This window comes from Cajanus cajan, chromosome 4, assembly GCF_000230855.2.
Source record: "Cajanus cajan strain Asha chromosome 4, NIPB_CcT2T_4, whole genome shotgun sequence".
Lineage (NCBI taxonomy): Eukaryota > Viridiplantae > Streptophyta > Magnoliopsida > Fabales > Fabaceae > Cajanus > Cajanus cajan.
The window spans coordinates 64,151,187-64,284,300 of NC_138520.1; the positions used below are offsets into that span (position 1 = coordinate 64,151,187).

General features: G+C 30.3%; 11 protein-coding genes and 1 long non-coding RNA gene across 21 annotated transcripts; 5 read left to right on the forward strand and 7 right to left on the reverse strand.

Moving 5' to 3' along the window:
• The first annotated feature begins 8,818 nt into the window (after positions 1-8,818).
• LOC109788089 (uncharacterized) lies at positions 8,819-14,114 on the forward strand. 4 transcript variants are annotated; one of them, XM_029269173.2, is made up of 6 exons: positions 8,819-9,171; positions 9,875-11,760; positions 12,103-12,417; positions 12,534-12,684; positions 13,221-13,255; positions 13,659-14,114. In XM_029269173.2, exons 2-3 carry the CDS (start codon positions 9,898-9,900, stop codon positions 12,412-12,414), a joined length of 2,175 nt encoding a protein of 724 aa, XP_029125006.1. In that variant the 5' UTR covers positions 8,819-9,171; positions 9,875-9,897; the 3' UTR covers positions 12,415-12,417; positions 12,534-12,684; positions 13,221-13,255; positions 13,659-14,114. The 4 variants fall into 4 exon arrangements, with proteins under 4 accessions (XP_029125006.1, XP_082928914.1, XP_082928915.1 ...); XM_029269176.2 differs by having other exon boundaries at positions 8,820-9,171; positions 12,103-12,294; XM_083072788.1 differs by having other exon boundaries at positions 12,103-12,684.
• On the forward strand, positions 13,673-13,972 carry LOC145957454 (MDIS1-interacting receptor like kinase 2). The gene has a single exon (XM_083073714.1). The coding sequence runs from the start codon at positions 13,673-13,675 to the stop codon at positions 13,970-13,972; it is 300 nt and encodes a 99-aa protein (XP_082929840.1).
• Positions 14,115-16,502: 2,388 nt separating the features above from the next.
• LOC109788094 (aquaporin PIP1-1) lies at positions 16,503-19,447 on the reverse strand. Its single transcript, XM_020346743.3, has 4 exons — positions 18,699-19,447; positions 17,687-17,982; positions 17,437-17,577; positions 16,503-16,947 (listed from the first exon to the last, which is right to left on the reverse strand). Exons 1-4 carry the CDS (start codon positions 19,033-19,035, stop codon positions 16,855-16,857), a joined length of 867 nt encoding a protein of 288 aa, XP_020202332.1. The 5' UTR covers positions 19,036-19,447; the 3' UTR covers positions 16,503-16,854.
• A 43,038-nt stretch (positions 19,448-62,485) lies between these two features.
• Positions 62,486-68,741, forward strand: LOC109788095 (auxin transporter-like protein 2). Its single transcript, XM_083072790.1, has 11 exons — positions 62,486-62,573; positions 63,604-63,954; positions 64,208-64,300; positions 64,653-64,870; positions 64,964-65,149; positions 65,303-65,415; positions 65,531-65,714; positions 65,869-65,966; positions 67,068-67,275; positions 67,852-68,109; positions 68,237-68,741. Exons 4-11 carry the CDS (start codon positions 64,679-64,681, stop codon positions 68,441-68,443), a joined length of 1,446 nt encoding a protein of 481 aa, XP_082928916.1. The 5' UTR covers positions 62,486-62,573; positions 63,604-63,954; positions 64,208-64,300; positions 64,653-64,678; the 3' UTR covers positions 68,444-68,741.
• A 7,864-nt stretch (positions 68,742-76,605) lies between these two features.
• Positions 76,606-78,124, reverse strand: LOC109788097 (uncharacterized). The gene is made up of 2 exons (XM_020346747.3): positions 77,555-78,124; positions 76,606-77,070 (listed from the first exon to the last, which is right to left on the reverse strand). The coding sequence occupies exons 1-2, from the start codon at positions 77,832-77,834 to the stop codon at positions 76,925-76,927; spliced, it is 426 nt and encodes a 141-aa protein (XP_020202336.1). The 5' UTR covers positions 77,835-78,124; the 3' UTR covers positions 76,606-76,924.
• A 1,960-nt stretch (positions 78,125-80,084) lies between these two features.
• On the forward strand, positions 80,085-82,020 carry LOC109788096 (UPF0481 protein At3g47200). The gene has a single exon (XM_020346745.3). It carries the CDS (start codon positions 80,308-80,310, stop codon positions 81,673-81,675), a length of 1,368 nt encoding a protein of 455 aa, XP_020202334.1. The 5' UTR covers positions 80,085-80,307; the 3' UTR covers positions 81,676-82,020.
• An 860-nt stretch (positions 82,021-82,880) lies between these two features.
• LOC109788093 (Tetratricopeptide repeat (TPR)-like superfamily protein) lies at positions 82,881-88,842 on the reverse strand. Of its 7 annotated transcripts, none has more exons than XM_020346738.3 (5): positions 86,618-88,842; positions 86,456-86,508; positions 84,796-84,861; positions 83,888-84,310; positions 82,881-83,451 (listed from the first exon to the last, which is right to left on the reverse strand). In XM_020346738.3, the coding sequence occupies exon 1, from the start codon at positions 88,770-88,772 to the stop codon at positions 86,655-86,657; it is 2,118 nt and encodes a 705-aa protein (XP_020202327.2). In that variant the 5' UTR covers positions 88,773-88,842; the 3' UTR covers positions 82,881-83,451; positions 83,888-84,310; positions 84,796-84,861; positions 86,456-86,508; positions 86,618-86,654. The 7 variants fall into 7 exon arrangements, with proteins under 7 accessions (XP_020202327.2, XP_020202326.2, XP_082928917.1 ...); XM_020346737.3 differs by having other exon boundaries at positions 83,888-84,315; XM_083072791.1 differs by having other exon boundaries at positions 83,888-84,688.
• A 4,669-nt stretch (positions 88,843-93,511) lies between these two features.
• Positions 93,512-95,938, forward strand: LOC145957095 (uncharacterized). Its single transcript, XM_083073312.1, has 2 exons — positions 93,512-93,631; positions 93,729-95,938. Exon 2 carries the CDS (start codon positions 94,430-94,432, stop codon positions 95,174-95,176), a length of 747 nt encoding a protein of 248 aa, XP_082929438.1. The 5' UTR covers positions 93,512-93,631; positions 93,729-94,429; the 3' UTR covers positions 95,177-95,938.
• Positions 95,488-97,407, reverse strand: LOC145957455 (uncharacterized). The gene is made up of 3 exons (XM_083073715.1): positions 97,308-97,407; positions 96,577-97,080; positions 95,488-96,323 (listed from the first exon to the last, which is right to left on the reverse strand). Exons 1-3 carry the CDS (start codon positions 97,405-97,407, stop codon positions 95,488-95,490), a joined length of 1,440 nt encoding a protein of 479 aa, XP_082929841.1.
• Positions 97,408-99,501: 2,094 nt separating this feature from the next.
• On the reverse strand, positions 99,502-101,249 carry LOC145957096 (uncharacterized). Its single transcript, XR_014433519.1, has 3 exons — positions 100,937-101,249; positions 100,792-100,863; positions 99,502-100,716 (listed from the first exon to the last, which is right to left on the reverse strand). It is a non-coding gene; the product is annotated as an uncharacterized LOC145957096 (long non-coding RNA).
• A 1,839-nt stretch (positions 101,250-103,088) lies between these two features.
• Positions 103,089-108,192, reverse strand: LOC145956912 (auxin transporter-like protein 2). The gene is made up of 10 exons (XM_083072792.1): positions 107,854-108,192; positions 107,508-107,600; positions 106,939-107,156; positions 106,660-106,845; positions 106,394-106,506; positions 106,095-106,278; positions 105,843-105,940; positions 104,535-104,742; positions 103,701-103,958; positions 103,089-103,573 (listed from the first exon to the last, which is right to left on the reverse strand). The coding sequence occupies exons 3-10, from the start codon at positions 107,128-107,130 to the stop codon at positions 103,367-103,369; spliced, it is 1,446 nt and encodes a 481-aa protein (XP_082928918.1). The 5' UTR covers positions 107,131-107,156; positions 107,508-107,600; positions 107,854-108,192; the 3' UTR covers positions 103,089-103,366.
• A 5,666-nt stretch (positions 108,193-113,858) lies between these two features.
• Positions 113,859-117,534, reverse strand: LOC109788418 (uncharacterized). The gene has a single exon (XM_020347137.3). The coding sequence runs from the start codon at positions 117,505-117,507 to the stop codon at positions 116,260-116,262; it is 1,248 nt and encodes a 415-aa protein (XP_020202726.2). The 5' UTR covers positions 117,508-117,534; the 3' UTR covers positions 113,859-116,259.
• Positions 117,535-133,114: the final 15,580 nt, after the last annotated feature.

Here is a 133,114-nt window from a genome sequence, read left to right on the forward strand (position 1 = left end):
AATTTGGTGTCTTAATTACCGTAGAATCACTTTCTAGTTATATCAATTTGTAAACTTACAGGTTTATTTTACAACATATCAGTGACTCGAGCCTTCTTCATTTTGAACATTTATAATTGATCTTAGTGATAATCATTGTTACCATGAATAATATATATAAGGCTAAAATAAGATTTTAGTCCCTTATAATAATTATTTATTTCAATTTAGTCTCATTTTTATTTTTAGTCTCAATTTGGTCTCAAATAAACTAATTGGTTTCAATTTGGTCCCTAATAAATTAATTGTTTCAATTTGGGACTTCCGTCCAAATTTATTTAAATGGAGTTAACTATTAATCATGTGGATGCTACGTAGATGCATAGGTGGATGCCACGTGGATGCCAATTTTTTTGAAAATACCTGGAACTAGAACGGCCCGTTCTGAAACCAAAACGGCCCGTTCTAGTTCCAAACTGCTAAACATAAACGATCAGTTAGGCTATACAGTGTATTATTAAGGGTAATGTAACGTATTACTAAAGAGGTAGCAGATTTTATTTCATTTCAAACTGGAGAGAACCACTTACTACCAAATTGACACTATACAGTAAAGGATGAAAGGACATGGTATTTTTCCTTGAAGTCATTAACGATGTACCCCAACAACAACAACCTGTTCTTGAAGAGGTAGAACCTGAAGTAAAGGAAGAGGATACACAGGACTAACATTTTACCACACAACCATATGCAGGGACAGATCTAAGTTAATCATAGTGGGGCACTTGCCCCCACTAAAATTTTTTTCATTCTTTTTTTACATTAAAATATTAATAATTTTATAAATATATATTATTAATTATATTTTAATTATGTTGTTATATCTAATATATAAAATATATTTTAATTATGTTGTTCTATATCAAATTTTAAGAATTTAATTGTTAAATTAAAAAGTTTTTCATGTATAGATCAAATTTATAAAATTTTTAAAAAAATTAAAAATCATATGATTCTTCGTTAAATTAATTCAAATTATCATATAAAATATTTTTTTTAAATGAATGTAAAAATTTAGAGGACACTAAAAGAAAATAAATTAATAATTTTATTATGTGTATCTTATTAATTTTTATCATTTTATTCCTCTAATTTTAAATAAGTTGCAAAAAATTATAGAGTGACACTTAAATATTTCTTCAGACAGAAAGAGAAAAAGAAAAAGTTATTACTGTTATAAAAGGAAGAAAAAGTAAAGAGAAGAAACAAGACAGTATGAGATGGAGAAAAGAATCTGACTAGTGTATTATCTTTGGGAGAGGAGTAACCTATTTATAAGTACATGTGGTAACTGAATAATTACACAATAAAGGGAATAATACATAACGGACATATAAATGGTAATGATTGATAATGAATATTGGCATCCACTAATTAAGCCACTAATTATTATTCATAACACTCCCCCTTGGATGTCCAATATTTAGAATGTGCCTCGTTAAAACCTTACTAGGAAAAACCCTGTGGGATAAAAACCTAGTGAAGGAAAAATAGTACATCATTCATAAATATTTATTTCTCCTCCTCATGCATACAATCTTTAAGACGACGGAGTCCAATCTTGTGTATCAACTGTTCAAAAACTTTTCTTGGAAGTGACTTGTAAAGAGATCTGCTAGGTTGTCACTTGAGCGGACTTGTTGAACATTTATATCACCATTCCTTTGAAGATCATGAGTAAAAAAGAATTTTTGTAGAATATGCTTTGTTCTATCTCCCTTTATGTATCCATCTTTCAATTGTGCAATACATGCAGCATTATTATATATAACTGTCGATGTCATTTTTCCAGAAGATAAACCACAAGTTTCTCGTATGTGTTGAATCACAGATTTTAGCCAAACACATTCACGATTTGCCTCATGTAATGCTAAAATTTCAGCATGATTAGATGAAGTGGCTGATATGGTTTGTTTTACAGATCACCATGAAATGGCTGTACCACCACTTGTGAACAAATATCCTGTTTGTGATTTACCATTATGAGGATCCGACAAATAACTTGCATCTGCATAACCATTTAGTTCTGGTTTGGAAACATTTGAATATAATAACCCCATATCCATTGTACCTCTAAGATAACGAAGTATTTGTTTAACTCCATTCCAATGTCTTCGTGTAGGTGAAAAACTATATCTTGCTAACAAATTAACAGCAAATGCTATATCAGGTCGTGTATAATTAGCAAGGAACATTAGTGCTCCTATAGCACTAAGATATGGTACTTCAGGACCAAGTATTTCTTCATCCTTTTCTTGGGGTCTAAATGGATCTTTATTAACATCTAAAGATCTTACAACCATGGGAGTGCACAATGGATGTGATGTGTCTATATAAAACCTTTTAAGAACCTTTGTTATATAAGCTTCTTGATGCACAAGAATTCTATTTTCTAAGTATTCAACTTGCAATCCTAGACAAAACTTTGTCCTTCCTAGATCCTTCATTTCAAATTCTTTCTTTAAGCAATCTATTGCTTTTGAAAGCTCTTCAGGAGTTCCAATAATGTTTATGTCATCTATTTTGAGATCTTTTAATAAATATACACGGACAAATTGAATCATTTTTATATTCTTCTTGTAACAAGTATTCACTTAGTCGATTATACCACATACGACCTGATTGCTTTAGCCCATATAGGGACTTATTTAATTTAATCGAATAATCTTCTCTAGAAATTGCATCGTCAAGCAAATTAAATCCTTCTAGGAGTTTCATATAAATGTCAGCATCAAGAGAGCCATATAAATATGTTGTAACTACATCCATTAGATGTAAATTAAGTTTTTCATGTACAACCAAACTAATTAAATATTAAAAAGTGTTTGCATCCACTACAGGTGAATATGTCTCTTCAAAATCAATACTAGGTCTTTGTAAAAACTTTGAGCAACTAGTCTTGCTTTGTATCTCACAATTTCACCATTTTCATTTTGTTTTCGCACAAAAACCCATTTGTATCCAATTGGTTTTACACCTTTTGGTGTACATAGTACCGGTTCAAAAACTTTTCGTTTAGCAAGTGAGTCTAATTTTGCCTCAATTGCATCTTTCCATTTTGGCCAATCATTTCTTTATCGACAATCGTTGATGGACTTTGGTTTTTGATCCTCAATATCATTTATTTCATTTAGCGCTATATTATATGCAAACACGTCATCAATATTGACATTCTTTCGATTCCATCGTATTCCATTCATGACATAATTTATTGAGATCTCTTCATTTTCAATAATTTCAGGTACTTGAGTTTCTTCTGGAACTGGAATATGAGTTATGTCAGAGGAATCTTTTTGAGTTTTTACATCCTCAATTTGGTTATTTTGCTCTTTAGCTCCCTTTTTTATTCGAGGATTTTTATCCTTGGAACCAATTGGTCTCCCACGCTTCAAGCGTATTTGTGACTTGTTTGTAGTATTAAATTGTCCAACAGGGACTTCGACTCTTATTGGAGCATTAGCCGCTGGTATATATGACTTAGTCGCCCTTTTTGGATATGTAAATACATTTGGTAATTGGTTGGCTAGATTTTGCAAATGAATTATCTTTTGAACTTCTAGTTCACATTGTTTTGTACGAGGATCAAGATGAGATAGTGATAATTCATTCCAACTAATATCCTTTTCCAACTGTTTTTGTTCTCCCCCTAATGTTGGGAAAATCAACTCATTAAAATGGCAATCGGCAAACCTAGCCATAAATAAATCGCCTGTTAATGGTTCAAGATATTTTATTATAGATGGGGATTCATATCCAACATATATTCCCAACTTTCTTTGAGGACCCATTTTGGTTCTTTGAGGAGGGGCAATTGGAACATATACAGCACACCCAAAGATTCTCAAATGAGAAATATTAGGTTGCTCACCAAAAACCAACTGTAAAGGAGAGAATTTGTGATAACTTGTTGGCCTGATGCGAATTAATATTGCGGCATGTAAGATTGCATGCCCCCAAGTTGACATTGGAAGTTTTGATCTCATGAGTAATGGTCTTGCAATTAGTTTTAAATGTTTGATAAATGATTCTGCAAGTCCATTTTGTGTATGAACATGTGCTACTGGATGTTCAATATCAATTCCAATGGATATACAATACTCATTAAAAGCATGAGATGTGAATTTACCAGCATTATCCAAACGAATTTTCTTAATTGGATAATCAGGAAAATGAGCTCTTAATCTAATTAGTTGAGCTAATAATCTCGCAAACGCCTGGTTCCGAGTTGATAATAGACAAACATGTGACCATCTTGTTGATGCATCAATTAAAACCATAAAATATCGAAATGGTCCACATGCGGGGTGTATTGGTCCACAAATATCACCTTGTATTCGTTCTAAAAATAAGATAGATTCATTCCCAATATTTTTGTTGGTGATGGTCTAATTATTAACTTCCTTTGGGAACAAGCAGTACATGAGAAAATATTTGATTGAAGAATCTCCCGGCTCTTCAATAAATGTCCGCATGAATTTTTAATTATTTTTCGCATCATGATAGTCCCAAGATGACCCAATCGATCATGCCAAACCTCAAATTTATTTTGATTTGTAAACTTCTGGTTTACAATAGTATTTGTTTCAACTATATTAACATACGTGCAATACAGTCCATAAGAGAAAGCAGGTAATTTTTCTAATACTTCCTTTTTCCAATACTCATTTAAACGAATATCCTTGAAACATATAATGCATTTTTAATATGCAACTTCGTTCCTCCCGGTAACAATATATTAGCTCTTCCGGAGCCTTCAATTATATTTGTAGTACCATATAACATTAATTTCTCGCATTATTAAATATGAGAAGACAAAAATTAATACATTAGAACATTCACTTCAAGGAATGAAATAATGCTAGTTAAAATCGTCTCTTGCATAAAAAATCTCAATATTTTGTTTTAATCTTCAAGAGACAATAAATCAACTAAGGATATTTCTTAATCCTTTTTTTTATATGAAAAAATATTGCTACTTCTGGAGAAAAATAGATGTATGAAAAATATAATACATTTTTCAAATTGAGAAATCATTATAAAAATGACATTCTTGTTATGTATCTTTAGACATCAATTTAATATCAAAATCTACACTAATTTTTTTTTATATCATCTCATGTATATTATTTACAAATAAATGCTTCATACAAAAAAATTAAAAACATATCTCACTAACACTTTATTTTATCATTTTAGGAAATGAATGATACAACACAATCATATATTCATTTGAAGAAAAAAAAATCATAACTTATTTATGTCTTTCTTTATAAAAAAAAATGAGTCTTTCTCGTTATACTTATTAAAAAAAATCATCTAATAAAAATATATTTATGTCATTGCTAGGTTGACTTTAAGGAGAAAAAAAATAGTGCTAAAAATTAGGGAAATTATTCTCCTTATAAATGTTGTATCGAAAAATTAAGGAAATAAACATTGATCATAATTTCATTAAATTCTATATTTATGTACAAATCACAATCAAAATTAAAATAATAGACGCATAACATTATGAAAACAAATAATATCAATTATATCGATAGGATTTGAAACCAAACCCTTTAAGATTCAATTACGTAACACATGAGTTCAATTACATGACAAGTTGCTTATTTCAATCAATTTAATCATGAACAATATCAAATTATAGATGTAGGAAAACTCATAATCTTTTCAAGACATCACACAAAACCTAAATAGGCTTGAGGACACGCTTCGCTAGTCATAACTTTTATATATGTGCCTCAAATATCATTCAACATTATAATTATGACATTTACAAAATTATTCAACTTCCGGTGATGACCTCATTTATATCAAAGGATCAAATACAATGTAATATATTTATATCAAAATTTTCACTTCTAGTGAAATTTATTTTATTTTTCACTTTTCATATTATTTTCTCACTTCTACTGAGAAAATTTATTCCTTCAATTTCATTTTTTTTTTCATCACTTTCCCACTTCTGGTGAGAAAAAAGAAAAAAAAGAAAGAAAGAAAAATAATAAAGTAAAAGAGGTTGAACATTCTTCTTTGATATTGTCTTCTAGACAGATTTCAAAAATGTATGAAGAATTTCTTTATTTAATAGTGTCTTCAGGACTACTATAATGTCTTCAAGAGTACTTTGATTCGTAACAATGTAAACAATACAAATATTTGATAAAATTCTTATTGTAAAAAATGAATAGCTAACCTTGAAATATTTGTCTTGAAAAATATGACTTTCTTCAAGAAAATTCTTCACAACTTTCTCTTGTAGTTGCAACACCAATAGACAAAAGACTATCGTGCTGATAACGTGTTATAAAAGGAAGAAAAAGTAAAGAGAAAAAACAAGACAGTATGAGATGGAGAAAAGAATCTGACTAGTGTATTATCTTTGGGAGAGGAGTAACCTATTTATAAGTACATGTGGTAACTGAATAATTACACAATAAAGGGAATAATACATAACGGACATATAAATGGTAATGATTGATAATGAATATTGGCATCCACTAATTAAGCCACTAATTATTATTCATAACAATTACTCTATTTATAAGATAATTTTATTTTATAAAAATAAGTAATTTTAAAATTTTTACCATAAAAAAATATTTTTCAAAATTATTATATTTTTTAATAAAATTAATAAAGAATATTATATTATCAGTTTTGGAACAGCCCGTTTTGAATCTAGAACGGCCCGTTCTAGTTTCAGGACGGGCCGTTCTGATATACTGGTGGTGTGTTAATTTTGCATCTGAAACGGACCGTTTCAGATGCAAAATTAACACACCAAGAGTGCATCTAGAACGGCCCGTTCTGGTTTCAGAATGGGCCGTTCTGGTTCCATGTATTTTCACAAAATTTTGCGTCCACGTGGTATCCACGTATGCATCTACGTGGCATCCACGTGGCCAACCGTTAACTCCGTTTAAATAATTTGGACGGAAGTCCCAAATTAAAACTAATTAACTTATGAGAAACCAAATTGAGACAAAAAATAAAAATGAGATTAAATTAAAACAAACAATTATTATAAGGGACCAAAATAAGTATTTAGCCTATATATATAATCAAAGTGTTGTCATAGAGTTTCAGGGTGTTGATCACAACGTTCATTTACAAGAGAAGTATTGAACATTCCATGTTTCTTTAATTATCTTTAGAAACCATTACTAGGGATGATAGTACAAAAATGTTATCATGTTTCCCAAGTTCAATTGGTAAAATTTCCCTTACCTTTTCCACCTATGCTCAAAATTATGCACAACATCCCAAGAAATTGCTCATTCTAAGAAACAATGTGTATCATGTCAATGCTCTCTTGGTCCTCCTTTGGTTGATGAAAATTTGAAAATCATCATGGTTATCACTTGTTTCCATCACACTAATTGGTGGCTATAATGTTACAACCTAATGCATGTCATGTCACTATTTATTCATTGGTTAAACATTTAAAAAATATATATATATATCTAAACACATTGAATTTGTCATATAAAAAGAACTTTCCAAGACTATTTTATAATTCAATTGATATTGGTTTAGTTTTAATATATATATCATACATTATCTATCATTTCAACACACATTAGACATTACTTAATATTTAATAATACATGTTAGCACTTAAAGACATTATCAATCAACACCCATTTTAAGACTAGTATTAAAGTGATAATAATTTTCAAAGATTTTTTTTATATATATAATTTACCTCCATTCAAGAATCTAAGTGAAAACTTGTTAAAAATTTAATGAATCTAATCATGATGTCATTGTCAGTATTTATCATGTTACCAACTAATATATGTTTTAAGACTAATGTAGAAGATCATAATATTTTTTTAGAACTTTTATAATTTACCGCAAGTGAAATTAATCTCTAGTTCAACAATAAGAGAAAAATACTAAAGAATAATAAAATAAATACTCTTATACTTATAAGTAGATACAACCTAACATACAAAAAGAAGATAAAACTTATTTTTTTATAAAATGGTATAATTATTATAATTTTATAATTCTTAATACATTTTAATTAATAAAATAAAACATGAGAACAGTTTGTTTGAGAGTGTATTATTTTCGCTCTCATTCCAGAATGCAGACATATTTATTTGCTGATGTAGTTTGTCGAAGACATTTTCTTGTAATATGAACTAGCTTCTTGTAGTTTTTCCATTTCACTCTGATGAATAATGTTAAAAATATTTCGTATTGATAAATTAAAGTAGTATCAAGAAGATGACGTAACATGAATCATGATCCACCAAAAGAGAATGTGACCGAGCGACAGACATTGAATTTGGTTTGCCGCCACGCCAAACCAAGCACATGCAACCATATTTTCTTTGTTACCATTTCATTTTGCACCTCTTCCCAAAATGCCAATTACACTCTTTGACCCAACACACTGTGTCCCCTTTATGAAATACCAAAGGGGCACCACTGTCAACATAATTTGCCAAAAAACATTATCATTGTCACACGACCTATGAACTATCTTCTTATCAAAACGCCTCTTATTATCTTATCATCATCATATGCACAGTGATTAATTATTAATTTCCTGGGATTGCGGTCTATGTTTGTCAAATAGTAACTGGTAAGATTCACAAGACATCCTTACCCTTTATTCATATTTAACACAGTGCAAGAGGTTGTCACTTTCTGGAGTTATTGGACTTCACTCGGTCCCACATGCTGATTGCTGAGTGAGACACAAATAAAGATAAATAATAATAGTAATAATAATAAAAAGAGAAAAGAGAACATTCAGCATATGATAATGATGGTGTTTGATCAAAGGACATAACTTTTTTTTAGTAGAGTAGAGACATGCACAGAAGTGTATCTGCTTCTTGTTTCTTCTTTTCCCTCCTTTTCGTGTGTGAGAGAGTTCAGTGCCTCTCTCTGTTAACCTTCTAAGTTCTAACTTCACTTCATGTCACCATTTATCATGTTCCAATTCTTCTTCTTCTTCTTCACCCTCCCTCCCTTTTTTGTTTCGGAATTCTGAAAGGATTTCTCTTTTCTTGGATTATACTCTTGGAGAATTTTTGTTCAAGTTTGGAGACAATGATTGTGTGTTGACGCTCTTCCTTGGGTTTTTCTTTTCTTCACTTCACTACTTCAGTATGGCCCTTTCCTTTTACTACTTTTCATTTCATTTTATTTTTTCAATTTTCTACTGTTATGGTTATGGTTTGGTTTTAAAGTGAACTTTAGTATTGTTTTTAGAATATTATACTTAACATTCACGCAGCAATTACCATTTACTCAAAATCTGGGTGTTATTGAGATTTTACCTTTTCCTTTTGCAATTTGTTGGACTTGGGCTACAGATCATACAGGATTTTTTTGGGGGCTCGATGGGGTGTTGGGAAAAAAAATTGTTACTTTCTAGTTTTCTTAGGATGCAGTTTCTAACTTTTGAGATCGCTGGTGGGACGCTTCCTTCCTTTACAATAATAATTGTTTACAATTAGCATTGCAGAATTTGAAGGTTTAGAAAGTTGTAGATGTTTGTTATACAGTGTAGGTGCCATTTCTTTCACGCAATTAGTAATTTGTTCTTTCAAATATTACCACATTCTGCTTCAATTGTGAATTGTGTTTTCATCTGTTTATCTCGCGTGTTAGGAGCTGAACCATTAATATTGAATATAGTGTGACCATTAAAATCTTTGTAATAATATTATGGTATTTCTGTGCTGATTGGGAAGCTGAGCTTACTAATAATTATACGCAGATTAGTTGTCAAATGCAGTTGGATTATTGGATATCTCTCTTGCAAAGTAACTATTTTTATAGTTTCTTCTAATTTTTATTTTAATAGTATTGCAGGGCTCTAGTGTGTGGATGGGGCAAGAATTGGAGTTGGATCTGAATGACAAGTCTTTCGTGGGTCTAAGTCCAGATACTGTTCTTCCATCTCATCAATATTGTTTGAATGTGAAGAAAAGATATAAAAATGGAAAGCCCACTGGGAAAGATGATTTTTTGAAACTGAAAGAGAATTTTGGTGATATCAAATTTGATAGATTGCTCAATTCTTCACGGAACATCCTTCCCTGTAGATCTCATGGACTGGAAGGTAATGTAGAAATGAAACGAGGTTCCATGTATCAGAGGTCAGAGCAAGTAACAAATATAAAGAAAATGGGCACCATGAGGGGAAGGAAAAAAATAGAAATTTCATCTAGGAGTAGTAGTGATGCCTCTTTTTCAGGTAGTGTTGTTGATTCTCTATGTTGTTCAGATGATGAAAGTCTGGATGAGAGACCTTCAGTAATACCTCAGGACTCAAATTTAGGTTCATCTCCATCTGTTTCTGGTTCCTGGATTTGTATGGAGCATGACAATTCCAATGGCTATATTGAATTTTGCATTAATTCAGATGTTTCGGATGAAAAAGATGGTGCAGTAAAAGGGTTTGGTTCTATAAATACTGAGATCAGAAATGACAAGGTTGCTGGTTCACTAATTGATGGTAATTGTCTTCTTCAGAAAGACACAGTTCATGGATTACAAAAATCACTCTCTGCTATGGTTGGAATCTCTCACCTAGAATCCCCATCAGAGAGTGACTGCTCACCAAGATCAAGTCCAAGAGTCTCACTCACCTCTATCAGGAAAAGGTTAAATCCATTCACAAACTCAAAATATTTAACAAGTCCTGTGAGTTGTGTGCTGGAAACTACTGAGGTCAAATTAACTGGGACTAGAAATGGCACAAGAAACAGGACTTATCAGAGATCTTTGCTGAATGACTTCTCTAACACGGGGAAGCATTCCGAAATTATTTCTAAGTTTATAAATAGAGATATCCAGTTTTCAGGTCTAGCATGTTCACCTGTTCATCTTCATGCCAACCTCAAGTTGAAAAAGCAACAAGGACAGCAATTTTTTGAGTTTAAGGTAAAGTGTCCTGAAGATGTCTTTGTCGCAAAGACATGGAAATCAGGCAATGCTTTCAACTGGATGTATACCTTTCACTCAATGGATAGCAGGAACAAAAGTACTGCCACTGGCTTGGGATCACATTATAGTGACAAAGACTCATCAATGGTAGCACAGATGCTAGTTTCCTCTAATTTTTGTTCCAAATTAGAAGATGGAGTGTTTGTCAACTCTATGGTGACAACATTTGTGTTGCATGATCTTACACACTCAAGAAAAAGTGTTTCACCCGAAAAAAGGTCTTGCAACGAGCACAATTGCTCTAAAACTCTAAATTCTTCCCGTGTAGGAATGAAGGGAGAAACTTTCAGGCCAGATGAAGAGTCTTTGGCATCTAAAAACAAGCTTCCATCAGGCAATACAGATTTTGATAATTCAAATTCTTATCCTTTTTCATCCACAGAATTGCATTCAAACCCTGAAATTGCTGCCATTGTTTTACAAATTCCATTTCACAAGAGAGAGAGCTTGAAATACGAAAGAAGGGGCAGAATAAATGCTGAAGCATGTTCCAAACTAAGTGAACTCTCTTCAGCAGTAGAAAAAGTGAAGGTGGTACTACCAACTGGCAACCATGGTTTTCCAAGTGCTGAAATTCAGGGTCCCTCATCATTACTAAATAGATGGAAACATGGTGGAGGTTGTGATTGTGGTGGCTGGGACATGGCCTGTCCCCTTATTCTTTTAGGCAATCCCAGTGTTCAATTTACTGAAGACCGACCTCTTATGGAAGAATGTCAAACACTGGAACTTTTCACTCAGGTAAACCTTGAATTTCACACAAATGGATGTATATAGGAAAATAGTCATACATTTAGTTTTCTTTTGATGTACTATTTATTTTGGTGATTTAATCTTCTGAGTTTAATCTTTGTATAATGAAGATATATGCATCTACAATAGGATGAAAAGCAAAAAAGATACTGACTCTACATTGCACATTGAACTAATTTCATGAGACATGAATCTCCATAACATGTCAAATAAATGTTGTGATTCCAATTGGAGCTTTCTGTTTCATTGAGTGCTGCAGTTATAACATTCTTCATTTATGAGATTTTGATTGTCTTTTTCTAGTACTTATCTCTCATTCTGGATGCACAGGGTGCCAAGGAGAGAACTCCAACCTTTGGCATGACAATGGTTGAAGAGGGGCAATATGCAGTTGATTTCCATGCACAATTATCCCCATTACAAGCATTCTCCATTTGTGTGGCCATTTTACATGGTGCGGGGCAGGAGAAAAAACAACAGATATCTCGACGCAATTCATTGAAAATGCTTCTTGAGGAGGAGGTAGAGTTATTTATCAACTCAATCACGAAAGAAAAGAATAGGAATGTGCCAAGGATCAAGAAGGGAATTACTCTACCCTATGTGCTAAACCCACCTTTTTCTCCTATTGCACGAGTATAAAGTGTAGTGCCCATACTTTGTAACACCAAATAGAACAGAATCTTTAATTGTAATGCAAATACTGTTTTCTTATTCCTAAAGAGGAGGGTAGCTTTCTAAAATATTTTGCCTTTTTGCAGTATCTGTGCAGCTATACTCACCACTTGGACCAGCTGTTGACATAGCTGAAGTATTTCTTTGGATGATGGCAGTTCTTACTATATTGTATGCATCATATTGATCTGCTTGGACTGCCAGAGAACCAGCTATGAACAGGATAAGCTACTAAAGGTTTGTTTTTCCTATTCTTTTGGTATTTCCACAAGTTGGACTCTCATTTATTTTCTTAATATGTTGTTGGTTCTACTATTCACTGTCAATTATTTTTTTATAAGATGCTTCAGATGAAATCACAAACACAAAATTTGCTGGTGTTAGTGGAGTTGTAAATATGAATGTGAAAGCTGCAGTCCTTTTTGTTGTATTTGCTTCGTGTTTCCTGTTTATGCTTTACAAACTGATGTCGTCATGGTTCATTGACGCTTTGGTTGTTCTCTTCTGTATTGATGGGATTGAGGTATTAACTTCCACTAAATTAGTCCAAAATTCCCTGTTTTTGCTCTGAGCAAGGAGAAACAATATCTACTTGCACATTATGTCTATGCTGAAAAAAAGAAGGCAACAGATTAACATCTATGACATTGCATGAATGCACATTATAAAAACTATTTGTTGTCATTATCAAATTCAAATTATGGGTCTTTTCTGTTATTGCCATGTTATCCTCTGGAAAGTCATCAATAAACAATTTTTTCTTGTATCTGCAGGGCTTGCAAACTTGCCTGGTTGCTCTTTTGTACAGGTGCGGTGTATAATTTTAATGAATGTCATCAAGAAATTTTGCTCTTAGTATCCATCTATTAGGATTTCCATTTATTAATTTTTTTAAAAAAATTCATGTTTGATTATTCGAGAAGCTCAAATTGGATCCCGGGAGTATTGACATATGTTTTATGACAAAATAATAAACTGTGTTAGAATTTGGATGGTTGTCTTTCTTACATGATCAGCATGATGCCTTAAGCATTAAATCAAATATATTGCCTTATTGTTTGAATGCATATTTCATTGCTAGTTTTCAAATCTTAAGACTAGGTTTTGGTTGATATTCTTCTACCAAAAATTACTTACTTATCAACGTTTCAATCTTATTTCAAGAATATTATTTAATACATGATTTCCCTTTTAATTTTTTCTACGTGCAGAACTTGCATACACAATGGAAGTAAATGAAAAATGTGATGTGTATAAGTCTGCGGTATTAGCATTGGAAATATTTTTTGGAGAGCATCCCAGAGATTTTATAACTTCATTGTCAACATCATCAAATGTCATGAATTCAGCACTTGATATTCCTTCATTGATGAATAAGATAGACCAACGTCTTCCTTATTCCACTGAATCTATTTCTAAGGAGATAACTTTGACAGTAAGGATAGCAAATGCTTGTTTGAATGAAAGCCCTCATTCTCACCCTATCATGGAGCAATTTACCAAGGAGCTTGCTTTGTCAAAGTAATCTTCGATGTATTAATTTCACGTCTTGATGTATAGATATTTGAAAATTTGAATTTATCAAATATGCAACGAGTTCTACTTTTTTCCCCCAACTTTCCTTTGTAATTTTTTCACCTATTTTATATTGTAAGTCATTTAATTTTGATGTGTTTTAACTTGATATTCATACTTTTTATATGTTTAAATATCAATTAGTTAATATTGTTTTGTCACCATATATAATTTGAAATTTAAAGTCACATACACACATTCCTGAATCATTCAAAGCTAAGTTCTAGATTACTCACAACCTAATATTCAAGTATTATTCCATGAAACATTCATATATGAGTAGAAAAACTACAAATATCTTGGAAATTTAGAGAACTACGTTCTATAGAAGCATTGTCTAGAATATTACCTTTACACCTTCAATAATATAAGCCAGTAGCATCTTCCTGGGTTATCAACGGTTGCTTTAGGTAAAGAACTCTAATAACCTAACTATATATGACTAACGCAAATAAGGAAATGTTACACTCAATTCACAACCTAATTCAAATTACCTTCTATGTCTGTAATTTTGATTCCGTGAAGGTATATATTTAATCATTTTTATTCATATCCCGATCGAAGTTTGGAAAACCTTAGGAGCGAAGGGCATAAGTTGGCTCACCAAGTTGTTTAATGAGATCATGAGATCAAACAAGATGCCGGAAGAATGGCGTAGGAGTACCTTAATCCCTATTTATAAGAACAAGGGGGATATTCAAGAGTGTGCAAACTATAGAGGGATTAAGCTTATGAGCCATACTATGAAACTTTGGGAGAGGGTGATTGAGCGAAGGTTAAGACAAGAGACACAAGTTACGGAGAACCAATTTGGTTTTATGCCAGGGAGATCGACTATGGAGGCAATATATTTACTACGACGATTGATGGAGCAATATCGGACACAACAAAAAGATTTACACATGGTGTTCGTAGACCTGGAGAAGGCCTATGATAGAGTACCTCGACAAGTATAGTGGGAGGAACTAGAGAAGAAAGGGGTGCGTATTGCTTATATCAGGGCGATTAAAGACATGTATGAAGGGGCCAAGACTAGCGTAAGAACACAGAGTGGGGTGTCTGAGGATTTTCCTATTACCATAGGACTTCATCAGGAGTCTACTTTAAGTCCTTACCTCTTTACACTGGTTATGGACGCGCTTACTGAGCATGTCCAAGAGCCAGTGCCCCGATGCATGCTTTTTGCCGATGATATTGTTCTTACGGGAGACTCTAGGGAAGAGATAAATGAGAAGATCGAAAGATGGAGACAAGCCCTGGAAGAACATGGCTTGCGGATAAGCCGAAGTAAGACGGAATATATGGAGTGTAAGTTTAGCACGCGGAACACAAGGGCAACTCAGGAGGTGAAGATTGGAGAGCAAGCAATAACAAAAGTCCCAAGGTTTAAGTACTTGGGATCTATTGTTCAGCAAGATGCAGAGTTGGAAGGCGATGTACATCATAGGATCCAAGCGGGTTGGATGAAATGGAGGAGGGCGTCTGGGGTGCTATGTGATAAAAAGGTGCCTCTTAAGCTTAAAGGAAAGTTTTACCGTACTGCTGTTAGGCCGGCTATATTATATGGGACCGAGTATTGGGCCGCAAAGGGGCAACAAGAGAATAAACTTCATGTAGCCGAGATGAGGATGTTACGGTGGATGTGCGACACACGATAAAAGATTGGATTAGAAATGAATGCATCCGAGAAAGTGTGGGGGTTGCACCTATTGTGGAGAAGTTGGTTGAGTCCCGTCTTAGATGGTTTGGGCATGTGTGGAGGAGACCGGCTGACGCACCGGTGAGGAGGGTCGATGAGATGGAGGCTACTGTTGGAGCTAGAAGGAGAGGAAGGCCTCGGAAAACTATAGGGGAAACAGTGCTAAAGGACATGGAGATCAATGCCTTATCAAGAGAGATGATTTATGATAGATCCCTATGGCGTCGTTTGATCCATATAGCCAACCCCACCTAGTGGGATAAAGGCTTGGTTGTTGTTGTTGTTGTATTAGAAAACAAATCAGTAGAATTAGTGGTTAAGTGTCGTTATACATAGTTAAGATTTAAGGATTCAAATCACATATTTTACAATTTTATAATTTTTTTCACATGATATATCATCACACCATATCACCACATTAACACGTCATCTACATCATGTGTCATGTCAATTAAAACCACCGAGAATGAAAGTGCATTTAAGCTTTTTGATTTTTTTAACAAGAGGCTTGTGATGGTAGTTTATTTGGTTTAACTAAATAATTGATAATTAGTTATAAATAATTTACTTTTTTTTTTAAAAAAAATGCTTATTCTTCCGTGATCATTATCTTGGTTCCAACTAAAACTTTATTTCCAAATGAATTTGTCAAGTTTTTTCTTTTTTAAAAAGACGTTCCAAATAAACGGTCCTGAACGAAACATCTTGATGCCTTTTCTGTTTCTTTTCTCAATCTACATCTTGATGATTGGGAACCAGTGGATTGTAAAATAGCATCATATATAAAGCAAATAGATAACTAGTAATTATTCAATACTATGCCATAAACTTATAGACAAAACTTATTTTACAATGTACATACACTCGTGCATGTTTAACCCAACAGTCTTTGATATGTGCATGAAGATATTAGACATCACAAGTAGAAACGAAATAAACCACACCAGCCACATTTTCCATAAGTTTGAATGTTTAATTGCATGTCCAAGTGACGTAAGTTTTGGACCGACAAAATATATAAATTAATAAGATAGGTAGAAAATTTATAGGCAGAAATAGGAGCATTTTTGTTGTGAGTGCCCAGTTTTAAGCTAAACCAGACACTTCATATCAGGCTTTGCTTCAATTTTGCATCATTTTGACTTGAAAGGAATGGCCCTGATCACTATCTGATGATACAAAGCTGCAAGGGCTGCCCCAATAAAAGGCCCTACCCAGAAGATCCACTGCACCAAAATACAATATGAATTGCATAAATTTACTACATCGTTTCACTTATTTTCTAGTTGTACAACAGATAAAAGAAGAGTTTTCTTTTTTAAAATTTTAATAAATTTTTATCAATAATAAAAAGAGTTTTAGAAAAGAGTGTTATAACATTTTTCTAGATAATATTAACTTCAACTTTTAATCCATAATGAAATTAAGAAACACTAAAGAAAAAAAAAAGATTTATTTAGTTAAATTTCACCATAAATACTTATAAAAAGTATAAAGAAAAATAAATTTTTTTTTTTCAAAATCTAAAACTAACTTATGCTATAAGTTAATTTACAGAAACTTTCTTTTTATTAGCTTCTTCAAAATATATTTGACTTATATATAAATTAACTTTAACTTATAAATTAAAGAAGCTTATTTTAATTACTTGTGAGAAAAATTATTGAAATAGAATCAAAATTCCGAACATAATTTAACTAAGGATGAATTCTCACATGGTTATCCCAAGCTTGGTCCTTGTTGTATACAAGGGCTGCACCTAAACTTCTAGCAGGGTTGATGCCAGTCCCAGTGATAGGAATTGTAGCCAAATGCACCAGAAAGACAGCAAAACCAATAGGCAATGGAGCCAAAATCTAACACGTTCATATGTGTATATGATTAAATTATCAAACAATTTTCAATTTCAACACATTACTTATTGAAAAGCAAAAGGTGCACATAGTTATGAAAGTGTTTGCTCACAGGAACATGCGAGTCTCTAGCATTTCTCTTGGCATCTGTGGCAGAGAAAACAGTGTAAACAAGAATAAATGTGCCAACAATCTCTGCTCCAAGGCCATCACCTTTGGAGTAACCTTTATTGAGAATGTTGGCAGCACCACCAAGCCTCTCATATTGGTTTGATTGGAATCCCTTGACCACAGCAGCACCACATATAGCTCCCAAGCACTGCATTATTATGTAAAAGACTGTCCTAGTGAGAGATAACTTGCGTGCCAAGAACAGCCCAAATGTCACAGCTGGGTTAATGTGACCCCCTGCATTCACAAAACCCATTCAAACAATTACACTTAGGATAGTTCTTATTTCATAAGCATGCCAATTTACTAAAATGTTCATATGCTAAAAAGAGAAGTACTCTTTATTTTTGGTAGAGAAACTCTTAAAAAAAACTTCTAAATTTGTATATAAACACATTTTTAATACTAAGCTTGATTCAACTTCTATATCTTTATTTAATAATTGAGCTATTATTACAAATATTCTAAATACCTATACTATTAATACAAAATTGTAGGATATATAGTTAGTTAGTCATTCTAATATTGGATTCAAATAGCTTATTCCCAAATTGGGTTTCCATTTATATCCCACCACTAAAATAATTTACATTTTATATAAAATATTTACCTATATTTTTTTTTTAATTTTCCTACATTTCCCTTAACAAATGGAAATTTAATTTTTTAAATCAATATGAAGTATCTACTAATTTTGTTGATGACTAATTTCTGTCAAAAATATGAGTGGTTACCATCAGTAAAATTTCTCCTCTCAACTACATTTTTTCATCACAAAATTCAAATCTAAAATCTTATATAAAAGAATTAAGTATAGTTTCACTCAAACTAATAATTTATTAGAAGAACACAGTTAATCTGGCTATGTTAAGGAACCCAACATTATTTTGTTTTTTTTGTATTGTGGTGTCTAGTTCTGTCAAAAGAATCTGGCTATCTTGAATTTTTCTTACCTGAGATACCAGCAGTGCAATAGACAAGTGCAAAGATCATGCCACCAAAAGACCAAGCAATGCCTTGGACCCCCACAGTGGAGCACTTGCTGGGAGATTTTGCCACACCCATAACTGTCAAAACAGTGACATAAAGAAACAAGAATGTTGCCACAAATTCTGCTATGCCTGCTCTGAAGAAAGACCATGATGTTAACTCCTTAGCCTCAAACAATGGAGCTGGTGGTGCCTCTCTGTAGTCTCTGCTATCTTGTGTCTGTGCAGCTGTTCCTATTGCTTGCCTCTCTCCATACCTGTTGGCTCCAACTCTCACATCCTCATCTTTTCCCTCCATCATCAATGCAACTTCAATTTAACTGCACTTTTGTTGAAGTGGGTTTGGTTTGGTAAGTAACCACTGAATTAATGTTTAATATATAGTCATGAGGGTTATTATGTATGTGAAAGCTAAAGGGAGGGCTTTTGTAGAGTGAACCTGGGACAAAGGTTGGTGACTTGTGAGTAAATTGAAAGTGTGTGAAATTGTTAATTGTTGTGACACGTTGTGTGATTGAAAGTTCACTTGTCTTGTTCGTTTCCTTTCTTGAGAGCATCACTTTGCTTCATGACCATTCCTTCTACTCTTCACTTCCAAAGCAAGTTCGCAAAACTTGTAAACAAATTATTATAGTAAGGTAAACGATAGAGCTAGGGAACCACTCTATGGCACCATAGTTCGTCCGCGTGTATGTTGTTATCTATAGCTTACAATCACTCACTCACAACATTGTTTACAATTCACGACGTAGTTTAATCAACTGAACTAAATTTCTTATATATACATTGGCTTGTTTTAAGAATATGCAACACTTTTAAAATATTTTCTATTAGCCAAAATATTAAAAATTACAATTTTTGAGTTTCACTCTTATTTAAAAATTTACTCATTATTTTATAATTTTTATATAAAAAAATATGTTAAACAAAATATGTTAAAATATGTTGAAAAGAAATTTAATTTATATTTAAGTTATTTTTGTACATTAATTACAAATTAATTTTATAAAATATATCTTTGGTGTCTTTGAAGATATAAAAGTTCAATTTTAATTCTAAATATATATATATACTCTAGTTATAGGTCAGGTCTGGCACTTTTGAAGCCTTTTCTATTTACACCTTTCTATATATTAAGTACACTCCTTTTGTTTTGTAATTTTTATTATCATATATACCCTTATAAATTCTTTTTTTTTTTACTCCATATTTAATATACTTTAAATTAAATTTAATATTTACACTCCCCATGAGTTTTTTTTTTTTTTTTTTTACTTTTAAAACCCAAAATTTGAACCATCATTTTCATCCCATATTCATTATCATTAAAATTCTAATTACTTTATACCGTTACAGGATTAAGATCAAAAAATGCATCGAGTCTAGGGATGGTAACGGGACGAGTTTGGTACGGGTTTCATGATACCCGTTCCCGTCCCTGCGAGTTCAACCCATCCATGTCCCCGTTCCCATACCCGTCGGATATAGATTTTCATACTCATCCCCGTCCCCGTCAAGTATTGGGTATACCCGTACCCGTCAATTTTTTTATTTTTTATTTTTTTTTAAAAAAATGATATTTTTAAGTTAATTTTTTTATTATATTATAATTATAATTAGGTTATTTCTTTATTTCATATTATAATAAATAATCACATATTAAAAAAATATTAAAATTTTTTAATATAATTAAATTAAAAATGAGTATTAATTTAAAAATGAGAACGGGGACGGGTACGGGTACGGGTACGGGTACGGGTACGGGGCGGGTAAGTACATACCCGTACCCGATTTAATATATCGAATTTTACCCGTACCCGTACCCGGTCAAACTGGGTATTCTCCGTCAAAGTCGGGACGGGTTCGAGTATTACCCGCGGGTACGGGTATATTTGTCATCCCTAATCGAGTCATCCAATTGTATGAAAGTTAAGAACTACAAGTATCTAGGTGTTGTTGGTATTGATAGTTAAGTAGCTACACAATTAGAACTACACATGATTTATCTTGTGTATGTGAACTTGTTAGGTACAATTGTATGACGTGTCATCCAATTTTCTTGCATATAATTCGTGTTCGTTGGAAAAGGTTAAACTTCAGTTACAAAAGGAAGAGAAAAAATAAATAAATAAACTTTGAGTTGTTGACACAATCTTTGGTAGATGTTTTGTTAAAGATATTTGAAGAACTTGATAATATTAGCAAATTACTCTGCACAATAAATTGTATGAACTAATATTTTCTAAAACAACTTCAATGCGTTCACCTCCTTAATTAATAAGTTATAACTAAAGTGTATTCTAAAGGGTTCAATGTCAAAAAAAAAAATCACTAAACATGATAAAAAAAACATTTTGAAAAGTTGATCACCAGAGAGAAACATATTTAAGAAAAAACAGAATTAAGAAAGAGAAACAATTTTGGAAGAAGAAAAGAATAAGGGATCACAAAGGGAAAATCGTTTCCAGACGAAACAACTATTACACCCCAAGACGGGGTTATCGTTTTTGCTCCCCTTCTACAAAAGATACTTGGGTTGTTGACAAGACAACTACTAATGGACTCCCTGACCTTACAAAACCTCTTCCATTCACAATTCAAACGAGCAAAAACCAGAAGCCCAACCCAACGTAACATATACAAACACTGTTTTCCCCATACTGGGCCTATGCTTCGCCTATGACGTTTAATTTTAAAGCTCTTCCTATTTTTCATGATGATTATGACAAGAAAAAGAATTATGAAAAGAACTATTTTATGTAGCACTCTTTGCTTTCATCTGCAAACTACAAAGGTAGATTGGATCACATGGTTGCATTGCAATTCTAGTTAGTTACAGTAAATTGTTAAAAGTTTAAGTTGTTGGCTGACGCAAAATGCAATTACAATATGTTAAGGACAGGTTACGTGATATAATTTACTATATAAACCCATGTTCATGATATGGGATTGCATATATTTTTTCTTCCCAATTTTGTAAGGCAAATAGATTGGTTTATTTTATTTTATTTTCATAGCTATAATCTGTTAAGATTTAGTAAGAAAAAAAAAATGGTGACTTGACACAACCATTCAAATGATCAATGATTTGGATTTAATCCATGCATGATAAGATTTGTATAAGAATTGTTATTGATTTGAAGTAAAGTAATTTATAAATGTAATTCATTTTAAATTAATAGTAAAACAAAAACAAAACAAAATATATATTCCCTTCCCTTTAAAGTAAAACACCTTGCACATGTATAGCTATTTTACATCTTTCAAATTTCAAATTATACTGTTTTCAATACCAAATCCTATAATATAATTTGAATCTATCATATGGGCGCTTCTTAATTAATAAAATAGCTCTTAGTGGGTTGCAAGGCCCTGGCATTAATATGTTGAGTCCAAGCCTCCGTGATCTTCACATTTGTGGAATGTTGGCAGAATATTCCCTAGTGAAAAGATTTAAATGTATATGACAAAACAATAAAGCATGTTTGGGAAAATATATATAAAAAAAAAAAAAAGGACAAAAGATCATGCCAACTTATTTCGTAATCAAAGGTATTAATTAATTTTGTTAGTTTTTTCCTCTCATATGATCTTTTCGTTGGGCAAATTAAATCCTTCGAATCCAATAAAGTGCAGTGTTGACTTGCATTCGAATCTCTTTAATTTATGTAACAAAATTTTGGTTGCGGCTACTTGTCTGCTTGTTGATGTCTGCCACGATATGTGCAATCCATTCGTGCAATGGAAAGAGGGAGGAGGCAAACGATGGTGGGAAGACATTGAGAGCGAAATTGGAAGAAGAAGGGAACAATCTCAATTGAGCATTCACAGAACTTCCAATCATCTTTTCAAAAACCCTAGGCTTTTCACAAAAGAGAAACATTGTATATGCATTTGGAATCTTAAAATCAGGGAATTGATTTGATTTGATTTGATTTTTGAGAAATATCAAATTCTTTATTTGAAAGTCGTTGCCAAAAATAATATTTGAGTGGACTTAGAAATAAGTGTTTTGTTTAGAAATGTCGTTAGCAATGAATTTGAATTTGTTTGTTAAATGAGTTATTTAGATAAAGTAAAAGAGTTCCTTTGTATAATCAAATTTCCATTAAATTTTGTTAATTTTTTCTTTTGTGTATGTGCCCTTAATAAATTAGAGACTAAAGTGTTATTTTTGTCCTTGTCATGTGCAAAAATATTTTAAATTAACAATAGTCATAATATTATGAATAAGATTAGTTTATATGATTAAACGAACTAAAATATTTGAAGTAGATAAAAAAGATGACTAAAGTATTCTTTTAAATTAAATTAATTATATATAGATGGATAAAAAAAATTAAATTAATCATACGAATTCTTCAAGTTAGACTTTTGTATCTCTTAATAAGTCTTTTGCATCAAGATTCAAAACAGATCTAGTCAAATTTAATATGATTTAAAAAATAATAAAAGTAATTAAATAAATTATATTTTAAAAATTAATTCATTTCTTATTTTTAACAAACTTTGATTTATAAATCAAATCAAATATTTTTTGAAAACAACAAAAAATATCATTTTTTGACATTCAAGGCACAAATGTTTTTCTTTTCTTTTCTTTCTCACTGTTTTCTACTCATGATCTGTGCTTTATTGCCAACTTGGATGAGCATGATCAGCTTTTAATTATCTTTGGAAAATGAAGGTAGCTTTGTCACTATTTTAATTATTTCCCTTTAGCCTTTTCTCTTATCTTGTTCCTAGTTTAGGGTTTGTGTATGAGACAAGAGAGTGCTTGATTACCCATCAATGGTTGACTGCAGGTGCGGAAAAAATTCACCAACCCTCCATTACATGATGCTTTCGAGTTGCCAAACACTTTGATTGCAAACATGACATTGGTGTGCAATATGGGAGTTAGGAATATGCAATGAGTTAATAATATATATTGCCACTAAGGTAGGTAGCAACTTTGGACACAACATTAGATAGTGCCCGAGTCACACAAGCATAAAGCAACAAGGAAAAGGTTGAGATGATCAAATGAGTTTAAGCCTGCTTGCAAACGAGGTAAAAATAAAAGAACATGAAATCATAGCCAAGCGCATGAGAAAAAGTAAAAGCTTAGATTCAAGTGTTAAAAGAGGAGATGGAAAGTGCATTCCATCGTTTTATAGTAGATCATTATTGCTTTCGATTGTATATACTAAAATACAAATAATTTTGTCCAACTTTAAGAAGTTTCACCGAATCGAAACTTTTTTGTTGAATTAAGGATCAGTTGTGCAAAAATGGGTTGTGCATCATTATGATGTAATCACTCATCATATACAAAGGAATATTGCTTGTTATATAGATGCTGAACGTATGTCATAATATAAATATTTCAACATACACTCAAGTTTCTGTTGAAATAACAATTTGATGACTTCATGGATAACAATCATAATTTTTTTAATTACGGTATTGATACAAAATATTTCTAAACAGTAATTAATTTTTGTTAAAAATCTTGAGTACATACAAAATTAATTAGTAATTTCATTCAACATAATCTATTAATTCTTATACTCAAAGTTAGGATTTGAATCTAAATAACATGATTAAGAAATATAAACCGTTTCAATTGAAAAAAATTAAGCCTCACGTCGATTAGTAGGCCATAATAATATATATAAATAGAAAATAATCTTAATTTTACAAGTTAATTTTGTAAGATTGAACTAAGTTCAAACTTATATTTTAAGATGGTTTCAGAATTTATTTTAATGGTTATTAATTGCTATTAAGTTTATGAATCACCTACTATTTAACTGTTATCGAATTATCATAAATATTCAGTATTACAAATTTTATACTCAAAATGTTTTGTTCTCAATACGAAAGAGGTGTGTTCGAGATTATGTGTCAACAAATCAGATAATTCTAGTAAAATATATAATTGGAGAATAATCTTTATCTTTCAAACTAATTTTATAAGGTGAAGTTAATTAAACTCAAACCAAACTCACATTCTAAGAGTTACTACTTATGTTAACCAAGTGTCGGTAACAATTATAGTTAATAATGCTAAATTCCTCATTTCTGAAAACCTATCTAATCACAAATCCTTCCACTAGAATAGCAACATGTTTTACTAAGTAGGCAAAAGAGGGTGAAGTTATCAGGTTAAAAAAATGTGTCCAACAGCAACAGATTGATTGATTTAGCCAGCATGAGCTTCTGATGCAAAGGAGGAAGGTCCTACCAAGATCCAATTCTTTCAAATAACCTCTCAAAAAGTGAATACAAGGTCACGTGGGAGGGTGAAGCACTGTGAGGCCTTAAGAGAGTGGATGAGGACATTGAGGTGATGAGGGTGGAGCCAGGGAGATGTGAAGAAGAGTGTAGTTTTGTTGGGCAGCTGTCTTTTGTCTTAGGAATGGGTCAATTTGAGCACAATGGGACCATCTTCAATGTCAATTTTCGATCCATCCAAAATATTTATTGGGAACTCTCTTAAGTTCATCTTTCAGCTTCTTTTATATAGCACAAGTTAATTAGTCCCTCAGTTTCTATATATAAATGTTCCACAAAAGTCAAATCGCAACTATGAAGTTGAACCACTGATATATAGTAAAAAACTCAACGAGAACCACCCTTATGGTTGATGGAACTATCAATCCGAACCATGCTATAATATATATATATATTACTCTCACCTATTTTTAGTTAAAATATACTAGCAATCTATATCGAAATTTTAGAATAAGAAAACTTCTCATTTCTTTTGATTTGATTAATTAATTTGTATAAGAAATATTATAGTAATTTAATTTAAAAGAAAATAAAAATATTTTTTTTCTCCTATATTAACTTCATTATCCAATTCATTTATCTGTTTTATTAAATTCTTTATCTAACTCATTTCTTTTTCCTATTAAATTCTTTCTCCAACTCATTTTTATTTCTTCTCTCATTTCTCACCTCTCACCATGTCCCTCTCTCTCACGAATAAATAAAAATTAATTAATAAGAGAAAGAAATGAGTTGAATAATAAGGTTAATAAGAGAGAGAAAATATTTTTATTTTCTTTTAAAATTAGATTAAATTATTATAATATTTTTATATAAATTAATCAAATCAAAATAAATGAGTGATATTCTTATCAAAAAAATTTGGTATAAATTATTAACATATTTCAAGTAAAAAATAGGTGAAAATATATATATTAGCAATCTCCATATATTTATAATGACAATAAGAAGGTTTGATAGTTTCACGTGTAACTTCTACTAAATACTTCACTATTGACTCAAATTAATTTTAATAATTTTAAAAATTTTGCAATTATCTTTCATACTATAAGTTTTTTTATATAGGCTATTTGGGTTTGCGTTTTGGGGGAAGTGAGGAGGAATTTTTTTTTAATAAAAGAATGAATAAGCTTGAACTTTTTATCCAATAATCAATAATTGTATTCCATGGAGACAAAGGCTAATCTTCCTAATAATATTTGATTGTTGTTAGCATAAATTGTTTAACCACATGATAGAAATTGAACACAATAAGATAGATCATAGGAAGTGTTTGACCATTATGTCAATCTATCGTAGGGTTAAATAAGCTTAATTTTAATATTCTAATCTTTTATTTTATTCTAGGTTTAATTGCATTTTTGATCCCTCAAGTATTGCAATTGTGCAATTTTGATCCCAAAGTTTTAATTGGGTAATTTTAGTTCTTAAAAGATTGCAATTGTGCGATTTCGGTCCTTCAATTTTTAATTGAACAATTTTAGTCCTTCAAATATCATAATTGTGCAATTTTAGTCTCTTCTATTAAAAATTTAATAATTTTAATATATATATATATATATATAATATTTTAAAATTATACAATTATTTGTCTATTCAAGTTAACACATATTATAATTTTCTTCAATGTATCAAATGATATATATTTATTATTAATAAATAAATAAAATTTATTTATTAATATTTTTATAATATTACTGATAAATTAATATCAATAATATTATTAGTATATTTATAGATAATAAATTATATTTATCAGTAATATTATTAGTATATTATTAATATCAATAATATTATTAGTATATTTATAGAAAAACTAATAATTTGATATTAATAATATTACTGATAAATATAATTTATTATCTATAAATATACATATTATTGATATTAATTTATCAGTAATATTATAAAAATAATAGTACATAAATTTTATTTATTAATTAATAATAAATATATATCATTTAATACATTGAAGAAAATTATAATATGGGTTAACTTGAATAGACATATAATTGTATAATTTTAAAACATTGTATATATATTTATATTAAAATTATTAAATTTTTAATGAGAGAGACTAAAATTGCACAATTATGATATTTGAGGGACTACAATTATTAAATTAAAAATTGAAGGACCAAAATCGCACAATTACAATCCTTTAAGGATTAAAATTACCCAATTAAAATTTTGGAGATCAAAATTGCACAATTTCAATACTTGAGGGATCAAAAACGCAATTAAGCCTTTATTTTAATTTATAAATGTAATATAACTCTCTTAATTTAAAAATTAAAAAAAAATTGTATATCCTCTTCTATTTTTTCTCAAGACCAACTCTCAAACACGCCTTTAATAATTTACTTCAATCAATAGTTTGAACAGATCCTTTAATTGAATCAGTAGTTGGCAATGGATCCTATGTGAGGGTTGGGGATGGAGGGCTATCCATGCCATTCACAGCTAAGCTTAGAGGACCCAACTAGGTCGTTATTGAGTCAATAGTACTGCTATAGCAAGGAGTTCTTCCTTTCCACATATTCCTAAACAAAACTTTTCCTCCTCCTAAAACTTATAATTAGCCGTTAGATCGAAGGGTGTCATGAGAAAGAAGAATAAGTTTTGTTACACTATAAAGCACATATAAAATATTTATTAAGTTATTTATTTTTACTGTTGGCTGAGGTGTTGACACATTATCTCCAAAATTGCACTTATCATTCATATCCAAGTGGCACCCACCTTGTCTTATGTTCCCTCAAGTAAAAAGGGTCCTTGTTGTAATCTTCTCCTTCATGCGTCAAAGACTATACTTTGACAAAGGCTTCACTCATTTTATCATAGAAAATTTTGATTTGGCTTCTTCCCTCCCAATTATTACACTCTTCTTTAAGGTAATGGTCCTTTGACAACCTGCATATATCTACAATTGTAATTAAGAAAGGATAAATTGAAGGGTTACACACGACTCATGCGCACATAAACCCAAAAAATATTCAAAGTGATCTCATTATTCACCATGACTAATCAAGATGATGTTTAGTAGGTTGTGAAGCATCGAATAGACTAATGGAAAACGAAATTTGGGCATAGTATCAATAAAATCTTTAGAATCCTTAGGTTCTCATCACTGGGAATTATTTAATATGTACATCAATATGGAATATGTGCTCTCTTCAGCCAACAGATAGGGGGCAGACCCCCATTGAAGCTGCAAGAAAAAAGTAGGATAAGGATGAGATCGAAGAGTTGTTTCTAAAACTGAATCTAAGAAGAATTACACCATTCAATATAGTTGATGATTTATATTTAATTTCAATGATCAAATTGATAGAATTAAAAATTCTTAATAAATAAATTAGATTTACAAGTTTTTATAAATTTAAAAATTACTTGATATTTTATTACAGTAATTTAAATTGACATATATTCATAAAAACATGTTATAATTTAATTTGAATTTATATAAGAAAGTGTTATATGATTTTTAAATTTTATAAACAAATTATATTTTGATCTATTTATTATGAATTTTTAATTTAATGATTAGATCATTGAAATTTAATATAAATAATGAGTTATTAAGTATAAAGATCCATCCATATATACACACACATATGGACCGGGAGGGATCCACTTACTTTAAAAGTAAGTTTTGTTAAAGTTACTTCACTCAATAATTTTTTATTGTCTACATTTTTGAATTTTGACAACTCATGATATATATAGGTGAGGAATCGACTTATTTCAAGAGAAACTTTTAGTAAACTTACTAGTTACACTTAATAACTCATGGTATATATTGAATATCAACGATCTAATTATTAAATTAAAATATTTTAATAAATAAATCAAGTTTACAAAATTTTTCAAAATATGAATATTATATGATACTTCGTTAAATCAAAAGATCTTAGTAAATAGGTCGAGTTTAAATTAATTTTGTTGATGGATGGAGCATCTTTTGACATGTTTATGTAAGATTTGTGATAACATTGTGAGATTAATTAACCATAATGGGAACTCAAACTTTGTCATTTAAATTTTGCATTACGGTTCTCATTAACTATATTAAGACATAACCCAGTTCATTTACTTAAATCCATACTTATAGTACTCCTTTCACTAATCACTACAATAATATAAACCATATGTCTTAAATTTTAAATTTGAGTTTTAATTCAATCTTACAAAATTAATTTACATGATAATGATCGTTTCTTACTTTCAAACATCATTTTAGTCATATCATTAATTGATGTGAGATTTCCAACATACTCGTTCACATTAAGAAAATTGACATCTATGTGATGGTCTAATTAAAACAACTTGATAACATATGCCAAAAATTCAACTTTACAAAACTTTTGTAATATGAGATTTGTTTCTTACTTATATACATTATTTTAGTTATACTAATTAATATAGCATCTCTATTAATAATAGCGAGGGAGTCTAAAATTACATGGCAAGAAAGTTAACATACAATTGTTAATAGTAAATTATATTTTAGCTAAGAATAAAATTATCCTATTGTGACACTAAAATAAGTTGTAACTCCCTGTAAGAGGTATTGAGTATAACCTAGTACAAGTTGTAACTACTAGGTCTCAATAGTATTATTTTGGAGTTTAACCTAGTACTGGTCGTCCATTTTGGAAATTGAACCTATTCGGATAATTTTTTTTATAAATATTTCTAGAAGAAAAAATTAAATAAGTTTTTTTAAGTTAAAATTAAATATTAAAAAATTTATCCCCCAAAAATGCTAATTATGAAAAAAAAAATCATTCAAACTGATGCATTATATATAATAGTCCACCTCATAATTTTCCACCACGTCCATCTCGGACAAATCACGTTCAAATAATTGGATTAAGCACACAAGAGTTCATAATCAACCAAATTATTATATAGTTGATAGTCTCTCGCAACATATTTGATGTAAAGCTACTAGCTTGTACCTATGCATAGTATACCCACGGTGTGAGAGGGCTCCATAAAAGCATATGAAGAATGTTTTGCATAGACATATCCACATGGCTACCAACCTAGCCTATATGATTATTCACCATAAATATGAGCACACAGAAAGCATAACTAGTACAACATTCATTTATCAATGAAACTGTTTTGGCTAAGTAGCTTCATGTGCAGGTATAGCAATTACACTGTTTAGTCTCTTTTGATCTCATCTTATAGCCAATACCCATGAATTCTGACAAGTCCTCCAATTATAGCCTATGATTTCCCCAACTCTCAATCACGCTCAGCAAGCAATGATTTTCAAATTTAAAAAATCTGTTCACAAATAAAGCAGATAATTAATTACCCAAGACCACCAGAAATGCAAGCTATATATAACTCAATTTAATGAGGAAAATTAACCAAGATCATAAGTCTCACACAAGTTGGTGACACATATTTTCTAATATACCTAACGATGAAATAAGAGTAGTATTTGATTTTGCGCTGAAGCAACAACGTGTTGATTACATAAAATGGACCCACATGCTTCTTTTGCAGCAGAAATATTCGATCTCTGACTCCTAACTATCGTTTGTGCACTTTGTGACAGTTTGCTGTTAACGATATGAAAGACGTAATACGAATTCTGGTGTCAGATTAATTAGCATGTGCTCTATAGAACCCCTTGAATCTTGATCCCTGAGAACTTGCAGGTGTGAAACTAGAGAGAGAATGATCAACGTTCAAATCTCACATTAAATATTATTAATTGCTAATTGTATGTGGTAGTGGAATTCAAACTAAAGTGGAAAAACAACACTAGCACTGTTTACTATACTGAGATTAGTTTAGAAAAATTTGTTTAACTACAACGTGGTTACTAAATATTCTCATTGAAATAATGATTAATTTCTGTTAAAATTTGAGAACGCACTTAGCATAAATATATATTTTCGTTGCAAACAATTTATTTTGGATCAAAGATTTATTTTATTTTATTTTATTTTTTAAAATAATTATATATAAATACGAAATATTTATCATTAGAAGTAGTGGTGAATGTTTGTTATAAATCATAAATATATTCAAAATAAGTATTCTTCTTCAAGATCAAAATTTAATTTCTTAACAATTTAATTAAATGAAATAATTAAGTGACTAACACTGATATGCTAATTCGATTAGATTAGTGTTGGTTAAATTTTGCCAAGACTTAGAATATAGTATATGGTAATGGGAAATTATATTCTAAGGAATGTGTAGAATTAATGATGGAATCATTGAACGTGGTCAAACTAGGGTGGGAACAGGAGAGATGAAGTGATATAACATATAGTGTAGAAAGGGGACAGGTTAAGGGGCATGCACGCATTAATTATTTTGCACGTTAGTGGAGAAAAGAAGGGAATAGAAGGGAAAGGTAGTGGGAAGGGGATGACCCACATGCATGGAAACGCTGAATATATGAAGCTTTTGAGAATAGAAAGAATAAACTCGCTCTCTTTCACTGAGGCAAATCATCAAACACGTTAGAGCATCTACGATGAGCAACTCCCAACTACTTTAAATGGGTCTTACTGTGCTACATCATTCATAAGCAACTCATACTATATTTTTATAATTTTTGCTTCAATAAGAATTGCTTATAAGCACCCCAATTTTCTATAACTTATACTACACTTTTTGACACCTCACATTATTATAATAATTTATATAAAGAGGAAGGTAAAGAAAAAGAAAGTAGAAAGTACAACAGAAGCAGGCAAGCACCGTTGCCTCTGCAAGACACGGAGCTAAAAAAAATTTTCCTTCTTGTGCCACGTAAGCCTACTCCAATAAACATTCCTTGTTAGAGACGGTGCTTATAAATAAGAAACTGGGTAAGCATCATCCATTGGAGGTGCTCTTATTCGTGTAAACGAGTTTAGCTAGCCAACCAGTGGAGCTTACGTACCAGCACCTTTTTCAGCGTGCGGCTAGGCTCAGAGCCTTTCTTTCCCTTGCGTCCCCATTTTGGTACCTTGTTCACTCACAAACTCTCCCCAAGCAATATTAGTTCTACTTTTTTTTTATTATTATTATATAATAAATAAGATCCAAATACTCGATTAACTAAAATTAAGAAAAGTAATAAATATTACTAATAATAAAAAATAAATAATATAAGTGATAACTATAAATTTATTTTATTTCTATATTATTTTTTTCCAATTTATAAGGTTCAACTTTGAATAATTGTTTGTTCTTTTATATAAAATAATTATATCATATATTAATTATTTTTATATTAAAATATTTCTAATTAAACTATGTTCCCTTTAAAAATTATGCACTTTAATTGGTTAAAAAATGAATATTAATTAAGAGAAACAAATAATATAATACACTTTAATTGGTTAGAAATACATGTAAGTATTAATTAGGAAAGAGAAGTAGAATATAGTTTTAGAATAGAAGAAAAAAATAGTGAACAAATTTATTATTATCAATTAAATTAACTAGTTTAATTTCTTAACAATGATGAATTAGGTAAGTGAATCTTATATATAAGAATAGTGGTAGTAACTATTTCTCAAATTATCTTTATACTATTTATCTCTTTTAATTAATATTTTTATTTTTGGCAAGTCCTCCAATTATAATAAATAAATGTTTTTGAATTATGTAATATTAAATTACAATCTATAATAAATATTTATAATATTTTAGATTTATGTTAAACATTTTATTTTGCAATATAATAAAGTTATTTTTAATTATTGATAATATCTTAATTTAAAAATAAAGATGAAAATGATATATTAAAAAAATAAAGAGTATTAAAAATAATGTTTAATTTGGATTTCACTATACATTGAAAATATTACTTCCAATTTAAAAATAAAGCTTATAAACAATAAGCGCTTTAAAAATAAATAAATTAACATTTTTTAAAATTTCTATATGAAAAGACAAGTAGAAAAAAAATATTTTGAAAGCATAATAATAATAATAATTATAATTGATTACACACTATCAGTACAAAAAAAGAGTTTCGCACTGTCATTTTAATGATGTAATTTTACACTTTTTAGTGAGTTTCAAAACTTTTATAGAAACAATGCATCATAAGTAAACAACAAGACAATAATGTGCAAATGCTACCACCCATGATATTAAAACACAACTTACTTCCTCACATGATAGTGTATACGCAAAGTTATGCACCTGATATTTCGATGCCCTTAACCCAACTTTTTCTTTGCAAGTTTTATTTAATAAAATGGCTAAAATGAATATATATATATATATATATATATATATATATATATATATATGGGGCTTATAATTACACCGATGTAACTTTTATTAAGTATTACACTGCTCAATAACTTTATATTAAATGTGAATTTTGTAAATCCAACTGTTAGATTGAAAGTTCATATCTCTTAGATCATATATACAAAATTTTATATTAATCTAAAATCATTTGATACTTCATTTTTATAAAACAAAATTAACGTAATATATTCATTTCAAAATACACTAAAATATGAACACTTTGATTACCTTCAAGTTGTTGTTCAATTTTAACAAAATTTGATATACACATATAAAGTGATATGAACTTTCAATCTAATGGTTGGATTTACAAAATCCACAATTAATATAAAGTTATTGAGCGGTGTAATACTTAGTAAAAATTACACCGGTATAATTATAACACCCCTCATATATATATATATATATATATATATATATATATATATATATATATATATATATATATATATAGGGAGCGTATCAAGTGAGAAGTTTTTATTGTGAGAAGGTGAGAAGGTGGAAATATAACCCTTAGATTAAATTTCTCTCACTTGATTAAATCCCAAATTTTCTTTCACTTGATTAATCTAAGGGTTATATTTCCACATTCTCACCTTCTCACAATAAAAACTTCTCACTTGATACGCTCCTATATATATATATATATATATATATATATATATATATATATATTTAAATTTATCATTTATTAAATAAAGTATGGGGTTAAATGAAAAACTCATGAGTCGCCACATGTATAGTTGAGGATTGAGAATTATATATATATATATATATGAGGAGGGTTCAAACGACACCGGTGTAACTTTTACTAAGTGTTACACCGCTTAATAACTTTATATTGAATGTGAATTTTGAAAATTCAACCGTTAGATTGAAAGTTCATATCTCTTAGATCATATATATCAAATTTTATATTAATTTAAGATGATTTGATACTTCATTCTCATAAAACAAAATTGACGTAATATATACATTTCAAAATATACTAAAATATGAACGCTTTGATTACCTTCAAGTTGTTGTTCAATTTTAACAAAATTTGATATATATGATCTAAGAAATATGAACTTTCAATCTAACGGTTGGATTTTCAAAATTCACATTTAATATGAAGTTATTAAGCGGTGTAACACTTAGTAAAAATTACACCGGTGTCGTTTAAACTCTCCTATATATATATATATATATATATATATATATATATATATATATATATATATATATATATATATATATATATATATATATATATATATATATATATATATATATATATATATATACTAAGTGTAATCAATTATATGTCACATTGCCATATCCATTTTTTTTTCATGCGTAAAATTTATCGATTATTTTTATCTTTTTAATTCATAAAATATTTATAGTTAATTATAGTAATTAAGATAATTATAATAAATATATTATTTAATTAATGAATGAAATTATTAAGTCTTATATAAATTTAAATTTTACATAATATGGTAATTAGTTTATTAATTTTTATAAAAATATTTTTATGATTATGGTAAAAACAAAATTTAATTGTCAAGATTTATAATAATTTATTATATATATATATATATATATATATATATATTATAACGATTAGGAGAAAAAAAATATACTTTGTATTTCTATGTATAAAGACGATATGGAAAGATTCAGAATTATTATTTTTATTTGAAAGGATAAAATTAAAGATAGATAAAGAAGATTAAATAGAAAATGCGAATGTACAATTATTTTGTAATTAGACTTTATGTTTCTTTTGATATGTGAGAATAAAACACGGGTCAATTTTTTTTTTTTTAACAATAACACATACTTTGTGCAACTAATTGAATTAAACTTTTGATAAATTAGACTCTATATGTAGTTAATCGAGTAACTTTTTTTTTATGCAATTAAATCATAATATAGCGGCACATTTTATAAATTTTAATGTTATAAGATATACAGGGAAGAAAATAATCAAGAAAAAATGCAGAGATGAAAATTTGGGTATGAAAAATATAATACAGTTATAAATTATAGATAACAATGCTAGCAAATTGCAACATTACATTGTATACTAATGTAATAATTCTCAATTAAGAATAAAACTTCAATTCGATCAATCCATTTATATAATATAACTTTGTGTTTTTTACTCTTAAAAAAAAGTATTTTTTAAACATTTTTTATTTATCCATGTGACTTTCCATATATTAAGCATTTAAACTTTTTAATGATGTGTTACAACTACAAGATTGAAGAATGCTTGAAATAGAAAAAATATTGTATGTTTATAATATACTTTTAATATGTTATAAGTGAAGGGCTCTCTCTAGAAAATTTGAGACCTTAAATAAATTTTATGAGTTATATTTTTTTTAATAAATTAAAGTATTTCTTATCTAAAAGTTAAAGATTAATTTTTTGAAGTACTGTGATTTATTTATGGAATTGACTCTTTTCAATAAATGTTTTTTCGCATACACTAACTAAAAATTAAACTTTTGATCACATGCTTAAGAACAAAATTATTTACCAACTATGTCTCTACTTGCTAGCTATGTTATGAATCATGCTCCAATATAATTCATCATATTTATTTCATTATTCTAACTTTTGAACCACAAATAAATTAATTAAGGTTTAATAATCAAATAATTTCAACATTTGATTTAATGATATATATTTCATTCAACCATTCTACTGTAATGTATATTATTTATCTCAATTAAATCTAAAAAGTAATTTTTAAAAAATTCTTTGACAATAACAATAACTTCAAATGTTGTGAATACCATTTTATAAACATTACATGCATCTAGAAAGAATCATTTTAATATAGTTTAATATTTTAAATAAGACATTAATTTATTTTGCACTACTGTGCTAGAGATATATTATGTTGGTTATTTTTTTGTTATATGTTGGTTTAGAATGTGATATAGATCTTGACGACATAAAAAGTTTATTTTCTACGTCAAGTGATTAAAATTCGTCATGATATGGATACCAAATCACATTGAAACTCACATTTTATGACAGGTGTGAGTACATTTGACATAGAAAGTGAATATTCTATGTTAGGTGTGTCACATCAGCCATAGAATTGCACATTTAATGATGAGTATGGTCACATCCACCATAAAATGTGCATTTTTTTTAATATCCTGTTCATTTTTTGAATTTTTTCGAACCTATACAACAAATATACATTCAGACAATTCAATACAGCATATTATTACTCAGTTCAATACAAACTTATATAAAATACAATATTTATCAATAATGCATCAACACATATAAAAAAGAAGATACTTACAATCTTCCCTACTACTTTTCGAGTTGTCTCATTCGTGTACTCCCTTGATTTCCTTTGTCGAACTACTTCCATTTTGCATGACGACTTGGTTGACTTTACTACTGACCTCTGATCCATCACCCAAAAAAGTAGAAGTCTCCTTTATCATGTCATCCTCAAACTTGTTATACCTCCCACGACACAATATGTGAGTGTAGACATTAAGAGCCTAAGGCTTCTGCACACATGGCATGTATAACAATTCACTATGCTCTCATACTATGTAGCTTTTAAGGAATTATCACATAAGGATAGCAGAACCTTCCATTACTATTTGTAACACTCCTTTGTGCAAATTGAAGAAACTCTTCCACTTCATTCTCATATTCAATATAGTTGTGTGTAAATAATTTATCCAACTCTAATCCATCAGTATGTTTGTCTGACATAAACTGTGTCAACCTCACTTTTCAATACAAGGTGTGGTCATACCCATTCAAAGAGATAATTTTGTATACTTGATTAATACATAAAGATAAAGTCTCATACATTAAATTTGACAAAGTTATGACAACATTTCGCATTTGTCTCTAAGTATACAAAACGAAGGTGGTGACATCAAATTCAACACAATCAAGTATATACTCAAAGAACAATAAGAAACACAGTCAACTAAAATCTTGTCAAATTTAAAATGAGATTTAACCTCTCTTTATAATCAACTATAAAATTATATATCTTTTCAAATTTTTTAAACGGACAATTCAAATTTAATTAATACAATAATTATACATTAATTTTGTAACCATTGTATTCAACCTCAAATGAAAATCCGAGATTCACTCACTATCGATCAATATTCCTAATAACTATAATAGAATACTTTGAGATAACTAAACATATAATTATACTTATTTAAAATCCATATACAAAACCAACAATATAGTATACACGTGTAATTAACCATGTTATTAAGACAACAAAAATTAAATTAGTAATAATTAAAGTATTATTCATTTAATTATTACTAACTTTAGTGTAATAAAAATATATTTTAATTAAAATTTTTAATTTTTAATCTATATCATCTAAATTGACTAATATCATTAATCTTATATATTTTTTATTGTCAAACATTGCATAACTAACAATTTATATTTAATTATACTAGCATAAATTTACTAATTATATAATAAAGGTCTAAAATTATGGTACGTAAAAGATATTTAAATTAATTTCTAATTATATATAAAAAATAATAATGTTGCCAATTATATCATTATGCATGTCTCAAAGGAACCATATGCATCCTATATCTAACTTATGTTCAAATCACTTCTCTATGTGCACATAAAACTCATACGCATATTTCATCAAACTAGGTAACGAAATAAGTAATTAATGAGTAAACCTAAAATGAACAAATAGATAATGAACAAACCCACTTTCAGAATAATATACTTATTATCCACCACAAACCCTCAACAAAACGAAAAAAGGAGAAGTTAAGTTTCAAACCTAAGAGGATGAAGGAGAACCGAAGAAGAAGCTTGTTGGACTAAAGAAGAACTGGTTGCAGACGTTAGAATGTTTTGGTCGTAGCGCAATTGCCAAAACAAGTAGGTAACATGCATGGAGGAGTTGCCAAAAATTGTCTCTAACGTCGTCTATGGAGAAGAAGATGACATGGTAGAGTGCAAACTGAGTTTGCAATTATAATGTAAATAATAAAAAGATATTCTATGGTGGGTGAAATTTATCTGTCATGAAATTTTTCTTTTTATAATGGATAACTCAACACTAGTCATAGAATATTTTAACATATTTACAAGTATATCATTACACTATTTTCTATGTTGTGTGGATAACACCTGACATAAAAAATCGTTAATATTTATTTTAATATTTTTAACTTAAAAAATAAGTCAATATCAAATTAATGTTCAATAAAACTTAAATTTATTCAAAATTAATATAATACTTTCTTTTCAATTTTTTTAATTTTCTTTTATTGAGATTGATGTAAAAAGATTCAAATTGATTTCATATTTTAATATTTTTGAAATAAATTAAGTATAAGAAAATAAATCAATTTAATATATAAAATGTATCACTTAATAATTTAAAATAAAATTAATTTTTAAATAATATATATAAAAAATATCGAAGGAGTCTAAAACAGTGACCTCACTAACGTTGTCACTACCACGACCATGTTATAAATATAGACAGATTTTTTTCTCTATAAATAAATATCATACTTTTATTTTTAATAAGTAAACTTAAAAACCATAAAATCTTAAATAGATAGATAGATAATAATATTTTTCATATGACAACAGTTTTGAGACTATTTTTTCTACCGAAATAAAAAATATTAATTCATAAAATAAGTAATTAAAATAATTATCTTCATTTTCTTGGGTATTCAATTAATTAATTTGTTGATGATTTGGATATTACAATGATTCCAGTCCACATTTTTCCTAATATTTAAACATTGAATTCAATGCAATTCATTTGTATTTAAGAGCGCAAAAATTAAATAAATCGATTCGAAATTATTAAAGAAAAAAATTGCAAACCCTATAATTACTATTAAAATAAAATTAATAAGAATAATAATTTTATATATTATATAAACATTATCCTATAGTTTTGTAATCACTGTTTAGAGTTTATTCGTTTGTTATTTATATCATTATTTTTGTAATCACTTTGGTGTGCAACTGGTTTATGTTAACTGAAATCAACCTTAATTAGTAATGGATGAAGAATTACGTCATTCACCATAAATAAAATGAAGAATTTTAGGCTTTTATGTTCGACCTATCCGATATATAATGTTCAACTAAAACCAAAAGAAAAAGACTAGAAATGAATTTGATACTTGGACTAATTTTTCTATATGTTTACGTTTATAAATGAATCATCTAGAAATTCTTTTAGAAAATAATTAAGTTTTTTTTTCCCTTTCATTCAGGTCTTCAGTAATTGGCGATTGATCGATGTGAGTCATCATTGTACATAGGTCATTTAAGATGTGAGTGGTTATATATTTAGGGTTCGTGGATTGGTACAGTGGAGCGTAAAACGCAACAAATGGCATATTAAAATGAATGAAATATGGAAATAGTGGTAAAAGGTTTGAATAGGAGCACGATTGATGTCACCTCACACATGAATGAATATTCAGCATTGTTTAATTACCAGCACCACCCAAAGGACCTCCTGGCTGGCCATTAACACATCATATCCCTCTATAATATGACATCTGGGCCCACTGCACCCTTATGTGTGACTTCATGATAAATCTCACACCAGCCACTAGGGTGAAAAGAGAAAAAGAAAAAGGGTTTAATTATATAGGGTATTTTTCTTTTCATTTTTTACATTCTTGTAGAATGTAAAAATGGCTAAAAAAACAGAAAAAGAAATGGAAATAAAAGGTAAATGAGAATAATAATGTGATAAAAAAATATTTTAAAAACAGGAAAAAGTGTGTGTAAAAACAAATAAAATACTAGAAAAAGATAAACATTTAATATATATATATATATATATATATATATATATATATATGTGTGTGTGTGTGTGTGAGAAAGGATCTACTTATTTTAAGAGTAAGTTTACCCAGATTTTCAATTGGTAATTCATAATATACATCAAATTTCAACGAACCAACTGTTAAATTACAAATCTGCAAATTTTTAAAAATTTTAAAAATTATTTGATACTTCATTATGTAAATTCAAATAAACGTATAAAATATTCTTATGACTATCCATTAATTTAAATTAATGAAACGAAATATCAAATAATTTTTAAATTTGCATATTTGATCTATGCATTAAAAACTTTTAATTTAACTATTGGATCATTAAAATTTGATGTAAAACATGAGTTATTGAGTGAACTAAATTTAAAATAAATTGATCTTGATATATATATATATATATATATATATATATATATATATATGTGTGTGTGTGTGTGTGTGTGTGTGTGTGTTAATTGAATTTAACAAGAATATACTTCGATAATATAATATTTTCATGTATAGTGATTTTATTAATTTTTTAATAATTATTTAAAACTAAATCATACTTAATTTCTAATTAAATGATAAATTATTGACTTTTATAATATTATTTTAAAATTGTCACACTTAATTTTTAATTAGTTGATACTATAAATTTTTTTAAACTAACCAAAAATGAAAATTAAATTCATATTGCTAATTACAATTTTACTCGCTCCATATTCTTTCTTCTCTCTAAAATTCAATTCTTAAATAAGCCCTTTTAAGTCAACCATTAAGTTATTTCAATTTTGAAGATTTAAGTGATTGTGAAATATTCTCTTGTTGACAAAAGTTCAATTGCTTTCATAACAAAACCAAGCCAAGTTGCATTAATTACGATATAAAGTGTGAATCCATCATAATGGGAAAGATAAGAAACATGAAAGCAGGTGCCACAGTCCCCATTTATGAATCGACAATCATTTGCTAGAGCAGCGTTTTACGATAACTTTTTGATTTTGGGTGTTCACATATCCTGTTTGTGATACCATTAGTAATATTATAATATTACGATTACTTAAGGAAAATAAAGATAATAGAGGAAAAAAAAAGTTATGGATATATGACGATAATATTTTGACTAAAAAATAGTAAAATGTTATGTTTTAAACAATTAACCGCTATTTCTCCCCCTCTCTTACTTATTTTCTCGCAATTAGTTAAACTAATGATAAAACTTAAGTATAATTAAATGTGATTGATATTATTTTTCAATCAGAGCTAAAATTTTACTACAATATTATATATTTTTATTTAATATAAACCTCATTAGTACATACAAATAATATTAAAGTAAAATTCAATTTTTATTAAAAAATAATATAATTACACATAAAATTTTGTGTGTATATATATATATATAGTCCTTAAAAATGATCCGCATCGATTGAATATTAATTGAAAAATGTTATATAAGTTCCGATCCATTTTTCAAAGCATTCAATCATTTATATCCATCAAAACTTTTAAATAAAATATTTTTTAGTGCTTATTATTTTTAAGCTTTAAACATTTGAAAGGTTTTTTGTTCAAAAAATTTCGGATGATGTATCTGATATTTATTATACCAATCCTAGTAAAAATCATATATATGTTTGACTTCTTAGGCTGTCCCTCGAGTTCTGTTCATCAGTCACTTCTTAGAGGATCCAAATAAATCTTATTGGGATCCAAGAATCCACGTTAAAACGATTCTGTTTAATATCTCTCCCATGTGTGTAGTTAGATTCTCACATAAATCTGAGTTTGAACAAGTGGGTTTGCTTCAATGAGCTGCGTCATGATCCAATTAACGTACTAAACATCAAAAATCTTCTTCTTATGTATACCAATATTTAGAAAAAGAAGATCCTTTAGCATTAGTCAAAGATCGCAGCAATATTTGCATGTTTACATAGAGAAAAAGTTGTACTTGCAGTTGCAGGTGAACATTTGACCCTTCAATAGTACCTGGTGAAAAAGAAGCACCTGAGAAAGCATCACCATATGGGTGCTAATCACATGCAATTTAATTTTTTCTTTATTAACAAAGCTGAAAATTATTACCACTGTAAATACTTTCTAAAATTAAATTATCCATGTCTCTCTCAGTTGTATATTATGAGATTTACAAGGTGTTTGACTGTTGGTACTATATATATCTCAGTGTAAGTGGGTAACATATGCATAAGACTTGATTAATAAGTCGTATCTCAGTGTAATTAAGTGTCTAACATAAGTAAGACTTAATTAATAAGTTAATTTTTTAAGTAAAATTTTATATTCAAATAATGTAAATAAAGAAATATATGGTTAAAAGGAGAGATTTTATTAAAGATAGTCACTCAAATTTTTCAATAGAGTTAGTTATTAATGAGTTGTACAAATGAGTTGATAAATACTTTATATCAATAATATAATTAAAAAAAGGTTAAAATCCTTATTTGGTTCCTTATAATATTTTTTGTTTTAATTTAGTTTTATTTTAATTTTTTGTTTCAATTTGGTCCCCAATAATTTAAATTAGGCTAAAACCCTATTTTGGTCCCTTATATTAATTGTTTGTTTCAATTTAGTTCCACTTTTATTTTTTGTTTCAATTTGGTCCCAAACTAATTAATTGATTTCAATTTAGTCCCAAATTAATTAATTGGTTTCAATGTAGGACTTCCGTCCAAATTATTTAAACGGAGTTAACTTTTGGCCACGTAGATGCATACGTGGATGCCACGTGGATGACAATTTTTGGCTAAAAACCTATTTTGCTCCCTTATAATAATTGTTTGTTTCAATTTAGTCCCAATTTTATTTTTGGTTTCAATTTGGTCCCAAATTAATTAATTGGTTTCAATTTGGTCCCAAATATATTAATTGGTTTCAATTTGGGACTTCCGTCCAAATTATGTAAACGGAGTTAACTTTTGGCCACGTGGATGCAATTTTGATCCCTAAGTATTACAATTGTGCAATTTTGATCTCCAAGATTTTAATTGGGTAATTTTAGTCCTTAAAGAATTGCAATTGCACGATTTTGGCCCTTCAATTTTTAATTGAACAATTTTAGTCCCTCGAATATCATAATAGTACGATTTTAGTTTCTCCCATTAAAAATTAATAATTTATTTATATATATATATAATGTTTTAAAATTAAACAATTATTTATCTATTCAAATTAACGTATATTATAATTTTTGATATTATATCAATAATATTATTAATATATTTATAGATAAACTAATAATTTGATAAATATAACTTGTTATATATTAATATACTTTTACAAAAATATAAGTATAGTAATTAGAAATATATATTTGATCTTATATATTTATATTTTTGTAAAAGTATATTAATATATATTATAAAATATTATTGATATTAATTTATCAGTAATATTAAAATAGTAATAATATATAAATTTTATTTATTTAGTAATAATAAATATATATCATTTGATACATTAAAATAAATTATAATATACGTTAATTTAAATATGCAAACAATTATATAATTTTAAAACATTATATATATATATATATATATATATATTTAAATTTTAAAATTATTAAATTTTTAATGAGAAAGACTAAAATTGCATAATTATAATATTTGAGAGATTAAAATTGTTCAATTAAAAATTGTGAGACTAAAATTACACAATTGTAATCATTTAAGGACTGAAATTACTCAATTAAAACCTTAGGAATCAAAATTGCATAATTATCATACTTGAGCGATCAAAAACACAATTAAGTCAAGAATATTGATAAATTAATATCAATAATATTTTATAATATACATTAATATACTTTTACAAAAATATAAATATATAAGATCAGATATATATTTCTAATTAATATACTTATATTTTTGTAAAAGTATATTAATATATAACAAGTTATATTTATCAAATTATTAGTTTATCTATAAATATATTAATAATATTATTGATATAATATTGAAAATTATAATATACGTTAATTTGAATAGATAAATAATTGTTTAATTTTAAAGCATTATATATATATATTAAAATTATTAATTTTTAATGGGAGAAACTAAAATCGTACTATTATGATATTCGAGGGATTAAAATTGTTCATTTAAAAATTGAAAGACCAAAATCGCGCAATTGCAATTCTTTAAGGACTAAAATTACCCAATTAAAATCTTGGGGATCAAAACTGCACAATTGTAATACTTGAGGGATCAAAGCTGCATCTACGTGGCCAAAAGTTAACTTCGTTTAAATAATTTGGACGGAAGTCCCAAATTGAAACCAATTAATATATTTGGGACCAAATTGAAACCAATTAATTAATTTGGGACCAAATTGAAACCAAAAATAAAATGAGACTAAATTGAAACAAACAATTATTATAAGGGACCAAAATAGGTTTTTAGCCAAAAATTGTCATCTACGTGGCATCCACGTATGCATCTACGTGGCATCCACGTGGCCAAAAGTTAACTCCGTTTAAATAATTTGGACGGAAGTCCCACATTGTAACCAATTAATTAATTTGGGACTAAATTGAAACCAATTAATTAGTTTGGGACCAAATTGAAACCAAAAATAAAAGTGGGACTAAACTGAAACAAACAATTAATATAAGGGACCAAAATAGGGTTTTAACCTTTAAATTATTGCAATTTGGGACTTCAGTCCAAATGATTTAAACGGAGTTAACTGGTGGCCACGTGGATGCTAGATGGATGCCACGTAAATGCCACGTAGATGCGTAGGTGGATCCCAATTTTTTTTAATACACCCGGAACCAGAACGACCCGTTCTGAAACCAGAAAGGCCCGTTCTGATTGCACTTTTGGTGTGTAAATTTTGTACCTGGAACGGTCCATTTCAGGTACAAAATTTACACACCAAGAGTGCAACCAGAACGGGTCGTTCTGGTTCTAGAATTTACGGAAAAAAACCCAAGGTACAAAGCATTTTAAACACTAGATTTGGTAATATTGTCAATGGGGATTGATAACTTCAATTGCTAAACATTTAGGCTATATAGTGTATCATTAAGGATGATGCAGTGTATCACTAAGGACAATGGTAGCAGGTTTATTTCATTGTTAGTCAAATTGGAGTAAACCACTTACTACCAAGTTGACACTATACAGTCAATGATGAATTTTTGAACTTTTTCATTATATGTTATTTCATGTGCATTCTCAATAATTTCTTTAAACTTTTTTAGTATATGTCATGTTCTGAATTTTTGTCTTCAGTTTCTAAACCATGTTTCTGTCTTTGAATTTATGATATGTTATGCATTTTTATTTTCAATTTTTGAATCACATTGCGGTATTTTGGTCAAGATTTTGAATTGGATAAGTTCAAATCAAAGAAGGATTTTGGAAGATCTTATCTTATTTGATTTTTTTTAGTTTTATTCATAAATGAATATTAATTTATTGTATTGTTTATTTATTATATTTTTAATAATATATATATATATATAATAATAAAAATACAATAAAAAACATGAAGTTGACGTTCTGGAACGGGCCGTTCTGAATCTAGAACGGCCCGTTCTAACAGCAGAACGACCCGTTCTAGTTTCAAAACGGCCCGTTCTGATGCACTCATGTTGTGTTAAATTTACATTTGGAACGGCACGTTCTAGTTTCAAAATTAACACATAACATGTGCAAGCAGAACGGACCGTTCTGGTTCCAGGTGTATTCATGAAATTTGGTCACATGTGCATCTACGTGGCATCCACCTGGCATCCACGTGGCCAACAGTTAACTCCGTTTAAATCATTTGGAGGGAAGTCCCAAATTGCAATAATTTAAATTATTGGAGACCAAATTAAAACAAAAAATTAAAATGTGACTAAATCAAAACAAAAAAAAATATTATAAAGGACCAAATAAGGATTTTAACCTTAAAAAAATATATACAAGTAAGAATTAACTATAAGTTTATTTAATCAATTGTAGAATCAATATTTAAATTAATTAAGAAAAATTGAAAATAAATAAGAAAAATCATAAAATTTATTTTTTAAATCATTTACGGAGGAAATAAAACAAAAATGATAAATATATTTTTTGTAATATTAAATATATAATATATTTGATATAAGTTAAACCCTAAATCCTAAATTTATACCATTACACAATCTCGTGCACATTAAAGCCAGCAGTTAAAATATAGAAAGAGAACTTCTATAAATTCACAATTTTATTCAACTAATTGATATAATGAAAGGTGTGATATGTGACGCCTTTTGCAAGCAATTTTTATTTTTTTAAAAAAATACTAAGAACATGATTAACTAAGGAGACTTAAAAGACTTTTTTTATTATATAAAAGTCTATTGTAATATTTAATTAAGATTATTTTAATATAAAAAAGTCATATAATGTTTAATTAAAAAAATTAAGATTTTTAATAATATATAAAAATTTAGTGATATTTAATTAAAACAATCATAATTTTTTGAGGAATACGTCAAAATTGGGTGATATTCAATTAAAACTTTTTCACTCAGAAAAGTCTGTTAGTATTAAAAAATATATTCTTTTGAATGATAGATTTTGTGAGACTTTTTAGTAGAATTTGTATATTATTCATTTATCTAAAAATTTCATCAAAATCTTTGAAATTTTGCATGACCTTTTTTTTTCATTTTTTTTTCTCTCTTCTCCTTTTTTGCTTCTATTTTTTTTTCCCCTCTCTCTCTTATCTTCTCTTCTCTCCCCCCTCTCCCCTATCTCATTTTCTTTTTTCTTTCTCCATCTTCCTCCTCCCTCCTTTCTTTTCATGTCTTCTCCATCTAATATTTTCTTTTTATTTTTGTTCATTTCTCTTATTTATTTATTCTTCTTCTCTTTAATTTTTCTCCTATCTTTTTTTTATCTATCAATATTTTTTATTACATTTTTTATCTATCAATATTAATGTACAATTTATCAATTAATCATTAAATATTTAAAATTATTTTTCAAATTTTAAATATTATATATTGTTAAATTTTTTTAATTATTAAGATTTAAACAACCAGAGGTAGTAGTAAAAGGGATCCACTCGTGTTTTTTTTTCTTTTCCCACACACTCTTAAGAAAAACAGTTTAGCAATGCATTGAAATGATCATTCAGCAGTTCAATATAAAAATAGAACTAGAAATGAGTTTAGATTAGTTTTTATTATAAGCAATTCAATATTGTTTGATGTAGTTTAGATCAGTTTCTTATCAATTCAGTTTAGTGCAGATAATTTTGTCCACCCTTAGTTAAACATGTATGATGATTTAAAAAAAAGACAAGATTAGTTAGAAAACTAGTTTTATGCACTTATCAATATGCAAAGAAAATAGATGTTAAAAGCACTATATAGTTTTTATACTTATTTGCTCAAGAAACCTTTGGATTACATGCAATACTCATACACAAGTGAGAGTTTTCATTAAATCAATAAACAATATAAGTATTCTCACTACTAGCTAATCCACGTCCGATGTTATTTAACTCGCACCTGACACCTCTTCTCTCACGTTTGGCATAACCAAATTAGAGTCCTTAACTAACTCACATTCAATCCTACCTATACCGCATTTGACATCAGTGAGGTAGAGACTCTTTGATTTACATCACATTCAACGCAATGGGCTTAGCGTGTTGACAATACTTAGCAGAATCATGATCTTGGCTCAACCCTACAACAAAATCATTTTAAACCAACATGCAACTAACCATTCAACATACATAAGCCACAAATAACCTAATTTCAACACAATAATAAACATGCAATCACAAAATTCATAAATCATCAATTTCTCTTCAAAAATAGCATTTTTGAACAAAAGGCTCTCCACTTTTGATTCAATCAATCTTAGCCATCAAATGAGTAAATTATACATGAATCATCAATCACCAATCAACTATTATCAATATACAAACTTTTCTTACCTCAAATTGCTCGAACATAAGAAAAGGAAAGAAAGAACGAAGGCCCTCAGGAGTTTGTCACACGACACTCCCAACCTTGATTCTCATCTCAAAGCCTTGAATCTTTGAATCTATCAGTACTACTCAATTATAAGGAAGGGTTTGAATGTTTCTACGAAGTAAATAAAAAAGGATTTTCTTCGGCTGTCTCTAGTTTCCTTAGGATATGAACTTATGAATTTTAAGTCTTAAGGAAATTTAAATACCTTCCCCAATTAAACTTTGTCAACTTGACCTCCACTAAAAACAACCTTAGAACAACTTAACTTTTAAGGACCTCTTAACTCTTAGAATTCTAAAACAACAATAAATATAATATAACAACAACTAGACCACGCATAACATATAATTTAAATAATAAAGCATATAAAGAATGCAATGTCACAACAAGTATCTAGAGCTTATTGGCGACAATGTTTATTAGGCTAAGCTTTAGAGGCCTAAAGAGAGTGCAAACAACAATATAAGTACCTATAACTCATTGATAGCGATGACTAAGCTCTAAGGACACCATTGGATAGTTGTGGATGGAGAAAATTTTGCTTAATGTGAAGCATACCATGTGTAAGAGACTCATTTGAGAGAGAGATTGAAAGTAACTCAATTTTTTTCATCTTAATTTATAAGAAAAAAGTATACAAATGATTAAAATTATTATATTTTACATATTGATTTAATTTCCAACAATATCTTATCTAATAAAATAAAATAAATACGTAAATTAAATAAAATATATTTTCATTATTGTTTCAAAATATTTTTTTTTATTCTTGTATGTGTACCAAACCACATAACCTTAAAATTAATCTAAAATTGTCTTGCATTAATTAAAATAGAGTGAATCTTTAAAGAGAACAATATATATGTGTATATATATATATATATATATATATATATATATATATATTTTTTTTTTTGACTTAACTATGTTTTTAGTCCTTTAAATTAGGATAAATTTGTTTTTGTTTTCTCAAATTTAAAACTATTATTTTTAGTGTTTGTAATTTCTAAAATTTTGTTTTAATCCCTCAGACCACCAATCAAATATATGAAAGTAACAGATTGAGATAACCTCATAATATCAACTGAGTTTAATATGATATTTTCACTAACAAAAATATTAGTAAATAAATTTTATGTAATAACATTTGACAGACTTTAACAAAACTTGAATATAAGTAATAAAATAAGATTTTTTTAAAATCATAGAAGCTAAAAAGATCAATTTCAGAATTAAAAACTAAAAATAAGTTTATTTTAAATTTAAAAGATTAAAAATATTTTTTTTTTATCAATTTCCACTTACTTTATAGAAAGAATAAGGCCAGACATGACTTGAAATAATTGAACCCGAACGAGCAGTTGGCATTGTGGACACTTTTGAATGAATAATGAGTTGTATTATTCATTAAATACACATTAATTATTATATTTTTATTTCTCTCTTTATTTTTTTTCTTTTTTTATATAATAATTATACAAATTGATTAACTATATATATATAATTATCCAGAAAAACATGCTTATTTCTCGTAATAATTAATATTATTTATTGTTTGTTATTCAAAAAATGTCACATCGATTGATGACACTATGACACCCACTTGGGGTAAATATATAATTTGGCGTCTCATAAAGAAATTTCAGGCATGGTAGACTATGATTTCATGTTTGGCCCATCTTCTAGACAATGATTAACTTGTACATTTGAATTTTATTCTGCTAATTAGAAAGGGACCACATTTGCATGGGAATGCATGAATAATGCAACCTAACTGAAAATTTAGACCGACAATTTAAGGAAGAGTTATATTATTAATGTAATGATTTTAATTATAGTATTTTTAATATATGGTTGTTTATAATAAAAGAATATATACTTTTTATTATATTATATTATATTAAGATACAAATCATGATCTTGTGTATGAAAATATATTATGGAAGGAGAAAAAAATATTTTGTGTGCGTTTGTAATTTTTAATGATTATTTATTATTTTTAATAATAGATACTTCATATTGATATTATAGTTATCAAAAGAATATTGTTATTTATTTTTTAGGTTAAATTATATTTTTAGTCTTTTATATTATTTTTTAGATTTATTTTTGTATTTTATTTTTTAAAAATTATTTATTTTATTTATTTATTTTTTAAATTTGGGTGAAGTTAGTCATTTTAAAATAATGATTATTTTTAATTTTGAGACACTATTTTTTTTAATTGATTTATGGCATCATACTAGTCCATTTAGATTCTATTAATTCTAAAACAAGAAAGAAAAAAAAAAGTACCAAGAATGGACCCTATGTACGAACAACTCAATAAAACATAAAATGAGAATACTCAACACAAAGTAAAACATACATAAACACGAGGAAAAAAAAAAGACATTAGCAAAATGAAAAGAATTTTAAGAGAAGAGGATATCACACACACACACTAAGTCTTATAAGATATGATAGTCTAAATCATAAACTGAAGACAAACTATAGAGTCAAACACACCAGACTAATAAAATAAATTAAATATATTAAAATTTTATAAATAAATGTTATAAAGTGTTTTGTACACACACTAAAACTAAAATCTTATAAGACATGATAGTCTAAATCATCAAATTAATGAAGATAAACTATAGAGTCTCCATCAGACTAATAAAACAAGAGTTAATTATCTATACATTGCCAGTGTAAAGTTTTTTTACAGTAATAACCAATCAAATCTTTTAATAGTGTCATATTAGTTGCGTATTTAATAAAATAAAAATAAGATAAAATAATTTAAAAGATATGATTAGTTGCTAGTATAAAAAACTTTACAATGGGAATGTATGGATGATTAACTCATAAAACAAATTAAATCTATAAATTTTTATAAATGAATGATCATATAGTGTTATAAAGTATTTTTATATATAGTGTGGTTACCAAAATCAAAATCCATTTTTTTCTTCTGTCTCTTTCCATACTAATTGCATTTATTGGATATCTAAAAAAATATCATTATAGATGTAATATATGTAAGCATAAGTATATTTGACATATAATTATACACAATTTAAGTATTAAATTTTGAATGAGATTCAATAACATATTTTGTGTGTTACTATAATCTATATCTACACTTTTTAATAATATACCAATATATATAGTATTTATGATATAGGTAAAAGTAATTTTTAGTGACAAATAATGTGTCACTATAGAATGTGTATTACTACATGATAATTATTTTGTAGTGAAACTCAAATTAATTTCCCAAATTTTGTAACGACCCGCCATGGCCGTCACACTACGAACAACACTACACCCTACTGAAATATATATATATATATATATATATATATATATATATATATAATAGTAGAATAAAATATTTACAACACAAGTTGCTAATCAAGCAACCAACATCAACTAGTTATATACAACAAAATATGCTACTACAAGGTAGCCTACAAAAAAAATATTCATCTCCAGGCACCTCCTGTGGCCTCTAGCAGCTATCTCCAGTCTATCCATGCTCTGCTCCCATACAACGTATGATCATTGCAGTCAAACCACATGGAAACATGCAAGGGTAAGCTAGAGACAATAAACAACTCATAATAACTTATTATGCAACATAACAACTATACATCTAAACATCATTTCAACTTTAAACGACACAATCAACTCAACAGCTTATTAGCTCAACTCATAATTTACAACTCAATCATCTTAAAGTAATATCTTTTCAACACATGGCATATAGCAACCTTATCAACTTAATTTCAACTAGCTTCAACAATATCATAGATTAACACACAACTTGTAAACAAATAAGCAACTTAAAACATAACAGCACTATCATCATCCTCAACAAGGTCAACATACAACACAATTACAGGTTAACAACACAACAAAGTATGTACTACTCATATCAACAACAAATCAACTCATTAACAACTTATGCGTCGTCACGCATTTCGACTCGAAGATCTCCTACAACATAGTAAGTAGTCTAAGTGGCTAGGTCCTACCAAACCGACAACACAACACATTTGGATATCAATCCACAACACGATAATGGTTTCTCTTTCTTTGCCACTTAAACAAGGAAGTATAGTATTCGGTTAGGAACTAAGTTCCTGACTTCGTACTTTACTCAAATTGGCCACTTGTAATCGATATAGGTCAACCTGACCCCTATACCGTGGTCGCTTTATAATCGGTATAGTTCGACCTTGCCCCTATACCATGGTCATTTTATAATCGGTATAACTCGACCTTGCCCCTATACCATGGTTGCCTTATAATCGGTATAACTCGACCTTGCCCCTATACCGTGGTCGCTTTATAATCGGTATAGCTCGACCTTGCCCCTATACCGTGGTCGCTTTGTACACGTGTACCTCGATCTTGCCCACACACGGGATCAACTAAGTCCTAGAGGAGAACAATACAACGACCACTCCAAGGGACAACTTCCCAAGGAGGGTTTTTCAACAAATTGGACTCTCAGAGCACCACAACTATCTCAATCCACACAATAGGATGAGCAACTTAGAAAACATCTCCCCTAGTCCTAGTGATCAACAACTTATCATCACAGCTTAATCAGCTTACAACTCAACAACACAGCCTTACAACAATAGGCATCTTAACAACTTTACAACAATAGACATCTTAACAATTTTACAGCAATAAGCAACTTAACAACTTTACAACAATAAGCAACTTAACAACTTTACAACAATAAGCAACTTAACAACTTTACAACAATAGGCAACTTAACAACTTTACAACAATAAGCAACTTAACAACTTTACAACAATAAGCAACTTAACAACTTTACAGCAATAGACAACTTAACAACTTTACAGCAATAAATAACTATAGTCATCAATCTCAACTTTTAACAACTTTAAACAACATAGCAACTTTTCAACTTTATACTCAACATGCATCTCTTCATTTCACTTTCTACTCATCATACATCTCAATGTAATTATACTTCTTATTCAATTATACAACTATCCAACTTTAATAATTTTAACAACATGCAAACAACTTAATTAAACAATTATAGTCATTACAATATCAACTTAATACAACTTAACAACTTTATAAACAACTTCAACAATATACAACATATTTAAAATTCATCTATCATGTCAACTTACACAATATAAATAGCATAAATCAACTTAAGCACCCAACAACTCAACTATTTCAACAAAAGAACATCATGCATAAAGCTTCCCTAACTCTCCTGAAATTAAACAACCTACATTCTAGCTTCCCTCACCTGAAGATTGGCTCAGAATAGCCAAGAAGCGGAATTCCCTTTCCGAAGCTCAACCCGGAACTTCAATCCATCCAAAGCAAGCTTCTTTGTTCAGAGTCTTTCTCTCTAAAACTTCTCTTTAAAAACCTCCTCTTCTCCTCAACCACCCAACTCTATTTATAGAAGTTCAGGAGTGGCCAAAACGGCCTGTTCCGAATCCGGAACGGCCCGTTCTGCACCCCTTCACCAAGTACAAAATTTACATGTAAAACGGCCCATTCTGAAATCAGAACGGCCCGTTCTGGGACTCATCCAGAATGGCCCGTTCTCCATCCAGAACAGCCCGTACTCCCTCCGGAACGGCCTGTACTCCCTCCGGAACGGCCCGTACTCCCTCCGGAACGGCCTGTTCTCAACTACATTTTGTAGGTTAATTCAGTAGTTTGGAACGGCCCATTCCAGTTTGGGAACGACCCGTTCTGGGCTACTGAATCACCTAACCTACTACGTTACAAATTTATTTTGAAAAATGTATGTTGATAGTTTTTTTTCTCTCTTCCCACTTAATGTCATGGGATGATTGATACATGAAATGTTTTTATTTTTCTAGAAATTTGATGTCGAAAATGTTAGCTTTCACATTTACTTTTTCTTAGAAAAATGACATTTTTAGGAAGTATGATATACAAAGAATGACCATGATACATATTTTTCACTAAAGTTTTCCCAAGAGACCATGATACATATTTTTCACTAAAGTGTTCCCATGAGATACCTGAGAATCGAACATTCTTGAGTTCAAAAGAATGTTTTGGTGTAATGTTACCTTAATTTACTTAATTAATGTAGGAAAAATCTTTAATTCCTGAATACTCCTTCGTTCCTTCTTACTTGTCACTTTTTAAGTAAAATTTTATTTCTATTTACTTGTCATTTTCAAATCTCAAAATAACATTAACTGTTTGTTATCAATTATATCCTTACATCTCAATTAAATTTTAATTAATTTATACATGATAGTTAATATGCATTTAATATGAGAAAAAATGAAAAAAAAATATAATAGTAAATATTAAAATGATTATATAAAAAATAGAAATTTATTATGATTCTTGATTTGTAATATAAAAAAATAAAGATCAGAATGAAAGTAATAACATTTATAAACATTCATAAAATCATTTATAATCAAACAAATAAATTTAATCATATCTGAAAATTATGATTTATGTTTTCTAGCTCTAGGAATGATGGATATCGAACATTAAAAAAAAGTTTTCTTTTACCAATCAAACGGCACCTATAATAAAAGAATAAAAATTAAAGAAGGAATAGAATTCCATAAACGTATCCTACTTCCTACCTCTTTATCTTCTTTCTTAAGACTTATCCACACTTTCACGTTGCGATTGATTCTAATATATAAAACCTGAGAAAACCTTTTATAGAGACTAATGGAGTCGAGCATCTCGTGCCTCTATTAAATAATAATAATATATTAATTTAATTGATATTATAATTAATTCATTAATTTTAAGTTTTTAAATTTAATTTAAAAATATTTTTTTTTAATTTTTTAAAATATAAAGATATAATGGTAAAAAAATGGAGACAGAAAAATATCTCTTTTATATATTAGTATAGATATGAAAACCCTCAGTCCCACGTATGGTTCATCTTTCAGAACCCACTTTTCACTTTGAGGTTTCTAATCGATCAAGGATGGAGCTGTGTTCCCACAGGGGGCCATGGGCACGGCCTCTCATTTTTTAATTTTCTCTATATGTAATTTAGAAAGAAGAAAAAATAATCATTTTAGTTATTCTTTTTAAATTAATTTTGATATACTTTTTGACTATTCCTAAGCGTTAGATAAGTATTTATCATTATACCAAAAACTGATAAATATTATTTTCTTGAGAATTTCTGAAAGTTACGCATGCATAGTTTAAGGAATGAAAATAGTCTTGAGTTATGATGTTAAGCTCACCAATTTTTTGAGATAACGTCGATCGAATAAAGTTAATATTCTTTCAAATCCCAAGTGTCACATGAGGAATATATTTGATCTCATTTACTCTAATATACCAATTATTGTTGTTAAAATTTTTAAGGGGTTGCTACTATACCCCCAATAAATGAGGGGTTTTGATACTGTATCTGATGTATATGTACACATCATTTAAATATCATGTCAGCCTTTTAAATAAGAATTTTGTATTTAAATTTTTATTATTTATTTTTAAGTTTTTATTAATATTTTTATAATTATACCATAGTAACCCTTGTCTTCGTGCACCATGATCTCTATCGTTCTCCTCCTCCCCTCCGTCTCCCTCCTACGTAATGTTTATTTTTATACATTCTTATTTTTAATGTAAAATTATAGACACAAATTTGTAATATAATTAATAAAAAAGTAATATATAACAATTGTTATATATTTATTTCATATCTTTATATTCCAAAATAATAATTATTATATTACAAAATTTTAATTTACATATATTAAAATATTATATAAAAATAAAGCATTTCAATAAATTACGCAATGCACGGATCCATATCTAATTATAAAGAAAAATTGGAAATTATAATATGACAAAAAAGAAGCAGACTAGATACTGAGATTTGTAAAAGGGGCACATGGCTAATATCATATTCGGGGCAAACAACGTAAACAAATTCTTATAAACGTGAACTTCAGTTGTGAATTTTAAATAAATAAAAAATTTAAAATGACATAGATTTTACATGATGACACATAAATCTATATAAATGACACATCATCAACAGTACCAATACTCTTCTTTTACATAGGGTACCATAGAAATTCTCAATTTTTAGTTTTATTGGAAGGGTGTAACTTTATTTCCTTAACAAAAATCTCACAGCTACATATAACTAAAAGGGGTGTATTCTCACTATAGTTGTCATGTCCTACCATCAAATCCTCTCCAAATAAGGTGAAGTCACATTTCAAATTGTTATAGAAATAGTAGTTGTAAATATAGACCTGTCGAATCCTTAAAATTAATGGTGAGAATTAAAAGTAGATATGATCAGTCTAATTATAATCATGATAAAATTAAAAACCTTCAAAATCTTGATATTACATTTAAATTACTGTTACAGATATTAAAATCTTAGTCACTTCAAATAAAATGGTCTAACTCCGTAACTAATATTATTCCACCTTGTTCATAATAATAATAACAATAAATTATCAACTTGTTCGCAAATATATATTCATAATGATGTGATTCATTTGCATAAGCAAAAACTTGTTCTCCCTAAAGGATCATCAGGTTGATGTTATGTACAGCATTTAGAATGAAGGAAAATATTTGAAAAATGGAAGAAAACTATATGCAAAGGAGAATTGTAATATTGAAAGTTAGTTATAATATAGAAGTGAAATGTTACTAATTTTTTTAAGAAAGAAAGCAAAATGAAATAAGACATTTGTAACCTTAAAAAAATCGGTGGGATTTGAGTGAAAAAAAATTATTTACTTTTTTTTCGGAGAGGCATGACATATGCACCTTACTTATATAATGTGTATAAATTTAAATATTTATCTTAATTTTATTAATTATTTAATTAAAACACGACTTAAAAGTTTAAGACACGTTCAATAATAGTCTAATATACCTCATAATTATATACGTATTTGATAATTATCAATACAAAAGTAATAAAAAAAATTTATGATTTAATTTCATGACAATATATTAATGTTTGTGTAACTTAATCCATTTGTCTTTGATACAATAATTGAATACAAGGCATAGATCTGGTTGTCCTTATTTAGTTTAATTTTATCTTGATACTTATGATGAAGACAATACAAATCAATATCTCATATTAACTTACTCACCATGATCATGCAAAATTTGTCTTATACCATCAAGAAGTCCTTTATAGATAATACTCTTATTATGAAGGAAGGACAAATCACATATCATTCACATTTTTGTTCATAATTTGTTTGTTTTATGTCTAGTAACAAACTTTATAATCACTTGTTACAAGTGATGTTTGCTAGTATTAAACCATAAAACTTTTCACATAGGAATCGTAGTGACTTCAGGTTTAAGGATTTTGTATGTTATTGTCCTACTAAGAAACGATTATGACATTAGCATAACTTTCTATGTAGCATTTTCATATTGGATCACTTCAATCCAATACACCATTACACTAATCATATACACATGTAAAGACTTTATATCTCATATTTATGACAATCATCAATCTACTCACATACTAAGCTTAATATATTATTGTTATCCATATTGACAATAATACTTAACTAAAGATATTCAACAATAATATAAAATATTCTATAGACTTTATCATGTTTCAATACACACATTAAAAACTAGATACCTCATATCATTAAATTTGAGCAAGATTCAAATGATGTAAACCTTATAAAAAAAGTATTGACCTCTAGGACTTATACCAACAAATGCAATGGTGATGTGGCAACAATGTCAAACTCTAGTGGTAGAACCTCCAAGGACTCAAATGCTTAAGTCAATATATGGCTTAAGTGTTTGTAATGAAATGAGGGTGAATGCATATCTTAGAATAGATCCTCTTATACATAGTTATTTAGGCAGGAAAGTTTATTATACTAGTTATGCCATGTGGTCATTATCATTATTGTTTGTGTACAAGCGCTAAGTGTTTTGCACAATGGTACATGGAGTGATTTTTTACTTTGATTAAAAAAAATTTCTATATCAATTTTTTAACCAATGTAGATGTCATCAATATAAAAAAAAAATGACTTTCTTATTCATTATATTTAATTGATGTAAAAATTTATTTTAAAAAATCATGTACTTCACAACACCTAACCCACATATCTAGCCACCCCAACCACCACCCTACCCCAACCATGCACCCTCATCATCTTCTCTTCTCCTACATTCACAACCCCCTCCATTTCCCTTATTCTAGTTTCTTTCCTCTTTTCTATTCTTTTCTTGTCGCCCCTCACCCCCTTCACTTGGCCTATCAAACTTAGAAAGTTAGATCAAAATGACTTGATTAAATTTAAGTCATATTTTTTAAGGTCCAACCTAACCTTATTTTCAAGTTGGTCAAATCCAAACTGACAGTTCTATATTTATTTATTTGAAAATATATATACCTAAATAATAAGGTTTGATGGTGCAACATAAAAATTACAATTAATCATAACCATACCATATTTACTTACATGTACCGAAATAATTAGGTTAATGTTAATTTTAATTGGGTTAAATAAAAATTATAATTAATCGTATCTTACCACCTCTACCGACATGTACCTAAAGAATTGGGTTAATGTTAATTTTAATTGAGTTAAGAGTTGAATAACGTGCCCATTTTCATTTCTTGGTTATTAATTTATCTTGGAATTCTGAAATGCTTCATAATAATAAATTCACATATTAGCAAGGAAACAACCCCTCACTAAGTTCTTTGGTGACGGATTTGCAACAAAATGTCTCATTACTAATACTAGGTAGCTAATTAGTGACAAAACTATTTTCTCGTTATTCCCTCGCAAATTATGTCTTCATTATGTTGTAGCCAATTTGTTGCAGTGTTTTCATCAGTAATTGGTCGCAAATATGTTGTCTCCAAATGGTCTCTAATTCATCATAATTAGGTCTTCTCTAAATTGTAACTAATTTGTCGCAAAATTTTTGTTACAAATTTTTCATTAATGCATTACACATATTATGTCACCAAATGGTCGCTAATTTGTCATAAGTTTGTTGTCACAAATTTATTGTCAATTCTTCGCTACGTATTGTAAAAATTTCTTCGCTAAAACTGTAGTTAATTCGTGACAATATTTGTCATAGTAAATCCCTTGCTATTCTCTCGTTAATATACTTAATTTTTATTAGCTATTTCACTGCTAACCTATCTTCTAATTTTAGAAATTATTTTTTATATTCAATTTTTTATTAATATGAAATAATTGTACCTATTTTAGATTTAATTAACAAATATATATTCTCACAATTAATTAAGAAAGACCAACATATGTAAAAGTACTAATCTCCAAATAAAAATTGCATAAAAAATATAGTATATGTCAAGTAATAATTGAAAAAAAAAATAAGAAATATAGTTTGCTAACGTAGTTTGTTATTATAGTTTAATCAAACTAAAGTGTAATAACAACATCTTTCATTTCTTCTTAGTTTGCAAAGCATGCAATTTTTTGAAAGAACTACATTTGTTCTTGCATTTGTACCTACATTTGCGCTTGTAATTGTGCATGTATATGTCTACATGTGTCTTCATCTGCATCTCTATCTGTGCTTGTATTGATGTCTACATCTTTGCCCGTGTCTCCTTTTGTTCTTGCAATATGCCTCTGTAGTTATGTCTACAAATACTCCATCTGTGTAACTACTATTGTGATATCTTCTGCCACAAGTTGACTTGTTGAAGGATCCATTGTAGATGGAGATGATATAGCATTAATGTAAAGATCTAAGTTGTGACCAATGTCATGGATTCCACCCTTCTTATTATCACAAACTAACTTTAACCCGATGTTAGAGTCAAATGTGTGATGCTTTCATACATCTTCTCCATGTTTTTTCCATTATATAATTTTTGTATGTTTCCTACAATAATAAATAATTTTTTTTGTAAAATAGTAATTTATTGTTAACAAGTAACCGATGCAATATTAAAGAAAAACTTGGAATAAAGTTCTTTGATATGTTAGAGACAAATTCACCATTTTTTCATGAACTTTGGCGTTAAACCTCACTATAAGAAATGAAACGCTTATATTCCACCTCTTGTGATGCATAAGTTACTTTTAGAATATATTCACTAGTTATTTGAGTAGTGAACAAGGTTAAAATAACTACAAGAGAAAAACAATCAATTTCTATACATTTTCAATCAACATATCATTAGTTCACCATCACCTTCTTAATCTACAAATCATTGTAACCAAGAAAAATAAACTAAAAGATAGAAAAAAGCTATGAAGAATAGCAAAAAGTAAAAACAAGGTGAATAAAACACATTCATAAAATCATAGTTAAATTCCAAAAATTCTCTCTTTCTTCTTGCCTTTTCTCTTTTTTCATAGAATCATAGCCTATTTTTATTATATAAAGTTAACAAGTCATAGAAGGAGAAAATGGAAAATATGGATAATATTTACTCATTAGTATATATAATAAATTGCTCTTTACTCCTAACTACTAAGATTTTTGCGCCACACCATATTAGACAATCCAAAAAGTATAGCACCATCAATAGTGATCATAGACACTAACAACATGGTAGCAATATATTGCACACACATGATATTTAAAATACTTAGCTAAATCAATATGACAACAACCCACAATTATTTAAAATACACAAAGTTTAATCAATATTGCAATAAAAAAAAAACAACAATAACACATCAATATTTAAAATAAACACAACTGAATCAATAAGACGATTATGCACAAGTTATTTAAAATACATCACTACATGAAAGTGCACTTGCACACACACCTCTATTTAAAATTCACACAGCTTAATCAACATTATAACAAACTACTACCAATACATCATTATTTATAGCTGAATCAATATGTTTCCAATCCACAAATTATTTAAAATACACATAACTTAAACAACATTGCAACAAACCATTAATAATACATTAATAATTAAAATACACACAATTGAATCAATATGATATGTAGCAATCCAAAAATTAATTGAAATGCATCAATCAATAAAAAAAAAAAAGTATTATGAATGATTACCCTTAATAGTAAATCTAAACTCTAATGTTGACATTGTATCTTTTATATAAAAAAGGCATTTCTATTAAAAGAATCATAACCCTACTCTTACCATGCACAATCAATTAATCATTAATTTTACTAGTTCTTCAATAGTCCAATTTTGATGGCCCTCCATATCAATTAAAAGTTTGATTTATTTTTCAACACTATAGTTATTTCTCAATTAAGTTTAAATATATTTTTAATCTTACAAATATAAGATAAATTTGTTTTTATTTCTCAATTTTCAAATCGATTTTCTTAATCTTTAAAATTTTAAAATAAAAAATTTATTTTAGTCTCTTTACTCAAGCATTATTAGTAAAATTGTTAAACAAAACTCATCTATTACCAAATTTTTTATACAACACTTATCTACTAAATTTGAATATTCTTTTGTTATTATGTTATCATGTTAAAAAGAGGAGGATACAAATTTTATCAAATATAATTAATGAATTAATCCTGCTATACTAATTACGGCAGGTTTCTATTCGATAAAATTTGTGTTTTCTCTGTTATATATACGATCATCTCATCATATTACTAAATAACATGAAGAAAATCAATTAAAATATGCCCCCACCATTTAACATAGTTGGGAATTGGGATATGTATTATACCAAATAATCTCAATAATTCAATTATTTTAAAAATGTGTATATTTTTTAATTAATTTAATTTATTAATTAGACGTAAGATATAGATTATGAGTGCATAAATAAAATATTTGACAGTGTATTTTTTTTCCTTAGCCATTAATTTCTTTGTCCCTTTTCCCTTTTGTTTTTAATTAGCTAGCATAAATCAATCCCTAGCTTGTGTGAAAAAAAAAAAATTAAAAAGAAACACGCGTGCCCTACCTAGACAAAGTTATAACAAACAGGTCAAAATCCAAACGACTATTGGGTCAGATAATAGATAGATGCCACTTCCGAAAATTTGAGTTTTGCATTCTATATTTTATTTTTTCAACATAAAGTTATTTAATTTTTAAAATAATTAAGAACCATAAAAAACTATCCTCCCCCTACTTCATCATTCAGGTGAGTGTGATGGTGACCTTTGTAGAATTGTAGTGAAAGTCGCTGAACTCATTTCCAGTTTTGAACATATTGGCCTGTTTATTTAAATTAAAAAAACACAGACACACACAATTTTTTTTTAATTATCTTTTTTTAAAATATTTTTTAATTTTAATAAAACTGGACTTGGAATAAAAACAACCCAAAATGTAAACACAAGGGTATTGGGCGTGTATTTTTAATAGTCGCCAGCAAATGATAAATGGAAGTGTGTGGAAACTAATGAAAAATTCTCATTTAGAGACTGCTCCTGCATATTGTTTTAACTGTGAGAAGCTATTTATTGAAAAAAAACATCTCAATTGATTATGAGACAATTATGCATTTGAAGCTTTATGCCCATTCTCTATAAGTGCTTGGATCAGATCACACCTCGTGCCTCATTTAAAGATTGTTGGATGGCTCTATTAGATAAATATATTGTTGGGAATTTTAATGTATATTATTGAATTGTGTGGAAAAAAAATACAAGAAAAAAAATATTATGAGAGTAAAAACATTTTTAAACTACCCTAACTAACTCACTTGAACATTCACTTGGCTAATTTTTTACTTTTAGTGACAGAAATTAGAAAATCATATATTTATATATATATAGAGAGAGAAGAAAAAGAAAGAATTCCTTTATTGTAAGATTAAGCCTATAAAACTTATTTCTATGAATAGTTCATATTTTATATCATATTTTAATGATTTAATTAGTAAATTTAAAATTTTTAATATATAAATTAAATTTATAAAATTTTAAAATTATTTAATATTTTATTTTATTAATTCAAATTAATTATATATATACACCTCGTCCTTTACTATTAGTTAATAGTGTTTTTTATTTTCCTGTCGTAGTTTGTACAATGGAAGAGCCCTTTTGGGCCAAGGAAGCCTTTTCTTATCCGTACACGTTATGGGTAGCCTATTCATTGATTATGTGAGGCTAAACCTTTTATTTATTTATGAGCGAAAATTACCAATTGTTTTTAAATAAAAAAAAATAGTTCTCTAGTGATACTAATAAGTATTTGCATTAAAATTTGTTTGTATGGTTTTTCTTGTCATAGAATATTATATAATACGTACTTATAAAAAAAACTTGTTAAAAAAAAGTAAACATATTAAAAAAAATAATTTAGAGACCTTTGAAAGTAAAAAAAAAAAAGTTTTGTATAATTAAATAGGAGAAATATTAGTAATATTCTGAAAATTACAAATTTATCAGAAAATTAAAACAAAGTTACGATATTTTAACATAATTATTTTCAAAGACAATGTTAAATTGAAAACGAATAACGATGGTTAAGGTGGAAGCAGCATTGGGAATGGCTATAAAAGCAGAGTGGCTTTCATTCATTTTAATCCTCCTTGCAAATCAGAAAAGAAAGTCTGATTCAGTTTGATCTCTCCAAATTGTGGAGAAACCGAAGAATAATGGAATGATAATTGGGTTTGTCTGAGTCTGGTCCGGTGACAGGGATAGAATCTGGTAGCTAGGCTGGGTTAGTTTAGTGAGATTAAAAAAGAGTCTCCACCTTCATTTATTTAAAAAGTGGAGTATCTGCTTCAGCACTGCCCAAAAGGGTGTTTACATATATTTATATAAATATAGTATCCTCAGTTTCAAGTCTGAACAAGAAAGAGAAAAACAAACCTCAGTGAGTCACTACTTTTTTCTTTTCCTTCCTGCTTTTGCGGCTTCTCGCCGCCTTTGCTGTTCGCTTCTGCGCCAATTGGTGGCGCGTTAAAGCGCTGCTCCTTTTATTACAAAATATTTTGCAGCACCAACTTCACATACCAAGCTTTTGCCAATTCTATTAGTATTAGTATTAGTACACTATAGAATTCTCATTCTTAGCTTACTTGTGCATTACTAACATCTATCTCTGCCACTGACTCTCTTCTGAACAGCATTCAATAACAAAGACACAGTCATTGAGAGATAGGGGTTGCTTAAATTTTCAAGCTTTTGTAGAAAGAGACATCACTCACCGCACCACCAAGGTTAGTGGAAAGTGTCAAAATATCTGGCGTGTTACTTTTGGTTTGGACTTCACTCAACCCAAACTTTAATTCGTTGAATTAAGGTTGTTTTTGCGTATATATATACTGTTTTAATGGCGTTTTTAGTCAATGTGGGATTTTCGTGTGTACACTATCTGCTCACTTCTCACTTTTTCTTTGTAATTTTCATGTTCTCTCATTTTTGGTGTGGGGGATTCAGGTTGTTGTTTTTTGGGAAAAGGTTGCAAGAAATTTATAGTTATCTGGATCTGGGTTTTTTTTTTTCTTTATTCCTTGGCTTTCGTTTTCTGGGTAGTGTTTGATCATTGTTGCGTACTTTCATGTGTTTCAGATCCATTTTGAGGACACTTGAAGAAAATGGAAACAGTGTTGCCTCAGAAGCAAGCGGAGGAAGCAATAGTGGCAAGCTTAAACGAGACAGAGAGTGAAGTTGGTGTGAGGGAAGAAGCAGAGAAGGAGTTGCAAGAGCACTCCAGCTTCAGCTTCAAGAGCCTCCTCTGGCATGGAGGCTCTGTTTGGGATGCATGGTTCAGCTGTGCTTCAAATCAAGTAAAATCAAAATCACCAAAATAAAACAAACTTTATGATCATTTTGTTATTTTATGTCATCTTCCATGTCTAAATTAATTGGTCATATTTTAGGTGGCTCAAGTGCTGTTGACACTGCCCTGTTCCTTCGCTCAACTGGGCATGCTATCAGGGGTTTTGCTTCAGATTTTCTATGGAATCTTGGGAAGTTGGACAGCATATCTAATCAGTGTCCTCTATATGGAGTACCGTTCCAGAAAGGAAAAGGAAAATGTCAATTTTAAGAATCATGTCATTCAGGTATTCTCATCAACACCAAACTTTTAAATTAAAGTTGTGTTTTTTCACATTACATAAAATTGTTCACAAATACCATTATCACTATATTAGAAGTATATGACTAATATCATATTATCTATTAATTATAGTCTAAATTGAAATTCACTATTTCAGTGGTTTGAAGTGCTTGATGGGTTGCTGGGTCCGTATTGGAAAGCAGTGGGGTTGGCTTTTAACTGTACTTTCCTTCTCTTTGGATCTGTGATTCAGCTCATAGGATGTGCAAGGTCAGATCCTTTCTTAATTTCTGCAAAAGAAAAGGGGTAATCTTATATGGTTTTGTTCTCATTACACAACACAGCACCTTTTACACTTTATTTTTGGTTTCTGTTGCAAAAACAGCAACATATATTACATCAATGACCATTTGGATAAACGAACTTGGACTTATATCTTTGGAGCTTGCTGTGCTACCTCTGTGTTCATACCCTCATTCCACAATTACCGTATTTGGTCCTTTCTTGGACTTGGAATGACCACTTACACTGCTTGGTACTTAGCCATAGCAGCTCTCATTCATGGCAAGGTAAATCGGTCACCTCAAAATCTTACAAGTTTCTGTAAAATAATATTACTATTATATAGTCATGTAATAAAAGTTTATTTTAGTGTCACATCCCATAACATCATTATGTGCTAAGATAAGTAATTATCTTTATTATGTTTAAATGTTATGGCAGGCAGAAAATGTGACACACACGGGTCCAACAAAGCTAGTGCTGTACTTCACCGGAGCCACCAATATACTGTATACCTTTGGTGGACATGCAGTTACTGTGTAAGTTACCCCTTTTATCATCAAGATCAAGTTATTATATATATTCATATATTATAATTTACTTTTAATATTTATTTATATTAGTTTCTCTATTTTTTTTTCCTTTATCCTCTCTTTCTTCCACAATATACTAAAAAATGAAGTGTAGATTTAAAAATTTTCTTTCGTCATCCATCCCTCGTTCATGTTGGTTCTCTAACAGTCCTTTAATAATTTAAAGCTTTGTAGTTTGTACACTCGTCCCCTCTATATCTTTGAAAAAGATTATTAAAAGGAAGAGATACTATTACTAGTACTAAGATTATAAAATTAAGTTTTAAGATGTGTATTGTCAGTTACATGTATCATTAGGTGTTCCAAGTTACATGTCATCATTGTTTTTCAATCATAACGTTTGTTTCTTTATTTTTGTTTTAATAATGGTTAATCACCGTTGCTGAATAGATATTAAAAGACAATGATGTCCTAGTTAACTAATGAGACAGAGTGTAAGAACATTATCATACTAAGATATAATTAAATAATGTCTCCACTAAGAAAATCCTACTGTCGAATGGTTTTTGTTTTGCTGCTTTTGTCCCTTTTTTTTTTTAATATAATTACTAAAGCTTTTAAAACTTCTTAGAAGTACAAATTAAGAGCCTCCAAAAAAAATACTTGAGATATATTATTCACCCAATAAATATACATAAAAATTTCTAAAATGTTACTGCTTTTTTTATTTATAATCAACATCTATATTTTATCTCACTTATAATTTTTTATATAACATTTTTAGTAAATACTACTATATATATGAAACTGTCATTTAATCACAAATTATATAATATATAATATGATGGTTAATTTTAATAATAGTTATCTTAAAAAACTATATTAATAATATTTTTTTTATTAATTGACTTTCACATCAATCATGTATAAAATATATGCAAAAACATAACATTTCAAAAAAAGATTGGTGGATGGCTCTCAGTGTCCTTTAGTCTAGTAAAAGAAAGTGGCAATGGAAGCAAAAGAATGAGAAGTTAGTTTGAGTTGATTTAGCCGTTTAAAGAATGAGAAACATTATTATTATGATTCCATGAAAAATGGTTGCAGAGAGATTATGCACGCCATGTGGAAGCCACAGAAGTTCAAATACATATACTTGCTGGCCACTTTGTACGTTTTCACACTAACGCTTCCTTCTTCTGCTGCCGTTTACTGGGCTTTTGGTGACCAACTTCTCACTCATTCCAACGCCTTCGCTCTCCTCCCCAAAAATAGTTTTCGTGATGCTGCTGTAATCCTCATGCTCATTCACCAGGTAATCTAATATAATCATTCTTTTCTATTTTGCTTTTGCTACATAGTTTAACCATTTCTATGAAATACTCTAACTAGCTAAGTTAGAAATGCTAGTGTTTTGGATTAAGAGGGTAAACTATTGCACGGCTGAATGAGCATATATATAAATTAGTCCTTTGATACTGTTTTACGTTTTATTAATTAGAAGTTACGTGTTAGGAAAATGCTATTAAATGCTTGTTTGGATTGTAATAATTAGTGTAGATGCTTATTTAACTTTTCATGTGGTACAGTATTTGCAAAACACAAAACCTGTCACGGAAATATGTAAAACATTCATAGACTAATTGAAGTACTAAACCAAAAAATAAGGACTCCTTTTTTAACCCGGCAAGTATAATTAAAATGTGTTTTAGTGTACAAACTATGTAGCATGATCTAAAAAAAGCATGTTGTTAAAAGCCCAACTACTTAGAATACTTGTGAAAAGTAGGAAAAGAGAGAAAATAAATGCAGTGGTTGGTGTTATTGAAGAAAATAAAAGAGTGTGGTGGAGGAATGTTAATAGTGAAAGTGAATGGGTGCATGCATGCAGTTCATCACATTCGGTTTTGCGTGTACTCCACTGTACTTTGTGTGGGAGAAGGTAATTGGGATGCATGACACAAGAAGCCTTTGTCTGAGGGCACTAGTGAGGTTGCCAGTGGTCATACCCATATGGTTTTTGGCCATTATCTTCCCTTTCTTTGGGCCCATTAACTCTGCTGTTGGAGCTTTGCTCGTTACTTTCACAGTCTACGTCATTCCCTCTGCGGCCCATATGCTCACTTACAGAAAACCCTCTGCAAGACAGGTAATTCATACAATACTTTGTATTCTATTTGCCATCATTATGATCATGTTTTGGGGAATTTTTTAATTAATGTAGAATGTGGTAGGGGCCTTCTTAGGACAATTATGTGACTTAATTTGTTTTGCAGAATGCTGCAGAGAAGCCTCCTTTCTTTGTGCCAAGCTGGACTGCAATGTATGTCTTGAATGCATTCATTGTGGTGTGGGTTTTGGTGGTTGGGTTTGGGTTTGGAGGATGGGCCAGCATGTCCAACTTCATTAACCAAATTGACACATTTGGGCTCTTTGCTAAGTGCTACCAATGCAAGTCCCCACCACCACCCCATCATCACTGAATTCAACTCACTCAACATCATACACTTCAACTCAAATCAAATCACAGTTCCCTCCAATTACTATTTTGTATTATGCAAGGGGAATTAATCTAGTAACACTCCCCCTTCATTTGGTGTGTGCTGCTTGTGCTTTGCAGTTTTCATTTTCCTTTTTCTTTCTCTTGTTACACTATATAGGTTTTTCTTTTCCCTTTAAGATTAGTTTATTAAAATTTTAAAAAAGTGTTGCCATTGGCCAATGTGTATGATTCCTTTGCTATTAATGCATCAGCTAATTAAAATTACGTACATTTTGGTATCTTCCCCACTTTTTTGTTTTGGTCTGGAGATAGTGTGAGACCTAATTTGTTTCTATTTTCTTTTTGTTCATAAATTCGGTTTCATTATTATTTTGCATGTTTCCAAAATATGTCACTTTGCCGGAGTCGTTTGTTGTGTATGGAACTTTGTCTAATCGCCTACTCAAGCCTTTAGATTCCTTTATTCATATTGAGGAGAAAAAAAATGCAAGCGATAATCTGTACAATATTCTTTACTAATGGTGGAAGTTTATTGAAACTTAAGGAGAGAGGTTCAATAAATAAAATGTAAAATTTAAAAAGTTTATGATTTTTTGATAAATTTTAACTAATAGTAAAAAATTATATATTAGAGAGTGTAACCTATATTTTTTGAGTAAAAAATTAGAGTGTGGATATATTGTAAGTTCATATGGGATGTATGTATCATTTTATGTTCCTTTGGCTCTGCTTTTTCATGTGCGATATTGAGTATTCAATATTAACCTAAACCCTAAAGAACTGTATTTCATAATATATAATGTATTAACCTATGCTTTAGTATTTTCATGTGATTGGATTTGTCTATTTTTTTTTTGTCTCTTTTATGTTGTAATTCTAGAAAAAAAAGTGAGAGAAACGCATCATAAGCTTAGGTAAAAAAATATTTGACGGATTCTAAAGAAAGATGGATTTTATGCATCTTTATTTAATTGTGGGTTGAACAACTTAAGAAAGATGGATTTTATGCATATTTATTTAATTTGAAAGTGGATTTAATTCTTTAAAAAAGTGAATAACTTTAAAATAGTAAAATGAATAATTTTAATAGTGAAATTACATGTATTATAAATTATATATACATATCAACAACAAGTAGTTAGTTTTAATAGAATTAAACATGATCTTTTTAAGTCGATCTGTTTAAATATTGCAAATAAAAAAAAATTGATTGGATAGAAATACTTCACTAAACATGATCAATCAGATTCTTCAATAAATATTAATCATCAAGAAAGTTTATTTGAATAAACATTTCTAGAAATATTTTTGGACAAAAAAATATGAAGAAACAAATAAAACAAGTTTTTTCATAAGATAAAACTAGTTTACACACAAGCTAATTTGTAAATTTTTGAAGGAATTATGTGAAAGAGTTTCTATAAATTAGTTTATGTATAAACTAAATTTTGTTCACGAAGAGACTTATTTCATTTTTTTGTCTTCCTAAAACTATTTTTAGAAAAGTTTATTTAAACAAGTCCAAGATTGAATAATATTACACACTAATAATATGACTAAAAAATTAATCACGTGTAAAAGATTAACAATGATTTTTTTTGTCAACAAATTAAATTGCTTATTTTACTTTAATCTATAGTAGAACAACCAAATCTTTTGAATTCTTTTCTCTAATAAAATTTTAGTAGATTTTGCTAGAGTACGTTTTTTTTTTTTTAATTTAAATTTTAATAGTAGTTGTAGTTGCAATTGCATTATGATTATAGGATTCCACACATCTAAAAATAAATAAGGATAAAATAAAGGAATTCAAATGTCCATAAAAGTTAATGATTGATATTCTAATACATGTATAGGCCTTTATTTTAACTGATCAATTGTGATAAGAAATTTTATCTAGGATACCAATTCATGATTCTAATTGTACAATCTGATCTTAGTTTTTCTCCCATTTATAACTGTTTTCTTGCCATTTTCTGAAGGGCATTCAAGTTCATTTGATTCAAATCCATTAACTATTTCATCTTAAACCTAAATTAATTTGTACGTCCTTACACACCCCTGTGGTTCATTTCAACACTTGAACATTTTGAATTATGGATTGTACGGGTAAATCTGAATTGTCTGTTTTAGTGGATAGTGCAAACATCCACAATAAAATTAATTATGAAGTAATGTAATTTATGTTTAAAATGCTTTTATTCCCTGTGTAAATTTTTTTATCCAACATAAAATCAATGTAAAGTTGCTCCAACATAAAATCAACTGTGTCTGTAGTTAATTTCTCAATGTCAAATCAAACAAGTGAAGGACCAATTGAAAATCAATTATGAATTGGACATTAATTACACCTTGTGGATTAGGGGTTTTTGTAGCAAGAGCCCACTGAACAAAACATTGTTTGTTGCTGCAAACCACGTAATGGCACTAAGCCCAAATGGATGAGAGAAACTGGGTAGTAAAGATAATAGTGGAAATAAATGTTAGGTGATTGTAGACTTGTAGTTGGCATTAGTGTATATTGCAACAATTTTCTTACATTTTAGGCTTTGTAAATAACAATATCAATACTTAGATGCTTGATTCTATTTTGTTTGATGTTTAAAATTTTGACAAAAAATTTAAGAAATATAATTAATATATGTAATTTCATAAAACATATATATATGGATTTTTTTAATATATTTTTAAATTTTTTTGCATTCTCACCAATAATATAAGTATTGAAAAAGAAAAATAACACATTAATTAAAAATGTATTAATAATAGTTAAGGTTATAATAGAGAAACAATATTTAATATTGTATTGATATTGGAAAACAACAATCAAATTGACATAAATTAAAATTGTTAAATTCTCAAACTAATGAAGAGTTAAAACGCACGAATAAGTGTGTAAATTAACTAACATAAAATTGTTCTAGCTTAATTAATAATTTTGAATTCAAATCTCAAGTATGCAATATGAATGATATTACTTTCTATAAATGAAAAGATTAAAATTATATAATTACAATCCTTTAAAAACATAAATTGCTAATTAAAACTTGAAAGGTTAAAATCGCATAAATATGTACTTGAGAAACTAAAATTATATATAGGTCAAACTTTATCTAGTATTTCCTTTACCAAGACAAATAGAAGCTAAAAAAAAAGAGTAGATTTTTAATACTTTGAGAATACTTGCTCCTTGCAGCTAATTTTCTAAATTAAATTATTTTAAAACATATTTAATAGTAAGAAGTAATATATATATATATATATATATATCATTAATTTTTGTATTTGTAATGAGTGGTTTTTAAGTTAATGTATTAAAATATTGTAAAAAAAAATTACTGCAAAAACCATTGTTAAGACTTGAATAATGGTGATGATAAATAAGGTAGATATAATTCATGCTAAGAGAAAGTTAATCTAAAAAACAAGTAAACTCATCTATAATGATTACCTCAATGCAACGAGTTAGTCTTTCGTACAAAGTACAAATGAAATTGCTCTCTAAGTTATGAAAAAATGTTTGCCATGGAAAGTATTTGAATGCATGGAACACAATGATGTTTCACTTCAACACCAAATAACAAAAATTGTAGCTGAACCAAACCTTAAAAAAATAACAAAAAAAAAAAGCAGGTGGCACGGTCCAAATCTAACAGTCCAAAATCTTTCATACAACATATTTGCTCCAACCACCACTTTATATATATATATAGACCCTTATTTTTAATATAATTTATTCTTTACATATGTAGTCAGAATTTTCTAGATATATATCTTAGAACAATTGTCCAAAAGTCTTATAATTTACTACCTAAATTATTAAAAATCCAAACAGATACCTTCATTTATAGTTATTAAATAATTAATAATTATTTATTTTTATCCAAAATTCTCAGCTCTTGAGTGTGATGATAAATGAATCCATTTATTTATCATTTATCTGATTCATTTATTAATAAATTTATCCAATCTATCCATTATAATAAAAGTAAATAATAAATCGGACTCAACTCATTCATTTATTTTATAGATGGTTAATGACTCATTCATTATTTTAGAATTCATTAAATAACATATGAAATATTTATTATGTTGAGATTTAAAAGACTATTTTGACATAAAAAAAAGTTTTGTAAATTTTAGAAGACTATAAGAATAAAATGACTTATAAAGAAAAGAGAAAAATAAAATATTCCAAAAAAATGTAATTTTAAAAAGATTACTTTTACGGATGATAAAAATATCCATCCATAAAAAGAAAAAGTTGCTAATGGATGATTTTTTTTGGTTTTAAATGAATTACATTTTCATGTAAGTTTTTAATGAATTATTTGTATTTGATCTATTATGATCTACCTAAAATACTATCTAATCTATTCATTTGTCACTCCTATTCTTAAGTAGCTATTGATCACCTTGATAATACAAAAGACATATAATAATAATAATAATAATAATAATAATAATAATAATAATAAATCAATAATATTATAGTTTTTAGCAAAATATATTGACTCCTCAAATGAGATTTTTGTAATTCATAAGGTGAAGTGAAAAAAAAAAAGATAGTTATGCAATTTGGAATATTATGGATTATAACTAAGATTTCCATTATGCCAATAAAGATATATATTCATTAGGCTTGTTTCTTATCATTTTATAGTGTAACAAATTCACTTAAATAGATCACTCAACTTATTATACAATCTATTAGATATAATAAATAGCTAATATAATTATAATTAAAATATGAGCCAACATTAGATAAAAAAATATATATGAACTTTCAACTATATACCGCTTGGGATCCATGTTGTTCATTAAGCAAATATATTACAAATTCCACAGGCAAGATTCGTGCGTTATTTATTTTAGACTTCCTCTCAACAATTTGTCCCATTTGATATATTGGAGAATGGAGAGCATAAAACGAGTCTGTTATTTGTTTAAAAAATTCTTTTTGTTTAAAAGTGTTTTTTTATAATAAAAATAAGTATTTTTTTTTATGTGCTTGTCAAAACTTATTTTGCTTAAAATAAGAAGCATTGTTTTGTTTTTGTTTTTTTTGTTTTTTTTTAAAGTGAGAATTGTATTGACATCCCTTAAAGTTTGTCTAAGTGATACAAACCATTCCTCTAATTTTTGAAAAACAAAGACTTCCTCTAATGCTAATTATATTTAGCTTTAATTAAATGCTAAATAAAACTAAACAAATTGTTCAAATAAAAAATAATAAATCTTTAATGTGCATGATTTTTCTCTTTCTTCATTAACAAACTCTATCTTCCTTTTTTTTTAATGATCCTATTTAAGCAACTCTTATTAGATTGTCTTCTTTTTTAGTTTATGCAATAAAAAATGTAGTTTCATAAATGCTTCATAACTACTCTTTTAGTAGTTCTCATATTTGATAGAGAAACATATTATTGAGATTACAAAGTCATATTCTTAACTGATACATCTAGAACTAATTATAAATAACTAATATATTAATTGTTAAAATATGAGGTTATATTAGTTTCCAAGATTTAAAGTAGAAACATTTTTTTAAGGCTAAACATTCCCTACCATTTAAAATAAACTATGGAGAACCTTAATCCATCAATTATGTCATATATGCCTTTTCTAAATGTACTTTAACTTCCATGTAATCACATTTTACTTTTCACTTAAAAAATCTCTACAGATACGAGGATATTAATGGGCTATACTGTAATTGTCTTCATGCGACATTAGAGATTTACATACCTCCCGATATTGATATGAAATTATTCATCAAGGTCGATCCAAGTACCAGATTAACAAAGCTCTCTCTTTAAATTCCCTTAAAAAGAATACTTTATATTAGAGTAAATTACACTAACATTCTCTGTATTTTTTAAAATTGCATATGATACTCCGTTATAATTTAAACCTACAGTAAGATCTCTTAAAAGCTGAATAATTTTTATAAAGACCTCTCCTAACCCTAAAGATAAGTGTCATGTGACTTGTACATAACTTTTAATGAAATTTTCTTCCTAAAATATCTTTGTCTTCTCCAATTTCCCACCCTCCACCTCTTTAACCACACAATCCTCATCCACACATGCACACGATTCCCCTTAGCCAACATCTCTTGGTGAAGCTTTATTAATCAAGTTTTGTTTCCTAAAAAATAGTAAAAGGAAATAGCAGAACTTTTGCAAAAGGTATTATTATGCAACACTTAGTGCATTTGTTGTGCACTAGGGTTGAGTGCACACACACGTCTCTACAATGATAAGATATTGTTTGTTTTGGACCTAAATCTCACGGTTTTGCTTTTGGGTATCATCCAAAAGGTATCTAACCAATGAAGACAACTATGTGTATATAAACTCATATCCGTTCTCTTGTATGAATGATGTGAGACTTTGTTTGCATCCCAACAATCCTCCCCTCAAACAAAGGACTATAATTTTATCCCCCTTGAGCTTAGTCATATTCTAAGTACTTGCACTACCTCTTTCCATCGTGAATTCATACTAGCGAGACACGCCTCCTGACCATCCATGTTAGACCCACAATTAGGAAGACTTTCGATATAAGGGATCTTCTATCCAAATCCACCTGCCAAATCCATTGTAATCGTTGAGCTGGTCACCTGGTCAAACGAACAACTTTGATACCACTTGTTGTGCACTAGGGGTGACCACACACACACGTCTTCACAATGATAAGATATTATCTGCTTTGGGCGTAAATTCTTACGATTTTGCTTTTAGACATCACTCATAAGGCCTATAACCAATAGAGACAATCATGTGTATATAAACTTATGTTCATCCTCTTGTTTGAACGATGTGAGACTTTGTTTGCATCCCAACAATATTATCACCCCAATAAAGCTTCCATCAACTACAATTTCAACAACAACAAACAACAATAATGAAGTTAGATATGCAGTAGTAGTACGAGCAATGAATATCAAAAAGAGTTTTCTTGTTCGGGAGGAGAGATTCATAATTATTCATCATTCCTAAGCACCCTGTCCAATTAGATGGCACCAAGAAAAAAGGGTAGAGCTTAACACCATATCAAGTTGTTGTTACCTTGGTGGCTATCTACATAATGAAAAAAAAAAACATAGTTAGTCAGCTATAAAACAAATTGAATGTCAAAGATGTTATTGTGCATGTAATAAGTTGCAAAAATAGTGGCCACTAAAAAAGTTATGAGATAAATAGCACAAATACTCAAACAAAATCTCAAATATACCAATCATGTGTTAAAAATTGTCTATTTAACCACTAAAAACTAAAAATAAGAAATTTATAGATAATGATGTTTATCTAGTAAGCTAAATTCTACAAGTGTACAACACAACGAATGAAGGAAAAAAAAATTCAGGTTGTTTATATGCAATTTCTTGCTCATAAAAAAAATACAAATTACTTATTAGTAAGGGGATTATCAATAAGGTATTGATGAAGGGGAAGAGGGTGGGGGTGGGAGTGAGAATGATGTGGTTAAGGAGGTGGAGGGTGTGAAGTTGGAGAAGATTAGAATATTTTAGGGAGAATTTTTCATTAAAAGTCATATACAAGTCACATGATACCCATCTTTGAGTTTAGAAGAGGAAAGTGTAATATTTATCCAACTTATAAGAAGTCTTATTATAAGTTTAAATTATGAAAAAGTATTGAGTGCAATCTTAAAAAAATAAAGGAAATGCGAGTATAATTTACTCTATATATTAATATTTGTAATTTTTTTTTTCAAAGTTTCATAACTTCAAATTCACTTTTGCTTTTCACATTATTAAAAAATCATTTTAAAAAAATTTATCTCTAAAAAATATATAAATCTAATTATTTTTTCAAGATCCATATCTAAAATATTTTTGTTTTTTTATCAAAAAATATTATTATTAATTTTTTAAAAATCTCAAGATTTATTTTAAGTCTAATAATATATTGAGTCAACCCTATTATTTACTTTAGAGTTAAAATCTTAAATTTAATTTTAGTTATCACCAAAAATTCGCATGTGTATATTTTATAAAAATCATATTTTTCTTCTTTTTTAAAGGTGGGACTTTGTTTATATTTCATCAAATGTTATATTGTTATTTAAAGTGTGCCTTGCTTGAATGGAGCTACAGTGATTAGGAGCCACACATGAAAATCCAAATGATATTTCATTTGGTTGGTCAATACCTTCACATTGATTTTAATAACGGTAGATGTAAATTTGACAATGCATTTCAATGGACTATTATAAGTTATATAAGCTGATATGATAACAGAATATTACTAAGTCCATACATATCCATATGACTTCTACAAATTAAAGCAAAAATTGGAAAAACTGGACGTGTAATAGTTTGTATGGATTGGAAAATATTGCAGCATGCACAAGCCTTTTGGATGCAACTTGGAGAAACACCACATTTGTGGCTTTAACAAAGTCAAATAAATTGAAGTCTTCATAGCTGATATTAGAGTCGAGAGCGTAGCATAAATTGGCCCTCAGCTACTAGTCTCGTTTCTGTCAACACTGGTGCTACTCCACCATCAGCTATGTTCCCTGCAGGTTCAACTTCTGTACTGGTGTTTGAAGCACTTGTGACTTTCAATGTGTATACTGCACCACCAAGAAAATTGCAATTCCAGTCACAAGCTCATTATGTAATATGGATAGCTATAGGAAAATGAAATTTTCATGGAAAATAAAGCTAAAGTCGAGTGTTAAATTGAATTCAAGGCAACAGGAAACAGGAAAATTGGACTACCATACATATCTTTGTAAACAAAAAAAATAAATTAGAAACACGCAACAGTTTTGTTCATAAAAGTGAAAACAGAAAATGTTTTCTCAAAGTAAAAACACCATAATGAGTCAAGGGAAGACATGTTTCATAACTAGTCAAGTTATGTGATCAAATTCATCAATTCAATAATACTCTCCAACATCTTAGCTGGACCTTTTAACTTTCTTTTATCTATCAGAATTACAAGTAGGACAATAAGACTTAAGTTTAAGACTTTATGCATACTGCTCCAACTTTCATATTAGATCGATGACTATGTGATCCACCAAAACATAATTCATTAAGATGAAAACTGACCTGGTGGAGGGGAAGTGGAAGTTGATGAACTATAAAATTTGCTCACAAACAGCTGAAATTTGACAGAACCTGTGGTGTTCTCCTTGAAAGCAGAAACCAATATATTGGGGAGGGGTACGGCAGGGACTTGTTGGTCTATGGTTGATAAAGGAGCTTCAGAATTGGGTTTAAGCTTCTTGGAATCATGGCCATCTTCACCAGAAGAATAACCAAGTGGTTTATCCACGAACCCACTAAAAGCATTGTGTCTTTTCCTTTGGTTCGGTCCATGATCTTCCATGCTTCAGGACGAAGACACAAATTTCCGATTTGGAGGCCTTCTTGACAAAATTGGTGGCAATATGATATGGAAAATTATGGTTTGGTATGTAAACACATACATATATAATTTATTAGGCCACTTTACTTACATAATATTAAACATTTACATAAGCATAGATCACATAAGGATCGTAGATTTTGTAACTTTACAGATTTGTGAAAGAATAAATTGAAGTAGCTGGGTTCATCTACCATCAATCAAGGGACTTTATTACTCTAACTGAAAAGTTGTCTACAGCTTTATTCACTTTCTCGAGCCCCACTTTATTTATTTGTTGTACCCTTACTTTTTCTTTTTCATTACAGTAGCAACATGTTTATTTATCAATTTATTAATATTACCGGCTTCTCGACGGTGATTCCAGAACATGGATCAGTGACTAAGAAATAGTATATTTTATAATAGTGTGAAAATTTTCTACTCGGTTGGTATTATGTTATAATCAAAGGACCTCATCTGCCGGTCATGACCATTATGTCACACCAATGAAATCATCTCAGAAATTCAGCAGTAACTAACAATAAAATTTGTGGGAAGCTTCCCTCAACACGTCTTCATTCTTACATTTAATACAAACATAATTTCATTCCCTAAATTATTGAACAGGTGCTATTCTAAAGACAAACGGTATAGGTTGTAAACAAAATTTACTTTCCTTTTCAGAAGAACACGTCAAAATTAGAAAGATAAGACAGATAGTGGTGGACAGGGACAGCCTATACATGAATAAGAATTGGTCAATGTGCAATTGTAGTTGCAACAACTATTCTCTTGTTTACATATTACAAAGGGTATTTCTAGATTACAAGTTCAACAACTAGAATTGTTATTTAATATGTATTAAGTTAGGGAAGTCGCGATTAAATTACTTTTATTTTCAAAATTATTTCCATTCATTTCACATGATTTATATGTTTAAAACACAACCTGATAAATCATGTCTGTTAAAAGATTTTTTCTCAAATCTTAAGCCTCTTTATGACTTTAGACTACAAGCCCAATAAAAATATATTCTCTGACTGTTCCTAGATCCTTTCAAGTTTGAATAAACAAGGCTAAAACTCTATTTTGGTCCCTTATATTAATTGTTTGTTTCAATTTAGTTCCACTTTTATTTTTTGTTTCAATTTGGTCCCAAACTAATTAATTGATTTCAATTTAGTCCCAAATTAATTAATTGGTTTCAATGTGGGACTTCCGTCCAAATTATTTAAACGGAGTTAACTTTTGGCCACGTGGATGCCACGTAGATGCATACGTGGATGCCACGTGGATGACAATTTTTTGCTAAAAACCTATTTTGGTCCCTTATAATAATTGTTTGTTTCAATTTAGTCTCATTTTATTTTTCATTTCAATTTGGTCCCAAATTAATTAATTGGTTTCAATTTGGTCCCAAATATATTAATTGGTTTCAATTTGGGACTTCCGTCCAAATTATGTAAACGGAGTTAACTTTTGGCCACGTGGATGCAATTTTGATCCCTCAAGTATTACAATTGTGCAGTTTTGATCCCCAAGATTTTAATTGGGTAATTTTAGTCCTTAAAGAATTGCAATTGCGCGATTTTGGCCCTTCAATTTTTAATTGAACAATTTTAGTCCCTCGAATATCATAATAGTACGATTTTAGTTTCTCCCATTAAAAATTAATAATTTATATATAATGTTTTAAAATTACCCAATTAAAATCTTGGGGATCAAAACTGCACAATTGTAATACTTGAGGGATCAAAATTGCATCCACGTGGCCAAAAGTTAACTCCGTTTAAATAATTTGGACGGAAGTCCCAAATTGAAACCAATTAATATATTTAGGATCAAATTGAAACCAATTAATTAATTTGGGACCAAATTGAAATGAAAAATAAAATGAGACTAAATTGAAACAAACAATTATTATAAGGGACCAAAATAGGTTTTTAGCCAAAAATTGTCATCCACGTGGCATCCACGTATGCATCTACGTGGCATCCACGTGGCCAAAAGTTAACTCCGTTTAAATAATTTGGACGGAAGTCCCACATTGTAACCAATTAATTAATTTGGGACTAAATTGAAACCAATTAATTAGTTTGGGACCAAATTGAAACCAAAAATAAAAGTAGGACTAAATTGAAACAAACAATTAATATAAAGGACCAAAATAGAGTTTTAGCCAATAAATAACGTTATGTTTCAGTCTTTTACATTAAAGGGTGATCCAACTTTAGACATTCGGCAGTGCTAAAGCAAGCTCAACCAGGATCAGAGTTTTTTTTGTTATTTTTTTTTAATTATTTTAAGCAGAATCACTCAATCAGAGTTTTCCCATATAAAATTTAATTTTAGGTTGGATTTGTTTCAGCAAACCCTTATCTACCCTTCTGGTTTGAGTATTTCCCAAGTTGCATTTACTTCCCATATTCACATCCTTCATTTCTTACCAATCATGGACCAAACTCAAAATGAGTCTGGCTGGATGCATTCTATCAAAGTGACACTAGGATCTCTAGATCACAGAGAGGTTAAATCCTTCATAAGCAGCATCCCAAGTGTTTCAAGCAAGCTTAGAAAATCAAACGAGGAAGCTTACTCACCAAAGTTTGTAAGCATTGGACCCTTACACAGAGGAAGCAGGAGCCACCTTCTGGCCATGGAAGAGCATAAATGGCGCTATATGTTGGCTCTTCTTCACAGAACTCAAAATCCAGTTTCAACCTTGGATGAGTGTGGCACAGTGATTCTAGGCTTGGATGATGCAGTTCGTGCAAGCTATGGAGGTAACATCAAATATGAACCCCATGAGTTAGCCAAAATAATGTTACTTGATGGCTCCTTTTTGTTGGAACTTCTCTTTAGATGTGCTCCACCAAATATGGTACCTCAAATTCCAAAAGAAGATGGCCACAATGATTATTCTTCAGATCCAATTCTAGGACACAAAGATGTGTTCTTATCTATTCTCACTGATTTCACTCTACTAGAGAACCAACTTCCCTTTTTTGTTCTCAAAACATTGGCTAGGATACTTTTTCCCACAGTCTTCACAGGTGAGGCAGATCACCTTGTTGCTGATCTCACTCTTTCTCTCTTCAGCTACCCTTTGATCCGTTGTCCTAGTGTGGCACATTTTCTTCATCTCATGCACTTGTCCTCAATTGTTGACGAGGGGCAGAAGGTGAAACATTCTCAGCAAGAACTAAAGCGTTGTGCCACAAGGCTTAGAGCTGCTGGAGTAACAATTAGGAAAGTGGATAGGCACACCAAGCTGGTTAACTGGTTTGGCTTTGACATAAGATTTTCCAAAGGGGTGCTTGAAATCCCACCACTGCATGTAGTTGAAACAACTGAGGTCTATTTGAGGAACTTCATTGCATGGGAACAAAGCAGAATTGGTATCAACAGGCAATTCACTTCCTATGCTTTGTTTCTTAGAGGCTTGATGTGTTCCTTGCAAGATATTGAGCTGCTTGTGGACAATGGTGTGTTGGTGAAAGATACCAAGATCAGCAACAGAGATTTGCTCGCTTTGTTTGTAACAATCACAAAGGGAGTGGACCAAATGGACTCTAGTTACACTAAACTTTGTGAGGACTTGAATGCTTACTCAGCAGTGAACCCTTTGAAGAAGTTTCCTATATTGATGTGGCATTGTTGCAACCGTTGTGTAGAATTCATCAGATACTCTTGCAAACACAGCTATAAAATCTTGATTACAGATCATATCCCCAATGTGTGGAAATTGATAGGAATTGTGGTAGCTGCAGTGCTGCTTGCTCTTACCATTATGCAAACCTATTATTCAGCCCGTGGCTGAGTAAATTTTGTTATCAAGTGGAACTATTACCGTGATTTACACCAGAAATCTTGTACCAATGCTCAAAAAGTGAAAGGAAGCAAGATAAACTTTCTTTTATTTATATACAAGCATTACATATGTATTTAGTTCTTAAATTCTTGTTGAACTTTTAATTTTAGTAGTTTTAGATTTGTTTGGTTCTGCGCTGGTTTGATTATGACATGGGTCAATTGGAAGCAACAAATACTTGTTTCTTCATCAATTTGGTATTTTGGACATGAAGGAAGTGAAAATATGAAGAAACATGAATTACTGATGGACCACCAAACAAGCACTTAGTCTATAAACTTTTGTTGATTTTTACTTTGGTACATAAAATTTTCTTTCCGGTATGATTCCAACATCAAGATTATTTTGCTCATGAAGGAAAATTTCATAGACGAAAACTAATTTTATTTAAAGATTAAAAGTGAAAATTAAAAAGAAAAAATGAGAGTTGAAAATATATTTAATTTAATATACAATTATTGAGTTTAGTTTTGTGCAAATAGTGTTAATGCAGTAGCAATAGCTTAGCACGTGAATAAAGATAGACACAAGATTGTGTCATCAAAAGCGTCAACGACAAAACTTGTTTGCCACATTAGCTTGTAGCCTAGTAGCTACCACAGACAGACTGAGGGATTGTTTCATACCAGATTTCACACTTGCACTGAAAAGCGAAGAGCTTTAAGCCTTTCATCACTCAGTTGCTATTTTTGTGGTGTGGTATTAAGTTTCAGTTAAGGCGTACATTTAACTATCGAATACCAATATACTTTGACAACGCATCCAAAACAATTTATTTTGGTAAACTTTTATTAAAATAAATATTTTAAAAAATAATTTATTTTTTAATTTATTCCAGAAAAAAAAAAGCCCAACCAAAAAAGAAAGATATAGTGTGGATTTAAACAAATATTTTCAAAATTAATTTGGCAGAATTCTTTTTGTTAAAAATTATTTTAAAGCAAAGCAATTTATGTTTTGATTTTTTTATTTTAAAAGAAAATTAAGAGTAAACTTCGAATAAAATATTTTATCCAACATAACTAGTTAATTGAGCAAGGTGCACAAGTGTTGTAAAATTTTTTAGTACCATGTTTATTCCCATGGATAGAAAAAATCTACTTAAAAGTTGTTTTAACTCGATCAATTTTAGACTTAAACTAAGTTCCTCCACGTAAATCAATGTGAAACTTTATTTAAAATCAAGTTAATATTTCAAGCGATTTGGATCAAGTAATCCAAACATGCACATAATACATCCATTTTAGCACAAACCAAATAGCAGAAAGGCTTAGTTTGATGGCAGAGAGATCTGAACTAAGCCATGAACTTGTAACCATCTCATCAACCCACAGAACCACTGTTAAGCTCCAAATGCCACAAGTTATAGCGTATCCCGCAGCAAGTTCTGGCACTCAGCTATGAGTTCCTGTCCTTTCTTTTGTAGGATCTCTGCTTGAAGCAACAACATAGCTCCTTTCTGACCCTTTTGCCCTGCCATCTCGATCTCATTGCTTGAGAAGCTCATAAGCTTCAAAAGATGTGCTGCATCAGCCATCTCAAGTCCAACATCTATTGAAGGCTCTTTATTTGACAAATCTTTCAAACGTTTCACAGTGCAATCTCTTTGACACGAAATTGCTTTGTAGATGCCCCCGGTTTTAGGCCTCTTTGATAGTTCCTCAGCTGTCATAGACATCACTAATTCTAGCTCACTCTGATTCTTAACTTCTTTCCAATAACAACCTGCACAGCAAATGCAAACATATATTAATGATTTAATGGTGTTATAGATATCTAATGCCAAACTTTAGCTACTTTTCCTAGGATACGTTTGATTTTTTTCAATTAGAATTAGAATTTCACCTTATAAGTTACACAGATTGACGTGCAAAAAAAGTTTAATCTTATTACTGAGATGAAATTTTAATTTTAATTGAAATACAACACTAAAAACACTAAAGAACTGCACTTAAAATATTTAATATGAAGATAAGTTTGAGGCTTAACGAAGGTATAAGATATCTACTAATGTTTCATATGAAGAGAAAAATGGGCTGCTATTGAAGGTGTATGATATCTTGTAATGTTTTATATAAAGAGAGTGAATGGGGAGTTAATGATAGTTTATGACACATATTAATGTTCCATATAGAGAGAAAAAGTGGGTGTTAGAACTCACTATCTGAGACTGTTTTCCCAGCTTTCCCATCATTCTCCACATACTCGATGTGTGATGACTTGCTACCAATGGATTGTGGTGATGGTCCACTGTTAGCTGAATACTTAATGGAAGTTGATGGAGAGGAAAAGTCCGGTGTTTCCATTGTGCCAATGTTTTGTTTGGGAAAATAAGAGAATGTTGTGGTTTCTAATGGAAATTCAGAATTTGGCTTGAGTCTCTTGTGGCCATGGTCATGGTGACCACCAAATTTAGCTTCCTGTAATTCAGAGTCGTGTCCTAATGGTGGAGAAAAAGGAACAAACTTGGCAAAAGCGTTGTTGTCACTGCTTCTTTTTCTTTCGTTGTGATGGCCGGTAGTGGATGAATCCTCCATGATTTCTCCCATACAAGCAGCCAAGACAACAGTGGATTTTGGAAATTCTTTTCTTGTTTTTGAGGCAACAAAGTCCAAACACAAAAAAAGATAATTAATTCCTTCTTTCTAAAATATGAAAAAATGAAGTACACACTAGACAATGCATGTGAACCCCACTGCAGCGGTGCCTTTATTGCAGCCCACAAGTGTACTAATATATACCATAAAATTAAAAAGCACCTCTAATTTATAGTTTGGGCTTTGGACCCGAATATAAAGAATAGCAAAAACCCACTCACACACTCCACAGCCTCCTCCGCAGGCTTTCTATGCACCCATGTATCAAGGCCCAGATTGACCCGATAAGACCCACGGGGCCACGGTTAAACACCTTGTTATGCCACTGTCTTCTAATTTACCAGGAAGGCATGGCTCTCAAAAATCTTTCAAGCACATAATAAATATATCAAAATTATTTTGATTAAGGTTATTGCTTGGGAACGGCTATAGAAGAGTCCCCAAATGTGAATATTTTTCACAAATATCTTACCATAAAAGAGCAACTGGTTGAGATGAATGGCCTCAAAACTCCATGATTGTTGGGTTGTTGATCTTTCTGTCCAAGCAAAATATTCATTTGGTTTATTCAAGTCATTATTAGTTACATGCAATGAAGTACGCTGGCCTTTAATATATATATATATAGAAGGGTTCCTTTTACTTCAAGAGTAAGTCTACCTAGACTTACTCCGTTCAATAACTCATGTTCTACATTAAATTTCAATTCAATTTAAAGTTCTTAATACATAGATCAAATCTGCAAATTTTTAAAAAATTTGAAAATCATTTGATACTTCGTTTCATTAATTTGAATCAATGTATAAAATGATTTTATTATTATCTGTCAATTTGAATTAATGAAATGAAGTATCAAATAATTTTTAAATTTTCTAAAAATTTGCAGATTTGATCTATGTATTAAGAACTTTAAATTGAGTTAAAATTTGATGTAGAACATGAGTTATTGAACGTAATAAGTCTAGGTAGACTTACTCCCGGAGTAAAAGGATCCCTCCTCATATATATATATATATATATATATATATATATATATATATATATATATATATTATATATATACACACACACATATAGAGAAGAGTTCAAATTACAACAGCATAACTTTTATAACTCAGGCCTGAGCATCGGTCGGCCACGGTCGGTTTCGGACCAAAATTCCTAAAATCATCCGAAACCGATTAAGAAAAATCAGGGGCCATTTCCGACCGACGAAGAACTCAGATTTTGGCGGGTTCAATCCGTGCGGGTTACAGGTTCATCGGATGGATTTATCGGTTTGAGAAGCTTCCTCGTCGCCATCCGTCGCCATTCTTTGCCGGTCTCTGTCGCTGCTTCATTTGGGGGAAATCACGGAGTTTCAGATCTCCGCATCACCACCTTCATCAACCAGAACAGGAAGTTTCTCAGCAGCGGTAGCCATGGAAGAAGAAGAAAGAAGCAGAAGAAAGAAGACGAAGTGAAGAAGAAGAATAAAGAAGACAGTGTGAAGAAGAAGAAGAAAGAAGCAGAAGAAAGAAGATGGAGTGAAAAAGAAGAAGAAAGAAGACGGAACGAAGAAGAAGAAGAAAGAAGACGAAGTAAAAATGGAGAAAATAAACGGTGAAGACGAAGGTGAAGAAGAAGAAGATAAACGGTCGGATTCGGGTACATCGGATGAGAAAATTCCAACACCGAATCCGACCGTTCAAAACCGTTTGAACCCGAAATTTGCTTCAAAAAAAATCCGATATACCTAAGAATCAATCCGCCTCACCCAATCTGATCATCGGTTTGGCCGGTTTCGGATCGGCCGGAAATTTTTGCACAGGCCTATTATAACTATTATATCATTTAATAACTTTCAATTCCATGATTTTTTTCAAAATCTTCCATTGGATTGAAATTTCATTTCACTTGGATCATATATATATAAAATTTTATATTAATCGAAAATTTTATATGCACACAAACATACATCACTCACACGTGAATCCAATTAATTCAAAAATTTCAATAAATCACACCCTTGAATAAAACTTTTATATTTATGAGGTAACATTTTTCCAAGATTAACAGAAATATATACCACTCATATATCAATGTAGTCAATGGCAAAGAAACCCATATCTCAGCAGGCACAAAACTGATACCTGATCAAAATCAGAGACTGACCAAGTGTATCCGAGTACAAGCATCCAGCGATCTGAAATGAAACCAATTGATCTTCGTAAATTTGGCAATTTAAACTGAGAAATAAATGTAAATAAAACATGGAACGTAACTAATTTAATGAAAAACAACAAAATACTTACTTAGACGACCACGACATCATGTCCCTGAAAACAAACACTATTGTGCAACAAATAATTTTAGCTCTGGATGAACATTATTCAGTTTCATCAAGAGCTCATTGCATTTAATGTTTGTTCCTTTTAATGTATTTTCACTATGTTGTGAAAATTTTGGAAGAATCTTCTCTACATCAATATCTTTTGACATGTTACACAGGCAAGCTAAGATGGTAGAAGTTAATTTTGAGTCCAGGATAACATCCTTATCAGCCATTTGATGAAGCAAGGAAATGATTTTTTCTGTCTCTCCCTTTAAACCATAGCCCTTTAGCAAAGAATCAAATACAACAACATCCGGCACATGACCACACGAGATCATTTTCTCATAAAGCAACCTGGCCTCGTCCAACATCCCAAGTTTTGAGAACCGGTTTATTAATATAGAAAAGGTTACAGTATCAGGGGCGAAATCCATGTTAAGCATCTCCAATAGCAATTCCTTGGCAGATATAATGTCTCCTGCTTTGAGGGTTTCATCAATTATTATATTAAAGGAGAAAACATCAACTTCGTGATTCACATTTCTCATTTCTTGAAACAGACTCCTAGCCTGCTCCAAACTATCTTCCCTGCACAAGGATGCCATTAGTGCATTGTAATCAATTGCCGTAGGCCTAATCCCAGAAGCTTTCATTTTACTAAAAAAACCCTTTGCCATACTCAGCATCTGCATTTTGCACAGACCATTAATCATGACATTATATGTCATTGAATTGGGAGAAAATCCAGAGTCTACTGCATGCTTCCAGAGTCGCAATGCCTTAACAAGTTTCCGAGCATGTAGATAACCCTCAATCAAGACATTATAAGTTACTATGTTACCTAGAAACCCCATTTCAACCATTGTTGAATGGATCCTCACAGCATCTTGAAGACGCCCTTCCTTGCAAAGACCCTGAATTACACAATTAAACGTGAACACATCAGGCTTCATATGAAACTCCTCACTCAACAACAGCTTCCAAAGGTCCATCACCTCATCAATTTTCCCAGCTCCAAACAATCCTTTCAACAATGTATTATAAGTAACCACATCAGGCTTCTTCCCCCTCTTCACCATCCTCTCCACAATCCTAAGCGCATCTTCGACCCGACCCTCCTTACAAAATCCATTCACAACAACATTGTATGTCAAAGTACTTGGCTCCTCCCCCTTCTTCACCATCAAATCCAACACCTTAACTGCATCATCCGCCCTCCCATTCTTGCACAGCCCATCAGCCAAAACCGTGTAAGTAACACCATCAGGCCGAACTCCACGCGCCATCATATCATTCAACATACCGGCCGTCTCGCGCCACCGGCCGCTCTTACTGAGACCCTGCATCAAACAGCTGTAAGTAACCACATTGGGACTAACCTTCTTCCTCAACATCTGATCAAAAAGCTCCCTCCCCCTCTCAACATCACCCTTGCCACAAAAGGCACTAATGAGAGAACTATACACAAACACATCAGCACACAAACCCTCCCTCTCCATCTCCTCCAACAACCCTAACCCCTCACCAACCTCACCACTCTTACAAAGACAATCAATGAAAACACTATATGTCACAAGGTTGGGCCTGCAAGGCCCAACCTTCATTGCCTCAAACAAACCCCTAGCTTCCACCAATTTTTTAGCTTTACAAAACCCACTCATGAGCGTATTGTAAGTAAACCCATCGGGAACCACAGAATCGGAATTTTTCTTCATCTGGGAAAACAAAGCCATGGCCTTGTCGACGTTACCGCTCTGGGAAAAACCCTTCAAAACGAGGTTTAGGTTATAGACGTTAACCCCAAAACCGCGCTTTATCATTAGCCCCAGGACCCCAAAAGCGAAACTTGGGTGGTGGGTGTTGACGAAGCTTTCGGTTAAAGCGCTGAGAGAGGTGAAGGTGGGCGAAACGCGCGCGAGAACCATTTTGCGGTAAACGGAGACGACAAGGTGGTAGTTTCGTGACTTGCGAAGGTTGTCTATGAGGGAGTTGCAGGGTGGTGAAGTGGGGTCGGCGATGGTGCAGTGGAAGCGGGAAACGGCGTCGCATAGTGAGTGAGGCTTGCAATTGTGAGAGTGGGGTGTTGAAGAGCAGGCTTGTAATGATGGAGGGTTCAGGAGGCGTTTGGGGATCATTGTTCAGTGTTAGGACTTTAAGGTTTGAGAGTGGAACTTGAAGGGGGAAGTGAATTTGATTTTGAGGTTGAGAACTCGGCTTTGAATCGGAGGGTAATATTTTTTTGAGAAAAAACTTATATTTTATTTTTCACTCAATTATATTTTTAGTCATTTAAATTAGAGATTTTTTTTTCTTAATTCTAAAATTTATATTTTTAATTGTAAAGTATTATTATTTTGATTTTTCAAATTTAAATTTTATATTTATGGTCTTTGTAATTTTGAAAAAATTATTTTAACTATTAATATCATGATTAATAATGATAAATTTAATTAATAATGATAAATTGAGAGACTAAAATAGTAAATTTTGATTTTAAAAACTAAAATAATCTTTGTTTTGAATAATATCTTAAAGATTTAAATTATCATTTCTCAACTCATAAGTTAAAATAAATAACTTAAAGTTTTGAATTATCATTGTCTCCATTGTCAATGTTGCTACCATCATTATTGTAATTGTCTCTATTGTCACTCTTGTTACCTCTTCACTTCACAACCAGTTTGAGGTGATAATAGTTGTAGAGCAATTTTGTAATAAAAGTAATTGAAACATTAGCGACCAACTCATGACTTTTCATAACTTTAATCAAAGCCACTACAAATCAATATTACTTCATTGTAATAGCTTCAAGTTGTCTCTAACAACTAACTCTTGAAACAACAATCACCTAAGGAAATGGTAGTGAAAATCAAGTTGAAAAAAAGAATGATTCACATAAGAGTTTTAATGTCTAGTCAGATGAATAAGAATGTCATAATAAGTCTTCAAGTGATGATGTAGAAATTATTTACTCATAAACTGAGATGGTTATGTGCTATAAAAATGATAATATAATCTATGATATTGTTATTTAGTTTGATAGTTGATTTTGAAGTGAAAAGATGATCTTGTATGGGTGAAAAGGGGAAAGATATATGACAAAGGAAATTTTTTTAAAGTACTAAAGAAACAAAATCATCGAACAAGTTCCAAAGAGATAAAAAAAGACTACATAATTAAAGATAAAAATTGAATAATCCATAATTGAGATTTTGCTTGATTAGGTACCTATTTTGACATCTCCTTTGAAATATATGCTTGTTGTTTCATATTTATTTTTTGCATAACTCAAATGTTTTAGGATTTCACCATCATAGATGATCCAAGAAGATTGGGTCAGAAATGAGATTAGTGAGCCTAATCCTTTAAGGAGACAAGAAAGTTCTATTTTAGACAGTTTAGTTTTGGGGATCTAAGTGATCATATAGGACAACAAAGCATGTTGTTTTAGGTGGGGTGAGTCAAGTGGGTTGATGCACTACGATGCCTAACCTGACCTACAAATTTTTGACAGACTAACGAGTCGAGACCTATTTTGTCATCCCTAAGTGTGAGTCAACGGCAAGTAAACCCATAAGATGCAAGGAAACTAATTGGTAGGATCCCTCTACATGATACCTTGCAAATCATCTTAAAAATGGATAGGAGGGTGGTAATCTTGAACAAAATCCATGTTCATATACTTTGCACTTTTTTATGATGAAAAAAAGAAATTCATATCATAAAGACAACAACATTTTCTCGTCATCAAGATCAAGTGATAACAATGACTATAATGACAACGATGAGTTGACAATAACAATAGTATCATTTATGATCGAGACTTTAAGTAAATTTTTTTAATATATATATATAATAAAGAAACTAAAATAATAGTAAGTGATTAAGTTCAACAAAAGTGTTTCTCCCTTTTTTCTAAAAAAAAAAATACTTTTTGGAAAAGTTTATTTAAACAGACTCTTTGTTAATGATTAATATTTATTAAGGAATCTGATTGATCATGTTTAATGAAATCTTTCTACCTAACCAATTTTTTTTTAATTTGCAATATTTAAATATGAGATCGACTTAAAAAGATCAAGTTCAATTTTATCAAAAACTAACTACTCGTTGGTATATATATATATATATATATATATATATATATAATTTATAATACATTTATATATAATTTTGACTATTAAAATATTTACTTTACTATATTAAAGTTATTCACTCTTGAATAATTGAATCCATTTTCAAATTATAATGTGTTGTAGAACTTAGAGACTCAACTAGTTCAACTTGCAAGTAAATAAAGATACATAAAATTCACCTTTCTTGGGAATTAGCCAAATATTTTTCTGGCCAAAGTTTTTGATGCGTTTCACTCATACTTTCTTCCAAAATTATAACATAAAAGAGATAATAAAAAAATAGACAAATCCAATGACATGAAAATACGGTTATTTGAGTACTAAAACATAGGTTCATTCATTATATATTATTAATGGGATACACTTCGTATCTCTATATTTTATTTATTAAATATTCAAAAAATTATCAATATTTGTTAGGGCAACTAATGTTACGTTTAGTTTTGAAATTTTAAAGTCATAAAATATAAGATAATTAATTTTTAATATTATTTCAATTATTTAAAAAGTTTAAAAAAATTATCTATAAAATATGTACATCAAATCAAACTATCAAACTATCGTATTTATATATTTTATAAATAAAAATATAGTTCTCTCATAAATAATATTGAACACTCAATATCGCTCATGAAGTAGAGTTTAAAGACAAGAAGACACATGCATCCCATATGAACATGCAACCGCTCCATCCTTTATTTTTCACTCGAACAATATTAGCTATATATACTCTCTAAATTCTTTTTACTATTAGTTAAAATTTATCAAAAAATCATAAACTTTTTAAATTTCAATTTCACATTTTATTTATTCAACCTCTCTCCTTAAGGTTCAATAAACTTCCATCATTAGTAAAGAATAATGTAGAGATTATCGCTTGCATTTTTTTTTCCTCATTATGAATAAGGGAATCTAAAGGCTGGCTTTTTGACCCAAGTAATTAAAAAAAATAAAAATACACAAAATAAATTAAAAAAAAAAACAATTTATCAAAATAGGTAGTTTTGGACATGTCAGCGCTGACTGGGCATGGATGGCGCCTGGGGGTTGGGCGTTTTATAGAAAACGCCTCACCCCCAGGCGCCATCAATGCTGAGGTGGCATTGTGCAAAGAAAACGCCCAGGGGGGAGGCGCCATGCACACGTGGCACGTTTGTGTTGAAAACGCCTCCCCCCTAGGCGCCATCCATGCTGATGTGGCATTGTGCAAAGAAAACGCCCAGGGGGGAGGCGCCATGCACACGTGGCACGTTTGTGTTGAAAACGCCCCACCCCCAGGCGCCATGTGTGCCTATGTGGCATGCACTGAACGCGCCTCCCCCCCAGGCGCCATTTGTGCACTGTTCCTCCTTCCCTCATTCGTTTTAATGATGCTCGTGGGTGGGAGATGGCGGGGGTGCTAATAATATTTGTGCAAAAATGCTTGAGGTTCCAGCGCTTCCGGCGCTTTTAGAGTACCTGTGTTGCTCACATTTTTTGCTCACAGAAGTTTATTTAGACGTTTATCAGGTATGTTTTGAATTTTAATTATTTTAAAGTAAGAAAAAAATATAAATAGAAAATGTTGAGGGGTCTCCGTCACTCGTTTGTGGGTGTGGAACGGCCCGTTCTGTTTTTGGAACGGGCCGTTCTGGATAAAGTAAATGGGTGTTATTTTGGATGTGGAACGGGCAGTTGTGAAATACTTTCAGAACGGCCCGTTCTACTTTTAGAATGGGCCGTTCAAAAAGTAGAACGGGCCGTTGTGGGGCCGTTCTCGTTGTTTCATTTAGTGAAGTATGGATGGGTTCAGAACGGCTCGTTCTGTTTTCGGAACGGCCCGTTCCGAAACCCAAATTTATACACTTTTTGTGCAATGAGAACGGCCCGTTCTGAAACCAGAACGGCCCGTTCTCATTGCAATAATGAATGATTTCAATTTAAAATGTTGAATTATTATGAGGGTTTAAATTAGGTATTTAAGTATTTATAAAATTTAGAAATAAATTTTTGTTTGAGTTAATTTAATTTGTTTGTTTGTTGAATTATATCAGGATGTCTAGACAGATTATTCATGCAGGACCTATGGATGATTCATTATTAAGGCTTCAGCCATTTCATATATCTGAGCATATATGGAATGGAGCTGAGGATAGGGTTCTGAAGGTTAGGAGTGCAAAACAATCAGAGTTGCGTGGTGGTGTCATTCCAGCTGCTGTTCAGGATCTTTTACAGAGGGCTGGATTTCTGGGGATGGTGCAGATTAGTTACTTTCCTGTGGATAATCATTTAATATCTGCGTTAGTTGAGCGATGGAGACCAGAGACCCACACGTTTCACATGTCCTTCGGCGAGTGTACTATCACGTTGGAGGATGTTGCAATTTTACTTGGGTTGAAGATCTCTGGGGCACCCATTACTGGATACGCAAGTATGGATTGGGGAGCTCTTGTGCAGCGCCTTCTTGGGATGACACCACCTGAGGCAATGCTTGTTGGGGGTAGATTGAGGATGAGGTGGATTGACCAGCAGTTTTCGGATGTTTCTGAGCATATACATAGTCAGGAACAGTTGGAACGCTATACTAGAGCGTTCATTTTACGCATGATCGGGGGATATTTATAAACTGATCACTCTAGCGCGTTTGTATCCCTTAGATACTTGAGTTTCCTCGAAGACCTAGATGTTTGTGGTCAAATGAGTTGGGGGTCATGCGTCCTGACAAATTTGTACAGGGAGTTGTGTGTGGCGACGAATTATGATCACAAGGAAATTGCTGGGTCAGGTATTTTACTGCAATTATGGGCATGGTATCGGTTTCCATTTATTGCACCACCTCATCCACCTTTATCTACATTTCATGTTCCTCTAGGGGCAAGGTTAGTAACTATATTACTTGTGATCGATTTTAGAATAAATATATTTAGAATTAATTTGGAAGTTGAAGATTTGATGGTTTTTTTGTTTTTATAACAGGTGGAATAATGCCTTGCATAAACCTAGAGAGGAAACAAAAGAAAAAATTGTGAAGTATAGAGACTATTTTGACCGTTTAAAAAGAGAGGATGTAAGTATTTTATTAGAATATTATATTGAAGATTTTGATAAAAAAATTGTGATTATAAATGATAATTCGTAAGTACTTAATTGATTGGTTATTTTGCAGTTTGTATGGCAACCATACTTGGAGTTACTACCTACATTACCTCCTTACTGTTTGGAGGACTCACATGTATGAAGGTCAACAGTCCCGTTGATTAATTTCCACATCGTCGAATATCATTATGCAGATCGTGTAATGCGACAATTTGGGATGGTCCAACACATTCTTGCGCCTCCTATTCATCCGGAGAAATTGCATGATCTTCCGTTGAGAGGCAAGGATAACACGGACTGGTCACGCATGCACGTTCAATTTGTGTAGGAGTGACAGTCATGTCATCATCGTGTATGGACACAACCTGCGTGTGATACACCACACTTGAGCTATAGTTCAGAATACATGGTGTGGTATAGGAAACATACAAAGCGATGGATTTCTCCTTCTACTGCAAAGGAAGGATATGTGGTGAGTACAAATGTACGCATGTTTTTAAATAATTACTTGTGACATATTTTTAAATTTAGTGTACTGATGATATTTGTTATGTTATTTGTATACCGATGTTCTAGAACACATGTATCATGGCACTAGTGAAGAACATAGGGATGCCTTTAATTTTACCATGATGCATGAGAGCATCGGTCACTGCTTGCAGTTGCGAGACGAGGTGAGCAGGGTCAGTTTCCCTTTTACACCGGCTGCAGCTGCAGCATTACCACAAGCAGACGAAGTTCAGGTGGAGCACATTGGGGCGGGTCGACGAGAAGGAAAGGGACTAAGTCGTCGGCGAAGGCGAGTTGAACACCAGGGTTTACAGATACCAATTCCTCCGACTGAGCCACCAACTGGGACATATTATCCGAGAACATTGACCCCGGATGCAGATGTGACACAATATGTGTATGGTACTACACAGTACACATCTTTTGGGTTTGACACAGCAGGAATGTCTGGTGCAGGTAATTTCCCAGCACCGGAGTCGATGGGTGATGTCCCGAGTATGTCGGCTGGTAGTATGTTCCAGTTTACACCTTCTCCATATGTTCCACACATGATCTCTCCATCAGTACCTATGATGAATTATCGAGATTATCGATTTGGACAGCCGTCATTTATGGGAGGAGGATTTTATGGTGGGGGTTCGTCTTCCCATCATCCAGGTTTAGGGCATGATTTGAATACAGCATTAGCAGCGGAAGCTGGAAGCCCTAAGGGAGATGGTGATGAGTTAGTTCGGAGGAACCCAGATCGTGGTGCTCGCCATAGACAACGGCAATGTATCCTAAGTCCCCATGAGCAGCACATGAAGAGAAATGAATAGGTAATTTGAATAATAAGTTGTTAGTACTTAAACTTAATTCATTGTTTGATATTTAATTATTTACCTAAATGTTAACTTTACTAATATTAAATTTTTTTGACAGTTGATATGCCACCGGACCACGCTGGTTACACGCTCCAGAAAGACGAGAATACGTTGAAGAAGTAATTTGTATTTGTTTTAATAGTTACTGTAAACTTTGTTGTAATTATTTTATTGTATAACTGAACAATTTAATTAAACTAAAATTGACATATGATATAACTATGGAGGAATTTTTTTCTTTAAATACACTGCAACATACAAACTTGTTATGCGTTATTGAATACATCTTCAGCCAGCACAGGGCAATTGGTTCTATTATGCCCTTCACGCCTACAATGTCCACATCGTTGCCTCCTTTGGGATTCAGTCCAATCCATTTCATTTCTAATGCGCGTGGATTTTGGGCGTCTCTTTGTACGTATCATTGTCTCATCTGGAACTATACGAGGTCCATTAGTAGGTTGAATATTTTCTTCACTTCCAAGTGGGAACCATTGACCTGAATATGCCGCTTTGATGTATTCGTTAGTGTATGCGGCATCAACAAAAGTTAATGGATCTATACGAACGTGTGCACAGGCTGCTATTGCATGTGAACATGGATATCTATACGCCTGAAAAGCACCACACTCACATTTTCTTTCATTTAGAAAAACATTGAAAACCTTCCCACCTCGTTGTGTGACTGCATTGAAGATTTCTTCAACTTCAAATCTTGTAGACTCATAATCATACCTGCGAATGAAATGAGAGGTTGCTTCTTGTTGATTTGTTTCCATAGCATCCATTAACTTCTGACAGTAATGTTTACCCAGAGCAAGGTCAGCGTTTGCCTGACCTAACCTTTGAATAAAATACTCCACCAACCTAGCATACGTGCATTTAACTAGCGCAGTTATAGGCAAGTTTCGTGCACCCTTAAGGACTTTGTTGACTGCCTCGGACAAATTTGTTGTCATGTGTCCATATCGACGTCCTTCTTCGTCGTGTGCGATTGCCCATTTTTCAAGGGAAATGCCATCAATCCAACGACAAATTTCAGGGCTGACCGCACGGAACCTTTCCAACCTTCTTTCAAATCTATGCTTGTTGGTTGTGTACCCTGCCATATAAGAAGTTTATGTATTAATATTTATAAAATTAAAGTAAACATTACACCATATAAAAAACAATAAAGCGTTTAGTACCTATGTTAATCTATTCTTCTTTAAGTTTAGTATTCTTGAATCGGTGGTTGAAGTTGCTAGCGATGTGTCGAATGCAATATACATGATATGCTTGAGGTGGTTGCCACCCTTGGGCATTTGCCACTGCTGACTTTATGCTTTGGTGTCGATCACTTATTAAACAAATACCTTGTTTTCTCGTAACATACCGACGAATGTTAGACAAAAACCATGACCAATCGCTTAGTGTTTCTCCTTCTACTATTGCAAATGCAAGTGGTAACACACGAGCATTTCCATCTTGTGTCGTAGCGATTAGTAGTGTGCCTCGGTACTTTCCATACAAAAATGTCCCATCTATTTGTATAATGGGTTTAGTGTAGTTGAAGGCATCACATGCTGGTTTAAATGTCCAAAAGACTCGACGAAATTGACGGAAATTTGGATCCACTATATTGTTTGACACGTACTCAGTGGTTTCAAGTTTATACACAGACCCAGGACAACATTCAACCATCCTGTCCAACCACCTTGGTAGAAGATCATATGAGTCACTCCAGTCACCATAAACCCTCTCAATTGCCTTTTTTTTGGCTTTCCATGCCTTCCGATACGACACCTTATAGTTGAATTGTCCACTAATTCTTTCTTGAATTAGAGAAATCGAAATGGAAGCATCTTCCCTAACCATACCTACAAATAAATGATAACCATGTTAGAAAAAGTCATATGATAAGTTTTAACTCCATAGTTAAATATGCACTAACCTAATATACAACAACATATGAACTTAGAGTCCAATTTGTTGTGATCTTGAGATAGCAAGGGGTTAATACATGTGTGTGTCCCGCCCCATTTCTTGATAACCCATTTGTTGTTCAATTTACTAGACATAATTGCCCTTAGTTTCCAAGGACAACCTTCATTGCTATTAGGGCATTTGACAGAGAAAACCCTTTGGCCAGACTCAACAACAACAAAAGTTTGATGTGCATTCATAGAATAATGTTTAACAGCCATCTGTACATCATTTTTTGTGTGAAAACGAAGGCCGATATATAGCTAATCGCCAACTCTCCAAGAATTAGGGACATCTAAACCACAATACCAACTCTCTTGATCTGGATGATTCCAGTCAATATAACTGTAATGTGGAGTTTCTGTCCAAAATGGATTATTTGAAGGTCCTACATGGGAAAAAAATGTTAACTCAATATCCATATTATTTATCAAACTAATAGAACTTGAAATAAACCTGATTCAGTTGGCTGGGGAGGTTCAACTTCATATGGTGATTGCACGCTGACATTGTTGTTTGCATTGACATCTTCTTCATCCTTTGTATCAGATGAATTCAAATCGTCGGCTTCATCACCTTGTCCCAGATTGATATCATCGTCACTCAAGTTTGTCTCAAAATCAATGTTTGAGTCAGGATGATTTATTGGTGGTGAGATTGGAACATTTGTGGGTTGTAAATTAGGGATGTTAGTTACCAGATAAGATGTTGTTTGTTCAAATTCATGATGACTAGTGGTTGCCTGAGTTTCATTAACATGAATTGAAGATGACACAACCATATCTACATGAACATACAATTCAATCATATTCATTTTATATTGTCTCTCAAAGCTATCAAACATACACTCAAGATCTTCATCATCACATACATCAACACTTTCATATGATACAGGATCAAGACAACGTAAATATCTACATTGTATGTTGGAGATAATTTGATTAGCATTAAGATATAACTTTCCATGAATTTTATTCTTTAAATATTCAACATCAATACCACGACTAATACGTATTGTTTTATGACTACCCACAAATGAACAACCCTCAGCAGTTTGGTTAATTGTACCATTGTAATACACTACACAAATGAAAGACATGATTTAAACAAAATTTAACAGATACTAAATAACAAACACAGCAGCTATGCAACAAATCAGATAACAAAAGAAACTAAAGGCAGAAAAGTTGGATGGTGAAATATTTTCAATGGCATTCGTATATTTATAGACCCATGAACAGTGCATTTGTCTACAAAATACATGATCTACATCGTTGATTATGTGGGTGCGATCAGGGCCGTTCGTTTCCCCTGCTACTAGGAGACAACACATCTGACCCATGAACTGTGACAGATTTACTTTCGAGATGATCTAGATCGTTGATTCTGTCGGTGCGATCAGGGCCGTCCGTTTCCCCTGCTACTAGGAGACAACACATCTGACCCATGAACAGTGACGGATTTAAATTCAAGATGATCTACACCGTTGATTCTGTCGGTGCGATCATGGCCGTTCTTTTCCCCTGCTACTAGGAGACAACACATCTGACCCATCAACAGTGACGAATTTAAAATCAAGATGATCTACACCGTTTAATCTATCGGTGCAATCAGAGCCGTTCGTTTCCTCTGCTACTAGGAGACAACACATCTGACGCATGAACAGTGACAGATTTAAATTCGAGATGATCTACACCGTTGATTCTGTCGGTGCGATCAGAGCCATTCGTTTCCCCTGCTACTAGGAGACAACACATCTGACGCATGAACAGTGACGGATTTAAATTCGAGATGATCTACACCATTGATTCTGTCGGTGCGATCAGGGCCGTCCGTTTCCCCTGCTACTAGGAGACAACACATCTGACCCATGAACAGTGACAAATTTAAAAAATACATGATCTAGACCGTTGATTCTGTCGGTGCGATCATGACCGTTCTTTCCCCTGCTACTAGGAGACAACACATCTGACCCATCAACAGTGACGAATTTAAAATCAAGATGATCTACACCGTTTAATCTGTCGGTGCGATCAGAGCCGTTCGTTTCCCCTGCTACTAGGAGACAACACATCTGACGCATGAACAGTGACGAATTTCAATTCGAGATGATCTACACCATTGATTCTGTCGGTGCGATCAGGGTCGTCCGTTTCCCCTGCTACTAGGAGACAACACATCTGACCCATGAACAGTGACAGATTTAAAAAATACATGATCTAGACCGTTGATTCTGTCGGTGCGATCATGGCCGTTCTTTTCCCCTGCTACTAGGAGACAACACATCTGACCCATCAACAGTGACGAATTTAAAATCAAGATGATCTACACCGTTTAATCTGTCAGTGCGATCAGAGCCGTTCTTTTCCCCTGCTACTAGGAGACAACAAATCTGACCAATGAACACTGAATTTAAATTTAAGATGATCTACACCGTCGATTCTGTCATTGCAATCAGGGAAATTCGTTTAACCTACTTTATACTTTACATTTTCAAATTTTATTTTTCATTGTAACCAATATATTATCACATTTGTTAATCACAAACGTAAATATTATTAATACTTCAACACTTTACTACTACATTCAAATTAAGACAATACTTTTAAACTTCAACAAACACTTAACTATTGTTTAACAACAACGACAACAAATACATGAAGTTAACAAAGTAAACATTGACTGTTTACAAAATAAACAACGATACAAACAAGAAAACCCTCAACCCTAAACCCTACATGAAGTTTAGTTGTCTTTCAAATGAATTGACCATGTTCCACATCTGCAATTGTTGAGGCTCCAGATCTTCAAAAGTAACAAACAAATTAAGTAGTAATTCATTCGGGTCTTCTGCAAATTTGTGAAACATGAATGTCACATCTTCATCACAGGTTAAAGGATATGGAGTATATTGCTTTCCTCCATCTTCATATCTAACTGGACAACGATAATGAACTTGACTTATGCGTTTGCTATCCCCTTTGATCAACCTCCTATGTACCTCATTCAACAAATCAACAAGTGTCATATCTTCGTTAAGTTTGATAACTCTCCCACTAGATGGCATTTGTATGGCATAATCAAGACCGTACTGAGTTTGAAATATCTGAACATTTTGAAACACAAGAGCAAACACTGTTGCTGAACCCATTCTTCGAACTCACTACTACAATATTTCTATCTTAAGTTGAAGAGAAAGTGTCTGAACATAAAACACACACACACACACACTTATATTTATAGGCAGATGGACCCTAACTAAAATAATAAAATAATATGAAGTGCATAATTTAACAATTTTTTTTTCATTACAAAATTATAAAACAACAACAACAAATACATATAACTAAAGTGCACAATAAATATTTAATAAATAATTTTTTTTCACGAATATTTAATAACAATATTATCCAAATTTAAATATTGCAATTCACAATAAAATTTACATTACAACCATTCGAATTAACAATAAACCTAAAACTAAATTACAAATACTTTTTGTCATCAAATCAAATATCCTTCGGAATAACCTGAAAAAAATTTAACATACATTTGTTAAACAATATTACTTACAAAATAAATTTTATTTAACTAATACTACTCACCCGTTTTATATTATTTTTAGTTATATTGAGGAAGTAAGGATCACGGAAACGCCTGGGGGCAAACACGACAACCTAAACAAAAAACAAACAAATTTAATTCAACACATAAATAACATATAATTTCATTTTATACAACAAATTTTACCTGTTTCAGAATTAACACACACCCCACAACAATGTCTTCCCCATATTGTCGGTGTTGCTTAACTTTGTAATGTAAGCTTGCACCAATCGTTGCAGTTGGGTCCTGAAATAAATATTTACAATTAATTACAAAATATTTTCTTTTAATGTATAACAAATTCACTAACCATACCTTTAAATTAATAGTATAATTTCCCTGTCCAGTTGGGGTCATAGACTCCACAAAAGCAACAACTGTTGGGACTCTTTGTAAATTGTGGTCGATATTAATCAATGAAGTCACTTTAGGTAGACCTATTGTTAAAAAATACAAATTATAGTTAACATTATTTGCATCATTAAATTTACACACATCAAACTTAATATGCTAAACAAACCTCTAGATTTCACATAATGCATAGCATAGCGCCACGAGTTAGAGTTGAACACCAACATCGCAGGTCCATTAAGATCAGCCAAAAACTCTTGTGTTGGCAATGGATTTTCAGCTTCCCTGTTCCTCATTGTAGCTTGGACCAAACCAGCTGGTCCAGGAATAACACGACAATGTCACGTGTACTCGATGTCTCTTCGTCATCATCCCCAAGTTTTGGTGTAGGGGGTGACAACGGAGACAATGGCTCCTGTTCTCGAGCCTCTTCAACCTGTCTTACTGCCATTGCACTTCTCATTGACGCAAAAAATTGTTCATCTGTCCATACTTCATTTGATGGAACAATGTCTACTTCTTCATCACTATCAGGTACGTAATCAATACCTCTACGAGACATTCCTAATCAAATACAAATCAAATTAAATATTACTCTTATGCTGTCCCTGTTTCAAATATTCAATATAATATCACAACTTTTAACATTGCAATAAATACATATATTCAATTATAAAAATCAAATTAAATAGCTTTTTCATTTAAAAAAAATTTAATTGGGCAACTGGAACGACCCGTTCTAATTCCAGAACGAGCCGTTCTGAATTTCAGAACGGCCCGTTTTGACTTCAGAACGGCCCGTTGTGATTTCAGAACAGACCGTTCTGAATTCACAACGTCCCGTTCTGATTTCAGAACGGGCCGTTATGAATTTACAACGGCCCGTTCTCAGGGAACTAATCACAGGTAAAAATTTCATTCAGAATGCCCTATTCTAAAAAGAGAACGGGCCGTTCCAAACCAAATCTTACCAACCATTCTTTAAAAACAGGAACGGCCCGTTCTGAATACGTGCTTTCTCAGAACGGTCCGTTTCACATGTTTCATTCTCGTTTTCAACTTCAAACTAAAAAAAAAATTATCTTTTAATTTTTATACCACTCTACTATACAAACCTAACAATGATACATACATAGAACATATAAAATTTAAATTTTAAATTTACAAATATTTAAAAACCCTTACTTACTTGAAGCACCTGGACCACCAAATAAAAAATACGTTGGACCACAAACCGAACAAATGAATCTTGTGCAACCCAATACATTTAACTAATTTGATAGCGCCTGGCCCTCAGGCGTTTTTGTAAATTTGTACTGAGGTGCGCACCCAGACATGGCAAAACGCCTGGAGGGGAGGCGCTTTCAGTGTGTGCCACATCGTCTACACATGGCGCCTGGGGGGGAGGCGCTATCAACAATCTTCTACCACGTGTACAACACGCCTCCTCCCCCAGCGTTTTCTTTTTACCGTCAGCTTACATGGCGCCTGGGGGGAGGCGCCATCAACAATCTTCTGCCACGTGTAAAACACGCCTCCTCCCAGCGTTTTCTCTTCACCGTGCCACATCAGCATAGATGGCGCCTGGGGTGGAGGCGTTTTCTAAAAAACGCCCACCCCCAGGCGTTTTCAGTGCCACGTGTATGCTTACCTGTCTAAAATCACCTATTTCGATAATTAGTTTTTTTTTTAATTTATTTCGTGTATTTTTTTTTTTAATTTACTGAGGTCAAAAAGCCCTAAAGGCTTGAGTAGGTGATTAGACAAAGTTCCATACACAACAAACGACTCCGGCACAGTGATATATTTTGGAAACATGCAAAGTAATAATGAAACCGAATCTATTAACAAAAAGAAAATAGAAACAAATTAAGTCTCACACTATCTCCAAACCAAAACAAAAAAGTGGGGAAGATACCAAAACGTACGTAATTTAATTAGCTGATGCATTAATAGCAAAGGAATCATACACATTGGCCAATGGCCACACTTTTTTTTTAAATTTTAATAAACTAATCTTAAAGGGAAAAGAAAAACCTATATAGCGTAACAAGAGAAAAAAAAAAAAAGAAAAGGGAAATGAAAAATGCAAAGCACAAGCAGCACACACCAAATGAAGGGGGAGTGTTACTAGATTAATTCCCCTTGTATAATACAAAATAGTAATTGGAGGGAACTGTGATTTGATTTGAGTTGAAGTGTATGATGTTGAGTGAGTTGAATTCAGTGATGATGGGGTGGTGGTGGGGACTTGCATTGGTAGCACTTAGCAAAGAGCCCAAATGTGTCAATTTGGTTAATGAAGTTGGACATGCTGGCCCATCCTCCAAACCCAAACCCAACCACCAAAACCCACACCACAATGAATGCATTCAAGACATACATTGCAGTCCAGCTTGGCACAAAGAAAGGAGGCTTCTCTGCAGCATTCTGCAAAACAAATTAAGTCACATAATTGTCCTAAGAAGGCCCCTACCACATTCTACATTAATTAAAAAATTCCCCAAAACATGATCATAATGATGGCAAATAGAATACAAAGTATTGTATGAATTACCTGTCTTGCAGAGGGTTTTCTGTAAGTGAGCATATGGGCCGCAGAGGGAATGACGTAGACTGTGAAAGTAACGAGCAAAGCTCCAACAGCAGAGTTAATGGGCCCAAAGAAAGGGAAGATAATGGCCAAAAACCATATGGGTATGACCACTGGCAACCTCACTAGTGCCCTCAGACAAAGGCTTCTTGTGTCATGCATCCCAATTACCTTCTCCCACACAAAGTACAGTGGAGTACACGCAAAACCGAATGTGATGAACTGCATGCATGCACCCATTCACTTTCACTATTAACATTCCTCCACCACACTCTTTTATTTTCTTCAATAACACCAACCACTGCATTTATTTTCTCTCTTTTCCTACTTTTCACAAGTATTCTAAGTAGTTGGGCTTTTAACAACATGCTTTTTTTAGATCATGCTACATAGTTTGTACACTAAAACACATTTTAATTATACTTGCCGGGTTAAAAAAGGAGTCCTTATTTTTTGGTTTAGTACTTCAATTAGTCTATGAATGTTTTACATATTTCCGTGACAGGTTTTGTGTTTTGCAAATACTGTACCACATGAAAAGTTAAATAAGCATCTACACTAATTATTACAATCCAAACAAGCATTTAATAGCATTTTCCTAACACGTAACTTCTAATTAATAAAACGTAAAACAGTATCAAAGGACTAATTTATATATATGCTCATTCAGCCGTGCAATAGTTTACCCTCTTAATCCAAAACACTAGCATTTCTAACTTAGCTAGTTAGAGTATTTCATAGAAATGGTTAAACTATGTAGCAAAAGCAAAATAGAAAAGAATGATTATATTAGATTACCTGGTGAATGAGCATGAGGATTACAGCAGCATCACGAAAACTATTTTTGGGGAGGAGAGCGAAGGCGTTGGAATGAGTGAGAAGTTGGTCACCAAAAGCCCAGTAAACGGCAGCAGAAGAAGGAAGCGTTAGTGTGAAAACGTACAAAGTGGCCAGCAAGTATATGTATTTGAACTTCTGTGGCTTCCACATGGCGTGCATAATCTCTCTGCAACCATTTTTCATGGAATCATAATAATAATGTTTCTCATTCTTTAAACGGCTAAATCAACTCAAACTAACTTCTCATTCTTTTGCTTCCATTGCCACTTTCTTTTACTAGACTAAAGGACACTGAGAGCCATCCACCAATCTTTTTTTGAAATGTTATGTTTTTGCATATATTTTATACATGATTGATGTGAAAGTCAATTAATAAAAAAAATATTATTAATATAGTTTTTTAAGATAACTATTATTAAAATTAACCATCATATTATATATTATATAATTTGTGATTAAATGACAGTTTCATATATATAGTAGTATTTACTAAAAATGTTATATAAAAAATTATAAGTGAGATAAAATATAGATGTTGATTATAAATAAAAAAAGCAGTAACATTTTAGAAATTTTTATGTATATTTATTGGGTGAATAATATATCTCAAGTATTTTTTTTGGAGGCTCTTAATTTGTACTTCTAAGAAGTTTTAAAAGCTTTAGTAATTATATTAAAAAAAAAAGGGGCAAAAGCAGCAAAACAAAAACCATTCGACAGTAGGATTTTCTTAGTGGAGACATTATTTAATTATATCTTAGTATGATAATGTTCTTACACTCTGTCTCATTAGTTAACTAGGACATCATTGTCTTTTAATATCTATTCAGCAACGGTGATTAACCATTATTAAAACAAAAATAAAGAAACAAACGTTATGATTGAAAAACAATGATGACATGTAACTTGGAACACCTAATGATACATGTAACTGACAATACACATCTTAAAACTTAATTTTATAATATTAGTACTAGTAATAGTATCTCTTCCTTTTAATAATCTTTTTCAAAGATATAGAGGGGACGAGTGTACAAACTACAAAGCTTTAAATTATTAAAGGACTGTTAGAGAACCAACATGAACGAGGGATGGATGACGAAAGAAAATTTTTAAATCTACACTTCATTTTTTAGTATATTGTGGAAGAAAGAGAGGATAAAGGAAAAAAAAATAGAGAAACTAATATAAATAAATATTAAAAGTAAATTATAATATATGAATATATATAATAACTTGATCTTGATGATAAAAGGGGTAACTTACACAGTAACTGCATGTCCACCAAAGGTATACAGTATATTGGTGGCTCCGGTGAAGTACAGCACTAGCTTTGTTGGACCCGTGTGTGTCACATTTTCTGCCTGCCATAACATTTAAACATAATAAAGATAATTACTTATCTTAGCACATAATGATGTTATGGGATGTGACACTAAAATAAACTTTTATTACATGACTATATAATAGTAATATTATTTTACAGAAACTTGTAAGATTTTGAGGTGACCGATTTACCTTGCCATGAATGAGAGCTGCTATGGCTAAGTACCAAGCAGTGTAAGTGGTCATTCCAAGTCCAAGAAAGGACCAAATACGGTAATTGTGGAATGAGGGTATGAACACAGAGGTAGCACAGCAAGCTCCAAAGATATAAGTCCAAGTTCGTTTATCCAAATGGTCATTGATGTAATATATGTTGCTGTTTTTGCAACAGAAACCAAAAATAAAGTGTAAAAGGTGCTGTGTTGTGTAATGAGAACAAAACCATATAAGATTACCCCTTTTCTTTTGCAGAAATTAAGAAAGGATCTGACCTTGCACATCCTATGAGCTGAATCACAGATCCAAAGAGAAGGAAAGTACAGTTAAAAGCCAACCCCACTGCTTTCCAATACGGACCCAGCAACCCATCAAGCACTTCAAACCACTGAAATAGTGAATTTCAATTTAGACTATAATTAATAGATAATATGATATTAGTCATATACTTCTAATATAGTGATAATGGTATTTGTGAACAATTTTATGTAATGTGAAAAAACACAACTTTAATTTAAAAGTTTGGTGTTGATGAGAATACCTGAATGACATGATTCTTAAAATTGACATTTTCCTTTTCCTTTCTGGAACGGTACTCCATATAGAGGACACTGATTAGATATGCTGTCCAACTTCCCAAGATTCCATAGAAAATCTGAAGCAAAACCCCTGATAGCATGCCCAGTTGAGCGAAGGAACAGGGCAGTGTCAACAGCACTTGAGCCACCTAAAATATGACCAATTAATTTAGACATGGAAGATGACATAAAATAACAAAATGATCATAAAGTTTGTTTTATTTTGGTGATTTTGATTTTACTTGATTTGAAGCACAGCTGAACCATGCATCCCAAACAGAGCCTCCATGCCAGAGGAGGCTCTTGAAGCTGAAGCTGGAGTGCTCTTGCAACTCCTTCTCTGCTTCTTCCCTCACACCAACTTCACTCTCTGTCTCGTTTAAGCTTGCCACTATTGCTTCCTCCGCTTGCTTCTGAGGCAACACTGTTTCCATTTTCTTCAAGTGTCCTCAAAATGGATCTGAAACACATGAAAGTACGCAACAATGATCAAACACTACCCAGAAAACGAAAGCCAAGGAATAAAGAAAAAAAAAACCCAGATCCAGATAACTATAAATTTCTTGCAACCTTTTCCCAAAAAACAACAACCTGAATCCCCCACACCAAAAATGAGAGAACATGAAAATTACAAAGAAAAAGTGAGAAGTGAGCAGATAGTGTACACACGAAAATCCCACATTGACTAAAAACGCCATTAAAACAGTATATATATACGCAAAAACAACCTTAATTCAACGAATTAAAGTTTGGGTTGAGTGAAGTCCAAACCAAAAGTAACACGCCAGATATTTTGACACTTTCCACTAACCTTGGTGGTGCGGTGAGTGATGTCTCTTTCTACAAAAGCTTGAAAATTTAAGCAACCCCTATCTCTCAATGACTGTGTCTTTGTTATTGAATGCTGTTCAGAAGAGAGTCAGTGGCAGAGATAGATGTTAGTAATGCACAAGTAAGCTAAGAATGAGAATTCTATAGTGTACTAATACTAATACTAATAGAATTGGCAAAAGCTTGGTATGTGAAGTTGGTGCTGCAAAATATTTTGTAATAAAAGGAGCAGCGCTTTAACGCGCCACCAATTGGCGCAGAAGCGAACAGCAAAGGCGGCGAGAAGCCGCAAAAGCAGGAAGGAAAAGAAAAAAGTAGTGACTCACTGAGGTTTGTTTTTCTCTTTCTTGTTCAGACTTGAAACTGAGGATACTATATTTATATAAATATATGTAAACACCCTTTTGGGCAGTGCTGAAGCAGATACTCCACTTTTTAAATAAATGAAGGTGGAGACTCTTTTTTAATCTCACTAAACTAACCCAGCCTAGCTACCAGATTCTATCCCTGTCACCGGACCAGACTCAGACAAACCCAATTATCATTCCATTATTCTTCGGTTTCTCCACAATTTGGAGAGATCAAACTGAATCAGACTTTCTTTTCTGATTTGCAAGGAGGATTAAAATGAATGAAAGCCACTCTGCTTTTATAGCCATTCCCAATGCTGCTTCCACCTTAACGCCTTTTGTTGTTTGTTTAAATAAAAAAAGTTTAAAAACGATTATTTAGTCTTTTATAATATTTTTTTATTTTAATTTAGTCTTATTTTAATTTTTAGTTTTAATTTGGTATCCAATAATTTAAATTATTACAATTTGGGACTTCCGTCCAAATAATTTAAACGGAGTTAATTGTTGGCCACGTGGATGGCATGTGGATGCCACGTAAATACATAGGTGAATGCCAAATTCCATGAATACGCATGGAACCAGAACGTTCTAAAACCAGAACGTCCCGTTCTGCTTGCACATGTTATGCATTAATTTTGCAACTGGAACGGGCAGTTCCAAATGCAAATTTAAGACACCATGAGTGCAGTAGAATGGGTCGTTCTGAAACCAGAACGGCCTGTTCCAGGTACAAAATTAACACACCAAGAGTGCAACCAGAACGGACCGTTCTGGTTTCAGGTGTATTCAAGTAATTTGATATCCACCTACGCATTTATGTGGCATCCACCTGGCATCCACGTGGCCAACAATTAACTTCATTTAAATCATTTAGACGAAAGTCCCAAATTGCAATAATTTAAATTATTGGGGACTAAATTGAAACAAAAAATTAAAGTGGTACTAAATTGAAACAAAAAATATTATAAGAGACCAAATAAGGGTTTTAACCATAAAAAAATGAAAGATAATCAAAGTTCTCAAATTTAAAATTAGCTTAAATATATTTTTAGTCTTTTACATTTAAAAATAATTTGTTGTCTCTTAAATTTAAAATTTTAATCTTTAATTTTTAAAATTTTCAAAAATCTTGTTTTAGTTCCTTAGATTATCAATAACATATGAAAATAATAAATTAAGATGGTTAAATAATATCAATTGAATTTAATGTGATATTTTCATTAATAGGAACACTAGTAGCTAGATTTTATGTACTAATATTTGATAAATTTCTTAATAAAATCTGAATATAAAGATTAAAATAAGATTTTTTTAAACTATAGAAACTAAAAATAGTAATTTTAAATTTGAGAGATCAAAAGCAAATTTACCCTAAATTTGATGACTAAAAATATATTTAATTCTTCAAAATTTTACATTTTGTCATTATTACTATAAATATTAGTGCCATAGTTTTAAAAATCGGATCGGTCATCAAATCGGTTAAGATACTGGGTTAGTGAGTCAAAGGTTGAACCGGCAGGTCACTAATTGAACCGTATGACTCGATTTTTATTAATTTTTTTAAAAAAATATTCATGTTAAATATATTTTATACTTATAAATTTCAATATATTCATACCCTATTTTAAATTTTAGTTTTCATCTTATTTAAAATTATCTTTATTTTTATTTTGTATAAAGAAATACATAAAAAAATTACATGTTAAACCATATTAATACAAATTAAAAATATAAATAATATGTATATATATAATATGCTTACAATTGATATTACAAAATAATATATGTAATATCTACATAGATATTATATTATTAAATATATAATTTAGAATTAATAATATATTATAAAAGTTATTTAAGTTATATATATTATAGACAAATATATTAGAATAAGTAGTTATTCTTATGCTTAATAAGACTCTTTGTTCTTCTATTAACAAATTCAATTCTCATTGTTATTTTTGTGATTTGTGGTCCTTTAAAAAAAATTAAAAAAAATTGTGGTTGAACCGGTTGACCCACCGGTTCACTGGTTGAATAAAAAAATTGACCGGTTCAATCCGGTTTGAAATGACTCAAATGCATAATCAATCCAACTTAAGATTCGACCAGCTAGATCACTGATTCCCGGTTTAACCGGTCCGACCGGCCGATCCGATCCGGATTTTTAAACACTGACTATGCACAAAAATCGAATTATTTTTAATAGAATAATGAGTAATAAGAATTATATAATAATGAGTGATTATTAATAATATAAAAAAAATTTATAAAGTGAAATTTATAGGAAAAGAATACAAAATTTGTAATTTGTAAAAAGGTAATTATAAGAGTAAAATTATTTAAAAATATAAATACCAACTACAACAATCCTTTTTTATTAATAATATTGATATTAGATGCAACATACCAATATCAGTTAGTTAGTTGCACTAATTTAATTGAATATTCAAAAATTATCAATTTATAGTTTTATTATAAATGATTCATTTAAAATAATATTTTTAAGATAACGAGTTCATTTATTTTAGGATTGATAATATGAATTTTATTTTATTGATCAATTCTGATTAAAAATATGAAATCAATCAAACATTTTGTTGTTGATTACATTTTTTTTATTTATGTAATTTATATGTTTCACGTTTTACACAACAATAAAAATCATAACCTTTTAACCATAAATAATGTTGTAATTCTAATTTTTATGAATAAAAAAGGTTAAACAACAAAATTACATTTTATTCATCAATTTATTTTTGTTATATTAATGTACATTCCATTTTCTATATTCTAAATAACTGCTTAATATATCTTTTGAACATCCTAAAACGAGAGAATTCAAAAGTTGTAAAGTCTGGAATTATACAATTAATGATAGTTTAAAATAAATTAATTAGTACTAATTATATAAGCAATATCTACTTTTTGTTACTCACTACTACTATATAATCCCAAAAAGTGTGTGAAGTATCACTAAATAAATTTTTGTGCAATGAGTTGAAACATCGAATATGATGAGACATTACATTTAATGTATAATTTAATTTAATATGTATATAATATAAATAGATAATCTTTTTTTTGTTGTAGTAATTACGTTTTATTTATTTAATTATAAATTATTAATATAAAAAGTTCATATAAAAGTCGGAGGTTTAACAAAACATATATAACATTATTAAATTTAACAAGCATCATTTTTTTTGGTAACGTAATGAAATCAAAAAACAAAAGAACAAATTACAATAGATAATGACCCTACCTACTGAACAAATTACACTGTTAAAGGACTCATCGATATTTTGGATTTCTCCAGATTCACTTACAACCTCGACGCGAAGTAGAATTCATCCAATGTCAAGGCAACGACTTGAACTTGACGTTCAGAAGCATGGTAGAAACTAGAAAGTGATCATATTATCCGCGAATAGAAAATGAGAAAGAGAAATAGGTTCCCATGTTCCCTCCCTGTCATGAATAGCAAGTCGTTTTGTACATAGTAAAAACAAATACAGCGAGAGGAGATCGCCTTATCTTACACCGCTAACCATAGCTAAAGGTCACAACTTACCTCCATTCCATAAATATAGAGTGATGAGTTCATAACACCCCACATAATAAGATGGAGGATATGATCAAGGAAGCCAAATCTTACCAATGTTGCTTCAAGAAATTTCCAACTGACCCTATCATAAGCTTTAGGGGTGGACAAATTAAATTAAACTAAACTGAACTATTAAAAACTGTATTAAATTGAAAAATAGTTCAATTAAATTGTACTAAACTGAAAATTAGATCACATAAACTGAATTGAACTATTTTTTTATTCTATTAAACTGTACTGAACTATGATAAACTGAACTGGACCCCTGCACTCAAAAGTCAAAAATTTAATAAGAAAAAGTCATAACCCAAGTACCCACAAATTGAAACAAAAACAAAATTACACAAAGACCAATTTTTCAGTTTTTCACAAGCACAAAACATAAGTGGGAAATCAACAAAGGAATAAAAAAAACAAAAATTTTAGGGAAAAAAATTAAGGATATACAGATGAAATTTTACATGGAAAAAGTGAACCTTACAATGATGGAAAAAGTGAACCTTACAATTATGTTTCTTATTAATTTTTATCATTTTATTCTTTTAATCTTAAATAAGTTGCAAAAAATTATAAAGTGATATTTAAATATTTTTTCAAACAGAAAGAAAAAAAGAAAAAATTATTACTCTATTTATAAGACAATTATATTTTATAAAAATAAGTAATTTTAAATTTTTTACCATAAAAAAATATTTTTCAAAATTATTATATTTTTTAATAAAATTAATCAAGAATATTGGTTTAATTGCATTTTTTCTCTCTCAAGTATTACAATTGTGCAATTTTGTGATCTCCAAGATTTTAATTGCATAATTTTAGTCCTTAAAGAATTACAATTGCGCGATTTTGGTCCTTCAATTTTTAATTGAACAATTTTAGTCCCTCGAATATCATAATAGTATGATTTTTCTTTCTCCCATTAAAAATTAATAATTTTAATATATATATATATATATAATTTTTTAAAATTAAATAATTATTTATCTATTCAAATTAACGTATATTATAATTTTCAATATTATATCAATAATATTATTAATATATTTATAGATAAACTAATAATTTGATAAATATAACTTGTTATATATTAATATACTTTTACAAAAATATAAGTATATTAATTAGAAATATATATATGATCTTATATTATATTTTTGTAAAAGTATATTAATATATATTAAGTTATATTTATCAAATTATTAGTTTATTTATAAATATAGTAAAAATATTATTGATATTAATTTATCAATAATATTAAAATACTAATAATATATAAATTTTATTTATTTAGTAATAATAAATATATATCATTTGATACATTAAAAAAAAATACGTTAATTTAAATAAACAAACAATTATATATTTTTAAAACATTATATATATATATATATATATTAAAATTTTAAAATTATTAAATTTTTAATGAGAAAGACTAAAATTGCACAATTATGATATTTGAGAGATTAAAATTGTTCAATTAAAAATTGTGAGACTAAAATTACACAACTATAATCTTTTAAGGACTGAAATTACTCAATTAAAACCTTAGAGATCAAAATTGCATAATTATAATATCAAAAACACAATTAAGTAAAGAATATTTTATTCACAGTTTTGGAACGGGCCGTTCTGAATCCAGAACGGGTCGTTCTGCTTCACTGGTGGTGTTTTAATTTTGTAAACAGAATGGTCCGTTCTGGTTTCAGAATGGTCCGTTCTGGTTTCAGAACGGGCCGTTCTGGGTCCAGGTGTTTTCAAAAAAAATTCTCATCCACGTGCATGCCACGTATGCATCTACGTGGCCAAAAGTTAACTTCGTTAAAGCAATTTGGACGGAAAGTCCCACATTGAAACCAATTAATTAATTTGAGACTAAATTAAAACCAATTAATTAGTTTGGGACCAAATTGAGACAAAAAATAATGAATGACTAAATTGAAACAAAAAAAGATTATAAGGGATCAAAATAAGTTTTTAGCTATTAATATAATTCAGTTAATTAATAGTTTAGTTCAACTTAATTTTGCCCGATCCGAATAAGCTTTCTTGAAATCTACCTTGATTGCTAGAGTCCCTATCAAGGACTTATCTTTAGGGATGAAGTTTAGAGCCTCTTATATAAGAATATTATCAAGAATACCTTTCTTTCATATGAAACTCCCTTGGAAAGCCCCTATTATGTTATTTAAAACAAGGCTGAGACAAGTCACAATAACCTTATAGATGACTTTATAGGCCACGTTACACAAACTAATTGAACAAATTCCTTAAGGTTAGTCGGGGTATCCAGCCTAGGAATAAGAACAATAAAAGTTTTGAGAAGTGAATAATCAGAAGAGCCATTTTGGGATGCCTCCTTAACAGTGAGCCACAATTCAATAGAAGAAGTGTTGGAACCCATCCGGAGCAAGAGCCTTAAAGGACTTCATGCTCATCACAACCCTACAAACCTCTTGGAGTGTACCCTTAAACCTGGAAAGACTTTTAGAGTCACCCTATTCGAGCTCCAGTTGAACCCCTTTCAACCTAGCTTGCACTCCCTTCTTCTGTGTAATGATGTCACCAAAGACATTTTTATTGAAGTCAAAAACATCTATTCGGACCACATTCATTCCATTCATGAATGTAGGCGAATTACGTAACCAAGCATCCCTTACAACCCTTTCGAACCCTTTATGCGTGGCCCAGGCTACTTGGGAACTTGAAAGGTCGCTCCTTGCGTTTGTCTCAAAGCCCACCACACCCAATGGGAAGAGACAATGATCAGAGTAAACATGTCATTTATTATGTACTTTTAGAGCTAATACTCATGTGTAGAAAAATGTAATTTATTATGTACTTTTAGAGCTAATTAAATGGGTTGGACTTGTTAGACTAACCCAAATCCTATCTAATAAATTATAGGATTTGGACTCTAAATTTTAAACCCGAATTGAATGAGGCTTTTTTTAACCTGTGTCATAAAGCTAGCAATCCACATAAAGTCAAACTTGAATATCAAATTAAAAGACTCAATTAAATTCAGGTCCTTTTGGTCTAGTTAGTCATAACACGTAGTCCATATTGAATTAGTTCGGAATGAACCAAATAACCCATTTTATTAGTTTTATGTATTTTAATATTAAAAGGAAATGTACTGTAATATTTGTATATTTTAAAAAAAAAAATTAATTTGCTTTAACAATTTTAAGTTAAATAAATTAAATTGTATAAAAGAGTAATGTAATATCCACCTTTTTCAAGAAAGACCGGTGTGATTTACCCCATAATTTAACTAAATAATTTGAAAATTGAACCCAATACTACATACCAAACCCATCGGTTAATGGCTTATCAAATATAAACTAAATTATAAAATGTTTCACCAAAAATTCAAATTGTAAATTTTCTTATATAAAAACTAAAGTAAAAAATGATAGTGTGTTAACCATGTTCTTACTGATTAAAAAAGTTTTCAACTAATATAATATATTGCGGTGCAAGATCAATTGTAATATCGGTAAGTAATTGATATACGAATTTCTCATAGTTGGAGCCAACTTGTATGATGTTGGGGTATTTCTTTCGAACTAACAAACTTCTTTTTGATCCTGAATTATCCTGATTATGTAGCCTGCATTCGTTTGGCACATAAGTAGAAACTAACAACTTTTTTTATGCCATTTGACCTCTTGAAATAAACTGATTTATAAATGAATACCATGTGTGTGGTTTTGGATCATTTGTATAGTGAGCCTAAATTATTCGACAGAATGTCTTTTAGCATTTGGGAGGATTTGTTCTCCCTCCCTTCAAACATACATACATTTTGTTTTGTCCTATGTCCATTCGTGCACCAAATGTCAAGTGCAGCCGGCTTCATAATTCATTTCTAATGATTTGTCCATTGTGGTATCTCTTCTGTATAAAATGAAAAGAAATGTATCTTGGAAAGTTATTTGCATCACACAAATTATTGGAATCCTTACACACAACATGTTTTCTGAAATTACTGAGGAGACAGATGAAGAGAGCCACTGGTTTATCAACACAGAAGAACAGAAGGAAAAAATTAGGAAGATTATACAGTACCAAAAATCTCTATATACGTCATCATCTTCTTTGTCATCTTCAGCTTCATCCTCGTCCCATAAATCAAGCAATTTATTGGGGTTGATGAAAGGAGGAAGCACATCTATGAGGAGATTATTTGAGATGGAGCACACAAGTTTGGCAACCCATTTTGAGTCATACAGTGGCTCACCCATGATCAAGCCCATATCTTTGTGGGAAAGTGATTCTGAGCTTGAATTTCAGGATCCTTGGGCCTTGATCAAGGAGAGTGGATCCACCCGTTTTGTTGGAACTGAAAAAGAAAGCGAGTTAGCCTCGAAGGGTAGTTTTCTAGATGGAGATAATGGCTCTCATCAGAATAGAAATGACAAAAGTGGCAGGCGAAAGTTGACTAGGAAAAAGTCTTTTAGGAGATTGCCAGGTTTTGGTTTGTGGAGATGTGGAAGATTTAGATTCCCTTTTAGATTTAGACGGCTTAAAGTTAGAATTTGTGGTAGAATATTCAGATAGAGCCATCAAACTGGCCTTGGAATTTTGAACACCATTGGAAATTTGGAATGATCAAGTGGATAAATTATTGTCTTGAAAAAAGTATGCCTTCACATTCACAACTTGCTTAGCTATGTGATTTTCATCAAGTGTTCCTATACAATGAAAATAATAAAAAAACACTGGTGGTGGAGAGAAACATACTGTCAACAGTTTTTGCCCAAGAATTACATAAAGTTGCAAATGACACAGTGATCAGATACAAGTCTTGCTATGACACTTCCTTCTTCAATCTCTAATCTCTTACTTTCTTTGTTCCACAGATGCACCCCATAAGTCTCACTACTAAGCTGAAGCAGTTTGGCCTCAACCCATTTTGATTCACCTCTAGCTTTTGGCTTCCTAAAGAGACCACCAATCTTTTTCCAATCTGCTGGATAAAAGGCCTTAGGAGGCAAGATTGTGAAGTTGACTCCTGGCCTTTTCCCCAGTCTCTCAACCACTCTTGAAACCAGGTAGGGACCATTATGCCCCCATTTGTTCCCATCAAAAGTCAACACAAACTCATTGATGAATCTGAGAAGAAGTGGATGGTTCAAGTCAAATATCAGAACTGCATTGTTCAGTCTGGTCCAGTGCTTATTACCAAGATCCATGCTTTGTGCTCCAATAGAATTCCTCAACCCAGTTAAAGGCTTCAAGACAATAAAATCTGTGTCTAGGTAGACGCCACCATATTTGTACAAAACTGCAAGTCTCATCAAGTTAGATAGATTCTGAAACAGAGAAATCTCACCAGGGTCCTTGTTCCCTTTCCTCAACTCATTCAACCATGATTCAGCAGTAGTCCCCTTGAACAGATATGGCAAGTCTGGGGTCACTGCTTGAACTTTGAACCCCCCATAAAGAAATGGCTTTAGGATCCTATAGCCATGAATTGAGTCCAAAGTCCTTGATAGAATCACCAAGCATGCCTTGGGTTGCACCTTGAAAAGACTCTCAACAGACAACAATTCCCTTGCTCCAAATGAGCCTGCAGGGGACACCCAAGTCATGAAAATTTGAGACTCACATTCATGGCTGAAAAATCCAAGAACCCGAGCATGGAATTTCCTACTCAACTCATCTGATATAAGAATCTTAAACTCATGAAGCTTCCCTCTAAACCAAGCAATTCTTTCTTCTTCAGTGGCATTAAGTGGAGCAACTAGTACTCTATGATTTCCTTTACCAACTCCTTCATTCTCTTCTTTCATGGAACGTAAAGATGTGTGAATAAGACTAAGAGTTGACCTCATCCCTTCTCCATATTTGTGAGTGTGAGCTTGCAACACATCTAGTGCTCCTTTGTTTGCCGCAGGGTTCACGGAATCGTGGTAGATAAGATCATAATGAAGGAGAAAAATTATAGCCGAGAATGTGATTAGAGAGAAGATAGATATCTTGGCACGTTTAAGCACTCGGTGATCGAACATTTTCTTAGAAGTTCAAGCTCTTTGTGATGTGAGTTGCAATGAAGAAGAATTTATGCAGAAGAAACATAGACTTTAGTGCCTTATCTCACGTTGGGTAAGACTTGAACTTCACGTGGAGTATTAAAAATGAAGATCGAGTATTATTATTATTATTATTATCAGTAATAATAATAATATTATTATTATAATTATTATTATTATTATTTGATGAAGTTTTATGGAAGGTCTTCTTTGTTGGTCCTTGTTTGAAGCATTCAAAGTTCTTAGGTGATTGTCAAATTTCGACCAACACTCCACAGCCACCAAAGACATACGCGGGTTATAGTATAATAGTATTGTGGCAGAAGATCCATTACTTAACACTTTCTATTTTTTTCCACTTTAGGCCTTGTGCAATAAATTGGTCTATAAATATTGAGATTAAGTCATAAGTAGAAGCAATTTTGTGGATTGTTTTACTAAACCAAGCTTTTAGTATCACGTGCTACAATCAGAAAAGTGATAGACTTTCTCTATAAGATAGTTATTTTTTAATTAACGTGCTATATTGTTTTATATGTCTTCCTTATCAACATGTTTTCATTTGGTATGTGTGGATTGGAATTCGGAAAGATCCGTATCTTTTTCAATGGAGATTACAATAAGGATCTCATGATGTCTTGGAGAAAATATTTTCTATTTTCATTTTTTTAAGCTTACGATTTTGCAAAGGAGAAGAAAGGTGTCAAACTGGCTTGTTTGGCTCGGCTTCCACAGTTACACCGAAATCATTATAAGGGTGTTGGTATCCGGTCTTATACAAATTTTTTACTTGTGACTTATTTTGTAGCCAATAAGTTCGTTGGCAGAGTCAAATTTACCTATTTTAATATTTTTTTTATATTAACTAAGTTGTATATGAAAATATTGGGTTAAATATCGGGTTAGGTTGGATTGGATTTATAAAAAAACATAAATTCGACTCAACTCAATCCGTTGAATTTTGATCAAGTCGGATAACATATTTATCAAAACCCGAATCCACTTACACCCCTAACACAAAGCACAAAAGGGATCTTAACCTAAATTTTTAGCTTCATATCATGGTAAGGAGATTCATGAAACATTTCAAAATTCAAGTTAACTAGAAAATTAAATAATTATGTTTTGTCTTGTGTGTAGTGGGGTTGAACCTATAAAAGAATACAAGAAAGAGACATTAGGACCCAATAGATGGGTTAGACCAAGAAATACGCCACAAGTTTGTTATAGAAAAAAAAAAAGTGAAGTAACTGTTGGCCAAAAAAAAAGGGGGTTGAATTGTAGATTTCTTAAAATTCAAGTTTTAATGAAATTTTGATACTCAAAAGTTGGTGCTTCTAAGGTTTCTAAAAGACTTAGTTAGCTTTTGAAAGATTTATTATACGATAGTTCTTCAGAAGCTTATGCTTCTGATGGTATAAAATTAATTCTTTCTTTGAAGAATCCTTTAACAAATTATATCCACAATAGATAAATACGTAACAAGGTTATAAGCTATGATAAGCAATTAAAGCAAGTAAGGGAGATAGGGTAAGAGAGATTGCAAACAAAGATTTATCTAGGTCCACCCAACCTTGGGTTACGTTTAGTCCTCACACACACTTTGAGATTTTTACACTATGATCAACAAAAATTACTCTGATTACAATCACCAACCATCTGCTATATTTAGCTTGCACAAATCAACCACCTATTGTTTGTATAGTACCCTTAGCTACCTACTAAGTTTTTCCCTTAACAACCCATTGAGAACCTTACCCTCACAACCTCCTACTATGAGTAACCTCAACAAACTAGAAAACTTTTGCCACCTTTCTGACCCTCTAAACACTAGATTTGGGTAGGATAGGCTTATACAGATTCAGGTTTTGAATCCTAACAACTACTAAGATTTTAGTACACTCTCATTGATTAAGAGCTTCTACTAAGGAAATATTCTCACTTTTTTTTTCTATTACAAGTATGTATACAAATTTAGAAGATCAGATCTCTATAAAACAAAGTGTGAAGCAAGTATAACATCTAGGCTAGCTTGTATGTTGATGGCTTTCATTAATCTTGCTTGCTTCGAACAATGCCCTTGCTCTTCCTTTTATAGTCTCCAAAATATATATGTTGGATTTGGCTTAAATTTTAAGTAATGTTGGTGTCATCTTATATTTTTATTCTGGTGCTGTCAGCATATCCTTTAGAAGCAGTTTACTTTTGAAGCTTCATTTTGAGTAACCTTCTAAATAGGGTCTTTAGTACCAGTCTTCTGAGAAGCTGAGTTTGAATTGAGACTTGCTGTTTTTGAAGATTCCTTCTTAAGCTTCCTTCTGAATGTGCTTCTGAGTAACCTTCTAAATAAGGTATTTAGTAATAGTCTTCTGCGAAGCTGAGTTTGAATTGAGACTTGTTGCTTGGGAGGTTTTACTAGAGAGACTAATGTATAGGACACTTCAACGTATCTTCCCTAAGAGAAGATGTTCAACTTGAATCTCCTTGAAACATCAAACTTGGGCACACATAGATAGTTATGACCAAGGTGTTTTCCATCAGCTCAAAAACATGATTGTGCTTATGAGAGTTCGTTTAAGTTGGAACACTTATAATATTTTTGAGTACATAAAAAAGTAAAACTAAAACACTTAAGCAAAATTGTTAGTACTCTTTATGAACACACTTCTATACTACTAGAAATTTACAAAATAGCGACCGAAATTAGCGACCGAAATTTATCAATCGCTATTTAGTGACTGATTTAGCGACCGATTCTGAATAATCAAAATAGCGACTGATTTAGTGACCAAAATAAGTCGTTGCTAGAAAATCGGTCACTATTTCGGTCACTAGTTACTAAATTGTAAAAAACGTTGCAACCGAATTAAATTTGGTCGCTAAATAAGAAATTTTGATTTTTTTAGTGACGGGATTGAATTCAGTCGCTAAATATTAGTTAAAATTAGCAACATAATTGAATTCGGTTGCTAAATATTAGTTAAAATTAGCGACAGAATTGAATTCGGTCACTAAATAAGAAATTCTGATTTTTTAGCGACAGAATTGAATTCAGTCGCTAAATATTAGTTAAAATTAGCGACAAAATTGAATTCGATCGCTAAATATTAGTTAAATTAGCGACGAAATTGAATTCGGTAGCTAAATATTAGTTAAATTTAGCGACGAAATTGGATTCGGTCGTTAAATAAGAAATTTTGATTTTTTTAGCGAGGAAATTCAATTTGGTCGCTAAATATTAATTAAAATTAGCGACGAAATTCTATTTGGTCGCTAAATATTAGTTAAAAATATCGATGGAATTGAATTCAGTCGCTAAATATTAGTTAAAATTAGTGAGAGAATTCTATTCGGTCGCTAAATAATACTTAAAAAATTTAAAAATTGCTTAAAAGTGATGATAATATTGTTGTTTAGTATCAATCCCATTTTATTTTTTTTTATAAGAGCAAGACATTAATTTATAATAAAAAAATATTTATATGCACTCCTGCATAATTAATACCAATAGTTATTTATGTGAAAAAATATTTAATTTTTTTTACGATTGGATATTTAGGCATTTTTTTTAATTAGAGTATATGAATTTTTTAAAATTTCTTATTTATTTTCATCCATATTTATAATATATATTTATAACTTATGATAACTTTACTTTTAAATAAATTTTTATATTTAAATTTTATTGATAGAAGAGATGTGATATCTTAAGGAAAAAAAGAATTATAACATCCTCTCTCTTTCTAATAGGAAGAGTACAAACGTATTTTCTTAACTATTAGTATTTCTTTATTGTTGTGTGATAAAATTGATTATTTTAAATTATTTTAAATTATTTAACTAGAATCATATTAATAATTTACTATATGATTTTGATATTTTTGTATAACTAATATTTGATTTTAAACTTGATATGAAAATATTATGATATAACTAGATAAGATTTTAAATTAGTATTTTATTAATGGTTGATAATTAAAAAATAAAACAAGGATAAGTATATTTTTGGAATTTTATATCTTAGATTTAAGATGAATAAATATATTAAGTTAATTAATAATTTATTTAAAATATTAAAATTTAATTTATAAAAATAATATTTTAAAAGAGAAGGGTTATAATAACATCGGTATAACTTTTACTAAGTATTACATCGCTCAATAAATTTATATTAAATGTGAATTTTATAAATTCAACCGTTAGATTTAAAGTTATTTACTCTTAAATCATTTATACAAAATTTTATATGAATTCAAGATGATTTGATACTTCATTCTTGTAAAAAAAAATTAACGTAATATATACATTTCAAATAAAATATGAACACTTTGATTACTTTCAAGTTGTTGTTCAATTTTATCAAAACTTGATATAAACATATAAAGTGATATGAACTTTCAATCTAACAGTTGGATTTACAAAATTCACATTTAATATAAAGTTATTGAGTGATGTAATACTTAGTAAAAGTTATACTAGTGTTATTATAACCCTTCTCATTTTAAAATATATAAATTATTACTTAAACTTTTAAATTTATAATAAATAATTTATATTGTATCATAAAATTAATTTTAAATAGAAATAAGTAGATTGTTAATTATAAAAGTAAGTATATATATAAATAAAGATTAATAAATATAATATAATAATTATTATTAGTAATATAATTATTATATATATTATTATAATTTGTAACGGTCTGGATACACCAAAATAATAAGGATCCAAAGATAGTATAAGTATGAGATTGGATAGTTGAGGATGACTTAAATAAATTAATTTGTACTACTTATACTAACAACATATGTATCTGCTTTTCGGTAGCTTATCTCATCAGAACTTTACAGTTAAGCGTGCTTGACTTGGTATTTTATGAGGGTTTTGACATGCTTTATTAATGGGTTTAAAGAAGGCATTAGGATGTTTAGGAATTAGAAAAAAGAAATACATATAATGATAAGAATGCTGTTGAGGTTATTGTAATTCCATTATTGTGCCTTGGGTTGTTTAGAACACTTTGGGAGGTTTATTTTGAAATGTAGAAATTTATTCTCATGCTTTGTTGTTTGCCATTTCGCGCTAAGCATGATACCTCTAAAGAGCAATCCTTGGTACTTATGATGTTGTGTTAAGCCTTTTTTTTTTTGTGCTAAACGCAAGACCCCTAAAATGGAATATGTTGTTCAACCCCATCCCTATTTATGAATGATGTTATAAAATGCTTATGGAAGATGAAAAGTCGCATTTTTAAATAGAAGTGTTGTAACTCCTTTGGTCTCCAAAGAATGTCTTGAATTATTGTTAAAACATATGGAAGATGACTTCGTCTTATAATTTTGATTTAAACAAATAAAGCAACATGTTTTTCAAAAAGAAACATGAAAACGTTAATAAAACGATGACTTCATCTTATAATTGAAAGATAGTAAAACATGGTGACTCTTAATACTCTTACAAAATAGTTTGTTTGTTTAATTAAGAAATATAACATACTTATCATGCGCGCGTACACACAATATATAATTTACTTAATTAATTAAAAAGCATAATATTCTTATAACGACATAAATCTTTGTCTTTCTCTCTCTTTTTTTTTCTCTCTCAAACACACATACATAGTCTATTTAATTAATTAGAAAACATAACATACTTATCTTGACAAAAAAATCAAAAAGGAAATCCGACTAGTACAAGGCTACCTAGTACCATGAAAAAGGAGTGCTACATGCACTAGTGCAAAATAGAGATATATACTACAACAAGTAACTATTTTGGTTGTTAACCACCCATCATACTACAATTGTAAGTGATGCAATGGAAAACTTGTAATTATAAATAAATTTAATATGTTGATTATTCATTTAACAAAAATAGTAAACATGTTTTTGTAATGTCACCCGACAAAGCCCAAAAAATGTGTGGTAGAATGGTATGGTAGTAATTTTAAGTAACTTTACAATGTCAAGTGCCTCTTCACCCGACATACTTACTGTGTCTATTAAATGAGTAACCAACATAGTAAGTCATTTAGTGTAGACCAAAACACACAAATTCGTTCGTGCTGGTACTGTATATTCTTCTTCTTCCTCCTAACCTACTTGCCATCGCTTCCAACCTTTGCTTTGCATTCCCCGGCCTTGTTTGTGCCACTGCTCCCAACCTTTCTTTGTATTCCTTGCTATGTTCCCAATGCATCTGTGTTCACGTCTTGTTCTTCAACTTCCTTAACTGCCTTATTCGTGTTCGCTCTAGGTATAGGGTCTTCAACCTTTTTTCACTTTGTTGTTGCTTTGTTGATTAGTTGATTTGGAGATGAATATGGTTGCAAATGTTATTCTTTTCAATATATTTTAATTGTGATAATTTTCTTCTTTAATAAATATGAATTCCTTAAATATCTCAAAAGAAACTTTAATATGTTGCTCAAAATGAAAGTTAAATGCCAACCTAATATTGAAATATACAAATTAAAATATACTCTAGTTGGTTATATTAAAATTTAGTGTCCACATCAACTAGATAATTATAAGTGCAATTATTACATGATGATGCACATGCTCGCCATTATCTCGTGAAATATTATGGACTCATGGAAGGAGGTTAATACATATCTAAATCAATTTACTCACTTTAATTATAATTTTACTATTCAACCATCCACTAATGTTTAATTTATCTTCGTTTTCTATTTGTAGGTATTCAAAACTTCCACTCCGTTCATCAATCAAGAGTGCGAAGACATCCGCACTAGATAGACAACTTATTCTTTTAGAACTTCTATGAAAAATGCTTTTTTATTTATTTATTTATGTACGAGTTACTTGTATACTTTAGTTTTGATGTGTAATTAATTTACATTATATGTATGAATTTTAAATTGGTTATGACGTTGATTCTAGTTTCTTAACATTGTTTACTTTAACATAACTTTAATTTGTTTATCATATATATTACTGTAGTTTGGGCTACTTTTAATTTACCCAAAATTATACATATATAATGAGATATATAATTTATGGCTAGGGTTGCTATTGGTTAGCCCTATACTGTATTGAACTGTCTGGATGCTGATTTTTGTTTATAGGTTAGGATAAATTAAAAACGAAAAGCATATAAAAAATAATATTCTATGTCAGGTGTAATCTTATCTAACATAAAATATGCATATTCTATGTCGAGTGTGATCTTGCCAAACATAAAATGTGTACTTTTTATGTTTGGTGAGATCGCACCCGACATAGAATATAAGTGTCAAAGGTGTCAAATCACAATATTTGACACCCATACTATGATGGGTGTGGACACCTTGCATAGAAGAGACACATTCTGTGTCAAGTGTGTGCCTGATATATAGAATATTTGCACATTCTATATCATTAGGATCTATAACAAGTTCATGATTGACATAAAATATCCATTTCACTTAACATTAAAAGTTCCCCACATAATATTAATGCTAATTAAAAGAAGAATAACAATGTACTTTTTGATCAAGAACCATATATTCACACTTTGGCGAGATTTTCTATATAAGAAAGAAGGGATAAATAATTTGTTTTATCATATCAAAATGACTAGTTTTTGAAAGACATTTAATACTCCAATGGGCACCTAAAAAATAGATGAAGAATGACTACTTCAATTTTTAGACAAATACTTTTAAAATCTTCCATTAAATATCATAGGCCTTCTGTACAAGATAGAAATTCACAATTGTTGAAGCTTTGTCTTGAAATTTAATTTTTTGATCAAATTACGAACTTATACAATTGCAAAATCTTTCTAAGGTAAGATGAACCTATTGATGAGAGTTTATGTTTTAGTAATATTGCTAAGAAGTTTTAGTGACAGTAAGAACCTTAAATATCTTTTGATTGGAAATAATTGAGCATAAGACAATTGAAATGGTTAGAAACTCTTAATAATTATGATTGAACCCTGTGTAGGTAAATCCTTAATATGTTTACAAAGATGACTAGAGTGTTGAACCTTTTAGAACAAGTTTAGAAACCTTAGTTGACCTGTGAGTAACCCTTAATAAATCCTAAGTTTGGATATATTGAGAATGACTAATAGACTGATAAATGAGATTAGTGAAAGCCAAAAGCTAAGTTCATTTTTGTTAGTTCAAGTAAAGTATTTGGGTCTAAGTAAGGAGAGTGGTTTTGAGGTGGGGTATAGATGTAGTTCTAATATTCCAAGATGAATTGAGTACACCTAGTGTTCCTAGTTTTAAGAATATGAGCTTAAAGGAGGGACATAAGATTAGTCTTCACCCCAAAGTTATAAAGATATACCAAGATCTTAGGGGGATGGTCAAAGTGGAAAGAGTTGTAGTTATGTTACTTATGCATGTGCAATACGTTAGAAGCCTAAAGGAAGAATACCAAAATCTTTAAGAGAGTTGCAACCTTTAGGCGTACTAAGTAGGAGTGTGATTACATGGGGTGATTTATAACATAGTTTCTGCTACAGACCTTAGACTTACCATTAGATTTGTTTTTCTTTGGGGGAGAACTTCACAAAACTTTAAGAACCACTTTAGATTACGTGTAGCTTATTACCTTTGTACATATAACTAATATTATAGAACTATCTGATCCTTAGAGAAACCCCTTAGTGATTTTGCTTAAGATTAAGAGGTAATTAGGATGATACTTTATAGAACTATAAGTGCAAAGATGTGTGATATACCTTTATGATTGGTTAGAACCTAATGGGAACCTTATCTTAGGACATGAAGTGAGTTAACAAACCACTTGTAACATTATGAAGACCCAAGAAAGGATGAGGAAGATCATGTATCCTTGAAAGTAACTACTTGAATTGATGTTGGTTTGACATTAAGATTATTCTACATTTCTTTCATTCCTACCAAATCTTAATATGAATTACTAAATTTCTAATTTATAGCTTTATCTTCTTTCTTTCAAAGCTTTTATAATGTCTTCCATGTTCTACGACTCAAAAATTATACTCATGACACAATCCATCTGTAATACCTAGCTAAAATAAAATCATACCTTGAAGATATTACCTTTGAGAGTTAGGACAAAAGGGGGCAAAACCTACTATTGTGGTAAGTTCTACTTAAGAGCTTAAGACCACTATTATAGGGAGCATTATTAGAACATTTCGATATGGAAAAAATTTGAGAACGAAATTTCTTTCGGGGGAAGAGAGCTATAACATCCCATTTTTTTAAAAATAAATTAAAATAATTAGAATAAGAGAAATACTTTTTTATATAATAAAATAAAATGAGGGGAAGTTAAAAATAAGAGCTTGGGCTGGACCTTAAGCCAAACCCAGAGAATAATTAAAAGAAGAAAAAGGGAAGGGATTGCCACTCCAATTTAAGGGAGTGAGATTGTCGAATTTGTTAGGCATATCTAAGTGATAAGGGTAGAAGGGTGATTTATAAGCTTCATAGGTTGTTGAATTTGATCTATGTAATATTTTGTTCTTTTTTTGAATTTTTCTAAACCCCCACAACATAAATATATTCTAGTACATTCCATGCAGTTCAAAACAACATATTATTATCCAGTTCAATACAAACCTATATGAAGTAAAATATTTATCAATTAAATTGAAATAATGTACAAATTAAACTATATAGCAAACTAAGATAGTTAACAAGAAATCTAAATTTAACAATAACTATCATTAATTAATAACAATGAATAATTACTATAATCATATACAAATGTTATCAAATAATGATGAATTTGGTAATATGATTTAAAATATTTCAAATTCTAATCAACATTTCAAATTTTTTATAATGTTACTATAGGTTCATTAAATATTAAACTACGAGCGTTATGTTTTCATAAATTATTTTAGATGATCCTAATACATTTAGCATATATATATATATATATACTATAATCAATATATTAATATCTATATACATATACATACATACATATATATATATATATATATATATATATATATATATATAGATATTAAGTATTTATGTCCAATTGGAATTCTTCTTCAATTGGTCCTGTTCTTCTTCACATGCTAAAAATTGTTCTAAACAACATTTCAAATTTTTTATAATGTGATTTAAAATATTTTATTTATAAATTTATAAATGATTAAAAAAATAGTGAGACAACTATCATACTCTCTTATAACTAAATAGGTCCCTTTATTTTGTATTGGTATTTGAGTGAAAGTTTATCTTTCATGCAATTTTATTCATTTAAAATATCTTAGAAATTTACAAACATCAACTAAGAGAAAAAATAAAAATAAATAAATAAATAAATAAATAAATAAATAAATAAATAAATAAATATATATATATATATGAAATTTGTTATAGGTACAAAATAATTTTTATAATTTTTTAATTGTTTTCAATTATTCACTTGTGAAAAAATATTTTTAGTATTGAATTCTAAGATACTGCAATGTCTTATGTTAATTTTCTTTTTTAAAATATAAAAAATCTTAATTTCACAATATAAAAAATAAAAATAAAAATTCATAGTAAAAAAAGAAATAAAATAATTATTGATTTATAAAAGGGAAAGGATAACAGTAACAAATTAAAGATGTAACATCCTGAATTTTTTACTAGTATAATAATTAATTATTTTTTATTTTTATATTTATGGAGGTTATTTTCTTATAGATATTTAATGGGTTTTATGAAATGTTTTAAAGGTTTTTAATATTTATGAGTATTTTAATAAAGAATATTTATAAAAATTATTTTTGTAATATTTTGATTTTTAGTAGCCCAGAACGGGCCGTTCCAGACTACTAAAATGGCCTATTAAAACTAGAGTGAAACGGGCCGTTTCAACACATGATTTTATGAGCAAGACGTGAACCCAGAACGGGCCATTCAGCTTTTAGAATGGGTCGTTTCAGACATGACTGTTGTAGCTTAAAATGTGATCCCAGAACGAGCTGTTCTGGTTTAAGAACGGATCGTTCTGGAATGGAAATTTATGTACGACGCATGAGTCCAGAACGGGCCGTTCCAGATTTGAAATGAGCCATTCTGGTCACATCTGATGCCTATAAATAGAACGTTCTGACACTCCAAAAACACATTTTTTCACTTGTGACCTCTTTTTTTTCTACACTCTCTGAATACCCAGGGGAACCCAGAGGAGGAGACCAACAAGATCCGATTTTAGTTTCAGCTCCTACTTATCGAGGTAAAGGGGGAGTGATAAATCTTGCTCTAGGTGTGGGAATGTATGTTGGGTAGTGAGATTGGCCTCAATCCTATGTTTGTTGTATTTGTTGAATGCTCATGTATGATGGATTTTCCCAAATTGTATCTGTTTCGCCTATTATTTTTCTTATATGTAATTAATTGTATGATCTAAGATTTCTATGGGTTCCTATGGGAAACCTTAAGGGAATGCATTGGTGATTGTAAGAGGAGATGGTTTAAGAAGTAATTGTATGAGTTAATTATACTATTTTAAATGTTTATTGTATGAATTAGAGTGCTCTATGGGTTCGTGTCGGAACCATATGAGAAACAGGCAGATTTCTAATATTTTTTGTTTTACCTTCTGAGTTTTCTGTTGTGTTCCTTGATGTTTGCTGAGTGTAAATATGTGTCTAATTTTGAAAATAAAAAAGTTTTGATATGAATTAGAGTGCTCTGTGGGTTCCTATGAGAACCCTATGAGAAACAAACATATTTCTAATATTTTTTGTTTTACCTTTTGATTATTCTGTTGTATTCCTTGTTGTATGAGATGTATGAATATGTATTTATTTTCGCAAATAGATGAGTTTTGATATGAATTAAAGTCCTATGTGAATATGATGTGATAATGTGATATGACCATGAGATGTGATAATATGATAATGTGAATATGATGACGAGACAAGATGATGTGATGTAATAATGAGACATGACAATGTGATATGAGAATGAAACATGATAATATGATATGAGAAAAGCATCGAGTCTTGATTGACATGCATCATTTGCATAAATATTTTTAAGAGTACGATATGGAATACACCGCCAGAGAAGGCCCCCTAGTATAAAAGCTTTGGGGATTAGTCCTTGGGGATAGCTCGGTTTGTAAGTCCTAGTCTCCCCCATTGTGTGCATGGGATGTATCTTGCGCGGTTTAGCTATCTCGACGAGACTCTGGTAGTATGTCCTTCTAGTGAGAGTGCGCACAGGGTGTGACCCGACATGTACTCCTAGACTACTCTTCGTGTATTGCTAACGACAATATGCCATGTGATATGTTACTGGCGCCACATGCATGATAAAATGTAGTCCGTGTCCATACATGTACATTTTAATGTTATATGAAAAATTGATGTCTTGGATGCGTGAGATGTGATGTTTTTATTAATTTATCTATGTTATACATCTTTTGTTTGTGTTTGGCTATCTGGCGTATATTTCTACACTGTGAGCCAGAGTGAGATGTTTCTCACTCCCTTTTCTCTTGTGTTATTTTTCTTTGACTGTCATACAGGTGATTATCAGCATAAGGCTGAGGATGTTGGTGATGAAGCTTAGGCTTCTATGTTGGAATTTTCTCTGATAGGACATGTGACATCGGGGCGTAGATAGGATTAGATTAGGATGTTGTTTCTGTTAAATTATTTTAAAAATCTTATCCTTATTTCTTTTGTAATTACCATTGCTTACGTTATTTGTTTAAGTTATGAATGGGATACTCTCTATCTGAACATGTTTGGTATTTTTAAAAATGAAAGACTGTGGTATTCAAATTTTATTATTTGTATTATGATATGCGGGGTAGAGGGTGTCACAAAAGAGAGGGAGAGAGATCCATTTTTATCTCAATCTACTCACAGAAACCCTAACTCAAATTCATCTTATATATATATATATATATATATATATATTGTCCTAATAAATCTAAATTGATTACAAGGTCTTAAAGATCTACAATTGATTATAGCGATCATGATATCAATTTTAACTTTCACCTTTTCTTTTTCTTGACGCGTATTATAAAAAAAATATTACTTAAAAGTTGAAATTTTAAGTGTTTCTCTGTTATATAATTGAGGAATAATCTCAACTAAATAGAGCAAAATAGAGCAAGTCAATTAAAGAGAATGGAGAGAAAAATAGAGCAAGTCAATGACACTATCATTTATGTATATATAGTAGTGCAATATTATATATGAGCAGTAGTATAATATTATTAGCAAGAGAAAAAAATGAAGAAGACATGGGCATAGAAAAAAAATGAAAAACTCACTTGGAAATTCTTGAAGCACTTGAAAAGTCACTTCAAACAATTCTCCAAACTCTGATGGGTTTGAATGAGATTGTTTTATGAATTTAGTATTTATAGATACCACTAAAAAGTCCTTCAAAATTCCTCTAATATATCAATCCTTTAAAATCCTTATATTTTTGAATACCAATAGATTATTTTTAAGTTGTAAAAAGTCTCAAATGAATACTAATAGATTTTAATGGATTCTTTAAAAAATCTTGAAAATTCAGATTGAATACCACTAGATATATTATTTTTAAGTGACATAAAATCTTGATCGAATATCAATAAACTTGTTTACTTAAAAAAAGTCTTTTAAAATGCTATAAAATCCTAAAACAATACACCCCCAAAGACATTCCAACAACATTGACGTTTAAAGATCTATCAATCATTAGTAGCATGCTCAATAAAAATTAATAAAAAGAAAGATAAAAATGGGAGATTAGACCAAAATCCACAAGAGAATTTAGAAAAAATGAAAGGAAGGTCAAGTACAATGATTTTTATATAAAAAAAAAGCATCCATATAGAACAAATAGAAAGATGATCCACCAGACAAATTCAGCTCTAGAAAAAAGGTCAACTAATCAACGCATTAATTACCTTCCCTCTAAATGTGTGAAGGAGAAAAAACATATGGTTCTAAAACTAAAAGAGTATAAAGTTAAATAAAAGATATTAAATTTTTTTAACATATTATATATATATATATATATATATTCCAATCATAATCATAAATATTATAATTATAATATGAATACAGGATGCAACCATCTATATTCTTTTCATAGTGATATTGATATTCTTCAATTATTTTGAATTATCTTTTTTTGAAAGTCAATTATTAAGAAAATACATTATTATTTATTTTAAAAATTTAAACTTTATTAAAAAATATTTTATAATTTTCTTTAAATTAGTTAAACCAAATACGTTTTGAATATTTTCATTTTCTAAATTTAGATATTAAGAAATTAAACTGTTTTCTAAATTTTAAAATTTGAAAATGAAAATAGAAACTAAAAATAAAAAACATTTTCTAAAATCAAACAATTCTTAATTTTTCTCTATCCAATGTTTAATGTTTAATTCATAATTGACACTAATTTTAAAGAAGAGAGTTAGAAAATTTTTAATATAATTATAACTACACTTTATTTGATCCCTTAATTTTAGTTTTTTATGAGTACATTGTGACAGAAGAATAATATATTAATTATATAGAGATAAGAAATATGAGATATCTAATCGTAAAGATGGGAGTTACAAAATTTTTAATATAATTATAATGATATTATTTGATTGTTTCTATGAGCACATTATATCACTAGAATAATGTACTAATTACATAAAGATGAGAAATATGAGATAAAGGATTTTCACATATAAACATCATTTTAGTTTATATAAACATGTTTTCTAAGCATTTTTAGTTTGTAAGCAAACATACAAATGATAAAAAACATCAGAATCCCATGCAATTTTATTTTGTAACCAAAAATGGAGAAATGAGAAATAAAATCACTGAATAGAAAAGAGGATTGAAGCAACTAGGCTTTGACAAATACAACAACCTTGTAGAAATTCTGCTACTCAATGTAGTTGAAGCAATCACGCAAACCTAGACACTAAGCTTGCTGAGATTGAGTAAATCAAAATCAAAACAAGGAAGAGATTTGGAAGTTTCAATGAAAATGAACGAGCGGAAGAGAATGTTTGGCCAAAATTTGGTTTCGACAAGTCCTTTGATGATTCTTAAAAAATAAAATGCAAAGCTACTTAACTATTCTTCTCTGTAGATTTAGCTTTTCATTGTTTAGATAATATTGTAGAATTGTCTCAGCAAATTGGAGTGGTGGATGAGTTACAGTGATGAATTGTTGCAAAGGAGAGAACAAAAAAATTGAGAAGATATTGAAAGGAGACAGCGAGAGAAGTGAATAACAGGTTTTAAAAGCTTTTAATTTAATTTTATAATTTGTAATATATTCATTTTATGTTAAGTAACATAATTATTAATTATTAATATTTATACTAATATATAAAGGGGATACCACTTTCAATAACTACTTTTGATTTTCATTTTTACATGAACCATTTTATCTTTTGTTTATTTTCCATAACTCTCTCTAAGACTACCTTTCACTATGAGTAATATCTTATTTATTTTTATTTTTCTATTTTATTATGAAATTATTATAATTGTTTATAAAAATAATTATTTTTTTCCTTTAATATAATGCAAGTATAGAGTGTTTTTTTTTTCCTGCTAGTATATTATAAGAAGGATTTTCTTGTGCATCTTCTAAATGCAA

Coding starts and splice junctions, on each gene's coding strand:
- LOC145956912 (XM_083072792.1), bottom strand. CDS start 107,130: ATGGAAACAGTGTTGCCTCAGAAGCAAGCGGAGGAAGCAATAGTGGCA. Junction 105,941..106,094: donor CAGCTCTCATTCATGGCAAG/GTAAATCGGTCA, acceptor ATGTTATGGCAG/GCAGAAAATGTGACACACAC. Junction 103,959..104,534: donor TCCTCATGCTCATTCACCAG/GTAATCTAATAT, acceptor GCATGCATGCAG/TTCATCACATTCGGTTTTGC.
- LOC145957455 (XM_083073715.1), bottom strand. CDS start 97,407: ATGGCTGTTAAACATTATTCTATGAATGCACATCAAACTTTTGTTGTT. Junction 97,081..97,307: donor ATGCCCTAATAGCAATGAAG/GTTGTCCTTGGA, acceptor ATTTATTTGTAG/GTATGGTTAGGGAAGATGCT. Junction 96,324..96,576: donor GTATGTTACGAGAAAACAAG/GTATTTGTTTAA, acceptor CTTATATGGCAG/GGTACACAACCAACAAGCAT.
- LOC109788097 (XM_020346747.3), bottom strand. CDS start 77,834: ATGGAAGATCATGGACCGAACCAAAGGAAAAGACACAATGCTTTTAGT. Junction 77,071..77,554: donor TTCCACTTCCCCTCCACCAG/GTCAGTTTTCAT, acceptor TTGGTGGTGCAG/TATACACATTGAAAGTCACA.
- LOC145957095 (XM_083073312.1), top strand. CDS start 94,430: ATGTATCATGGCACTAGTGAAGAACATAGGGATGCCTTTAATTTTACC.
- LOC145957454 (XM_083073714.1), top strand. CDS start 13,673: ATGGAAGTAAATGAAAAATGTGATGTGTATAAGTCTGCGGTATTAGCA.
- LOC109788093 (XM_020346741.3), bottom strand. CDS start 88,772: ATGATCCCCAAACGCCTCCTGAACCCTCCATCATTACAAGCCTGCTCT.
- LOC109788089 (XM_083072788.1), top strand. CDS start 9,898: ATGGGGCAAGAATTGGAGTTGGATCTGAATGACAAGTCTTTCGTGGGT. Junction 11,761..12,102: donor CACTGGAACTTTTCACTCAG/GTAAACCTTGAA, acceptor CTGGATGCACAG/GGTGCCAAGGAGAGAACTCC.
- LOC109788094 (XM_020346743.3), bottom strand. CDS start 19,035: ATGATGGAGGGAAAAGATGAGGATGTGAGAGTTGGAGCCAACAGGTAT. Junction 17,578..17,686: donor CTAGAGACTCGCATGTTCCT/GTGAGCAAACAC, acceptor TGAACGTGTTAG/ATTTTGGCTCCATTGCCTAT. Junction 16,948..17,436: donor ACCAAGCTTGGGATAACCAT/GTGAGAATTCAT, acceptor ATTTTGGTGCAG/TGGATCTTCTGGGTAGGGCC.
- LOC109788096 (XM_020346745.3), top strand. CDS start 80,308: ATGGACCAAACTCAAAATGAGTCTGGCTGGATGCATTCTATCAAAGTG.
- LOC109788095 (XM_083072790.1), top strand. CDS start 64,679: ATGGAAACAGTGTTGCCTCAGAAGCAAGCGGAGGAAGCAATAGTGGCA. Junction 64,871..64,963: donor TCAGCTGTGCTTCAAATCAA/GTAAAATCAAAA, acceptor GTCATATTTTAG/GTGGCTCAAGTGCTGTTGAC. Junction 65,967..67,067: donor GGTGGACATGCAGTTACTGT/GTAAGTTACCCC, acceptor AAATGGTTGCAG/AGAGATTATGCACGCCATGT.
- LOC109788418 (XM_020347137.3), bottom strand. CDS start 117,507: ATGTTCGATCACCGAGTGCTTAAACGTGCCAAGATATCTATCTTCTCT.